The sequence below is a fragment of the Hippocampus bargibanti genome, linkage group LG09 (assembly GCF_051943395.1).
Source record: "Hippocampus bargibanti isolate YZ-2025 linkage group LG09, ASM5194339v1, whole genome shotgun sequence".
In the NCBI taxonomy this organism is placed as follows: Eukaryota; Metazoa; Chordata; class Actinopteri; order Syngnathiformes; family Syngnathidae; genus Hippocampus; species Hippocampus bargibanti.
Window position 1 is genome coordinate 7,715,477 of NC_142742.1, and position 128,156 is coordinate 7,843,632.

Genomic DNA, 128,156 nt, shown 5'->3' on the forward strand with positions numbered 1-128,156 from the left:
CATGATGGTGCCTGCTAATTGTATTTAGGCTAAACATTTGCGCTTGAAGCGATCTTGAGATATTGTCTGCGAGGTCAAGTGGGGTCAAAAAGGGAAAAGATGGAACCTTTCGCCAGTAGCTGATTGATTTTGGTCTTTTATTCTTCGGCAGCTGGTCATTGACCTCGCCCAGCTTACATTTTGAAAGAAGAAACTTGGGGACTCACACTGGGGCACTCATTAGAGAAGAACAATTGCCTTTGGCTGGGCTAAATGTGGGCACCATGGGGGGTGAGCGAGCAAGAGGAAATGGCAAATGATTCTGTGGGATCAAGCAATTTAGCGATTCCCACAGGATTGGCTTAAAACATAAAAGCAACTCACTAAAACGGAGAGAATATGAAGCAACTGAGCAAAGTACGCATAACTGAAAGTGTCCCGTTCAAACGCAAACATCTCTTATCGCACTGAAACTCACGCCCTCAAACAAGACTCCCAAACGTTGAAATTGTGAAATTACACACACACACAAAAAGCAATTCGGCACAGCACTACGAATATATTTTTACGCCGTGTATGCAAACGTTTCACATTGAAGAGCTGATCGTCAAAAATGCTCAGCATTGGTTTGCTTAGCTGAGCCAAATAAGAATTGTGGTCGGAAAACAGCAACGAGACATACGATTAAATTTTAGAACGTACGACATACAGTATGTGGTTGTAGCTTTGACTTGGGGACGGGAGCGTTTTCAAATGTCCTCATGAAACCGTTACAACAAGCTAGTTTTTGACTATCACGCTCGAAAACAACACTAACAGGCACCCAATCGGATCAACAATGTGAATTAGAGACTCGAATAATATTTACATTTTACGTCATTGTCCAAAGCAGTCAAAAAAACGTCAAATTGAAACATTTCATTCGTGTGTTTAATGTGGCTCACATACCGAATTGGCCGGTTTCCTGCGTTGCGACGACCTTTTTGCCAGGAGTAAAAGTTCGACTCGGTAGTTTCTTGTCAATAAGAACAGCTGTTCACCGTTACTTCCTTAATTTCTACATATTAAAGTTCCATGGAGACTCACATCTTCAGGCATTTGTCTCGCTGGCCCAAATTGCAACTGCCTGAAACGTCTCATCTTTTTCAAGAAAAGCTAAGTGTAGACGGTGCATTCAAGTTCTATCGGAAATATGTTTATTGTCGTCTGAAACCATGTTATACAAATGTTATTTTTAGCAACATCCAGACTATTTAATCACTGATAAATATATTATTGGAAACCCACACCTGTAAACAAATACATCGGTTAATATTTATGCACAATGCGATTGCCAACATACCCCACTAACCAGAGATTTTAGAATATACGAGGACTGTGAATGTAGCAAACTGACGACTACTTAGACATCCGTTGTTTTCCTCCTAACATCTGGCAGGCAGTGCAACGTTATTAACTTCACACAAAACAAATATCTTCACTCAAACTGACCATTTATTTAAGTTTTCGTTCAATTTTTGTGTTTTTCATGTGTATATCCTCGTACTGGCCCATCAAATTCTCGTTTGGTTTTTGAAATGAACGTAAAATATTGTAATTATACGTCCCCTTACGTTTTAAAATAACATTAATATACAAACACACACATAAACGTAAGCATAAAATATTATCGTCCTCTTTCTCACCGTGTTTTGCAAAGGACAGTATTTGGCGGCGTTGTGCATAGACAAAACAAATTGTAACGCTTACAATTACATTTATGAGGGTCAGGTCATCTGAAAGTTTGGTTCACAAAAGAGGGCTTCAGTGAATTGTTTGGGCTGTATAATTTATGTGAGGCTGATTAAAAGAACGGGGCGTTTTTTTGCTTCGACTTCATTCTCCCCTTCTGCTTTTCTCCTTCCATGCAATAATATGCTGGGTGTTTTATAGAGAGCAATACAAAGTATAACTATCACCGTTTGGAACAAAATGTAATATTGGCTCTATCTTCAAAATAACATGGCAGGAAACGAGTTGTAAACGTTTAGTCATTAACGATAATAGAATACAACTTCAACCCTAACTCAAGTTCATGGCGATCATTGAACACACCAACACCGCTACCTGCTGGTGAAAAAGGACAACAGTGACTGTGCATATTCTTATTTAAAAACATGCATGCTATGTTTTTCATCTTGAGCAATAAATATGACCAGTACTAAAATGTAATTTAGATCATAGGCGGAGAAAGTACATAACACTTAGTACAAACAAACTTTTTACCTACTACAAATTACATTGCAAACTAGACTGGTAAACATTTGAGGTACAGTACTTAACGATGTGCAAAAAATATGTCCACTACAGTGCCAGGGTTTTTGTCATTTTCACTCAAATGGCAGGGCGCACACATTGAGTTTTAGGACTACATGAACATTCAATGCAGCGTAAGAATCCCCTGACTCTTCTTTGATCAAGGAAAAAAACTTAATTCCTAAATTATATGGGTTATATGAGCTTGAAATGAGGGCGGCTGTCCAAAATACAATGCAATACATACATTTTGCGTTATATAGAGCTTTAACAATCGCAGACGAGGTAACAAAGCACTAACATGGAAAAAAGGGAATGCCGCCCCCTCGTGGAAAGGGAAAACCCCGATTAGATGGCTGACTAACGCTTTAAAGGCAGACCCAGCAAGAAAAACAAAAATCAGAACAAATCGGAAATGGCGCTCCCCGCCATTCTTTCAATTCCAGAATAAATACGGGAATTACAGTGAATGAATTAAAAAATGATGGTTTAAGTATACCAAATAAATGTGCGACCCGTAAATTAGTCTTTTATGCACAACAATGCTCAAGCAAGATGAAACATTTCTAACATATGGAGGTAATTCTTTTTATTTGGGTTAACCACCAGGATAACAACTTGGATCAAGTGATCGAGGCTACTTTATATCGACATGTATTAGCATGCATTAAGCTTGTTATGAAAACAAAACATTCCTTCTAAAATCTCTAATCAATATTAGGAATTATTCCTATGCTATTCAGATCATCCAAGGGAGTAAAAAGTCATAGATACAGCATTAGAAGTCAGACAGGAGTCACATCCATCAGTGAGTTAAAAGAGCATGACATAAAGCTCAAGTATTGCATTAGAAGAAAGACAACATTTACTTTGAAGTAACAGGCTATGATGACGCGGGGCTAAATAAAGTATGTAGAGGTCATTTACCAGATAAAATGACTCAATTTCCCTGTTTAGTCAACAAAACAGTGTGGGGAAAAAAACAACAGAATGAAAATCTAATATTTAAACATCACACTTAACATTTTCACAGACGCTTTCTCCTGTACAATATTGCCTTGACAAACTTTACACACACAAAACAGTTTGCACTTATGGAGTGTCAAGACCTTGTCATCTCTCATCAGATCAGAGTTCATTCGCTAAAAATGACACGACTCCGGCGTCCGCTCTGGGGTCAGATGGGCTTGGTGGTACTGTTGTAGACCAGATGTTCCCGATCTTCTATGGAGGTGAGTGGAGCGTTGTTGACAGGCACACGGTGGTGCTGTGGAGATTTCTTCTTTCCTTTCATGAAGCAATACAACAGGATGCCCAATAGGATAACGATGGCGATAGCCAGGACAGCAGCTATTGCGATAACACCTGTTGAACGATCAAGCGGTTCATTTGGTGGAGGAGAAAAAAATGAAAATGTAATAATTTGGTTAATGTTTCATTTCAATTTGAATTGTAGATGACAAGGATAGTTCCATACCTGTCTGACTTTCAGACACTCTCCGCTCAAACTCCTCTCTCCTTGCAAACACATCTTTTTCTGGGAGGGGGAACAGATCAACGTGATGCAAATATACCAGCCTTTCTATCGTTACCGATTTGTTAAGTAAAGTGACAATAATGTCCCCTTGCAAAAGCACTTCCTTTCCATACGAGGGAATGCTGAGCTCAAATTAATTTCATCTAACTCGAACCTATTTTCAATCATTCCTTCGCACAAGCATGGATGATGGTTCAATCATTACTGACTGGTTCATCAAAAACATGGATACTTTTGTTTTTGCAATGGAGGTTGACCCACAGACTGAACCATGAAGGATCGGCTTGATGAAAGTATCATATTCATATTAAGATAGCACCATATTTTCAGGTGTATAAGGTGCATCCGAGTATAAGGCGCACCCCCAATGGATGGTGTATTGTCAAACATTTTCCATATATAAGACGCACCGGTGTATAAGGCACACCGTTCAATGAATGAAAAAAGGTTTCCAAATATAATATATACATTTTTTCCTAAATATAAGGCACACCACATTGTAAGGCGCTACAGTAGAGGCCGGGGTTATGCACTACTTCTTTTACAAGGGGAAACTGAGTCAGTGGCTGCAGATAGTAGCTGCGAGATCTGTTGTGGCTTAATATTACTTCATATAAAAGTTACACCTGTGTATAAGGCGCAGGGGCATCTTTTGAAGAAAATCAATGCACCTTAAAATACGGTATTGTTATTGTTATGTGTGAGTAAACAAACATTACTTGAAATTACCAAAAAATGTCAACCTGAGTTCTACTTTTTTGTTGCAAACACAAAATAATACATGGCAAATTACCATATTTTTTTTGTGTATAAGGCGCACCCAAAAGCCTTCATTTTGTTCCAAAGATGACCCTGCGCCTTGTACGCAGGTGCGCCTTATACACCGGAAAATACAGTAATAAAGGAGAGGATTTACTGAGATGAAATTACAATAATAAATCATATTTTAGCATATTTTCCGGTGTATAAGGCGCACCCACAATGCTTTATGTATTTTCAAACATTTTCCATGTGTAAGGCGCATTGGAGTACTCTTTAATGAATGAAATTTGTTTCCAAATATGTCTAAATATATACATGTATTTTTAAATATAAGGCAGACCACATTATGAGGCGCTACAGTAGACGCTTGAGTTACACACTACTTCTACAGGGGGAAATGGACTCGGTGGCTGCTGACAGTAGTTGCGAGACCTATTGTGGCTCAGTATACTTCACATTGAAGGCGCAGGGTCCTCTTTTGAGGAAAATTAAGGCTTTTGAGTGCGCCTTATAATATTACATTTCATTTATACGTGCCTTTCAATACTCTCAAGGTCACTTTACAGTCACAGGATAGGTTTTTCAGTGGGTGAGCAGCCACACGCCCCAGCGTTCACTCAACCCGGAATAACTCAGATAGATAGAAAGCTAGCTAGCTAATAGCTCGTTAGCTAGCTAGATAGCCAGCTAGCTAGGTAATAGACAGCAAATAGATAGCTAGCTAGGTAGCCAGCTACATAGCTAATAGAGAGCCTTATACACCGGTAGATATGGTAATTAAGGAGAGTATCTACTGAGATGAAATTACAATAATGGATCATATTTTACATTTTAATCCAGACCAACTGCATTTTTAAATTGGAGCTAATAGTCGGTCAACATTCAAAAGCTCTGGTCTATTTTGTCCAACGAGGACAATTAAAACGCTGCAGTTACGCTGCTGTAATTGCATTTGTATGCTTTTCTTAACCCAGCTCCTCAGAACACAAAATGATTAAATCAGTTTTTTTTTCTTCTTGTGATCGCGCACCACCCACCTGTCACACCTCGGCAGACCTTGATGCAGCCTTCCTTGGAGTCAAAACGGTTTTCGTTTCCCTGGCATCCACCGTAGTTAAAGCGTTTGCAGTCTTGCTGGAGAGGGTTGTAGTACCACTTACTCAGAGTGTCCCTGCAGCTGCCCGTTTGTGGAGGCTCGGTGCAGCGCACTGACAAGATGACAGGAAATGACAGTGAGACGATGGCAAATTATTCAATACGTTATCGCGTTTTCAAGACAGGTGTCACAACAGACGACATAAAATAAAATTGAGATTCTACAACTGTAATCTTGTCTCTGTGATAAAAGAATAACCTTTTTGCTCATCCACTGGAATCTTCAGCAAAATCTGAAACGTGTTGTCCACTGAAATACAAAAAAATGAATCCAGGTAAGTCGAAATTTCACGTGAGCTCAACAAGTTATAAAAAAATAATAATTAAAAATAATAAATAAACCACAACGCCTTCTTACAGTCTTTGCATTTTTGCTCATCCGAGCCGTCGCTACATTGAGCGGTTGAGTCGCACTCCAAGCCTGGTTCCAAACAGCAGCCGTTTGCACAAGTGAACTGCTCTGGGGTGCATTCCACGCCACATTTTTCTGCCAGTCAACACGTAGAAAAGGCACCGTCAACATATAAGACCTGTTATAGTCTGGAATTTTGAATGCGAAGCAGAATAAAAAACAACTCTGTCGCCGGATACCATTGTGACATACCTCGTTGATCTGGAACCGGCAAGCCTCTACCACTACCCCTTTTTTCTGAAAAAAAAAAAAAAAAAAAAAAAAAAAAAAAAAAAAAAAAAAAACATGCGTCTGTGTAAGCTCTCAGTCGTACAGGAGTGGTCCATTGATGAAAAGGTTTCTTCAGCCGTCATCTGTACTTCTTTGAAGGTGTCGGACGCTTCGTCAGCAAACTAAAGTCTTACTGGTAGTTTCGGCCCTATATATATATATATATATATATATATATATATATATATATATATATATATATATATATATACACAGTAAAGTCTCGTTATATCAATATCGGTCATATCGATAGTACTGTTTATTACGATACCATTTCTATGAACGCAAGGAGAAAATTTACATGGCGCAGGATCGGATATATCGATAGTCCGGTTATATCGATATAACGAGACTTTACTATATATATATACATATAGTCCTCTGCTCCCCCCAACCTGAGAGCAGGGACCAATAATAGCAGAGTCCGGCACCGCCGTCTGGACAGTAGGGATATATATAGGGGCGAAACTACTAGTAAGACTAGTTTGCTGACGAAACTTCTTGGATAAGAAGCGAAACGTCCGACAAGTACAGCTGACGGCTGAAGACACCTTTTCATCGAAAAAACAAAACATGATATAGCATTCAAAATTATGGATTATTATTTTAAAGACAAATACTGCACGCTGTTTTTTGTTTTTATATCTTACAGCCTGCAATGGCCGAAATGACTTCCTGTACTTTTTAACTTCCATTTACGAATTTATTCGAGTTTTGTTTTTTTCTTGATTGGGTGCCGATAAAGCACTGGCCATGGCCTCTGGCAATGTTTTTTCCATTCCACAAGGTGGCAGAATTTCCCTTTTTTTCCCCTTGTTAGCACTTCGTTCCAGCTTCAGCTGTTAAAGCGCTATACACACCAATATGTATGTATTGCATTGTATTTTGGAGGGCCGCCCTCATTTCGAGCTCATATAGCTCCAGACCCATATAATTTAGAAATTAACTTGTTTTTTTCTGATGAAAGAAGAGTCTATAAGGCAGGGGTGTCAACATGGGCCACACTAGTTACGGTTTCCTCTCGAGGACCGTTATGAATTTGGAGAAACAATTAGTGTGTCATCCCTTCCACATATTACATACAGAACGCACAACAAATTAATGAATAACCAGTTTTCAAATCTGAAGTCAAGAATAATGACTAAATTACATGCCGAAACATGTCAGGTAATTGAACACCTAAAACACCACTGTCTGCAAGAAAATAATCTGTTGTAAATTAAATAAGGAGACAGTATGAACTTAGCACAAAGAATAATGACTGTTATTGTAGTTTACATAAAACAATTTGAAATTTTGGTTCGGACTTTAGCAAGCATCATAGAATTTCACAAGTTTGATTTGCTTTCGCTGGCCGAATAAAATGATGTGGCTGGCCGGATTTGGCCCCGGGGCCTTGACTTTGACACCCATGGTCCAAGGGGTCTTGCGCTGCGTTGAATTTTTATGTAGTCCTAAAAGTCCTAAGCTTTTAGCAGATGTGCACATTCTACCATGATGTCTCTGACCCACTGGTGAAAAGGAGGCTTCGAACCTTTTCTCTTTCATCTAGAACTGCTTCATGTAACAAAGAGAGTGCAGAAAGTGCATTGTCCATTGTGTTGTGTCACATTATTATTATTTTTTTTTTGTAATGCTGTTTTTGACTTCAAGATGGCGCCGCGTGAGTGGCGGCCTTTACAGCAGGTCCTGTATTTTGTTTTTGCTGCTGTGAAATGTAACTTTCTCCATTGTGGGGCGAATAAAGGATCGTCTAATCGAATCTAAAAAAACTCAATATTCTGTGGGTCCTGGAATTCGAGTGACAGTGACAAAAACCCTGGCACTGGAGTGGACACATTTTTGTACATGTCCGGCAGTGAATGACTTAGTGTCATTTTGCATGTTTTTTAAGAGGACAATCTTGTTAACGTGCATTCAAATGGCGGATACGAAAATATTAGTAAAAGTCATCAATTCTGCTTTTTGAGTGTAGAAACGTCATGAGCAGCAATTGTGGTGGAACCAACAATTGTCGTCTCCGCCATGTGTGTATATTTTTGGAATCCATGCAAACATATGCAAAGAGCATCATTTGCAATTTAAAAAGCAACGTGCATCCAAGCCTGTTATGCAGATCAAGACATCATTCCTCCACCCTCCAAAAAAAGTCCCTGAGAAATGTCAAATAATCGCTAGAGTGACAATATGTTGCAGGAAGAGAAGTGAAACATACCGGTGCCATAACACGCATTTGTGCACTCGTCCTTAGAAAGATAGTTATTCAAGTTTTCCCTGCAGCCGCCAAAAACAAACCCCTCGCACTTCTGCGAAGCGGCGTTGTAGTGCCACCGGGGGAAGGCACCGCGACATGGTCCAATCTTCTTTGGAGCCATACAGTGATCTGCAGGAAGTGAAAGGGCATTATTTGGTGATTAGTTTTTCTTATTTTCACAGAAACAGTGATACCCCGGGTTACGAACGCTTTAGCTCACGAACTTTTCGCCTTACAAACATTAAATTTGCGAGAATATAATCTTGGCATACTAGCTAGTTTTCGGTGGACGAACCAAACCGCACAGCGCCATGGTAGCTGGCGGACTAGTTTTCGGAGGATGAACACCAAACCACAGGGTCGAACAACGCCATATTGGCTGGCGGACTAGTTTTCTACACCTACTTTCTTTTAGTGCAGATGTGGTTTGTTATCGAGGGGAGTATTGTTGCTATTTTGGGACTGAAAAAGACCCCACCACAGCCTAGTGTTAAGCCAAAGAGGACACAAAAGAAAATTACAGTAGAGCAGAAGAAGATCATCAAAAAACACAAACAAGGTGTCGTTTGTGAGACTTAGCGTCGCAGTACGCTAAGTCGACCTTTGCTTCGTGTGGCTATGGGTGTTTCTCTGTTGTCTAAGCAATGGTCTCAGGCAATAGAAGAGGTTGAAAACTTTATGTTGATTTGGATTAACAAAAATGAGCGAGCACCGGACATTGTGAGTGAGGGTATTATCGCCGAGAAAGAACAGCAACTTCTCGTATATCATCAAGAGGCAACTACATCAACGACCATCACAAAGGTAAATAAAATAATATATTAAGTACAGTTTGTTTCTTTAATTACAATACAATAGCACATTTATTATATATAAAATAAGTAATAAATATAAACAATAAAATAATAAATATTTTGTGTAGTTTTAAGGCTTATTAGTGAAAAATTACGTTTTATGGTGACCTGGGAACGGATTATTCTCATTTTTAATGGTTACTTATGGGAAATAAATGTTTGACAGACGAACTTTTCACATTAGTGGGGTGGGGGGGACTATTTTCAATATTCAACTGTTTACAATTATTCATATCTTCACGTAAGAAGTCCAAGATGGCGCCTGAGGAGGCAGCTGTCAGCAAGTGCTCTCAGGAGCTTTGATTTTTTTGTTGTTGTTTTTGTGTTTTCTTTTGTCACTTGGCTTTCAACATTTAGCTTGTAGCAGACCTGCACATTTCACCATAATGTCCCTGATCCACTGGTGGAAAGGATGCTTTGATCTTCTCCTCTTTCATCTAGAACTGCTTCATACAACAGAGATGGTGCAGAAAGTGCGTACAACTGAAGGACTGTGTCTTTGTGTCATATTATTTTGTTATTTTGTTTTTTTGACTTCAAGATGGTGCCGTGAGAGTGGGTGCCTTTACAGCAGTATGTTGTTTTTCTCATTATTCCTTTCCTTTGCTCTTACTTTCATCAGTTTGCTGCTGTGAAATGTATATTTCTCCACTGTGAGACGAATGAAGACTAATTCAATCCAATCCAAACGAAACTGCATGAAAATATATTTCCCTGTTCTACTGCAACAACCAGTACGCTTACTCTAACTTACTCATGTCCCATTCTGTCATGTAATAGTTCTACTCAAACACATCATAGAGTACCTGGGGGAAAAAAAAAAACTATCCATGTTTTTATGTTCCTGTTGTGTTTATTATTTTGCTTTATGTTGACTATCATGTGAAGAGCTTTATCACAGCTGCAGCTGTCGTCAAAGCGCTATTTAATTAGAATGTATTGTATTGTAATGTGGACCAGACACCTCTCACATAGTTACTGTCTCCATAAACTGATCTTGTGTTCAACAATTTGTCTGCTTTTAGAAATACAGACGACACAAGACAGCATTGTGTATCGAGACATGTGAAAAGAGGATGCTTGTTTAAAACGCGTGGGACACATAAGGAGATGTAGATTGTCAGTCTGTGGGTGGCTGATGAGAAACACACTGGGCTCATTTTACATGACCTTACAAAGAGCTGCTTTGGCGAGACGCCAGGTGTGAACTGTAAACTATAGCACCCATTTTCTTTTGTTTTAACCATCTCGTACTCTCGAAGAACTTCGAAATCCCATAACAACCTTATCAAAACACGTGCCCCCATTATTTCAGAATAAAGGTAAGCAATGTTATAAAAAATCTTCTGCGTTGCTTCAGACTTGGCGCTCAAACAGTAAATTTCCCTATGTACACCACAATCAAAATTTAGGCTATGGGTGTCCAGTTCATGGCCTGGGGGGCAGATCTGGTCCCCCGTGTCATTTTATATGGCCCATGGGAGCAAATCATGTGCGCCAAACTATCCTGACTCTTGTTGAAATCTGTATTGTACTGTCAAATTGTCAATGGGTAATAAATAATGGTGAGATTTTGCACACACCCTCCGAGAGAAGCCGTAAATCCGAAGCAGCCCGTGATACATAATTAGTTTGACATCCCCGGTTTTGATGGAGTGTGGACGGTTGACTATTAACATATTTATAATGAGGAAACGGACGGTGTCTTCACATTCATAATTAGATACCGGGCAACAAACATTTTTTTCTATGACTACCGATGTAAAAATCGTAGTTACAGTAAAGGACAATTACCCTATTTTCCGGTGCAACACCAATGAATTGTGTATTTTCAAAGATTTTCTACACATGAGGTGCACCTTCAATGAATGACAACAGTTTTCCAAATATAATAGACAAATATATAAAATATATCCAAATATAAGGAACACCACATTATAAAGGGCTACAGTAGAGACTGTTGTCACGCAAGACTTCTACAGGGGGATATGGAGTTGGTATCTGCTGACAGTAGTTGTGAGGCCTGTTGTGGCTCAATATTACTTCACATATAAGGCGCACCTGCATATAAGGCGCATGGTCATCTTTTGAAGAAAATCAAGGCTTTTGGGCACCTTATACACCGGAAAATACAGTATTGTTATTGTTATGTGTGAGTAAACAAATATTACTTAAAATTACCCAAAAATGGCAACCTTAGTTCTACCTTTTGTTGCATCACAGGCCAGAATACAAATATGAAGTAACACACAGCAAATTATCATATTCTTCGGTGTATAAGGCGCACCCAAAAGCCTTAATTTTCTTCAAAAGATGACACTGCGCCTTATACGCAGGTGCGCCTTATATGTGAAGTAATATTGAGCCACAACAGGTGTCGCAACTACTGTCGGCAGCCACGACTCCATTTCCCACCGTAGAAGAAGTAGTGCGCAGAGCATGCTGGGATATATAAAGTCTCTACTGTAGCGCCTTATAATATGGTGTGCCTTATATTTGGAAGCCTTTTTTAAATGTATAATTGTATTTGGAAAATGTTTTTCATTCATTGAAGGTGCGCCATATGGTCCGGTGCGCCTTATACATATGGAATAAAGTTTGAAAATACACCATTAATTGGGAGTGCGCCTTATACACTGGAAAATACAGTAGTATTTGAATATGTTTATTCCGAATTTACATGGATATCTTCCTTCTTAATACATTTTCACTTTAATAAAAACACATTTTAAACAAGCTGGATAATTTAACTGACTTTACATGACTCTACAATGTGCGCTTATTGTAAACCACTTGGATGAAATACATAAATTCATCACTAATAAACAAACCGACGTTAAAGCCCTTTCATGAATTTCAAATGTTTAGAGGGCGATAAGAGTGTTCCTGTTTACGAAACCCAAGCCGAAACCAGACCGACAGGTTTTTGTTGAGTCGGGGGTGGAGGGAGTGGGAGTACACCAAATAAGCTCCTCGCTTCCGTTTTGCGGCAATCTCAGAACATAAGCATGAAGATTCACGTCAACGCGGTCACATGGTGAATTCTGAGGAAATCATCCTGATCGTGGATTCAATATGAAGAGGAGATTAAAGGGCTCAGATCGCATGTTCACCGGAAAATCTCTTATCTTTGCGCCATTCTATCGTTCATCCTACAGGAATGAAGTTAACAAGTCTTGACAGGATTCATCCCATTAAACGACAAAGCGTCCACAATAGTCGAACAACGAGGACGTCAGTCCTTCAGAAAGAAGAATTGGGGTTGTCTTGTAAAATGGGTCACGCTGAGTAAAGCAAACAAATGTGAAAATGAATGTGGGGAAGTAAAAAAATAAAGGTATGTGAAAAGCCCCGAGGAAACTACGTGAGCATGAGGGCATTGTCTCAACATGAAACAAACAGGCGACTCCACCACGTCACCTTACTTGCTTTCTTTTTCTCAAAATAGCAATTTTGTCACCATAGTCGAACAATTTTAACACTACTGAATGGTTGTAAAAGAATTTCTCCAATTTTTGCACTCTACCCTACGAAATGCAGTCACTCAGTCCTCTTGAAAACGTTGCATAATAATTAAACCCTGAGGTCTGAACATTTGAACCCACACCAGTGCAATGGCAAATCTCTTCACGCGCTGCTCTGCGAACACTAAATTCCGTAATACTGCTACTGTTTTTATTATTACTTTATATTGTCCACAAGTTATTTGATGAATAAATCATTTTGATCACATATTTTCCTAATCATATTGAACATTTAAAGGACAACCGACGTCACTTTTTTGTTTTTTAACTGAAACCAGAAAAACGTTTTATAGCATCTAAAATACCCAAAACACGCAGTATTATATTTTTAGTCAAATGCAAAACACCAATAAAAATGACTTAAAGTGTCCAAAATCTGCAAAAAATTGAGCTGCGAATTGGGCATTTTCAGAAAGTCCCGCCCCCAGTTCGTGACGTCACGCCAAGACGCCTTGCATTGCTGGAGAATCAAAACAATGGCTTCAGATTCGGAGAATATGCTTTCTTGTTACACATCCAGTTATGAATATGATTCAAATAGTTCTTAAGAGGAAAGTATACATGTTTGCAATCGATAAAAGAATTTATTTGTGCCATTTTAAGGCAACATTGGGGGGAAATCTCTCACCAAAAAAAGAGGCACAAAATTGTGACCTCCTGTGGCCACCTCCGTTCCCACAGGCTGATAAATTCCTTATATGCCGCTTGGATGCCCTCTTCTGGTGGCTTTTGGGTGCAACACGGTTCTCAGACCAAACATGTACAGCAAAATACATTGACGTGATGGAAGGACCGCTACAATGCGTCTTTTTTCGGTCAGGGGCGTTCCTTTCGTGACGTCACGTACGGACTCGTCACCAACTCAAAAACAAGACTTCCTGAATATTCAGCGCGAGTCTTAAAACGTAAAATACAGCTATATGCGGTGGAATCTTATTAAAATACGCTCATTAGAAGTCATTTGAAGCCATTTTACAAATTATGGACACAACTTGTCCAGAGACGTCGGTTGTCCTTTAAATGGCTATCCACCCTGTCAGAATGGGGTAAGACCCCCTATGGCACTCCCTGGCGATGTTCACGATTAGCATTTTGTCTTTCTAAGGCGGGCTAGTTGGTGAGTCAATATCTGCACTGACGGGTATATTTCACAATTGTCGTCATATCATGTGGAGATGACTCCAAAATATAGTACATAGTACATTCGCTAAACAGCACAGAGTCAGCTTGCTCACTAAATCATGTTGCTAACAGCAGGTCATGAGAATCAGAAAGCCTTTAACAGTGCCCAAATGGGGAAATTTGCAATCTACAGCAACAAAATTGAAAGGCGTAGGTGGGTGAAAAGATAAAAAACAGTATTTGAAGCCTAACAGAAATGCTAATACAGTAAAGTCTCGTTATATCGATATCGGATATATCGATAGTCCCGGTTATATCGATACTATTTCGATGCACGCACGGAGAAAATTACATGCAAACAGGGTCGGATATATCGATAGTCCCGGTTATATCGATATTTTTTCGGACTCCCTTGAATATCGATATAACGAGACTTTACTGTATGTGGAGATTTTTTTGGGGAAATCACTCTGTCATTGGCCACCACGATGACAAGCTCAAATATTTTACTGCTTGCTTATATTGTCTGCTTGTAGTTAACTGTAGTTCGGGATTTTATTCGGGATTTTATTCGGGATTTTATTCGGGAATTGAACATATGACGTGGAGGGACATTCCCGAATTTGTTTTGGCTTCTCTTGGGGGGGGGGGGGGGGTGCGCTGGTCAGAACTCTGGCAATGTTCTTCCCTTCCACGAGGGGGCAGCATTTGCCTTTTTTTCCATGTTAGCACTTTGTTATAGCTTTAGCTTTACCTGGGGACTCTGCAAGCACACACCGAAACATGTAAGGTAATTGAACACCTAAAAAAGCCACTGTCTGTAAGAAAAGAATCTGTTGTAAATTAGCTTTAGCTCTTGGTAAAGCGCTATACAAATCAATATGTATTGGATTTTGTACACCCTCCCTCCGCCCTCATTTCAAGCATATAACTTAGGAATTAACTCTTTTTTTTCTGATGAAAGAAGAGAATCTAATATTTCTTATTCTGCATTGAATGCAGTCCTAAAACTCAAAACTCTGTGGGTCCTGCAATTTGAGTGAAAATGACAAAAACCCTGGCACCGGCAGGGACATATTTTTGCACACGTATGGCAGTGAATGAGTTAATTTTTAAAATGTGAGATCTTGACAAACATGCATTTCTAAGACTAGTCATTTATCAATTTGTTGTGAGCTCTATATGTAATATGAGGAGTGGATGAAACCTTCTAATGGCTTCTACAAATTCATAATGGCCCCAGAGTGGAAACTGGAACTACAATGTGGTCCGGGGCAAAAAATGACTTTGACACCCCTGATCTAAATCGAAAAGGACCCTTTTTTTAACTGCCATTAGATCATCTGCAAAAAGCTGTGTTGTCAAATTGTTTTTTTTTGTTTCCTTTCCTCTTCCTTTCATAACTTTGCTGCTGTGTTACTTCGGGGTTGAGTGAACGCTGGCGCGAATGGCTGCCGCTGCTCACCCGCACAAAAAAAATCATTTGAATGTAAAGTGTACTTGTGAGTGTTGGCGCTTAGAAATTAAATGCATTATTATTATTATTATTAGAGTGTAACATCGACTTGAAACAGCTCAGAAATGTTTAGTATGAAAAGGTGAAGTCCCAAAGGCGACATTGACTTGTATGAAAAATACATTGTGAATAAAGCTGAGCGACTTACGTTCCGACTGTTCAGGTGTAAGAACCAGAACGGTGACTTTGGTCGAGTCCGACTGACCAATAGTGTCCGTGACCGTCAATTGGAATTTGTACATTCCTGACGTCAGATTGGACACAATAATTTGGTCATCAAAACTGGTTTTCTACGTGAAAAGAAAAACTTGGGTTACCATTTGTCTGAATCACTTTTTGAGAACGGAACAGCCTGTTTACACAGACTCACCTCGATCACGGCATAAGGATACTCGGTAAGCATTTGCCACAAATAAGACACGATCCCTTCGTCGTCTTTGCTCTCCAAGCCGTTCAGCGTCACGCTGTCTTGAGGTTGGACCACGCGGTCTTGGCCTCCATTGGCCACCGGTGGACGGTCGGTTTCCTCTGGAGCGAGACACCATGGTACCAGTTTTATTCCACAATCAATAAACGTTCACGGATTGTAATAAGACCCCTTTTCAAGATCATACGGCAACACATTCACATGGGAAATCAATCTGTGGTAGATGAGAAACAAAAAGTATGTCGGCGGACGTAAGGGCTTGGCGTGTGTCAACATGCTGAAACTGAGGTTTCCAACCAAGTTATCTGGCTTTATGTGTCGTGAGTGTCAACAGACTGGGACGGAAATAAACTCTGGGACAAGGGAAAAAAATATGCGCAACATAATGTTGGGAAAGGGAGGTGTATATTTAACGACGTTCAAATGAATTGCCCATTTTTTTCTTTTGCCAAAAGATGAGAAACACTTGAAAACAGATGTCATTTCAAGTCATTTACAGGTAAGGCGTGTATCTCGATTTTTATTTATATACAGTTAAACCTCGTTTTTCGAACTACGGAAGAGGATAAGGGCAACTGATGAAAAAAAAGAGGTTAGCAAGATTCTCACTTTAATCTCAGAATTCACACTTTTTAAAGTGAGAATTCTGAGATTAAAGTCGACATTCTGAGAATAAATCAGAATTCTTGCGTTAAACTGAGAATTCTAAAAACAAATTGAGAATTCTAACTAATGTGAGAATTTTAATAATAAAGCAGAATTCTGAGATTAAAGTCAGAATTCTGAGAATAAAGTCAGAATTCCCACTTTAAAGTGAGAATTATTAAAATAAATTGAGAATTCTAATTTTAAAGTTAGAATTCTTTGATTAAAATCAAAATTCTGAGAATAAAGTCAGAATTATCATTTTAAAGTCAGAATTCTGAGATTAAAGTAGGCGGAAAAGTAGACAGTAGACGGAAAAGGATTAGGGCCAACGAGAAAAGAAAATAGTTGGCAAGATTCTCACTTGAATCTCAGAATTCTAGCTTTATTCTCAGAATTCTGACTTTATTCTCAGAATTCTGACTTTAATCTCAGAATTTTAAAATCAGAATTCTGAGAATAAAGTCAGAATTCTGACTTTAAAGTGACAATCTTGACAGCCTTATTTTTCTTTTTTTAAGTGGCCACAATCCTCTGCCGTATCGAACGTCTCAGTTCTCGACCAAAAATGTTTTGTTTTTTTTATGCCTCTGATTACAACCGAAAATTGGTTCTCGATCAAACTGAGCGCACCTGAACGCACCGCTCGACTCCCGTCCGCTTCCTTATACATCACTTCCTTGTGTCGCATCTCATTGTGACAAACGGATTACGCACGTGTAGCGTTCTATTGTGAGCAGGCGTGTTTGTATTGTTCAATTATGATAAAATAAAAGCAGACATTGGTTATATTGATTATAATGGGAAGTGTTTCAGTTTTCGACCAAAAACGAACAGGTTTCTGGAACGGATTATGGTCAAAAGCCGAGCTTTGACTGTATCTTGAAAAATAACACTCGCGACTTCATTATATCTCACCTAGTAATCAAATGGATTCAAAGTAGTCCATTTTACATTTTCAGGCCATCATTTTTATCCCATGATATTTAACAGCATCGAATATCTCAAACTATTATTATGATTATTATTTTATTTATTTTTTTACAGTGATTTTAGGAATCCAAGTAGAAAATTCAGGGACACACTGTAATCGACTTGTGAAATAAATCATATTTTCACTCATTTTCATGATGCTGCTAACAAATATGGTCCAGTGTGGACCAGAGGTTTGCCAGTATCAATAATATTCAATCATAATGATAATTTTAAAAAAAAGGTTAAAAAAAAAAATAACTTAAAATTCAATGCTCACGAATGTGTGAGCGTATGAAAAATGTTCTTGTATTGTCCCAAACTATCACGGTGGTGTATCAGCATTTAGGGGCAGTCTGGAGCCCTGCTGGTACCTCCAAAATGAAAATACAGTTGTTTAATAAGCCTATGTTTTGATGAAAATGTTATATAAATAAATGCTTGATTAGGATGAATCTCACACATTTACTGCACTGCACTTTATTTGAACAAGCATAATAAACCCGAAATCAGTGTCCTAAAGCATTTTGAAGCTACATTATCCGCAACTTCCCTTGACTTTGTTTCTGATACCTTTATTGCAAAACTGTATAGGCAGTAGATGTTTAAAATCGTTGTACTCACCACTCAGTGGTTCACGAGAAAAGCTTAATGTCACCTTGCTTTAATAGCAGCTACAAGGCTGTTTAAATGGTCACATGCATGCAGAACAGGGTGTTTAATTTTCAATTTACATGTCAGGTATTTGAACACCTACACTGTCTGTAAGTAAAGAATCTGCTTAAAATTAGATGTTTAAAATGTTGGTTCTCAACTGTCGTCACCCTGGGAATTGAGTTTTTTTAATAAGAATAATAATAAGGAACATGCTCTGTTCAACAGCATACCTTCTGAAAACAGGGGGGAAAAATACATATCCTGTCAAGCTTACATGTGCAAAGTGCTGTTGAGAATCACTGATTTAGAGCATTAAATATATTAAAATTGTGTTGAAGGGGAATCATCAGATTCAAAATCCTATTGATGACCAGTGTGTGTGTTGATGGTCTTACTTGGTGGGACATCCACCTCGAGGTAGCTCTCATAGACAGAGTCCAAGATGTAGTTGTAGTAACCTTTCTTCCGGACAAAGCGACAGGCATATTTCTTCTTGTAGAGGCAGTTAAAGAGGAAGCAGGATTTGATGGAATTCTCCTCAGCACCTCCTTGCATGAAAGCCACATTGCATTTTTCCTCTTTGCAACAGGCCGCCACACAGTCTCTGGAGTGGTCCAGTTTAGGGGACGAGATGAATATGGCCCCGTCCTTCACGGACTCGTCGACGTCCAGCACAAAATCTTCACGGCCTTTCTTAAATTTAGCCAAACATTCCTCACCTGTCTCCTGATTGAAGGCGCACGGTAAAAATACCAGTAGCAACAACAGCGGCCACCGACCCCCCATAATTATTTCAACAACGACAATAAAAAAAAAGTCCTATAATTCAAATTCGGATTCCTAGCGCCACCTGTAACGAAACCGAGGCCAATAATTAACTACAAATGTCTTTCTGGGCACTTTAGGCCGCGAAGGGTGAACACAAACGTGTTCGTGTTACCTTCTCACACGCGCACATACAAACAATACTTAACAGAAGAACATCCGCGAAAAGTTGAGTCGTGCCGAGGCTCTCGCCGTCGGTGGAACTTTTGGGACTGGCAGACTCCAATTATCGATCCACGACGAAAATTGTGGCGTGTGACGACACTCCGAGTGACTCAATATGCACTCACCTGGTTGAGAGAGACAGGAAGTGAAATTCCACTCGTGAACATACCACGCCCTTCAGTGCCTCTCTCTCTCTCTCTCTCTCTCTCTCTCTCTCTCTCTCTCTCTCTCTCTCTCTCTCTCTCTCTCTCTCTCTCTCTCTCTCTCTCTCTCTCTCTCTCTCTCTCTCTCTCTCTCTCTCTCTCTCTCTCTCTCTCTCACTTTTTCTCTCTCTCTCTCTCTTTCTCCCCCGCTCTCCATCTCTCTCTCTCTCGCTCACTTGTTCTCCCTCTCTCTCGCTCACTTGTTCTCCCTCTCTCTCTGCCCGCTCTCCCTTTCTCTCTCTCCCCCTTATATCTTTCCTTCTCTCCACCTCTCTCTCTCTCTCCCTCCCTCACACACTCTGTCTCTTTCCCCCCCTCACCCTCTCTCTCTGTCCCCAGCAACAACAAAACCATAATTAAAATACTGAAACCAGGGTGCACTTCTAAATTTTTGTTGTCTAAGTGTAACTGTAGTGGTAATAAAATTAGTGATTTATATGTATTTTTTATTTAATTAACTTGAGATGTTTGGGCTTTGGAGAACTTTTACACATTGTTGTGTAATACCTACTGTAAACACAGGTGTATTTTTTCACCCGATTTAATATCTATTTTGTTTCAAAACTGTGTGTGTGTGTGTGTGTGTGTGTGTGTGTAGGACAAAAAGTACGAAATTTGTTACCATTACCATTCAGCATGATGTACAAAGCCATTTCCTCATAGTTGAGAACTGGCGTTCTATAAAAAACCACCACTGTTTCCGTTGCTTGAACACTGTAACCTGTGTTACAAATAATTCTCTCTGTTACTTTCTGCATTCAATGACGTCACTTTTCAATAAACTTGACGATATTGAATTTAAAGGGAAAGAAAAGTCGAAAATTTACTCTATTATAATATCGACGTTGATGTCCCACTAATCAAAGCACTCAGTCATTTATTGACATTTTTTTATTGTTTGCACATTGGCTATTTATTTCAATCAGATCTAAATATTGCACGTTAGAGAAAAAATACATTTGATTTCCTACTCCCTTTAGATTTTTATTTGTCTTTGTTTATTAAAATCATATTTTATATACTGTGCCGTAGTTGTAACAGTACTGGGTACATTTCCACTTTATTTCGAAAGAGGGCACTATTGCCTTACTTGCTTCACATTCTAAAAAGAGGCTCAGACAAAAAAATAATCACGTTTTTTTATTAAAATGTCCAATATACGTGGCAGGTTATTTCACACGCCACGATTGTTTTTTGAGGCGACTTAGCAGACACGGACTGAGTCATGATTGACATCATGCAAAACTGAGAGGGAGAAACCGGAAGTTGTGGGGTGACGGAATCAATGATCAATGTGCTCCTTGACGACGGCAGGCGTGCCTCCAGGGATGTCCTCGAGAACCCTTATCCAGACGTCTTTTCGAGTCTCTTTCCTCCAACACACCCAATTTACATATTAACCCATCTGCTTGAGCTTTGTAGATGTCCCGGTGACTTAAATCAAGTGTATTTAAAGAAGGAAATATTTAAAACAGGCAAGTTTCGGCACCCGTGACCGAGACATTTCATGAATGTTTATCATTAAGGTTGAATGTAGAATCTCTGTTGGAAAGACGATGTAATTCAAACACATTCACTGTGTCAGCCTTCATCTCCAATGGACACGGCTGAGGGGAGCTTCTGTGGTCTCTGTGGTCCTTAACAGCGCAGAACTAAGTAGCACAATAACAGATGGATGAATTTGTGTGGCTGGGAACGTGAGTGGCTGAAGGCTTCTTAATAATCCAGAGCACACCAACTGGTTGCCAGTCAACTGCAGAATATCCATAAAAATGGTAACAAAAAGAGTACAGGTAACATCCGAGTTACGACCGGTGCGAGTTATGGCCACCCATACTTACAACCATGACCATCAGACCCATTTTTTTATACTATGCCTGGCACTGCAACGCGCAACCTGCTGGCAACGCGTACTACAATTTTGGCCAGCCAGCATGTCACACACTCGTACAGCAATCTCGGGCAACAGCTCCTGTAGTACTGTACACTGCTTTTTTCCTTCAGTGTCCGCCTGAGTCCGAGCGTGTGTGTTGGGCGACCTCTTCTGGCCATTAGCAGCGAGAGCAGGGTAAGTATAACATTAACAACAGTAAACAGTTCTGTAGACATTACAGGTAGAGTTATACAGTAATAAAAATCGAAAATATGAAATATAAAATAATAAATATCACACTAAAAGGTAAGTATAAGACCCATAAATGAACTGTAAAGTAAACAGTTTTATATTCATTACAGGTACAGTTATACAGTAATAAAAATCGATAATACAAAATATAAAATGATAAAAATGACACTAAAAGTTATAAAATGTATAAATGAACTGTAAAAAAGTTTGGTATATAATAGTATGCAATAGAAAACGTTGCTTAAAAACAACAGATTGACATTGCATACTATCCTGTCGTGTAAACGTCACGTTGGCCATTTTGAATGGATTTCGACTTACGACCGTCTTGTCGGAACGGAACATATATATATATGTATATGTATATATATATATATATATATATATATATATATATATATATATATATATATATATATATATATATATATATATATATATATATATATATATATATATATATATATATATATACACACACACGCAGTAAAGTCTCGTTATATCGATATCGGACATCGATACACGATACTATTTCACACGCACGGAGAAAATTACATGCAAACACGGATATATCGATAGTCCCGGTTATATCGATATTTTTTCGGACTCCCTTGAATATCGATATAACGAGACTTTACTGTATATACACATACATACACACGCGCGCGCGCACACACACATCGATATACAGTCAGACCTCGGCTTACGAACACCTTACGAACTTTTCGGTTCCCGAACGTCAAATTTATGAAAATTAAACCTTGTAATACGCACTACTTTTCGCGATACACACCCACCACGGCTGGCAGAGTGATCTTCGAATCTGGCGGAGTAATCTTCGGATCTTCGGCGGAAGCACACCACCGAACAGCGCTCCAGCCGGCGCACCTTTCCACACCCCCTCTCTTTGAATTCACATGTCGATCGCCTCCGAGGAGCTTTTTGCATAGAATTTTACGATTGGGAAATGAATGAAAGATGATCCCCTAATAATCACAGTCGAGGAGAAGAAGATCATTGAGAAACATGAACGAGGTGTGCGTTTGTGGCATCACATGTGCACACCGCGGCTGTCATGTGAATCTCAGCCTGACACATCTCTCACGCTGTGTGTCACTTCCCTGAGAGTAACTTTCTACGACCATTCTACAAATAAAGAGCCCGGTACCATTCACCATTGCTACCATCCTTCGCCTAAAAGCTTTAGACAAAGGCGTTATTTAGTCGATGCTTTCACGTGATAATGAAATCGAAATTGTCACGTGCGAGTTGACAGCTGGGGCGGGGCCGCCGCTCGCGACCTCCGCCAGCCGAAGAAGACACTTCAATTTCATTTCATTTCAACGAGTCTGTCACCTCACCAGTGACATGATTACGACGCATCGCCCCTCGCTGTGTCTTGTGCTGGCAAGTCCAACAGTTTGCTTTGCTGGAGGTGATTGTTAGCCGCGATCACGTAAGTTTGGTGTTTTCCGGGATCACGAATGTGCGTCGTGTGCGTTTTGATCCCCTCATCACCGATACCGGGACATTTCAACAAGTCGCTGTCACCTCACTAGTGACATGATTACGACACCTCGCGCTTCGCTGTGTCTTGTGCTGGCAAGTTCAAGAGTTTGCTTTGCCGAGGTGATTTTTAGCAGCGATGGCGTAAGTTTGGTGCTTGACGGGATCGCGAATGTGCTGGACGGATTGCCCCGCCCGCCTTGTTTTGTCGCGTTTTATTCCGCGTCCGTGGAATCATCGGACTCACGCCTTTTGTTGTAATAAAATCTCTGCCAGCACCTACGGGACTCGAAGTGGATGCAGATCATGGATTATTCTCATTTTAATGGTTTCCTATGGGAAAAACAAAATTTGGGATAAACACTTTTCACCTTACACACTCTGTCTGGGAACCAATTAAGTTCGTAAGTTGAGGTCTCACTGTATATATATATATATATATATATATATATATATATATATATATATATATATATATATATATATATATATATATAGATATAGATATATATGCTGACATAATTTCAGACAGTTTGTTGCCCTTACAGGCATCTCCTTTCCGGGTTAGTCTTTGTACTTTTTTTTTAATGGCTGTGACTGACCTATGTTCTTCCACGACAAGTCTCTCACACACACACGCACGCACACAGGCGTATCTCATTACATCGGCCTCTTCGTGTAGGCAGTGGGTGTTGCGAGAGGAGGTGACTAGGAGAGTTTCATAGAGAAAGAGAGGGAGAGAGAGGGACAAATACTGTGAGTCAGTCAGTTTTACAGAAAAGGCAGACATTGAATACTGAACCATTGCATATAGACCGGCTGGGCCAAAGCTTTCTCCACCTGCCGGCTGGCGTGTGTGCGTGCACTTGACAGAGAGGGCTTGGTGTGTTTCCACGGGTCTCCTGAGGCCGTGGCAACCATGGCGTCAGAGGCAAACACCCAGTCCAGAGTGATGTTTGAGTCGACAGGCAAAATCAACGATCCAGCGCACCGCAAGCTTAGCAAACTGACCGTCAAGTACAACCGCAAGGACCTGCAGAGGAGATTGGACATTGAGGAGTGGATAGACGAACAACTGCACCTTCTCTTTGACTGTGAGGTAAGGGATACACAAGTGCATACACATTCGTAAGCGGTGTAGGCAAGGACTTGACATCCGTCATTATTTACAGATAAGGAGAAATGCCATTCACTGAGCTAACTCCATTCTTAGCTCTGGGTCAATATTGCAGCAAGAGTAAAGTGACAGAATGTCAGTTCTAACCGGAACGGTCAGACAAAAATCCAAAGCTTCCCTGCGCATTCACAGTACGGTTGTGTGCAATAAACAACACAATCCAAATGTGTTACTGGTTGCACAGATTTGCATGAGATTCTATCAAGGGGAAAACCATGGCAACAGATGTCTCATCGCCCACGTGAGGCAGCTCAGCACGGAGGGAAGAGAAATGTCCAATGGCTAACGTGGGGATGACGGTGCAGATTAATGACGACAACACCAAGGCAGACACAGAATCAGAAAACATTTAATCGTCCCACAATGGGGAAATTTGCACGAGCACATGATGTGCTGCTATGAGACCATGCATACGCTTTGCATTCATATCGTTCTAGAGGGTCTTTGGTCGTCAGAATCACGTAGTCCACAAATTGTACACATGTATTATTATTTTTTTATACTTGTTTATTGACCTTGTGAAATTGGCTCATTTTTGGTTTGGATCGGTTTCTGGCAGGCTCAGCCTTTATCCCATTCCACGTCCTACTGGGTCAAAGACAACCATTAGGCTGGATTTCTCTTGCTGGCCTTTGTCCATATTTTATTTTTTTGCATTGCTCAGTAGCAAGTTTTCATGACAGCCGACCGTTTGCTTCGACTAGCGCAGATGTGTACTGTTTAAAAATGCTGTTCTTTGCCAGTACCCTCTGCAAATATTTTTTTTACAAGTTATTGTCATGTTTGTCCTCCCATAGAAACCATACTAAAACAAACAAAAAACATTGATGAAAAGGTTTCTTCAGCCTTCTTTGAAGGTGTGGATGTTTCGCTCCTCATCCGAAAAGCTTTGTAAGCGATCTAAACTTATGTTGGTAACTCTGGCCCTATATAAAGCCGAAAGGAAAAGAAGAGTTTGCTTTCAACATTTAGCTTGTAGTAGACGTGCACATTCCACCATGACGTCCCTGATCCACTGCTGAAAAGGATGCTTTGAAGCTCTCCTCTTTCATCTAGAACTGCTTCATGTCCCAAAGAGGGTACAGAAAGCGCAATTAGAAGGAATACACATAAATAACGCGATGGTGAATCATTGTGTGTTGCACCAAGACTACTATTTGATACGAGCCTATACAAATTCCTAGCAGACAAATCAGCCCATTTCCAACGGAGCTTGGGTGCCATATTGTGCATTTTCACTACATTGCAGTCCAGACGCCTCAAAATGAGACGGAAGGACTTCTTTAATCGATTGCAAACATTTATGCTTTCCTCTTCAGAACTATTTGAATCATATTCATAACTGGATGAGTAACAAGAAAGCATCTTCTCCGAATCTGAAGCCCTTGTTTTGATTCCCGAGCAAGGCAAGACGTCTTGGTGTGACGTCACGAACGAGGGGGCGGGACCTTCTGAAACTCACCATCCCTAGGTCATTTTGAAGTTTTGGGACACTTTAAGTGATTTTTATTTGTTTTGCATTTTACTAAAAATATCAGCATGTGTGTTTTGGATATTTTAGATGCTGTAAAACGTTTTTCTGATGTCAGTAAGGAAACAAAACAATGGTGTCGGTTGTCCTGTATGTTCACATTTATGTCTGGAATTTGATTTCGGGTGACACGGGTGGTCAACCGGTCAGCATGTTGGCCTCACAGTGCAGAGGTCCAGGGTTCAATTCTGCTTCCATCTTTCCTGTGTAGAGTTTACATGTTCTCTCCAGGCCTGTGTGCTTTTTCTCCAGGTACTCCAGTTTCTTCCCACATTCCAAATTTAGGCATGGCAGGTTAATGGAACAGAGTATTTATTCCAGTGAATCATCTTCATGTTAGGGTGTTTACATCATCTAAAATTTGGGACAGTCCGTCTTTGTGCAAGGGATCGTGGCATTGCATTGCCCAAAGGCAGGTGTTCGCTGTTGGTTGGAGTCTCCCGCTTGGATGCTTTTACCAGCTGCCAACTGTCCTTTGCATCGCTGTTTAAATTATTTAACCACATCTCGAATTTATGGTCGTGCTACCTTGGTCAGCTTCTTTGCAAAATTCACACCTTAAGAGAAATAGTAAACCTCCTACAAGGTGTGAGCAGTAAAAATGGAAATGCCCAGCGGCATTTGAAAACCCTCATATTCATCAAGAATATCTAACAGGAAAAGAAAAAGTCTGATAGTTGGCATTTTTATTGACATTTTTATTTCCTGGGTATGGTTTCCTTATTGTCAAGGCAGTAAAAACATAGCGTGTATCGGTGGTGTTTTGTTCCTTTAGACCGAGTCATTTCAGGATTATCCGCTACGGACTATGATCAGTAATATAAAAGATAAGTAACAAAAACAAACAAATTAAGAAAAAACGTCCTGCAGAGCTATGCAGAAGAACAACGGGGTACTGGCAACATGCATCAATTAGATGGCACACGGGGGACCTGGCAAGAGGGTCCATCCACTCCACCACTCAGCACTTCACATTGATTAGCTCTCAATTCATCCGGAGAACTGTCCAAGACCAATCTTCTCCGGCAATGAACCAAAAAGTATTCGCCAGCAAAAGTAAAACTACCCTGTCAAAATATGAGTGCATATCTGCTGAGTCTGAAAATTCTGCCGCTTGACTTTCTTCCTAGGACGCTCTAAAGTGCTACAAAGTAAGACATTTCTGAACATTTGTGATATATCTTTAATAGTTATTCATGACTTGGGTGAACAGGCACAGCGGAAACACTGACGGTCTATTTTACAATATTTTCCATCCCACTGAACTGCTCAGTGGTGTGGAGAGTTATTTGACTGAGATTTAGGATGGGATGTACCCTGTGAGCTCTTCTTTTATGTGGGTAATTGGGGGAGGGAGGGATAAGGAAGAGGAATCCAGAAATAACTTTTAGTTGATTTATAGTTTTATTTTTGGCTCTTGCAGGAAGAAGATATCCCAGAGTTGGAGATTGACATCGATGAGCTTCTGGAGCTGTCAGATGATGGTCAAAGAATGCGAGTACAGGTACACGATTGTTATTTTTTATGTTTTGGAATACCATTACAAGCAAAATGGCTTGAACACATAGTGTCCGATGTTTAGGGACATTGGTTCACATTAACAATTTCTCCTCCGTTTGTTTCAAAGTTACTTGGTTTTGATGAACAGCTTGGTGTTGTCTCAGTGTATTCTGAAGCCTCACTAGTACCAGAGCCTTGACTGTTCTTTGGGTCTTCATCAGTTGACATTTCCCCAACTTCTGCTGCTGCAGCAGTCACTGATGATAACATTCTCCTTTCTCTTTCTTCTCTGAAGCTTTTCTCTCTAGACTTCTTCTCAAACACCTTATCATGTGTGCCAGGCGAGTGGTCTGTTGGTCCAAGTAGAAATTGATGTCCTCTTCCTTGGTCTCTTTTGTGAGCAGCCTGTTGCTTTTTCTCCTCCACAACATCCTTTGTTCCAATATCAAATAACTTTTCTAAGTCTTTCAGAAAGTTAGCTCATTTCTCTTCCTCTGGTTTGTTATTTCTTCCCTTGTTTTTAACAATTTTCCTGTACTTTTCATGGAGGATCATGAAACGGTTGACTGCATTTGGTCGAGTTAGTGTTTTAATCCTTGCCATATTCCAGAATGGCAAAACGACATCCACTATATCATGGGCTAAAGACCGATTGTCACTGTTGGGATTATCATTGCTCAAATGCAGGAAATACTGGAACACCTGCCGATTAGTAGGAAGTTGAGAGCCTCTCATGGTGGAGATGGGTTGCCCAATGAGATACACATCACTGAATGACCTTGTGGCAGGAGTTGCCACCTTTCTTCTCTTTTCAGTTGGTTCATCCCGTTCACTTGTATCGCTGACCATTTTCCCACAGCATAGTTGTCTTCCAGGTGACATGTTGTCAGCAGTTCACAAATCTTAACAAATCAGCTTTCACTTACAATATGAAATGAAGCGATAAAACATAATTACTGATAATAAATTATATACATGCATTAAGAGTAACATTTTTGAGATAAGTCAAAGTCAGCTTTATTGTCAAATATGCTAATATGCATGACATACAGCACAGATGAAATTACTGTCTTCTCGGGCCCAGCATGCAAGGCACTTATAATGACTTTAACAAACATAATAAACATGAAAACTGCAATTTGCCGGGAGAGGGGAGCCGCTGCGTGTTCACGCGCCGCCATCTTGGGAAAAACAAAAAATAAAAAAATAACAAAAATGACATCACAAAGACACAGAATCATTCATTCTTCAGGACTTGCTGTACCCTCTTTGTTATAACATGAAGCAGTTCTAAATGAAAGAGGAGAGGATCAAAGCATCCATGTCAGCAGTGGATCAGGGACGTCATCGTGGAATTTGTACGTTTACGACAAGCTAAATGTTGAACGCAAACACGAAGCTGTAGCATCCATTGACGAAAAGACATTGTCTCACATCTCCTGTCCCACACAAATCGGCTTCAATTCCAAGCCGCGACAGTTCCACACATTTCCGCATCGGCGCTTTGCGCTGACGCTGCTTTCTTCTTATCGCGGGCTCCTCAAGCCATGCATCCATCCAACCGCAGACTGTCCAACAGCACCGACCTTTCCGCTGAACAAAGCGGGGCTGTGAAGATGCTGCCCATTACAGGCGCAAAAAAGCCCCTGTGGTGTCCAGCGATGACAGTTGAATGGCACCGACATTCCTCCCGTTCCTCCGTAAAGTTATGCATTATAATATGGCATCCTTTCCAAGCATAAAAAATATGTTTGTGCATTAAAATTAACAGGTGTTCATGTGTTTACTACCACATGCAAGAAAATTTTATTAGATTTCATTTGGTACCACTTTCAATACTATAGCATCAATCTCTGGAAAGCTACAATGAAAATAAGGACATAATATCCCAAATTTTGCAGCGTTCTTGAAAAACGTCAACAATAAAATTACATGGCTCTTGAGGCAGGCATAGCCAAGGTCCAAGATCACAATAACTGGTATATTTAGCTAATTTAGACCTTGGAGAATGGGAATAATATCAGTTTCCATTTGTTTGAAGAAGAAGAAGGTCAATTTTGAAGAGGTCTAAGTGACATGCATGGCACGGCCCGGCACCGCTATGTCGTCATAAAATAAAAAAATGTCCACTTTGTATTTTACAGTGAACCTATCTAACTTTGGTTCAACATATGAAAATCATTCTCGTGGAACTATTGGCATACAGTACGTCATTGGGATGCTTCTCAAGTTTCTCTGACGCAAACGCCAGCTGGCCCACCAATGATTGATTGATAAAACAAGTTTCCCATCACATTTTACTGCATCGTTGAGAAACAAGTTCTCTGTACTTCTTTTGATGCTTACAGGAGCTGTTGCAGGAATGCAGGAAGCCAAAAGAGGTGAGAAATTGTCATCGTTCTTCAACGTCCTTGACATTGCATGCGGTTGATCATCAGTGAGGTTCACTGAATACTCGATATCCACAGAAATGTGAATCAATGTTTGTGACATGTAAATCAGTGGTCCTCAACACATTTTAATTTCAGGTAATATTTTCAGGCACTTGCCTTAATAGTATGGCGGATAAATACAACAAAATAATTTGGCATGACCCACATAAAAACGGGGGGATTTTCAAAACATAGAAACAAGGATCATGACACCAGGGACGCCCAAACAATCTGGTCGCTGTCGTCATGTTTAAACGTACCTTCAAAGGACGATACACTGGAAATACAAAGTGCATGAAAAAAATGGGAATGTCACGTCTGTCTCCCGGCTGGGCCTTTTTCCTCTTCCCAAAGAACCTCTCCAAAGACATTTTTTTTACTCATTTTGCTAGCTCCTGGGTTTCATTTTTTAGATGAACCTATCAATCCAGCAAAACACTCCATGACCCGTGTCAAGAGTGACATACTGTAGATGGATTTAACAGATAATCCAGTAATTTTTCCAAGTAAAACAACTTTCAGATCCCAAAATTAATAAAACGGAAGTTGTGTATTTTCTTTTCCATTGTCGAGTTAGGACCAAATGACCCACGGGCCAGTATCAGTAAGTAGTGGTGTTTGGTGTAAATGCTGTAATTGACTGGCAACCAATCAGGGTAGATTTCACTTCTCGCCTTAACTCAGTTTAGATATGATAGAGCTCATACACTCTTTACCCTAAACAGCTAAGAATATGAATGTACAGCTCTCCTTGAGTGTATAAAAACTTCAATTTAGCAGTCATTCTAAATCATGAACATGAAAAAAAAACAAGATGGGTCAGGATATAGCTTCCAAAGCTCCTATTTATTCAGCAAATTTCTAATATGAACGGAGTAAAACGACAAAACACGGAAAGAAAAGGACTAGATTAGCACATGCAAACCGAAGTTAACATTAACTTAAAGGAAAACCAACAGAAGAAAATGGCGACAAAGGAAACGGGCTGTGGAAACGGGCTGATTAATTCCTAACATGGAGCTTTGTCGCCCTCTTCTGCCTCTTTTTGGTCCTAAATGACGTTTTCAGACCAAAGTCCAGCAAAATGCATTGACGTGATGGAAGGACTGTGTCGCTTTCTCGATCAGGGGCGTTGCAGACGTGACGTCACGTCAGGCATTGTCATCAACTCGAAAACAAGACTCTTTGTAAAATACACTCAGTAGAAGTCATTTGAAGCCATTTTACAAATTATGGACACAACTTGTCCGGAGACGTCGGTTGTCCATTAACAGTACTGTATTGAAAAGCATGACAAGATAAAGAGCCGATCTGCACTCAACTAGCTAGCAACACGTCTATAGCATCAAATTCCTCATCGAGCAGAATAATTTTCATGAAATACATAACAAATATTAATATTCTTTTATATATATACATACTTACGGACAGTGATGTCGAAGGCGTGACAAAAAAAAGAGCCGATGGCTTTAGATGAAAATGGTGACATGCTTACAAAGATCCGAACGAAAATGGCTATATGCTAACTTCCTGTCAAATTATTCTGTCTAAAGTGGCCTTCAACATAAGAGAACTTAATGTCACATGAAATAACAATAATAATAACAATAATAATAATACATTTAATTTCTAAGCGACTTTCAAAACTCTCAAGGACACTTTACAGTCACGGGATAAAATAAATTTGAAATTAAATGTATTATTATTATTATAGGGGCAGAACAAATGTGTATTTGATACACTGCTTGCATGTTGCATGATACAAGGAAAATATACTGACTCACTGGAATTACGATCTTCCTTGTGCATCTTTCTTAGGACTTTGTAAACGCGCTGCTCTACAGGATAAAAGGACTACGTAAAATGTCTGGTCCCCTGAAGAAATGAAAAATGAAGAATTGAGACAATGGATTATCATTTGAATGACTGTAGTTCACACCCTCAGGGTGTGGGAGGTGGGGGGTTTCTCACCTTCATCCCAGGTCAGCCTCAGTTGGACATCACATCAGTCTTCAAGTCCATTGATTTCCTTAGTGGACTGTCGTAACAACATCTTCCACGAACAAAATGCCCATGTATTAATAGCTGTGATATTACTCAAGATATTTAAAAGCATATGTAAGCCTGTCATTTTTTCTTTGCTTGTTCATGTACATATTCCTTGAAATAAGTGTGCTGTATGACAATAAAATGAGACATTTTTCAATACTAATAGTCACACTTCATTGAGCAAAATAATGTTTATTTCATGCGCACACACTTTCAATATATTCCCTCTCATAAAAACGACTCAAAATATAATTTCCAGAAAGCAATTTTCTGACATTCATCTTTCAACGCGGCCAAAAGGGATGTTGACATGTGAAGTTTAGGAGTAAACACAGCAAAAAAAAAAAAAATCATCAGCAGGAAGGTCCATTAGGTATGCATCCATTATCATCTCCCATTTCCTGTCTTGTGTACGACATAACCAGAAAAGGCAAACACATTAACAACCTCCACACAAAGCTTAATGGAGCCCCCGGAGGAGCGTGATGATGGCGCCTCTTCAGTCTGCTAGACATTGATGTGTCCTGATGAGACTACACTTTGCTATTCTGTCACACATGAGGGTCTTTTGGCTCCATCAGGTTCCATTACTTTAATTTGCTTGGATCGCCCGCCATTTCCACTATTGAGGCCATTCACTTGTGACCTCTCTGACATATTTCTCCTAAGTGCTTATACCGACTGCAAAAGTAAGACAAAAATACATCTCAGCGTCTCTCGAAGACGCCCTGCAGCAGCTACTGTAGTGGAATTACAGCGCAAGGAGAAAGGGGGTGTGGTGTGATTGTTCGACACACATGTAAACCTAATTACAAGAGTGGATAAGATGCCTGCCAAATGAAAACAAAGCCCGCCCTAATCCTTTTATACAGACTTTGTTGGATTTTTGTCAGTCGAGTGTTGACAGTCTGGGATTTTTAATCATCCCAAACGAGCTCATGATTTTTTTTTTGTTAACACTGTCAACATTTAAGAATCCCCAAAGTAGAGCGGCACAAAATTATTATTTTTTTTAATCTGCAGGCTGCTTAACTCATTCGCTGCCATTCACGAATGTATTCGGGAATTGAAAATATGATTTTCCGAATTTGTTTGGGTTGTTTTTTTTCATACCTGGGTGCCGATAAAGCGCTGGCCGTGGCCTCTGGCAATGTTTATACTTTTCCAAAAGAGGGAAGCTTTCCCTTTTTTCATGTTGGCGCTTTGTTTCAGCTTTAGCTGACAGCCGTCCTCATTTCAAGCTCATATAACTCCAGACTCATATAATTTAATAATTAACTCTCTAAGACGATTGATGTAATTTAACTCAATCACTGCCATTCCCGAATTTTTTCAGGTTTTTGTTTTACTTCCGGCTGTGGTGCCAATAAAGCGCTGGCCATGGCCTCTGGCAATGTTTTTTTCTTTTCCACAAGGGGCAGTATTTCCCTTTTCCACAGCTGCCCCATTTTAAGCTCAGATAACTCCAGACCCATATAACTTGGGAATTAACTCTTTTTCTGATGAAAGAAGAGAGCTAAGGTTTGTTACGTTGCATTGAATGTCTAAGTAGTCCTACAACTCAATATTCTGTGGGTCATGGAATTCAAGTGACAATGACAAAAGCCCTGGCACTGTAGTGGACAAATTTTTGCACATGTCTGGAATTAAGTCATTCAGTAGGAAGATGAGGACGTGACTTGCTATGTTTTTGTACCAAGACCTGTTAGCGACTGCTAACGTGTTGCTGCCGTGTCTCAGTGACTTTTACGGGCTTGTTTTATTAACCAACCCTGTTAGGGCTGTGTTACTACCGTAATGCTTGCTGTGTTACTGCCCCGCGTTACAGGCACTGTTTTGAAAGAAAAGTTAAGGTATATTATTAAAACTTTGAAAACTATTTCTGTGATCCGTTTCAATTTGGGCACAGGATGCTTATAGACAGGTGCGGTATATGTATGCACAAAATGGTTTTTCCTTTAAAAATGTACTGGGTGAGGTTTATAATCAGGTGCGCTCTAAATTCGGGAAATTACGGTAATTTAGGAATTAACTCTTTTTTTCTGATGAAAGAAGAGAGTCTAAGGTTTCTTATGTTGCATTGAATGTTTATGTAGTCCTAAAACTAAATATTCTGTGGGTCCTGGAATTTGAGTGACAATGACAGAAACCCTGGCACTGGAGTGGACACATTTTTGCACGTCTGGCAGTAAATTAGTTAAAATAGCCCGTAACTCAAGACATATTTCCCCTTTTGACAAATTATGAATAGCAGCGTGTTATTAATTCATACATCACATATTATTCGACATGTAGTTCGTGTTTCAATCCGGTTTTGCGGTTGTTGACAAGGCTGCCATCATTGTCGCAGTTTCGCCATCAGGACTTCCTTTTCTGTTTTGGTGCAGTGTAATTGGTGGTGCGATGTTCCTTCCTGTCATATTTATCGTGTCCTTCCCTGCAAATGCCCCCCCCCAAAAAAAACAGCATGGATGGATAATTCATAAATAACACTTGAAGGACAACCGGCACCATTTTTTTGTTTCCTAACTGACATCAGAAAAACGTTTTACAGCATCTAAAATACCCAAAACACGCAGGCTGATATTTTTAGTCAAATACAAAACACCAATAAAAATGAGTTAAAGTGTCCCAAAACTATTTCAATATGACCTCGGGATGGCGAGTTTCAGAAGGTCCCGCCTCCTTGTTCGTGACGTCACGCCAAGACGTCTTGCCTTGCTCGAGAATCAAAACAATGGCTTCAGATTCGGAGAAGATGCTTTCTTATAACTCATTCAGTTATGAATATGATTCAAATAGTTCTGAAGAGGAAAGCATAAATGTTTGCAATCGATTAAAGAAGTCCTTCCGTCTCATTTTAAGGCGTCTGGACTCCAATGTAGCGTCCCAGAAAATGCACAAGATGGCGCTCAAGCTCCGTTGGAAATGGGCTGATTTGTCTGCTGGGAATTTGGGTCAACTAGTATCAAATAGTAGTCTTGGTGCAACACACAACAATTCACCATCACGTTATTTATGTGTTTTCCTTCTAATTTTTCTATCAACACGAAGTTTTCATACCAAACAAAGTACCCAAAATGCATTGTGTGTCGCTTTCTCGATCAGGGGCGTTCCAGACGTGACGTCTCGACAGGCATCGTCATCAACTCGAAAACAAGACTTCCTGAATATTCACTGTGAGTCTTAAAATGTAAACTATAGCTATATGCGGTGGAATCTTTGTAAAATACACTCAGTAGAAGTCATTTGAAGTGATTTTACAAATTATGGACACAACTTGCAATATGGCGGCAGCTTGCCTCGGCTTTATCTGGGTCATCGACTGTATTCCCACTACACTTGGATCATTTGGAAGTACCGTTCAAAGTGAAATCCAAATACACGTTACAGTACCTGAAGCAACGATTGCAGTACAGGTCTCCATCACAGGAGTGGCAGCGTAAGATGGCGTCACGGTTACAAATGCAACACCATGGAAGTTCGTCATCATCACTGTCTGATGGCGGATCAACTGGTCTTACAGAAACTGGTGGAGTCCTGCTTTTGGTCGTCGGGGCTTCAGTCTGTCAAATGGATCAAAAGAAATCATCGTTTATATGTGATGGTGATTATCAGCTCAGAAATAGTCGAAAAGTATTGATTGTTTAATACGGGCTTCTTGGTAGACTTTTCCTTCTTAGAGTTTTGGGGTCCATTTTGTTTTTGAGGTATGTTGTAGCCGCTGGCCTCATCGAGCACAGCTTCTTCTGAGAGCTGCGACAACGGACACACACGTGCAGTATGTAAGTATCTGAGAAATTTTAAAAAAGGGGCCAGTTGGCCCCCCAATGTCTGAAAAGGGGGCCAAATTCTAAAATGGATGGGCCCGATTTAAGTTGACTGCCGAAGTACAGTGATACCTTGGCTTACGAACTTAATTGGTTCCCAGACAGAGTGTGTAAGGTGAAAAGTGTGTATCCCAAAAATTAATTTCCCATAGGAAACCATTAAAATGAGAATAATCCGTTCCCAGGTCCCCATAAAACATACTTTTCTACTTTCTTATTTTCTAAGCCTTAAAACGACACAAAATATACAATATTTTATGTATAATAAATGTCGTATGGTATTATAATTAAAGAAATAAACTGTACTGTATAATAAAGTTGTTTTTTTTACCTTGATGCTCGATGGCTTGATGGAATGGAGTGGCCGGTTTCCTCAGCATTGAACACTTGATGAGGAACGTAACCTTCTTCTTTTACCATCTTGAGGAATTATCCCTTGTAGGTGCTTTCTCTGCGATAATTTTATCTAGTTCCTCATCAATTGTGTTCTGTTTAGCTGGGTTGATAGCTTTTTGCATCAAGTGTACAGATGGCTTGTTCGGGTTGTTTGTGGAGCCTAATTAATGGGATATTTTAACCTTGCAGTCTACACTTTGCCTTTGAACTATCAAAGTTGAAACTCTCTCACTGTCGTCTGCCTGTCTCTTTAATGTTTAAACCACCTCCCTTCACTGCTGCATTCTTGACCAATCGCGTGGCTTTAACCAAAGACTGGGGGCGGGGAAGAGGGAAAAAAAAAGTCGGCAGCCATTTTCTTTTTGGAGAACGGATTAATTCTCTCGCTGTCTGTAAACGCCACGCTTTAACCGAAGACTGGGGGCAGGGAGTAGAGGACAAAAACAGTCGGTTGCCATTTTCTTATTAGGAGAACGGGCTCGTTCGCGAACGACACATCACTCACTGTGGCAGCTCTGTGTGTATCCCGAAAAAGAGTTTGTATGCCAAGGTAAAATTTTCATCATTTTAACATTTGTAAACCGACAAGTTTGTAAGCCAAGGGGTTCGCAAACTGAGGTATCAGTGTATCCAAAACTGTTTGAAATAAACCAAATTACGTTCACTGGAGCATGATGTTTATAAATTGCAAAAGAAAAAAAAATATTTGAGTAAAATCTATTTTTCTAGTATATTAACAAACAATTTTAATTCAAGTCAAATATTTTATTAATACATATAACAAAGAGGCATTTTCAATTATCTTTAGTTTCGACGCAATCAATCCTGTGCTATTTTGATATTCTGCGGTATTACAGAAAAGACAGAGAACAGACTCTGCACAATATGTCATACTAGTGTCTACTTTAACAAATTAACGATTAAGGAAAAAATGACGAAACCAAACCATGCCGTCCCAGTTCATCACCCCCTCTTTGAGTGTGGACGTGGTTTGTGTTTAATCAACATTTTGGACCATATCGAGTGTACTTTTGCTATTATGGGACCGAAAAAGAACCCACCACAGGATAGTGTTAAGTCCAAGAAGACATTAAAGAAAATTACAATAGAGTAGAAGAAGATCATTGAAAAACACAAATGACATGCACATTTAATAATAAGAATACATTTCATTTATAATAATAATAATACATTTCATTTATAAGTGGCTTTCAAAACTCTGAAGGTCACTTTACAGTCACAGGATATTTGTTTTTCTGTCGGTGAGCAGCGGCAGCCACACAACCCGTAAGTAACTGAAATAGATAGAAAGCTAGCTAATAGATAGCTAATAGCCAGATAGAAGGCAAAATAGCACCTTTCAAAACTTTCACGGACAGTTTACAGTCACGGGATATGTTTTCTGCTGTGAGCAGCGTAACTTAGCGTCCCAGTACCAGTACCAGTACGCCAAGTCTACCATTGCTACCATCCTTACGAACAAGGAAGCTATTAAGGGTGTTTCTGTGTTGTCTAAGCAACGGTCACAGGCAATAGCAGAAGTTGAAAAACTTCTGTTGATTTTGATTAACGAAAAGCAGCTCGCGGGGGACAGTATGAGTGAGGGTATGATCGCCGAGAAAGCACAGCAACTTCACTCAAAAGGTGACTCTCCTTCCAAACAGTAACCCCTCTCTCCTCCTCCATTCCATCAAGCCATCAACGACCATCACAAAGGTAAATAAAACGACTTTATTATACTGTAGTTTATTTCTTTAATTACAATTCAATAGCACATTTATTATACATACAATAAGGTATATTTTGTGTAGTTTTAAGGTTTATTTAGTAGAAAATTATGTTTTATGGGGACCTGGGAACAGATTATTCTCATTTTAATGGTTTCATATGGGAAATAAATGTTTGGAAGACAAACTTTTCGGCTCAATCACACTTTCTGGGAACCAATTATGTTCGTGAGCTGAGGTATCACTGTATGTCATATGGCGCGGATCATGTAGCAATATGCGCTAATCGTAACAGACTTGCGCTGGTGCTGGCGCAGTGGAGTTACAAAGCTGCGCCAGTGGCTGTAAAAATACGTCAATGGTGCAAGGACGGGGCCCAGATGCAAACTGTGATCCACACACACACGCACGCCACCATACCTGCTTTAAAACCCTTTTTATGGCTTCGTCCTCGTTCTCCTCATCACTGTCGGGATGTTTGTAATCTTCCATCTTCACTGGAAAGGACATACTTTTTAAAAATAAAAAATACAAATCCGTTGCTTTTTAATTCCTAACTTTAGGATGAGAATAACAGTTGGTGTGGCTTTTTTGCACAGGTTAACTCATTCACTGCCAGACGATATCCAAATGTGTCCATTCCAGTGCCAGGGTTTTTGTCATTTTCACTCAAATTGTAGTCCCCACAGAATATTGAGTTTTAGGACGAAATAAATATTCAATGCAGGGTAAGAAAACTTAGACTCTCTTGTTTCATCAGAAAAAAAAGTTAATTCCTAAATTATATGGGTCTGGAGTTATCTGAGTTTGAAGTGGAGGCGGCTGTAGAAAAATCAAATTCCGCCCCCTAGTGGGAGGGAAAAACATAGCCAGAGGTCTGACCGAAGCTTGATCCGCACCCCCCAACCGCAATAAAAACCAAAATCCGAATAAATTCAGGAATGGCGTTTCACGTCATGCTTTTAAATTCTCGAATACATTCAGGAATGGCAGTGAATGAGTTAATACTGATTATGCGTCAAACCTTTGTCGGGGTCCTGGCCTTTCAGCTGTGCGAGCCTCTTGGCCATGTTGTGGAATTGTTCTGACAAATGATGATCCTTCTTCAGTTCCTGATTAGCTTCTTCAAGCAAACGTGAAGCCTCAGTTTCAAACTGTCTCCCTGGGTCTTGGTTGTCATCCATATTGTCCTGTAGTGTCCTTGACTCTCTTTTGTTCAGATCATTCATGTGTCTACCTGTACAATCTAAAGACATTAAATATGAAGTAATCCATCTTTGTGTTTGTTTTCAACATTTAGCTTGTAGTAGACGTGCACATTTCACCATGACGTCCATGATCCGCTAGTGAAAAGGACGCTTTGATGATCTCCTCTTTCATATAGAACTGTTTCATGCGACAAAGAGGGTACAGAAAGTGCTTAAGAATGAATGACTCTCTGTATCTTTGTGTTGTCATATCATTTGTTACTTCATTTTCTTTTGTTCTTTTGACTTCACGATGGTGCCGCGAGAGTGGCTGCCTTTACTGCAGCGCCTGTATTTTGTTTTTCTACTTCTTTCTTTCCTTCCTTTCCTCTTCCTTTCATCACTTTGCTGCGGTGAAATGTAAATTTTTCCACTGCGAGGCGAATAAAGGTAAATCCAATCCAATCCAATGACGGCAATTGACCGTATTATATTATGAATAAACGGGCAGAACCGGTTCTGGCAGGGGCGCCAAAAACCCCATGTTAAAACTGTTTCATAAATAATAATAATACATTTAATTTACAAGCGCCTTTCAAATCACCCAAGGACACTTTACAATTAAAAAACAATAAACACCAGAACAATAAAAGCATGAATAAAATAATGAAAGAGCTGCTTAAACTAAACTGCGAAAGCAATTTTAAATTGTGTAAAATGTAATTTTAAAGACGGTTTCCTTACTGTAGCCAGGATCTGCTATCTGATGGTCAATGGTAACTTCCTCTGTCATCTGAGTAAGAAGATCATTGGCTTGCTCAGTCTGAGTCCTGTTATCTGGAGGCTGTCGGACCTGTAAAGAGGACCACAATGAGACAGGCTGGACAGGTATGTGACGATAACAAGATTAATGTTGCCACAGTTACCTTGAGAAAGTAACTTAATTACTGATTAGTCACTTCAACATTCTAGATTGAATGGGCATTTTTAAAGTTAGAGTATGTTTAACAATGAAGCTGTAAGGCTGCTCGTGACTCAAATGGCAGCCATCATTGAATGGTAATTGAGGTGTTTACTGGCATCACAGAACATGGCACGCAGGCTCACAGGTGGGGGAGCTTGAGAAGGAGGAGTTTGGCCCTTCAAAGCTGCTAATCGGTCTTCCATCTCCTGGGAAGAAGGCACGGGCTTGCTGGGAACTTTAAGGGCAGCGAGCCGAGTCTCGATTTCTTGTTCAGATGGAATATACTCTATGCAGGAGGTAAAACCAGCATCAGCAAGTGTCAGATAAACTTTTCTTGTTTGTAAATAAGAAACAATAATACTTGGCGCAGAGTCTTCCTTCAGCTTTTGAAGCCTTTCAGCAATTGCCTGATCTTCCTTACTGAGGCCTTGAGGAGGGGGAAGACCTGAGAGAGAATGTATACTGCCTCCATGTGGTTGTGTCTTCTGTCCTTGTTTGGTCTCAAACGCAGCAACTCTCCTTTTAAGCAATTTAGTTGTCTTTTATCAATACACAATTAAGTTTACAATCGTGATGCTGAACTCACTTTTTGTAGTTTTCGGGGGGAGACCATCTTCCAGCATCGTTTGAGGTATGCCCGCTGGAAATACAACAGTGGTTTCACAATAACACATTTTACTTATAGGCGTTTACTCCCAGAATCGTTCACTAATCACGTGAAATTTGAATTATGCGATGTATTTTCAAAACAGATCTACCTTGTAAGATTACCATGGCATTGCTTGCAGACCTTTTGCTGGGTGTTACCATAACGTGGCACCACCGCGTTATAAATCAAGCAGCTGGCGCAGAAGGAGCGGCCACAACTTTTACAACCCAACTAGGAATAAATAAATACAAGCACATTCGTACATTAAAAGCCCCGAAAGAAACGTGTCACGATGTTGAGAGACCGAAACAACTTACCTCTTTTTTGAAGACACCGAACTTGGCGGTGCAACAATAACAACGGTTATCCATTCCGAAACATCTGCAAAGATAAGCTACACGTTAGACAAATGATAAACAAACACCGAGACACAATTCAAGACTGTACAACGTTTAAATCAATGGAATCAGGCGTCAAGCTTTGCTTTGTAACCAAAACAGGAAGATAAACGGAAGCTGTCTCGTTACGTCACGACCGGTTTGTGATTCCGCCAATGAAATTTCGGCCTAGCAAAAAGCGCTCCTCGTTCAAAACGAAACGTTGCTGTTGAGCTGATGTCAACAACGGGAGAAGCTTGATCTTTGTTGCACACGAGGCTTTTTTTTGTGAGTGACAACAAAGCGATTATTTCACGCAATGTGTGTACTTTGGTCGACTGTGCATTAGATGCAACCGTTTTTATTCACAAACTCCCAAATATTGGTTAAAAGGTAGCCACCAAATAGCGAAGTTGCTAACATGTGTTGCGTGCTTTTGTCAAGTAGCGCATCTGTTTGCTGCAATGCAAGTTGTGGAAGCAGTAAACTGAGCTTTTAACTACGAGCCCTACTTTGTACTTTATAACAAATAGAAATCATTGTATACACGGAGCCTCAATACATTTCTGACGATTGTGCTTTTTGTATCTTGCATACATGTGAAGTCTGACGATTTGGTCGGGAGACTCCTGATTTTGACAATACTCGCTTTCTAAAGCAACTATTTGACACAGTACAGACAGTTCATTTGTAAGGTGAAACAAAAGAAAATGTAAAAAACGATATACATTTTTATACTAATTGAGTGTATAAATAAACAATGGTAGCATTTTTGTGTTTTATTTACTTCTAATTTTGTAACGCTCACGTTATTTTAACACGCACCACAGAGTCGCAGGTACGAAAATCTCAAGATTTATGATTTCTGAAACTTAACATGTGCGATCTTGGTTTCACTCCCTGATGCTTTCTACTATATTTGTGACTGCTTTATTTTCAGTGTATGATAACTGTCCCTGTTAGCGTCTTGTTACAGCTTCAGCTGTTGTTAAAGCGCTATATAAATCAATATGTATTGTATTGTAAAATTGGACGATATTAGAGTACAGTTAATTAGATGTGTGTGAGTTAATCAGATGTGTGTTTGTCACAGTCATCAAATTCACTCTTTTCAGTGTTTATATTTCTGCCCAGCAGCTTTCCATAATGGCAGAAGGGGAGGATGTAGAATGGGAGCTGTGCAAAGAAAACATTCAACCTCTGAGACGTGGAAGAAACATGTCAGCCTTGCTTCAGGCACTTAATCAAAGCAAAGATGGCCAGAGCCCCGCCATCATCCAACAGAGACAGTATGAATGCTTTGAATAAAACATGACCGTGCATACTTCAATTATTGTACAATTATGTTTGTGAATATGCTTTTTTTTATAGGGCTTTTGAGTCTGAATTGCGGCTGTACAGCGGAGATGATCCTCTTGACGTTTGGGATCGGTAAGCGTAAATAAGAATACAATCGCGTTTTGAACACTGTTAATACTGCTCGTGCGGTTGTGTGTTCAACAGGTACATCAAGTGGTCAGAGCAAATGTTTCCTCAGGGAGGAAAAGAGAGCAACCTGAGCACACTGTTAGAGCAAGCCGTGACACGATATACAGACGAAAAGAAATATCACAACGATCCTCGCTACGTCGACCTTTGGATCAAATATGTGCGTCTTTTGTTATTTCAAGCTATCACATGATCATTTTCAAACCTAATATTGGGGTGGTGTTTGTTAGGCGGGGTTTTTCTTGGAACGCTTGGACATTTACAGGTACATGAAGTCCCAAGGAATTGGGATCACCCTGGCGTCTTTTTACATCGCCTGGGCCGAGGAGCATGAGAATAGTGGCGACTTTCTCAAAGCGGATTTGATCTTCCAAGAAGGACTTCGGAGGTTTGCCCAGCCTCTCGATAGACTACAGCAGTTTCATAGGTAGGCCTTCATCCACAACTAACTGTCGATTGAGATGTCTCGGCTCGTCTCCGTTAATCAAAGCGACAACAATGTTGTTCGCTCTTTGCAGAATTTAAAAATATATGACTGTTAGTGTTGTACTATTGTCATTCCATCTGTGTTGCTGCATCGTTTGTGTTTGTTGTTTAAAATGGCACTGGAACAGAAAGCCTCATTAGCGGTAGCTTTCAGCTAGCACACTGAAAGGCTAAACTGTTTGTTTTCAATAGACAAGATGTGCCTTTCATTTGTTTATGTGTAGTTTCACTGGAAATGTCTAAATTTAGCTATGATGCAGAAATAAACAGCTTGAAGCCTCTTTTTTTGGAGAATTGATCTCAAAGTGATACTTATTGGATTGGATTTAGCTTTATGTCTCGCAGTGGAGAAATTTACAGCAGCAAAGTGATGAAAGGAAGGGGAAAGGAAAGAAAGAAGTAGAATAACGTTTTTATTATTTTTCTGGAGTGGGTTGAGTTCTCTGCCATTGTTTTTAATATTGGATGTAACTTCATTCGTCTCGCAGTGGAGAAATTTAACAGGAGCAAAGTTACGAAAGGAAGAGGAAAAGAAAGAAGTAGAAAATAAACCTGTATTGTGTTAGAAAAGTGTTTCAATCCATTTTATTACGATGATTTTGTGAAAATCGGAAACCTTTTTTTTGTTCGTTTTCCACCATGAATATCCTATAAATTAAATGTATTATTATTATTATTATTATTATTAATGTTCCTGATGCCTTTCCAGCAGCTCCTCTATTTTGTTTTTCTACTTCTTTCTTTCCTTTCATCACTTTGCTGCTGTGAAATGTAAATTTCTCCACTGCGAGACGAATAACGGTAAATCCAATCCAATTAGATTGCTGCAGGCTCGCGCGTCTCGGCAAGCGTTGAACAAAGTCGCCGAAAGTGACAGTGACGACGAGACCGGACAGCCTGAGAGAATTTCACTTGCCGAGCTCAAAACGCGAGGGAAGAAAGCCGCCGCGCCCATCGTCCGAACAGGAGCTGCAATTAAATGTAAGCATAAAAAGAATACGCAGTTTGTATATTTCTTTTCTTTTCGGGAAGGCAAGAAAGTGTTAAAATGTCAATGTATGTGTGTAGCCGTCTCAAGAGGCCTGAATTTACGTGACGCTCCCACGGATGAACACAGCAGCAACAGTAAAATGGTGATCTTTGATGAAAACAAAGCAACCACCGTTCCTTCAGAACCCAAGTTTGAGCCCTGGTTGGCTCCTCCTACTGCGAGGGCAAAGGAAAATGAGCAAGCGGTTAAAAAATGGTGCAACGTCAAGGTAGGCTCAAATGTAATTCCTTTTAACTCATGCACTGCCACACGTGAAAAAAATGTGTCCTCTACGGTGCCAGGGTTTTTGTCACTTTCACTCAAATTCCAGGACCCACAGAATATTAGGTTGTAGGACTATATAAACAATCAATGCAGCGTAAGAAACCTCAGAGCCTCTTCTTTCATCAGAAAAAAAAGAGTTAATTCCTAAGTCATATGGTTCTGGAGTTATATGAGCTTGAAATGGGTGCGGCTGTACAAAATACAATACATACATCTTGGTTTGTATAGCACTTTAACAACAACTGAAGCTGGAACGAAGGGCTAACATGGAAAAAAGGGAAATGTTTTCTCGTGGATGGGAAAGAATATTGCCAGAGGTCTGATCAGCGCTTTATCTGCACCCCAAGCAAGAAAAACCAGAACAAATTCGAAAATGGCATTCCACGACATATTTTCAATTCACGAATAAATTCGGGAATGGCAGTGAATGAGTTAATGTATGTTTTGTGGACCTTGTCGTGAATTTCAGTTTCCTTCCATTTTTTTTGCCATATCCAAGATGAGGCAGAAGTCCAAATTTGGAAATGCACTGATGGCCGCACCTCCTTCCACACCTTCTTTCCAACCATTTGTTGACGAGTCAGATAAGACACCAAAAATGTGAGTGATCCAATCACCTCCATGTGAAGAGAGTTGTTTTTAACTAATTCACTGTCAGACATGTGCAAAAATGTGTCCACTCCAGTACCAGGGTTTTTGTCATTGTCACTTGAATTCCAGGACCCACAGAATATTGAGTTTTAGGACTACTTAAACATTCAATGCAACATAAGAAACCTTAGACTCTCTTCTTTCATCAGAAAAATAGAGTTAATTCCTAAGTTATATGTGTCTGGAGTTATCTGAGCTTGAAATGGGGGCAGCTGTGCAAAAAGGAAATACTGTCCCCTTGTGGAAAAGAAAAAAACATTTCCAGAAGCCATGGTCAGAGCTTTATCGGCACCACAGCCGAAAGTAAAACTAAACCCGAAAAAAATTCGGGAATGGCAGTGATCGAGTTATGTTACCTCTATAGTCTTAGAGAGTTAATTCTTAAATTATGAGTCTAGAGTTATATGAGCTTGAAGTGAGGGCGGCTATCCAAAATACAATGCAATACATATTGGTTTATATAGCGCTTTAACAACAGCTGAAGCTGGAACAAAGCGCTAACATAGAAAAAAGGAAAATGCTGCCGCCTTGTGGAAAAGAAAAAAAAACATTGCCAGAGGCCATGACCAGCGCTTTATAAGCACCCCAGCATGAAAAAACAAAACCCGAAAGGTATTCTGATTCATCGGCACCCCAGCCGCAAGAAAACCCAAAAGCCGAACAAATTCGGGAATGGCGCTCCACGTCATATTTTCATTTCCTGAATAAATTCGGGAATGGCAGTGAATGAGTTAAGTTACTTCAATAGTCTTAGAGAGTTAATTCCTAAATTATATGGGTCTGGAGTTATAAGAGCTTGAAATGAGGGCGGCTGTCCAAAATATAATGCAATACATACATATTGGTTTGTATAGCGCTTTAACAACAGCTAAAGCTGGAACAAAGCGCTAACATGGAAAAAAAGGGAAATGCTGCCACCTTGTGGAAAAGAAAAAAAACATTACAAGAGGCCATGGCCAGCGCTTTATAAGCACCCAAGCATGAAAAAAAACTAAACCCGAACAAATTCGGGAATGGCGCATTTTCAATTACCGAATAGATTCGTGATATACAGTGAATGAGTTAACATTGTAATAGTGTTTTCGACCAAATGGAAAATGGTTTTGTCACGCTTGCGGATCAACTTTTTCTTCTTGACCATTGGCGAGTCAGCTTTTTTACCGTTTCCTCTATGGTGTGTGACCTCTCGCTCAGGACACCATGCAAAATCATGCCTCCAGCAAACAACATTTTGTCAGCACGCAAGCCCCGCAGAGACGACACTCCTTTGAAAAGGCTGTTGGAGCATCAACAGAAAGAAGGCGAAGCGAGTCAAGGCTCTGAAAAGAGCATGTACTGTAAAGAACTACTTTTCTGCGGCACCACCGAATTCAGCTTGGAGGAACTGCGCGCCGAGCTTTACATCAAGAAGAAGAATTCGCAAGTGGTCGTTTGCCCCGACGAGCTAGCGACAGATACGGAGACGAAATAAAAAGGCTACTACTCATGTTCGGAAGATCTGCAGCTAACTCTTAGTGGTGTTGATCAAGTTATTTGTTGCCTTTGTAAAGGCAAAATTGTGTTACAGTTCGTGGATTAAATATCACCATGTCGTATTTCGATTTTTTAAAACTTTAAATTTAGTGTTTGTTTTGTGTTTGTGACCATTTAGATTGCAGTTGATGCAGATTTTGTCAATCAACATTGAACTAACAAAACCGCCCCCAGATTATTTTACTGTTGTAAATTCTTCTCCATCTTGCATGAGCTTCTGTACCAACTTTTTCTTTTCCTATCGTGAATTTTTCCGACATTACTTGTTTTTTTTTATGACAGTTCTCAACTTCCGAAAAACTTGGGTGCAATAAAACACCAAAAATTGTTTTGTGTCATTAACGCAATCACTGCCAGATATGCAGAAATGTGTTCGCTCCAGTGCCAGGGTTTTTGTCATTGTCACTTGAATTCCAGGAGCCACAGAATATTGAGTTTTAAAGGACAACCGACTTTTTTGTTTCTGAACTGACATCAGAAAAACGTTTTATAGCATCTAAAATACCCAAAATACGCAGTATAATATTTTTATTCAAATGCAATACACCAATAAAAATTACAAAGTGTCCAAAATCTGCAAAAAATTGGGCATTTTCAGAAAGTCCCACCCCCAGTTCGCGACGTCACGCCAAGACGTCTTGCATTGCTGCAGAATCAAAACAATGGCTTCAGATTCAGAGAATATGCTTTCTTGTTACACATCCAGTTATGAATATGATTCAAATAGTTCTGAAGAGGAAAGCATACATGTTTGCAATCGATTAAATAATTTATTCCATGCCATTATGAGGCAACATTGAAGGGCGATGTCTCAACGAAAAAGAGGCACAAAATGGCGACCTCCTGTGGCCACCTCCGTATTCACAGGCTGATAAATTCCTTATATGGAGCTCGGACGCCCTCTTCTGTCGGCTTTTGGGTGCAACACGAGGTCCCCAGACCAAACAAGCACAGCAAAATACATTGACGGAAGGACCGCTACAATGCGTCTTTTTTCGGTCAGGGGCGTTCCTTTCGTGACGCCACGTACGGACTCGTCACCAACTCAAAAACAAGACTTCCTGAATATTCAGCGCAAGTCTTAAAACGTAAAATATAGCTATATGCGCTCAGTAGAAGTCATTTGAAGCCATTTTACAAATTATGGACAACTTGTCTGGAGACGTCGGTTGTCCTTTAATAATAATACATTTTATTCATAAGCCCCTTTCAAAAGGACTTTATAAACATTCAAGTCACTACAATCAATGCAGCTTTTCACATTTTACAGTCATTAAAAATAGAGCGAACATGGATCTGTTAGCTAGTGAATAGATAGCTATTAGCTATCTATTTGCGAGCTGTTAGCTGTAATTGCTGGCTATTAGCTAGCTATTGGTTATCTATTCGCTGGCTGATAGCTATCTATTCGCGAGCTATTAGCTATCTATTCGCTAGCTAGCTCGCTTTCTATTTGAGTTACTTCCGGGTTGAGTGAACGCTGTCGCGTGTGGCTGCCGCTGCTCACCCACAGAAAAACTGATGCTGTGACTGTAAAGTGACCTTGAGTTTTGAAAGGGGCTCAGAAATTCAATGTATTATTATCACCAGTGCAGTGTTAGAAACCTTAGACTCTCTTCTTTCAATAGAAATTAATTAGTTAATTCCTAAATTATATGGGTTTGGAGTTATATGAGCTTGGAATGAGGGCAGCTGTCCAAAATACAATGTAATACATATTGGTTTCTATAGCGCTTTCACACCAGTTGAAGCTGGAACAAAGCAATAACATGGAAAATAGGGAAATGCTGCCCCCTTGTGGAAAAGAAAAAAACATTGCCAGAGACCATGGCCAGCGCTTTATCGGCACCCAAGCATGAAAAAAACAAAACCAGAACAAATCTGAGAATGGGGCTCTGCATCATATTTTCTATTCCCGAATAAATTTGTGAATGAGTGAAGCATTTAACCAATCACATTTCAGCCATCAGTTGGTCTCAGGGTCAGAAATCTACCTGGAAGCCTTCACAATCAGTTCTGCAGGGCCTGGAGCATAAAAAATCAATGTCCATGAAACTGTTGCTTTAACCAATCCGATTTCGAGTTGGCAACACAAACTGCTTGCAGGCGCTGTAAAACGCCAGAGTTTTCGCAAACTATGATTGGCTACTCACATGATTGGCGAGTCACTAGCCAATCATCGTATCACTAGTCGCTAGTGATAAGAGCATACTGGCCAGAGCTAGCACACTGTATCTGTAGCGAGCTGCATAAGCAAATATATTTTGTCAATTTTAATAGCGGTTTTGTCAACCCACAATATCTGAAGGAGGAGAAGAAATTGATTTGGTCGCAGGTATAATGTTAAAGCCATTTTCAAGACGGGCTTTTCAAGAATAGATGGACATCATTAAGAAAGGATGGACAGCTCTGAAGCTAGCATAAATAGCAAATTATTTTTAAATTTTATGAGGTTATCATGAATCCACGCATTCATAGTAAAAAATCAAACAGTTAAATGACTTTTGAATGTATTTTCAAGTCACAAATTATTTCCTGGCCAATGGTACCCTCTAGTGGACGTGTATTAATAATCACACTACACTCCCAGCTGATTGATTCAGAGGTAGCACTACTGAAGGCTTTGGAGCGACATGCACGGCTCACCACTGGTACACTGGAGAAAAGTGAATCACTTTGTGGAAATATGACTCTTGCCAGGCAAGATCTCTCTCAACTGGTAGGTTGCCAAATTGTCGACTTTCAATTTTGGGGTTTGAGCACAGAGAGCAGCTGAAATTCACTGGTAAATGATGGGGATGAAGGTGTGTGTGTGTGTGGGGGGGGGGGGGGTTCATATAACATCACATTATGCATTGCCATGATACTAACGCGGCATAGCCACAATATAATCTACTGCTTGCTTTTTGATAGGACTTCTTAAAAGCTCATCCGCTGTGAAAGAAAACAAGCACGCAGGCAATGACTCCCCGAGCAGAAAATCCATTGTGATTTCTTTTACTGCAGAGCACTGAAATGGTGTACACGTTGGCAGGATACATTTGTGAAGATGGGCCCTCAGAGCATGGCATGCCCCCCTTTTTTATCCCTCCCAAGTTCTTACTTTGAAAGACAAGCGTAATCATGATCTGTAGTCCAAATGCTTTTAACCCACGCCCCAGCTCGCTTCACTTTGGGAAATCACGTGTACATTTTTCAGAAAGGCGTAGAAAGAAACTACGTCCGGTTGGTTTGCCTTGGAGATCCGGAGCAGCATATTGTAGAGCCATTTCTTCAGAGTTGGGTGTGGCTTTCAGCTCGGAAAATAAATGAATCCAGGGAAATGAAGTCATGATCGAAAATATTTTCCTAGAAGTGGAATCAATAAATTTACATGATTCAGTGGCGGGCTGTGGATTTTATCGCTAGGCCTTCAGTAGTGCTAGGTCTGAATCAATGCAGACTGAAAAGTGTGTTGTGATTTACTACAAGTCCACTAGAGTGGTAAATTAATTGGATTAGCCTTCGTCTCGCAGTAGAGACATTTACATCTCACAGCAGCAAAGTGATGGAAGTAAGAGGAAGGGAAAAGAAGAAGTAGAAAAACAAAATAAAGGAGCTGCTGGAAAGGCCGCCACTCTCACGGCGCCATCTTGAAGTCAAAACAACAACAACAACAATGTGACACAAAGACACAGTCTTAAGCACTTTCTGCAACCTCTTTGTTGTATGAAGCAGTTCTAGATGAAAGAGGAGAGGATCATAGTGTCCTTTTCACCAGTGGATCAAGACCGTCATGGTGAAATGTGAACGTCTGCTACAAATGTTGAAAGCAAACACGAAGCTGTCGCATCCATTGATGAAAAGAGACTGTCGCCTTGCATATACTGTCCCACGTAAATCCGCTTCAATTCCAAGCCGCGACAGTGCCACATATGCATTATTATTATTTGCATTGGATTGGATATGCCTTTATTAGTCTCACAGTGGAGAAATTTACATTTCACAGCAGCAAAGTGATGAAAGGAATGAAAGTAGAAAAACAAAATAAAGGAGCTGCTGGAAAGGCAGCCACTCTCGCGGCGCCGTATTGAAGTCAAAAGAACAAAAAAAAAACCTAAATAACAAATAATATGACAGCATAGAGACAATATGACAAAACAAAGACACAGAGAGACATTATTATTATTCGTATTATTACTCTTTATTAGTATTTTTGTTCTTAGTATTATTATTTGTAGTTTTTAAGGTGATGTTGCTAAATTGGTTTGAAAGCATATTGATGTGTTAAATGTTGACACAGACATTTTTGTTTTTCAACTTTTTTAATGAGCTAAATTCAAACATCAGAGACTTTTTCTACGTACACAAAAGGCCCATTTCTCTCAAATATTGTTCCCAAATCTATCGAAACCTGATTCAATGAGTACTTCTCTTTTGCTAAAATAATCCATACAAGAAACGGTGAAATGTGCACGTTTGCTACAAGCTAAATATTGAAAGCTAACACGAAGCTGTAGCATCCAATGACGAAAAGAGATTGTCTCACGTAAATCCGCTTCAATTCCAACACGCGGCAGATCCCCATATGCATCGGCGCTCTGGACTGACGCTTCTTTCTTCTCAAAAGCATTTTTGATATTGATGCTGACTGGAACAGAGGGTGAGGGTCATACCCCGCCACTCCCAACCCTCCCAGTATCAACAACAGACTAATTGTAATTTATCATTGTTTTGTAGATTGCTCCAGTCAAGACTATGTCGTTTGGGTTTATTCGCTACCTAAAGAGGACCGACGGTCATCATTTCAGCCTCTTCCGGGGCCTCTGCAAGCGTTCCCTAATATCTATGTATGCCTGAAATCCTGTTTGCACTGCTCGCAATTTGTAGCGTGACTTGACCCTAATACATTTTCATGCTTTGTGCTTCGCCTTAGTGGCTGTATAAATGATTCAGAAACGAAACTGTGATAGAGAAGGGAACGTTTCACTCTAGTCATGAGGATCGACTCAGATGTGGGCCTTTCGTTTCCACTCTGGAAGACTTTTCTTTTGAGTCACGTTGACCATGGTTCTACAGATGAGCGAGGACTGTACCTTCTACTGAAATAGCATCGTACCCCACAACCCGACCCCTCTCAATTTTTTTATACCTCACCTACCATGTGCCATCCCTGACCCTGTCAATCCACAGATAACACATTTGGGGAGTGAAAAGGTATCCCAGGTGTACGGCAGGTCTCCTCTCCTTACCGTCACTGGATACCAGATACCAGACTCATGCGTTCCAGACGCGTAGACACATGCACACCCTGCCATCACAAAGACAGCCCAGTGACGGAGTGGGAGGAGGCAGAGTAGGAGGGCAGTGATAAAACAGGAGAGAGAAAGAGAGAGACAGGGGGAGGAAGGATGTGTGAGTGTGTATGTGTGTGAGAGAGAGGGCGATTTAAAGAGGTAGAGGGGGTAGGGATGGAAGGACCCAAATGGGGCCGTGGTATTCTCTCCCGGCGGATGCTCTACATGGTCTCCCCTGGTCGCCGGGAGCCGACCCCGGCGAACGGACCCGCAGCGGCACTCAGCAACCACGCAGCCAGGGGATGATTCATCCCCGACAAAGAGCCTGAGATGGCAGTGTGCGCTTGTGCCCGGAGGGTGGAACGCATCAGGCTTTCCCAGGCAAGAGTCAGCCTGCAGCGCTGGCTGGTTTGAGAGTCAGTTTTCTCATGTCCTCGTGTGAGTGCGTGTGTGCGTGTGTCTGAGCGGGTGTCACACGCGGTGTATGCTGGCGTGTATGCGCTCCTCTCTTGCTTTTGAATCCTTCCTGGAGGAGAGTGGCTACCCTCGTCACTGGACAGCAAGGTAAGAGTCTCTTGCTAACAATGATTTATTGCTCTGCTTTTTGTTGATATTTGGGGTGAATTAATTGAAAGGAAACAAATTTATAGCATTAATGAATGCTAGTGTACGTTTTGGTGGGAGGAGAAGGCTGTGAGAATGCGGAGTAGCCAGGACATGTTGATGTGGAGGGGGAGGCGAATGAACCGCGAGATGGTTCTCATCTATGACAGGCTGCATATTCTTCACTGTTTCCTTCGAGAAGATATCACGTCGACTTTGCGATCCATTGTCCACCTCACAAGAGGGTTCTCAGAGTCTTTCAGGTCAATCCTTTTAATATGCGTCGCTCTTGACAAATATTGGATGTGCGGTCCCATTGTGTCGTGATCGTGTGCGAATGATCAGCATACGAGTAATCTAGAGATGCACTATTTGGGTCAAGATATTCATATAGTATCTATAGGAACTGAGAATGCGAGAAGAAGAAAAAAATCATAATACTCCCACTCTGTTGGGATGACTTGTCTGGAGGAGGATTTGTTTTTTCAGATGAAGTCACACATTGGATGAGTGGACCTTCCTCATAACGTCTGTTCTTGTGCATCCCACAAGATGTCGATGACGTTTAGGTCAAACCTCTCAGAGTGCTATATTAAAATTAATCTCACATCTATCATATATATATATATACAGTAAAGTCTCGTTATATCGATATTCTCGGGAGTCGGAAAAAATATCGATATAACCGGACTATCGATGCTTCCGATCCTGCGGCATGTAAATTTTCTCCTTGCGTTCATAGAAATAGTATCGTAATAAGCAGTACTATCGATAAAACCGATATCGATATAATGAGACTTTACTATATATATATATATATATATATATATATATATATATATATATATATATATATATATATATATATATATATATATATATATATATATATACGCACACACACACATATACATACATCTACACATACATATGCACATACACATACTAATAATTCGTTTCATTTATAAGCGCCTTTCAAAACTGTCAAGGTCACTTTACAGTCACAGGATAAGTTTTTCAGTGGGTGAGCAGCGGCAGCGTTCACTCAACCCGGAAAAACTCAAATAGATAGAAAACTAGCGAGTCAGCCAAAGCTAGCTAATAGATAGCTATCTAGCCTTCCATCCATGTGAGCTATTCAGCTAGCTAATATATACATATACATCCATACGATGCATGTAGATTCTACCTTCAACTATTTCTCGACACCATTGGCCATCGTTCAACTTTTTTGCCTGATAGAAAAAACATGCTGTTATGCCAATGAATGCATATTCATTGATTTTGAAATCGACAAACACCGACATGCGCGTTTCTCTTTCACTCCAGACGATATGGCAGCCTCATCACCATTTTTTACCATAACACACAATGCAAAAACACAAAACGGATGCAATACGTGCGCCCAGAAGGCACAGAGAGGACGTATTCCTGTTCTCGCACATGGGGTTGACAGAACATACGCGTAGGTGACGTTGTGTGCCCGCGCACGCTTGCTCTCATGAACGCTTGCGTTATTGTTATATCATTCGTCAGCCCTCGGAGGGAAACGTGTGCATTAGCAGCTTAACGTAACCGGCAGCCACGAGACATCAAGCACTCAAGGATTAAAAAAAACAACAGTCCAAATTAGGACAGCGTGCAATGAGTCTCCTGACTGGGTTGAAAAGGCGCCCTTGACGGGTTACTGTGGCTTGGTGTGCATGGATACCGTTAAAAACAAAATAAAATGAACAAGCTGAGAATATTCAATTAAAGGACAACCGACACCATTTTTTTGTTTCCTAAAGGACATCAGAAAAACGTTTTATAGCATCTAAAATACCCAAAACACGCAGGCTGATATTTTTAGTCAAATGCAAAACACCAATAAAATGACTTGGTGTCCCAAAACTACTTTAAAATGACCTCGTAAATGGAGAGTTTCAGAAGGTCCCGCCTCCTTGTTCGTGATGTCACGCCACGACATCTTGCCTTGCTCTAGAATCAAAACAATGGCTTCAGATTCAGAGAAGATGTTTTCTTGTTCCTCATCCAGTTATGAATATGATTCAAATACTTCTGAAGAGGAAATCATAAATGTTTGCAATCGATTAAAGAAGTCCTTCCTGTATCATTTTGAGGCGTCTGGACTCCAATGTAGCGTCCCAGAAAATGCACAAGATGGCGCACAAGCTCCTTTGGAGATGGGCTGGTTTGTCTGCTAGGAATTTGTGTCAACTACTGTCAAATAGTAGTCTTGGTGCAACACACAACGATTCACCATCGCGTTAGTGATGTGTTTTCCTTCTAATTTCGCCATCAACACGGATCAACACGATGTTTTCAGACCAAACAAAGTACCCAAAATGCATTGTGTGTCACTTTCGCCGTCAGGGGCGTTCCTGACGTGATGTCAGGAATCGTCACCAACTCGAAAACAAGACTTCCTGAATATTCCACGTGAGTCTTAAAACATAAAATATAGCTATATGCGGTGGAATCTTTGTAAAATACGCTCAGTAGAAGTCATTTGAAGTGATTTTACAAATTATGGACACAACTTGTCCGGAGGCATCTGTTGTCCTTTAAAGCTTTCCTGAGCGTGTGCAACATTAGACTTGAGAGTGCGAATCGGTACTGGTATCATTCGGTCTATTGGTTTGCGTAAAATAACCCAGTGGGCACCTGTTTCATGAAGTATAATCTGCATTTTTTAAAATAGTACAAACTGCATAATCACGAACTCATTTTCTTCTAATCTAATTTAATGTAATCTAATCAAATTCCTCAATGTAAGTGGTACCTCTCAGGAATAACTGAGACAATATGCAAAGGATCAAGCAGACTGGTTCAAGTGAGTACAGAGCAGGAGCTACATTGATTTTAATGGGATGCTGTACCACAGGGTTGTGCAAAATTGCAGAGAGGCCCTAGACAGTTTTTATAGGCGCTTATGAAATATAATGAAAACAAAAAAATACATTCAGAGAGTTAATTGCTAGGGGGAAGAAGCTGTTTAAATGTCTGCTGGATTTGGTGCGCATGGATCGGTAACCTGAGGGGAGTTGCTGGAAAAGGTGGTGGGCAGGGTGCGGAGGGTCCAGTAGGATTTTTCTACGCTCTTGTCTTGATTTTTGCAAAGTGCAAGAGTGAATGATTTTTTTTCCCGCTGTCCTAACTGTCCGTTGAAGTCGGACGTTGAAGTTTGTCCAATTTTGTGGCGGCCTCGAACCAAACCGTGATGGAAAAACACAGGGTTGATTCACTGACTACCGTCTAGAATTGTCGTAGCATCTCCTGTGGCAGGTCGTGCTTCTTTAGCAGCCTCAGGAAGTACAAACACTTTTGCGATTTCTACTTCCACCCATTCTAGTGTTAAGCTTTTTGGCCCATTGAGGCCACCATACTACAGTGATACTTCAGCTTACAAACTTAATTGGTTCCCAGAAAGTGTATGTAAGGCAAAACGTTTGCCTGCCAATAATTCATTGAGAAATGAGAATAATCCGTTCCCAGGTTCCAATAAAACATAAATTTCTACTAAATAAGCCTTACAACTACACAAAATATTCCTTATTTTATGTATAATAAATGTGCTATTGGATTGTAATTAAAGAAATAAACTGTACAGTATAATAAAGTCGTTTTATTTACCTTTATGATGGTCGTTGATGTAGTTGCTTCTTGATGATATCCGAGTGAAGTTGACGTGCTTTCTCTGCGATAATACCCTCACTTACAATGTCCCATGCTCGCATCTTTCTCTTCGGCTTAACACGAGCCTGCGGTGGGGTCTTTTTCGGTCCCATAATAGAAAAAGTACTCCACTCGATAGCAAACAACATCTGCACTCAAAGGGGGGTGGAAAACTCGGCCGCCAGCCACCGTGGCGCTGCGTGGTTTGGTTCATCCGCTGTAAACGAGTTAGTATGCCAAGATTATATTCATGCGAATTTAATGTTCGTAAGGTGAAAAGTTCACGAGCTAAAGCATTTGTAAGCTGAGGTATCACCGTACTTTCAACAATGCCACGTCCCGATTGTTTCTATCATCGTACGTCACTCAGCGGCGATGTTATTCACCTGTATGCCGTCCTTTCACCACCTTAGGGTTGCTGGCAATGCAACGTTTACATCCTCAATGTTGACCACAATTGGTAGATCAGATGAAGTCCTCATTAATGTCTAGGCTTCTCGCTTAAAGGGCAGAATGAATCTGCACTGTTTTGTCTTATTTTGTCATCAAGCATAATTGGAACGATATGTCCAGTGACACAATGATGCATAAAGCCACTTGATGCAATTGTCCTCAAATTCCCTTCTCAGTAAAGGCTCGCTTGCTGAACAGAACGAAAAAAAAGAGGGTTACATTATTGCGCACGTTGGAGGGTCGTGCCGTGTAATTGAATGAGATAGAAAAGTGTGGCATGTGGGTGATTTGTAAAGACACAGACTGCTCCATTCTTTCAACATGTTGAATATTTCTCCTGTATGTGTGCTCTCTCCATCCTGTTCCCTCTGTGCTTGCTCATCCCTTCTCCTCCTTCAGCTGTCACATCTGAATGTCCACATTTTTCTTTTCCTCTCGTTTTATCATTGTAACTGTTCCTTTTCCCTTCTGTCAATACCAACACAGCACATAATGTCTTAATTCTGCCTCTCAGCAATACATTTTGGACAAGTGCTTCTAATTGTATGAGAAGAGATTCCACTATTTTGTCCTGGAATAAATTTCTCAATGAAAAAAAATCTGTGAGTCAAGACGCGTTTTCCATGTAAATGCCCTAATTCGTTCCAAACCACCCCAGAAGTCAAACATAAATATGTCACAAATACATGTTACAATTAGATTATTTCACAATAAACAAGAGCTGTGCATAAATGTATTAAAATTTATAGAGTGAAGAAAAAATGATTGGCACTTAACTTTTTACTCAGCCCTCACCGTTTTTCTTCACCCTCTTTAGCTCATGGTCTCTCTCAGATATGGTTTTTGCCAGGGGTTTTGTAAAGAACTGATCAATGGACGTTTGATTTTGTCAGCTTTTAACAATCCTTTGAAAACGTCCAAAGCATCCGTCAGCATAGTGAGCGATTGCCTGACTGGTGAACACTTTTTCTGGGCGATTCATATTTACAGAAAATTATTGGGATGCCTCATGGCTCTAGGGGTGCAGGACAAGGCCGCTGCATAGACACAAATCTAACAACCTACCTACGGTATCTATCTACCTACCTACCTACCCACCTACCTACCTACCTATGGTATCTCCCTACCTATGGTATCTACCTACCTACAGTATCTACCTACCTACCTACGGTATCTACCTACCTACCTACCTACAGTATCTAGCTACCTACCTACCTACGGTATCTAGCTACCTACCTACGGCATCCATCTACCGACCCACGGTATCCATCTACCGACCTACGGTATCCATTTCCCGACCTACGGTATCCATCTACCTACCTACGGTATCCATCTACCTTCCTACGGTATCCATCTACCTACCTATGGTATCCATCTCCCTACCTACGGTATCCATCTCCTTACCTACGGTATCCATCTCCCTACCCACGGTATCCATCTACTGACCTACGGTATCTATATATCCATCTATTTATCCATATATGCATATATCCATCCATTCATTCACATAGACACATATGGTTAGAAGCCCCTCTTAGCCAATGGGATGCCAGATGCTCGGTAAGAGCAAATGTCAGAACAGGTAATATTTTCCAATTTGAGGCATTTTGTAACTTGAACATTTCGTATGAAATAATGTTTACAACTAGAGCTACCACTGTATGTCTTTTCTTATATTTTCATATTTCTACTATTTATTCATTGCCAAATGCACTGTGGGTTTGGAGTCACGTTGCACTGCTGTGACTAATGTGACATTAAAAAACACAGACACACACCAATATATGTCAGCACGAATGAGCTCGGAGAGAATGTGGGTCATTCCATCTTGAGACTGCAATGTCAATAATGAAATGTGTCTATGGCTGACTCTGCTTCAAATGATCCGGCTTGACAATTTATTACAACCATTTGCGTCCTGTCTGAAACGCAGTTCCTTTCAGTACTTCAGAATGTATCAACTGGATATTGAACAAAGTCCATATATGTCACTTCACACGCCCTTGAGGTGTGCGCAATAAGAATGGAGTTTTATCACAAGCACGCATTAACTTATTCACTGCGAGACTTGTAAAAATGTGTCCACTCCAATGCCAGTGTTTTTGTCATTGTTACTTGAATTGCAGGACCAACACAATATTGAGTTTTAGGACTACATAAACATTCAATGCAGCGTAAGAAACCTTAGACTCTCTTCTGTCATCAGAAAAAAAGAGTACATTCCTAAATTAGATGGGTCTGGAGTTATATGAGTTAGAAATGAGGGCCTATGTGCAAAATGCAATGCAATACATACATATTGGTTTATATTATGCTTTAACAACAGCTGAAGCTGGAACAAAGCGCAAACATAGAAACAAGGGAAATGCTTCCCCCATGTGGAAGGGAACAAACATTGCCAGAGGCCATGGCCAGCACATTATCGGCACCCACACAAGAATAAAACAAAACCCGAACAAATTCAGGAATGGCGCACTACGTCGCATTTTCAATTCTCGAATACATTTGTGAATGGCAGTGAATGAGTTAATCATGCGATAAGGAAAGAATCTGCTTCAATCTCCAGATGAATCCTTTTTTTGTTAGGAATGTCATGCAAAGTTTTTTAGTGACATCCTTTCCTAAAACACCACGGGGCTTTCAGCCGCGCTTGCACAATGTGACGACTTCTCAGAGGCAGCAGCTTGCGTGCCATTCCCAACGATTCCTCATCTTTTAAGCACTTTGTTGTGCGTGACGTATCAGCGCCACGAGGATGAAATATGCATGTGTTATTCCGTGTCATTGAATGTGGTGTGTTACATCACTGGCCGCCATCTATTGACAATCCCTTCCGTGACTACAGAGGTGACTTTAAAAGATAAAACGTCAAGCGTCAATTTCAATAATAAACGCTGCCATTGTGCTGTCTGGTCACGTCCAGTCTTTGCGTTGCTCTCAGATGCTATCAGTTTGATCTGATTTGTGGGAGTCTTTTGGTGGTGATGACCGCCTCCCCTCACACCCATTCACCCTCTACTTTCCCCTCATGAAGGAGAGTCTCATTCCAATCAAAAGGGCAAAAATGTTCATCATAGCTGATGTTGTTGATATCGGAGCAAAATGTAACTTGTTGCCGCAATGCATAGCCTAAATAAATAAATAGAGAGAGAGAGAGAGAGAGAGAGAGAGAGAGAGAGAGATAGATAGATAGATAGATAGATAGATAGATAGATAGATAGATAGATAGATAGATAGATAGATAGATGTGCACGTTTCACCATGATGTCCCTGATCCACTGGTGAAAAGGATGCTTTGATCCTCTCTGTCTGTCTGTCTGACTGTCTGGGTCTTTGTTTTGTCATATTTGTTTTTTGTTCTTTTGACTTCAAGATGGCGCCATGAAAGTGGCTGCCTTTACAGCAGCTCCTGCATTTAGTTTTTCTAATTCTTTTCCTTCGCTCTTCCTTTCATCACTTTGCTGCTGTGAAATGTAATTTTTTCCAGTGTGAGACTAATAAAGGTTAATCTAATCTATGTATATCTGCATTATCTTTCGACTTGACATGCATTGACAAGCACCAAAAAGAGGATGATCTCATCTCCACCAGTTCCCACCGTCACCTCACTAGTTGACACGAATGGCACGCAAAATAAAGAGAATGATTCCTAAATTAGAGCAGGGAAGGATTGCACGTGCGCCATATTAATCCTGCCGCGCCATCACCTGTGTGCACGCTAGCCACATTCATGCCATGTGCAAAAACGAGAGCGATAGAAATCAGGGCAAATAGTAAGTGGGGGAGGGGGGAATCGTTCAGCACAACTCGTAGTGCCAGCATTGGGAAAATCCAATAGGGCTTTGATCCCCCCTCCCATGCATCCAACTACTGCTTGCGGTGGTGATTTTCGAACACGACAGGATGGAAAACAGGCCTTCTCCTGTTGTACGGAGGAAACATTTGGGCCTTCATTTCCACTTTGTTGTTTATTTGCGCAGTTACGCGTTTGAACATTTCACAATTTTTCATGCTTCATTTTCAGTTTGTTCTCTCAGGCTATTCAAGACCACTCCCGAACACATCCCCCTCCCACATACTTAACCACGCATGTTATTCTTCTGCAGCTGCACTGATGGAAATACCCAATGAAGCACAATTCCAGCATGACCTCATCCACCCAAGGCAGTAGCAGTCTGAGTTTTGCCTCAACGTTTTGATAGATTCAAGATAAGCCACTGAGACATAAGGTCAAGTCCCAACAGTTTTGGGGCGGCGACACAAGTTTGCATTGCGCATATGGAGGACTCAAAATAAACAGTTCGTTGTTATCAAGACTCCATAAGCTTGCCGCGGTCAACTAGGTCAATGATAGCTAGGTGAAATTGAAACTTGTAGGTCGATAATTGGCTGCTACGTTTGAAATATTGTTTTTCCTCCATAGCCACGAATCAACAAAGTGTGTAAATGTGTACGTGGTGGGCCGTCAGGGCCTGCAAGGCCTTTTCTGCTGGCCTAAAAATATTTGAATCACAGACTAATGTTAATTGTATTTTGTACATGAATTCGTATTAAATACAGTAAAGTCTCGTTATATCGATATTCAAGGGAGTCCGAAAAAATATCGATATAACCGGGACTATCGATATATCCGACCCTGTTTGCATGTAATTTTCTCCGTGCGCGCATAGAAATAGTATCGATATAACCGGGACTATCGATATATCCGATATCGATATAACGAGACTTTACTGTAATTCCAAATGGTCTTTCAGCTTCCTTTCATTGCGTTTCCCATGTCGTGTTGCGTCCAGATTAGTGTTTTTGTATTTAAGCATTTAGACGATCACATTCCAGCCAGCGTCTGTTACCAGGGTCAGAAATCTACCTGGACACCTTCACAACCAGATCTGCAGGCCCTGGAGCATAAAAAGCTATGTCCATGAAACTGTTGCTTCAACCCAATGCCTGCTTGCAGGCGCGGGAAATGTCAGAGTTTTTGCAAAATATGATTGGCTAGTCACATGAATGGCTCGTCACTAGTCAATCATAGCATCACTAGCCGCTAGTGATAAGCCCATACTGGCCAGATCTAGCACACTGTATCCGTAGCGAACTGCATAAGCAAATATATTGTTGTGTTGATTTAATCGCGGTTTTGTCAACCAACAATGGCTGAAGGAGAAGAAATTGATTTGGTTGCAGATATACTGTTGAAGCCATTTTCAAGATGGACTTTTCAAGAATAGATGGACATCATTAAATAAGATTGTACAGCTCCGAAGCTAGCAAAAATAGCAAATAATATTGCAATTTTATGACGTTATCATAAATCTACACACTCATAGTAAAAATTCAAATGACAGTATTTCTCAAGTATCCTCAAGTCATAAGTTATTTCCTGGCCAAGGCCACCTTCTACTGGACGTGTAGTAAATCACACCGCACTCACAGCTGTGGAGTGATTCCGACATAAGCACTACTGAAGGCCTAGGAGTGACATGCATGTCACTGTGTTTGTGTGTGTGTTTCTCTTCGCTTGGAATATCATAGCGGTTCATTTGTATTCCCTATTGGGAGAGGACTGTGGTCCGGAATCAATCATGAATAGAAGGATGTATTTCACACTTTTATGTCTAGTGGTAAAGTACTCAACAATGCAGTTGTCCCTATTTGTGTTTCTATCATCCGGCTATTGCTGACATAGTGGGATTGTAACCGTTAGCATTTCACCCATGAGTAAATATTGATCGATCTGCTTGTAAAAAAGAAGGGATACATGGGCATTATCTGTCAATATTGGCTCAGGCAGTGTCAACATCTGCATGTTGAGAAGCAGATAGAACAACTGTAAAGGCCATCGCAATCTTGTGTTTTGTGGCTTCTTTTTTCAGGGCGGTGGTTAAAAATCTTTCTCAAAAAAAAAAAAAAAAAAAAAAAAAAAAAAAAAAAAAAAGGAAAGCTCACGTGACCAAAATTGGAATTGGATCAAAATTGGACAAAAAAGAAAATCTCACTTCTAATTGCATGACGTTCATGTAAAATTTTGGTGTGCATCTTGAGGCTACTTTTTGCTTTTTATTATGCTTTTTGGAGAGCATTCTTGTGACTGCAAGGAAAATAATACATACCAGCCAGCGTTTTTGTCATTTTCACTCAAATTGAAGGACCCACAGAATATTGAGTTTTACGACTACATAAACATTCAATGCAGCGTTTGAAACCTTAGTCTCTCTTCCTCCATCAGAAAAAAGAAAGTTAATTCCTAAGTTATATGGGTCTGGAGTTATCTGAGTTTGAAATGGGGGCGGCTATACAAAATACAAAACAATATGATACATAGTGATTTATATAGCGCTGTAACCAACAGCTGAAGCTGCAACAACGCGCTAACACAGACAAAAGGCAAATGCTGCCCCCTCGTGGAAGGAAAAAAACATTACCCGAGGTCTGACCAGCGCTTTATCGGCATCCCCACAAGAAAGACCAAAACCCGAACAAATTCGGATTTGGCGCTCCATGTCAAATTTTTCAATTCCCGAATAAATTTGGGAATGGCAGCGAATAAGTTAATATAATATATATAGTTAATAATGTATAATAATACATTTCATTTATAAGCGCCTTTCAAAGCTCTCAAGGTCACTTCAAGGATTTCACAGTTTTTCCGTGGGTGAGTAGCTGCAGCCACACGCGCCAGCGTTCACTCAACCCGGAAAAACTCATAGAAAGAAAGGTAGCTAGCAAGCTAATAGGTAGCTAATAGGTAGCCAGCTATCTAGATAGATAGCTAATAGATAGCCAGCTGGATCTTGCGTTTTAATGAGTTTCAAAGTTAAAAGTGTAATATGTGATCAGAATACTTGAGCTTTATATATTTGGTGCTCTATCACATTTTATCCTCAATCCTCACAAATAGAATTACAATCGAGGTTGGAAATGTAGCTCAGCCATTTGATTGGTATTGAAGTGATGGAGAGAAGCCTTTGCTGGCTCATGTGCTCCCCCACTGCCATTTACCATCCCTGCGTCGGAACCTCTTGACAGCTTTTGCACCATAATGTCCCTGTCATCGTCCTTCGTCGCACCGTATTGTGTACATAGGAAGTGCAAACACCTATGCGGTACACTTATGCATCACTTAGCATATTAGCCTCGTGACTAAATCATCCTGGTAGGGTGACACTTCCCTTCATGCTGAGTTTCCCAACCCCCAACTAACCCTTCATCCTGCTATAATCCCCCATCACCACCACTACCCCCACAAGCAGGCCCGATTTGATATGACCAGTGAGTCATGTTTTACTCGGCGAGCGACGTCACAACGGGCGCCGCTGAAGCCGATTAAAAGCATGCTGGGCCGAGGGTGGAGGTGGAAAGAGGTGAGGCGGCCCGACGTGATTGCCTGCCGAGTACCGAGTGGAGGACGACGGCGCAAAACTCATTTCCTCAACTGCCACTCCTCTCAAAGTGCATGATGGGAGATTAGATCTTCAGCTCGGGGCGCCTGGTTGGCCTTTGATAGGGCGCTCTCCATTCACCGTGAGATGAAATGGTTGAAAACTGAAATAATCATAAAATGAAATTAAAAACGGGAGTACGGTACACAGTAAGCCCATGGTGAGGTGCTAACTAAACACATGGTTGTGCAGACACGCCCTACTTACGAACATTTGAGTTACGAACAACGGTACCTACAAACATTTTTGTCGTAACATATGTAGTATTCTCTTCAGTTGGACGTGTACATATCTTTATATCGCATAGATTTTATTAAATATTTATTTTTCATTATAAACAAACCTTAAACATACTTATATAAACCTTAAACATACTTATATAAACCTTAAACATATATTCCAATCAAAATAGAGCACTGAAGCAACTTATGAACAAATTCACCTTACGAATGTATCTCGTTCGTAAATTGGGGAGCGTCTGTATATTCAAGGATTAAATGTGGTCGTGGACACATGCGCCATTATTTTAAAAAAAGGGACTATAATGGGTTTATGAAGGATATCCTGCTATAGAATGTGTGTGTGTGAGTGTGTGTGTGCGTGTGTGCGCGCGCGAGTGTGGCTTGTTTGTGTGTCCTTTCAATGCTAACGCACTGAAAGCCTGCGGGCGCATGCCAGCCCAGCGACACGCTCATCAGCAAAAGGGCACAGAGAATGAATAAGCTTTAATTGAGCACACATCCTTCATGACACATCTGCTTCCAAATGCAGACATTCTCTTTAGACCCTCTCTTCAGAAAAAAAACTAAACTAGCCCCGACATTGTCGCAAAGCTGCAGAAGCCGACCAGGCAGTAGACGCTCATGCTTACACTTATACGCCATAATTAGAGTGATTTGAACCCATTCGGGGACGGCGATTACTACAGTGGACAAACTTATCAACTTACTGCTTGTTACTGGTCCGTAAAAAGGGTTAATGTAGTTTTGGGCAGTGGCGGGCCCTTCATGTCACTCGTAGGCCTTCAGTAGTGCTATGTATGAATCAATCAGCTATGAGTGTGGTGTAATATTACTACACGTCCACTAGAGGGTTCATATTTTGACTATGAGTGTGTGGATTCATGATAACCTCATAAAATTGCAATATTATTTGATATTTGTGCTAGCTTCGAAGCTGTCCAACCATTTTTAATGATGTCCATCGAGTCTTAAAAAGTTTGTCATGGAAATGGCTTTAACAGTATATCTGCAACCAAATGCATTTCTTCTCCTTCTTCAGTCATTGTGGGTTGACCAAAGCGCTATTAAATCAACACCCCAAAAATTATTTACTTATGCAGCTCGCTACAGATACAGTGTGCTAGCTTTGGCCAGTATGCTCTTATCACTAGCGGCTAATGATACTATGATTGGCTAGTGACTAGCCATTCATATGATTAATCAATCATTGTTTGCGAAAACTCCGACGTTCCTCCAAGAAGGCCTTGGGTTGCCAACTCAAAATCTGATTGGTTAAAGCAACACTTTCATCGACATTGATTTTGAAGCTCCAGTGCCTGCAGAACTGATTGTGAAGGGGTAGTTTTCTGACCCAGATAACTGGTAATTATTGGCTCATGTACACCAATGCTCCAAATTTCAATGGAAATGAAATCGGTTTGGTATTTTTTTTTACCCACAGTAGTCAAATTGACCACTATAAATAAAAGAATTCAACACAGTTAGATTTGATCAAATGAAGCCTTTACCTTTAAGATCTTGCTGTACTGTAAATGGAAGTGATTCACTCGTTGATTTCATAAGTGACAACTGACAACGTGTCTCAACAGGGATTTTTTTTAACACCAGCAAGCTGCCTCCCTCGTGGACGTGACGATGTTTCGAAAGAAGAAAAAGAAGAGGCCCGAGATATCTGCGCCCAAGAACTTTGAGCACCGTGTCCACACCTCATTCGATGTCAAGCGTGGCTGCTTTATTGACCTGCCCACACAATGGCAAAGCCTGATAGAGAACCTGCGCAGGCCCAGGCCCATGGTGGACCCTTCCAGGATTACGGAAGTGGAGCTGAGGCCCAAGAAGGTACGCAACCCCCTTCCGTTTAATTTTTTTTTTTGCCCCCTTGTCTGTTGGGTCACGACCTTGCTGTGTCCAGTGACTGTAAACCGTGAAAGGGCCAATGCAATTCATTGCTCCATATGGACAATTAATAACAGTTTATGTGTCACCTAGCACATGTTAAGCACCAATCATTAACTCATTTACTACCATTCCCATATTTATTCAGGAATTGAAAAGTGTGACGTCGAGCGCCATTCGCTAATTTGTTCCGTTTTTGTTTTATCTTGCAGGGGTGCCGATAAAGCACTGGTCTTCTGGCAAATATTTTTTCCCTTCCACGAGGGGGCAGCATTTGTCTTTTGGCCATGTTAGCGCTTTGCTACAGCTTGAACTGTTGTTGAAGCGCTGCATAAACCAATTTGTATTTCATTATATTTTGGACAGCCGCCTCCATTTCAAGCTGATATAACTCCAGACCCATATAATTTAGGAATTAACATTTTTTTTCTTAAGACAGAAGAGAGTCTCAGTATTCTAACGCGGTATTGAATGCTTATGTAGTCCTAAAACTTAATATTGTGTGGGTCATGCAATTTCAGTGAAAATGACAAAAACCCTGGCACCGGAGTGCACGCATTTTCGCATATAGTCTGGCAGTGAATGAGTTGGGTGTAAAAAGACATGAACCACTGGAAAATATAAAATCAACAAATATCATCTTGACAACACAGCTTTGACCGCTTACTTCACTGAATGTCTTTTCCTACGTCTTCCTTTGCCACATTCTACTTTCTCTTCACTTTTTGTGAAGTCGTTCCATCTTTCAGACAAAGTTTCCCAAAAGCTACAAACGGGGAAAACACGGCAAGTCTTTTCAAGTCAAACACGCTCTTAGTCTGGTTGCTCTCAACTACCCACAGTTGCGTCTGCCATCTTGTATCCACGACTTGCAGTCCATATTCAGTACAGATGTCCCAATACTTTATTTCCGCTATCTGGTTATACCATTCCAAGTATCCTTTGTCTGCCAGCATTTTACACCCTGCCGTGACCGCGCTGTCCTGGGGGCTTCTTTGCACTTGCGTTGCCATCATTATTGCCTTTGTGCTGTGCTTCTGCTTCTATTCTACTCCGCCTCTCTTCTGAAATGTAATTCCTGGCAAGGCGATTAGCTCATTTTTCCTGGAGGTGCTAGGTAAATTGTCATTCGATCTCCTTCCCACGTGGTGAGCGCACAGTCTGATCCACAAAAGAGGCTTTTGCATGACTCTACCCACAAAGTGATGAATCAGATACCACACGGTTAGTGTTAGCTCGTCTCATTCCTTCTTGACGCAGGATCAGGTCCTTTGCCTCAACATGCCTTTTGCTTTCCAAACAACATCAAAGCCTTCTTCCTGCGTAAACGGAATGTGGACCATTTGGTCACCTGCTATCTTTTTAAGAGCATTGTCAAAAACCAGCAAGGGATTTTCAAAGTTTCGACAACCATGTCCATGACAGATTTCTGAGTTTAAATTTAACTTGTGATTATATAACCCTGATTATTATTTTCAGTGGCTAACCTCTCCTCTTCTCAAATGTCGTTTTTGTTCTTTCAGACCATTGTGCGTGGAAGCATGATCGGTCATGGAGACTACATCACAGCCATGATCAACGATATGAGTCGGCTTTCTGTGACCAGCTCCAATTCTTTACGGAAGAGCAGTCCCTCAGCCAGGAAGCGGGCCCAGTCTTTAGGAAGGCTGGGAGAGGTAAACGAAGGAGATCCCTACCAATACGAAGGTTTGATTCAAGATGACGAAGACGAAGAGGACCCTGGTCAGGATCATTGGAGGGCCAAAGCAAAAAACATCCACAGTGAATCCAACACTCCCTACTTAGGCATGAAAAAGAGCATCACTTTGCAGCCCAATGGGATTTTACCAAAAGCCACATCCACCTATGAGGTTGGCGGCGGCCCGCTGGAGGGACCGTCTCAGGCAGGTCAGAAGCAGAAAGTTCCAATGCCGAGTCATGGGAATTATACAGGCGGTGATACGGGCAGCCCTCAGGAAAGAGTCTTATGGAAGAGAGACTTTCAGCTGCCCAGAGGATTGCCACCAAATCAAATGCCAGTTGCGTGTTTTTATAGCCCGACTATGAGTCTGCAGCAGCAGCAAGATCAGGGTGTCATCACTACCGAGCTCCGGCCCAGTGTACCGATGTACATGCACCCGCAGACCAGCCCGGGGAGGCCTTTCTCCTCCTATGACTTGAAAGTAAGCCTGATATTGCAGGACGTTATATACTGTATTTTCCGGTGTATAAGGCGCACCCAAAAGACTTGATTTTCTTCAAAAGATGACCCTGCGCCTTATACGCAGGTGCGCCTTATATGTGAAGTAATATTGAGCCATAACAGGTCTCACAACTACTGGCAGCAGCCACTGACTCCGTTTCCCCTTGTAGAATAAGTTGTGTGTAACCCCAGCCTATATTGTCGTACCTTATAAGTTGGTGTACCATATATTTGGAAAACTTATCTATTCATACATAGGTTTGAAAATGCATAATTCATCGCGGGTGCACCTTATACTCTTGTGCGCTTTATACACCGGAAAATACGGTACACCTATTACATATTACACATTATTTACAAACCTCGCGACATAGTACAGAGGAACAGACGATGCCCAACATCTTAACTCAGAGTTGAAAGGCCACATTAACTTCATTTTATTTTTATTTTTTTTGCAGCTGTTAAAAATACATTTATATATTGATTGAACGGATACATTCAATACAAGATAGTATCAGAGATAATAAGGATCCAGGTTATTTTATCTGGTAGAACCACTCAAAATAAAATTTTGTAAATCACACAAGCACTTTTTTCAGTGTATGCTCATAATTTAAAGCATTGTCATCAGAGCATTGTCATCAAATGGTGAGTATAGTTTTTACTTTTTTGAATGTTGCTGTGCCAATTACGATTTTGTAATCGGCACACACACACGTGTGTACTGTTGCTTGTTCTGTAGCCACAAAGGGACATAAGTCTTCTTGTGCCGGTCCCAAGCCCGGATAAATACAGAGGGTTGTGTCAGGAAGGGCATCCGACGTAAAAGCTTGGCCAAAACAAACATGCAGATCAAACCTCTAAAGATGGAGGACACTGATTTGCTGTGGCGACCCCTTGAAGGGAAAGCCGAAAGAAAAAGATTTACATGCATCAATTTTGCCGCTTTCACTCAAACAACACTGTTGTCTGTGGATTTGCTTCCCATTAACTGTGTTTACCGTTCAGTGGAAATACAATACATATTGATTTATATCGCGCTTTAACATACATTTTAAGAGAAAGGTACTGTAGGTCAATACTGAAAGATTATCTGCTGGGCACGATCCCTGGAGAGGTATTTGGTTTGATTGCAAATAACCCAGCATGGTTCATATAGAGTAAAGAGCGACACAGAGCGACGGAGAGGGACCCGATTCCCATTTCACATCACTTACTTTGTCTACTCCTATGCAGACAGATTCAGCAGTGAGGTACCACTCTGGCTTCCTGCCCACCGCCACCAGCAGTCCTTTAGCGAGTGGTGTCAGACCTCAGCGGACTGTGCGATCCTCAGCGAGCTACACTTTAGGGCTGTCCCCCAATATAGGTCTAAGGCCTAATGGACCAGAGCCGTTTCTGAGGCACTCTGGATGCCCCAATGCTCCTTACCCCCGACAGGACAGCCCATCACAACCTCGACCCTCCCCTACAGGCTCTCTTGCCACAAGTCCACCCGGTACATGTTCACCCGCCTTCAGACCCCCTCATATTTCGCCCCGACCGCCACCAGACCCCCCAAAGGTGACCCACGAACAGTTCAAGGCCGCCCTTCAGATGGTGGTGGATAAAGGTGATCCAAGGTCATACCTGGAGAACTTTGTGAAGATCGGGGAGGGTTCAACTGGAGTGGTGTGTATAGCCACGGAGAAGCACAGTGGTCGGCAAGTGGCGGTGAAGATGATGGACCTGCGTAGACAGCAGAGGAGGGAGTTGCTCTTCAACGAGGTACCATGTACACACTCGCGCATTGATTGGATTGCATTCAAATGTTTTAGAATCGATCAAACAACTTTTGGATTACGAACTACAAATTGCAGCCTGATATTTTACAACTTATTAAACATATTCACATTGAGACTCATCTGCCATTTGAAATTATACTATATTTTAAGGCAGTAGTCCCCAACTTTTTATGCCCTATGGACAGGTTTAATGTCAGACAATATTTTCAGGGACCAGCCTTTAAGGTGTGACAGATAAATAACATACAACAAAACGTCTGTGTAAGCCCTCAGTCGTACAGGAGTGGTCCATCGATGAGAAGGTTTATTCAGCAGTCATCTGTACTTTTTTCAAAAAGTACAGATGACTGCTGAATAAACCTTCTCATCAACGTACAACAAAATAAAATAATATGACCCGCATGAAAAAAATTTTTATAAGATAATAATAATAAACACAGGTGATGACACAAGGAACAAGGAACGTCCTGTCTTGACACAAGACCCCCATGGTTGCTTTAGTCACGTTTAAACGTGCCTTTAAAATATATACAGAATATAATACACACAAAGAAGCACACCGGAAATACAAAGTGCATGAAAAATATGACTCATAATCGCCCCATATAATTCAGAGTAAACTCTCCCATTATGACATATCCATATTTTAAAACTGACTCCTAATACTGGTGATGGAAAAATGAAGAATCATAAAACAATGAGGCTTTCCATCCAAATGGTTTGCTTTTTGGCCAATGCATCATGAGGCCTCATTTGTTGCACTGCGTGGAACATAATGTGGAAAATAAATGTCATGACAGAGAGTGATTAAGATGCCCCCATGGATTTGATGGGGTAAAAATGTATGGAAGAGGATTATGGCCAACAAAGAAATCATAATGAAGATGGCAGGATTCTCGCTTTTATGTCAGAATTTAGACCTTAAAGTGAGAATCCTCACTTGAGTTACAATTTTGAGTCAGGATTCTGAGAATAAAGTTAGACTTCTGAGATAAAACTGAAAGTCGTGCTAACATTATTTTCTTTGCTAGCCCTAATCATTTTGCGTAAAAATGGCAGTTGTGATGCGAATGAATGCGTGTGTTACTTTAAAGAAAAATTGCTTTACTATACATTGACACACAAACAAGGAACAAGACACACCTTTCTTTCATTTTTGTTGGGGGAAAAGTGTTCTGTTCATACCAGAGTTCTTTAGAACAAAGTTTACACGCCACCTTTTAAAATATATCAGCAAGTACAGTAGAAGACATTTAAAACGAGGGATACACTGTGTTGTCACAGTACCGGTAGTTTACATTATATATGAACACTGGTTAATGTAATTTGTACCTGTTTTGGAGAGATCTGCTCTAAATCTAAGATAGGGGATGTTCTCTTCTTTTTCGTTGTGAACCGCGCGTCCAATACAGAACAAATCCGATTGAAGATGCGAGTTGTTAGTGCCAAATGAGCTCATTGACGCCCAGGTGCACCATTTTATTTTAAATCTCCGAGCGGTGATGACATACAAATACAGTCTCGCGTAGCCCCGTGCGTTCGAGGCTTTTGGGTCGGGCACATCACTAATGATGTCTAATAAATGTCGCCTTTTTTGCTTGAAAGTCACTGACTCCGCCACCATCTCCTGGCAGGGCATTTTACTCTTTCCTTTTTTCCTCTCTCATTATGCTAGTTCCTGGATTTCATTCATCTTTAACCTATCCCGTGACCGGGAAGCGTGCCTTGATCTGCGTCAGTGACACTTTGCAGACGGATGTAAAAGTGAATCGGGTGTTATTTCAAAATAAAATATATTGCAGACTGCGAAATAAATCAAACAATGTATCTGAGTTCTTTATTTTTTCTGTGTGGCCCGGTGCCAAATGACCCACAGACCAATGTTTAATCATCGCCCATCATTTTCTAGTTAGAAAACTGGAGGATCAAGTAATTCAAACCTTCTAATTAGATTATGCCCTGAGGGAACATGTTGATCATTAAGTGTCTCTTTTTAAAATTGATTTATACATACTGTTTTTTTCTGATGTTGTGAGCAAACTACGTATATTACACTCTTGTTCATTGTGATCCAAAGGTGGTGATCATGAGAGACTATCAGCACAGAAATGTCGTAGAGATGTATAAATCGGCACTTGTAGAGGAAGAACTGTGGGTGATCATGGAGTATCTGCAAGGGGGAGCGCTCACCAACATTGTGGCTGAAACCAGGTCAGTAAAATCGAGGATGTTAAATACATATTCTACCACATGGAGGCAGTGTGTCATCAACTAACGGTGCTTTTGGCTCCACAAAGACATGGGAAGATTGTCATTCAAGTCTCCTTGCACACCCTGCATGGAAACAAACAATCAGATGGATGAGGACATATAGACACTGACATAGTAGTTACATTCCATACACCCGAGATAAGATAACATCCTAGTTTGACATCCTTAATTGTATTTCGGGCAGTATTTGTTCTTAGGTGTATTAGTGTAACAGTATACAGACGCTCCCCTGCTTACGAACATTCGCGTTCAGAACAGTGGTATATACGAACATTTTTGTAGTAACATATGTAGTATTCTCTCCAGCTGTACATGTACATATCTTTATTGAGCATATATTTTATGAAATGTTTATTTTTCAGTAAAAACCAATACAGATTACTTATACAAGCCTTACACATACATCTTAAGCCTTACATATAAATCTTAAAAATATAAGTCTTAAATATACATTCCATTCAAAATATAGCACTGAAGCAACTTACGAACAAATTCACCTTACGAACGACTGTTCGGAACGTATCTCGTTCGTAAGTTGGGGAGTGTCTGTACAGTGTATTTAACACCAATAACGTTGCATTATTCGGCCAATACTATGCATGCGGGAGTAATACAGCTCCTCTCAGTGATGGGGCAGTATTTGTTCTTGGGTGTTTTAGTGTCACAGTATTGAGACGTTCCTCTACTTATGAACATTTGCGTTACGAACAGCGGTACATACAAACATTTTTGTAGTAACGTAGTATTCTCTCCCGTTGTACATGTACACATCTTTATAGAGCATATATTTTATTAAATGTTTATTTTTCAGTACAAATCAATACATATTACTGATACAAGCCTTACATATCTCCACACTTATCTAAACCTTAAAAACACTTTCTCTCCCTTCTCTCCATTTGTCTGTTCTGTATATTCTAGGCTTAGTGAAGAGCAGATTGCCACAGTGTGTGAAGCTGTTCTGCAAGCCCTGGCCTACCTCCACTCGCAGGGAGTCATTCACAGAGACATCAAGAGTGACTCAATACTACTCACATTAGATGGAAGAGTATGTCATCTCATTGCTCTCTCGTGTCTCGTTTCGGCTTCTTTATGAGTGTTCCCACTTTCCCCTTCCTCTTTAGGTCAAACTATCAGACTTTGGCTTCTGTGCTCAAATCAGTAAGGACATCCCCAAGAGGAAGTCTCTGGTGGGGACTCCTTATTGGATGGCTCCAGAAGTCATTTCGAAATCACCATATGGCACTGAGGTGAGGAAGTGCAGTACTCATGCCAAAACACACGTCTGTCGCATAGTCATCATTGACAAAATGTGCTCATTTTGTGTCTATGTTGCACCAGGTGGATGTCTGGTCCATGGGTGTCATGGTGGTGGAGATGGTGGATGGAGAACCACCATATTTTAGTGAAACCCCCGTGGCAGCTATGAAGAGACTGAGAGATGAGCCAGCTCCGACCGTGCGAAATGTCAGTCAGGTATGCAGGTTGATATCGCGATGAACTCTGGTATGCATTGATTAAGCTATCATTCAATGAAAACAATGGGACATTTCTTCAGAAGGTGAAACTGATGATCAATATCATGTCAGAGACTCTGGATTAGAAAAAAGTACTGTATTTTCTGCACTATAAGGCATTCCTAAAAGAAAATGTTTTTTTCAAAAGCGGACCATGCGCCTCATAATCCGGTGTGCCTTATGTATGGAAAAGGTTTTACAATATGTCATTCATTGAAGGTGCCCTTTATAATACGGTGCACCTTGTCTGGAAAAGGTTTTTAAATATAGCATTCATTGAAGGTGCGCCTTATATTGCAGAAAATACAGGATGTGGAAAGACCAAAAAAAATCACTTTTATTTCTCGGGTTCTGGTACCTTGCCACTGATTTGTAGTTCTAGAGCACGGGTATCAAACTCATTTTTTGCCGCGGGCCACATTGTAGTTACGGTTTCCTCTCGGGGGACGTTATGAATTTGGGGAAGCCATTAGAATGTTTAATCCCCTCCACATGTTACACAAAGAGTGATAACAAATTAATAAAGAACTACTTTTCAAATTTGAAGTTTACATTTCACAGCAGCAAAAACAAAATACAGGAGTTGCTGTAAAGGCAGCCATTCCCGTGGCGACATATTGAAGTCAAAAAAATAAAAATAAATAATAATTTGACACAACACAAAAGACACAGTCACTCAATCTTAAGCACTTTCTCCCCCCTCTTTGTTGCATGAAGCAATTCTAGATGAAAGAGGAGCAGATCAAAGCCTCCTTTTCACCAGTGGATCAGGGACGTCATGGTGGAAATGTGCACATCTGCTAGCTAAGTTTTGAAAGCAGACACAAAGCCGTAGCATCCATTGACGAATAATATATAGAAAAGAGATTGTCTCACGTCTCCTGTCCCACGTAAATCCGCTTCAATTCTAAGCTGCGACAGTTCCACATACTCACCGGCGCTCTTCGCTGATGCTCCTTTCTTCAGCCAGCATCTTGGAATATCACAAGTTTGATTTTTTCTTGATTTCCTGGCGGGCCAGATTTGGCCCCCAGGCCTTGACTTTGACACCTGTGCTCTAAAGGTAACAAAACCCCAGCCAACCTATCCTCAACATGTCCAGTTGTTAAATTCGACCTTGAAAATCCAACATTTGTCAACGCAATCACAGAAACCAAAAATGTGCTGTCCGTCACCCTCTGATCTAGGTGTCCCCAGTTCTTAAGGACTTTCTGGACCGTATGCTGACTCGAGACCCCCTGGAGCGGGCTAGTGCTACCGACCTGCTGGAGCACCCTTTCCTGCTGCACAGCGGTTCACCTCAGTGCCTGGTCCCCCTGGTGGAGCAGTACCGCAAGCGCATGTCCCGCTGCTGATGACCCTCCGGTGTTCCGAACCCTTACTTCAGTTCAAACAAGTCCTCTTGTAAGGACCAAAGCGCATCGCTTCCAATCCCTCACCCAACCTAAACCAACGGGCCGCATCGACGCAGATCAAGACAGCATGTTGCCACGTGAGCGATAAAGCCTGAGGAAAGACGAGTTAGTTGGGTCACAAGACACCGTGTTGTCTTTTGGGTATGTCAGAAGCACTTTAGGAGTGAGTTCAAGGCAGCACGCAATCACTCGTCTAATGACTCAGTCGAATTCTGTGGGCTTCAAGACACACAAGATGGTGCATATCAAATGGATATTCCACGTAGCGACTATGTTAGATGCGACTGCAAAAGATACACTTTTATATTTTTATAACGGGCATCGTTTGAGGCAGAGTAAAGCCGTTTTACAACCGCTTTGGATCTTACCTCTGCACAGTCACACGGTTGTCCACAGCAAATAATGACCGGAGACTCTTTTGCAAGGCCAAAACGGAGACACACCTGGCCTGAAGTGTATGCTTGAATATGTACCAAACGAGGACGTGAAGGGCATCCTCTGTTATTAGCATAACAAGTGGGACGATGAAAGTCATGCTGCTATTGTGGACTCACTGGAAAATCTCTTCTATGACACACGTCTACTTTAGTTGCCACAGGTGTTTTGTGGGTTGTTTTGTGATATGAAGTGACAATATAGGTTTCCATTGCTAACTACGGAAGCTAAATACAGTGATAACTCGGTATACGAACCCTTTGGCTGGTGAACTTTTCGGTTTACGAACGTTAAATTTATGAAAATTTTACCTTGGCATATGATCTATTTTTCCTGATACACACGGAGCTGCCACAATGAGTGATGTTTCGTTCGCGAACGAGCCCATTCTCCAAACAAGAAAACGGCTGCCAACATTTTTTTTTGTCCTCTATTCCCCGCCTCCAGTCTTCGGTTAAAGCCACGTGATTGGTCAAGAACGCAGCAGTGAAGGGAGGTGGTTTAGACATTAAAGAGACAGGCAGACGACAGAGAGAGTGACAAAATGGATAGAAAACAGTGAAATTATGATTTGTTTCAACTTTGATAGTTAAAAGGCAGAGTGTAGACAGCAAGGTTAAAATTCCCATCAATCAGAGTCCACAAATAACCCGCACTAGCCATCAATTCAATATGAAATGAAAAGCCAAGCAAGGGAACCAGCTATTAATGATGTTTCAAGTGTGTCTGCTTGCATCTGTTGCTGTTGCAAGATCACAACTTCCAAGATGTACAACCCAGAGCTCCTTGAGACACTTTATGCAAAAAGCTATCCATTCCATCAAGCCATCAACGACCATCACAAAGGTAAATAAAACGACTTTATTCTACAGTACAGTTTATTTCTTTAATTATAATACTATAGCACATTTATTATACATAAAATAAGGTATATTTTGTGTCGTTTTTAAGGCTTAGAAAATTAGAAAGTAGAAAATTATATTTTATGGGGACCTGGGAACGGATTATTCTCATTTTAATGGTTTCCTGTGGGAAATTAATTCTTGGGATACACACTTTTCACCTTACACATTCTATCTGGGAACCAATTAAGTTCGTAAGCCAGGTATCACTGTATGACCAGATTCAGCTCATCATGTACATAAAATACTGCTAGGTCCTTATGACTGTTTATTTACCACGACGAAAATACAGTCAAGTAATTTTACTTGCGTGACAGAAATGTGAGTGTATAGCGTACGGGTGAGGGCATCTCAGTGTGTCGTTCCTTAAGATGTTTGATTTTTGTAGTAGAAGCACACACGCTTGGCATGTGATGCTTGCGAGACGTCCACCTGCTGAGAAACATTTTGCACATAACACCAGTCTTTGACTCATGAACTTCTATGTGTTGCGGACCCGTTGATGAAACAGAGAATTATGCTCGATTTCCGTTTTGTACAAACCTAAATAAATGACGTATATGGAAATATCAATGATTCATCGCTCACACACACACATGACACAGTACGACGAGGTGGTTGAAAGGGGCTGGTGTTTATTCAGCGTGAATCATAAAGCACACTGTCACTGAATACAACTGCACACAAATCCAGAGAGTCCTTTACAAACGCAGAAGCGATATCAAATACTTATATACTATAAAGTCTCGTTATATCGATATTCAAGGGAGTCCGAAAAAATATCGATATAACCGGGACTATCGATATATCCGACCCTGTTTGCATGTAATTTTCTCCGTGCGTGCATAGAAATAGTATCGATATAACCGGGACTATCGATATATCCGATATCGATATAACGAGACTTTACTTTATGTCATTCATTAAAGGCGCACTTTATAATCCAGTGCGCCTTGTATATGGAAAACATTTTAAAATATGTCATTGATTGAGGGTGTTCCTTATAATCCGGTGCCTTGTAGTCTGGAAAATCCGGTAGTTCCAGTGGTGTACTAGCACACAGCTTTGTAGATGAATCACAAATTTCCTGATAATGTCAATCAACGTGAGCATTTTTTGCAGGTGATAGTACATATCTATAAATCTACACCCTCACCCCCAAAAACAAACAAGACATCAGCACGTGAGTACATATTAGTACATATTTTCATATCCAAACTGTAAGTGCTTCAAAAGTCCGAACTCTATTCTGTGGTCCTAATCGAGGGCCGAGTGAGACGAGGCGCTTTCAAACTCACATTTGACTCCGCTGATGCTATCCACGCTCGGCTGACTGTTGACCTGCTGATGCGTGTGGGACAGTGGGAAGGTCTCCGATCGTGACATTCGTCCTCTGCCGTTTGAGGAGCCGGAGGAACAGTCAATGACCATCCGCATAAATTCAGGTGCGGTGAATCGACGCAGCAGTCTGGTTCCAAAGCCCATGAACCCGGCACCACGGACGGGCGGCTTGCCTGATTCCGGCTCCCCTCGGCTGAACATCATTTTGTTGCGTTTGCCGCCGTGGGCTAAGCTTCCTTTCTTCTGCAGCTCGTCTGTCTTTGTCTTCTCCTCAAGGGCATTGACCATTTGAGTTTTGATGCCCCAGTGAGCTTTTGGAACCATGCCTGGTTTTTCTGAATTATTTGTCAGGAACCTGGAGTTCCCCTGACATTCCATCTTGTCCAGGAGACATCGGTCATCCTGAAGTGAAGCTCTTTTGAATTTACTTGCTGACAAGTTGGAGTCATGCAGGTCTCCCTGGTAGGACTGCTTTCTGATGCTCAAAAGCTCCAGGTTGAACGATTTTGCTTTGCTGCAGGGAGGAAACCTTTGCGGTGCTTTCTCTTGTGGTCCAGTTTCTTCTTCGACTTCTTTTGGGTTTGGTGGGGTGCTGAGCGTCCTGGTCACTCTCGGATCACGAAGCTGGCAGTTTTGGAGTTGTTTGGCCGTGAAGAAAATATTCTGATCGACATCGCTTTGGCCCTTCTGAGGTGGCAGGAAACACTCGTGCCGATGTTTCTGTTCATGGCTCTGGTTTCCGGGACATGTGAAACGATTCCGGAGTCCGTTGCCGTCTCTGACCTTGGTCTGTACCTGAAACAGCCCTGGTAGCTGGTCTTCCTTGACCTGTTTGGAGAACTTTTCCAAGATCTGCCTGGGGAGTTTGTTGGGCAGCTCTCCATCACCAACATTTCCTGGATCAAGCGAGTCATCAGCGCCCACACTCCGTCTGCACTGAAAGTTTAGAATCTGCACACAGTGGTTGTGTCCAAAGAAGTCAGCTACCTCGGCGGCCGTATGTCCGGCATTATTCATTCGGTCCAGTCTCAGCCCAAGTCTTTTGAAAGCCCGGACCAGGAATTCAAGCACCTGGCTGTGCCCAGAAAAGGCGGCGTACATGAGTGCGCTGTTACCCCACACATCGGCAATATCTGGATCGGCGTTGAACTGAACGAGAATCTTGACCACGTCGAGGTGACCCGACTCACAGGCATGACTCAGGGCGGTACGACCCTCTTCATCCTGACAGTTGACATCGGCCCCTTTCTCGAGTAGGAGCCTTGCGAATTTGGCTCTGGTCCCGGTTTCTTGTAAACAGACGGCATAAATGAGCGGAGTGCGGCTGTTTTCAGTCTTTGAGTTGATGATCCGTCCGTCCAAGGCGTCCAAGATGAAGCGCGCAAGGTGAACTTTGCCGCCGTGCATGGCATCCAGGAAGGTCTTGGTGCCAGAGCCCTGGCATAAATCTTTGGGTCGCATCATTCTGCGAAATCTACTCGCTGAGCCAAGTGCTTCCAAGTAAGCTGAAAGGAAAGATGAGCAACCGGGAGAGCAGACAACTTCTCCCAATCTCCCTCCTTGGACAGTGAAAGTGTTCACTCAAGACTAAGACCCAGAGAAGGGCTGTCAATGTTTTTATACCTCCCTCTCCACACATGCCCTCCCCATGTTGCCAAGGAAACAAATGTCTGACGACCATTACGTGGTGGCCGCATCCATTCAGCACTCTCTGCCTGGAGAGAAATATGTGCTGTTTGAAAAGAATGATAATTCAACAAGAGAAAGAGAGAGAAAGAGAGAGAGAAAAAATGGTGTTTTTAAAATGAGGTTAAAATAAACCTTGCGACTTTTCTGGCATGCAAATGAACTTAATTACACATTGACAGAATTATGATTTTACAAGTTACGAGAGGAAATGTTCAGAGAGCTCTGATAGGTCATATATGTTCTCTTATTCTATATAGGAAGTCAATTAACACAATCAAGGGGCATACTGTAATTTACTTCAGACAAAAACTGAGCAGATTAACTCATTCACTGCCATTCCTGAATTTAATAGATAAAATGTGTCCACTCCAGTGCCAGGGTTTTTGTCATTTTCACTCAAATTGCAGGACCCACAGAATATTGAGTTTTAGGACTACATAAACATTCAAGAAAGTGTTAGAAAACGTATACTCTCTTCTTTTAGTTATATGGGTATGAAGTACAGACGCTCCAGAACTTACGAACGAGATACGTTCCGAACAGTCGTTCGTAAGGTAAATTTGTTCGTAACTTGCTTTAGTGTTATATTTTCTATGGAATTTAAGTGTAAGGCATAAGTATGTTTAAGGTTTATATAAATATGTTTAAGGCATGTATAAGAAACATGTATTGATTTGTACAGAAAAATACACATTTAATAAAATATATGCTCTGTAAAGATATGTACATCTACAACAGGAGAGAATACTACATGTTATGACAAAAAAATGTTCTTATGTATCATTGTTCGTAACTCAAATGTTCATAAGTAGGGGAGTGACTGCAATATGAGGTGCAAGAGGAGCAAATGCGGCCCCCTCGTGGAAGGAAAAAAAAACATTGCCAGAGGTCTAACCAGTGCCCTTATCGGCACCCCTCGCAAGAAACACCAAAACCCCCCAAAAATTTGGAAATGGCGCTCCACACCTTATTTTCAATTGCCGAATAAATTTGGGAATGGCAGTGAATCAGTTATTGTTTATGGCTTTTGTTTTAAAATGGTTTTCGGCATGATTGATGATCAATCACAAACCAAAATATATTGTCATATATTTTCCGACTTTATACTATTCATCAGGATTTGTGATTTATTATTGAGTTGACGCGCGACATAGTGGTTATCCGGTTCGCACGTCTGCCTCACCAGCCAGAGGTGCGGGGTTCGATTCCAGCTCTAGCCTTCTTGTGTGGACTTCCCAATGAGCTACTCCGGTTTACTCCAAAAACGCACGTGCAAGCAAGCCACAACATATTCTGGCCATTTCATGCCACTTTGCTCAATAGCATCAAAAGCTGAATAAAGGCCGAGAGGGATTTGTCATTGATAATGAAGAAATCATCCATCCATCATCCAGTTTCTGCTTTATCCTCATAAAGGTGGCGGGGGATGCTGGAGCCTATCCCAGCTGTCTTTGGGCAGTTGGTGGGGGACACCCTGAACAGGTTGCCAACCAATCGCAGGGCATACATACATAGATCAACAATCATACGTTGTCCTAATCATACCTAGGGACCATTTGGAGTGTTCAGTGAGCCTGTAGCAATGTAGAAGGAAACCAGATTACCCGTAGCAAACTCACACCGGAGAACATGCAAACTCCACATAGGGAGTCCATAGATGGAATTAAACCCGGTACGTCTGCACTGTGAGGTTGACTGAATCATTGTCAGACAAATTAAATCAAATGAGATCATTTCTTGCAGTACCCCAGGTGATCTCTCACAGCAAAAAAAAAAGTGAGGCACCATGGCACACGGATAGAGAATCACTGTCATCATAGAAATAATTCCATTCACTAAAAAAATGGGACAGGTCAAGTGAATGAAATGTGGTTGTTTTGAGGCCACGAAATGTAATAATTGGACAGACGCATGCATTCAATCGGAGGTTCCATGGTAAATACCTGATCTTTCATTCATTGCTTATCTTATAAAAGGCAGAAGGTACTCTGAATGCTTGATTTGAAATTAAAGCCTCTGTGATTAAGTTCAGGTGCTTTCTGCATCTTGTAATGTCTTAATAAGTCACAAGGGACTCCGCAGACTCTGGATTGTATCAATGTTCTTCAAGGAAACAAAACTTAATAATGGAAGAAAAAGCGGTATGGTCTCGTGCTAATTCAAAGCTCGGCAACTGTCACCTGGGACTAAATTAGATCAGAAACTCAACATTAGTGATGCAGTACGTGAAGGGCTAAACTCAGTGGAAATAAAACAAATGTCTCGCCAATGACCAAACATGCCCTTGTCCTAAATCACAAAACTCAAGACTAACGTTGCCAAGACGATTACATTTACAGCATGCTGAAAAGAACCGCAAAATCCAATTTAAAGGAAGCTGCACTTCCACTCGACTCGGAGAACTAAATTGCTAGATGAAGTTCAATAAACATGATTAATTTCTACTTTCAAACCTTGCTGGAATTTATCACTGTGGTTGAGGAACCTCTTGGTTCTTCTTAAAGGACAACCGACGCCTCCGGACAAGTTGTGTCCATAATTTGTAAAATCACTTCAAATGACTTCTACTGAGCGTATTTTACAAAGATTCCACGTCGTATAGCTATATTTTACGTTTTAAGACTCACTCTGAATATTCAGGAAGTCATGTTTTCGAGTTGATGACGATGCCTGACGTGACGTCACGTCTGGAACGGCCCTGACCGAGAAAGCGACACACAATGCATTTTAGGTACTTTGTTTGGTCTGAAAACGTCATGTTGATCCGTGTTGATGGCGAAATTAGAAGGAAAACACATAAATAATGTGATGGTGAATCGTTGTGTGTTGACCCAAGACTACTATTTGATACTAGTTGACACAAATTCCCATTTGCCCATTTCCAACAGAGCTTGGGGGCCATTTTCTGGGATGCTACATTGGAGTCCTGGTGGCTCCAATTGATCCGGAAGGATCAATTGCAATCGATTTAATCGATTGCAAACATGTATGCTTTCCGCTTCAGAACTATTTGAATCATATTTATAACTGGATGAGTAACAAGAAAGCATGTTCTCTGAATCTGTAGCCATTGTTTTGATTCTAGAGCAAGGCAAGACGTCCTGGCGTGACATCACAAACAAGGGGGCGGGACCTTCTGAAACTCGCCATCTCCGAGGTCATTTTGAAGTAGTTTTGGGACACTTTAACTCATTTTTATTGGTGCTTTGCATTTAACTAAAAATATCAGCCTGTGTGTTTTGGGTATTTTAGATGCGCTAAAACGTTTTTCTGATGTCAGGAAACAAAAACAATGGTGTCGGTTGTCCTTTCATATATATATTTGATTTGGGAGGAATGTCAGCGTCATTTGACTGTCATTGCTGGACAGCTCTGGGGCGATTGTGCTTTTTTGCGCCTGTAATGGGCAGCATTTTCAAAGTAGTGCTTTGATCAGCGGAAAGGTCGGTGCTGTTGGAAGTCTAAAGCTGGGTGGATTCCAGCAGCTCCTGTGTTTTGCTTTTTCTACTTTCATTTCTTTCATAACTTTGCTGCTGTGAAATGTAAATTTCTCCACTGTGAGACTAATAAAGGCAAATCCAACCAAATCCAATACATGGCTGTCAAACTCACACATAGGGAGTGGTCGCGGCTTGGAATTGAAGTGGATTTACGTGTTACAGGAGATGTGAGGCAATCTCTTTTAGTCAATGGATGCTACAGTTTTGTGTTTGCTTTTAACATTTAGCTTGTAGCAGACGTGCACATTTCACCATTAATGTCCCTGATTCACTGGTGAAAAGGACGCTTTGATCCTCTCCTCTTTCACTTAGAAGTGCTTCATTCAACAAAAAGGGCGCAAAAAGTGCTTAAAAATGAATGACTGTCTGTGTTGTCATATTTTTAATTTAGTTTTTTGTTCTTTTGACTTCAAGATGGCGCCGCAAGTGTGGCTGCCTTTATAGCTGGCCCTCTATTTTTTTCTACTTCTTCCTTTCCTTTCCTGTTACTATCATCCCTTTGCTGGTGTGAAATGTAAATGCAAGACTAATAAAGGCTAATCCAATCCAATCCAATATTTTTTTAAGTGATCGAAACGGCATAATTTGGAACAAAATGAATAATTTGGCTGAAATGGCCACTGAAACCTTTCTTGAGGACTCACCGCAAAGTGAAAACGTAACGAAATTCCTGGTTCTTAGTGTACTGTTTGAGATGAGGACACCAATCTCAAATCTTTTTTACCAGCACGGCGATGTTCCCCATATACCACCTGTGTAACCATTCCGCAATCTGTCTAGTTTGATGGAAATTCACTTTATGCAACGATGTGGAGGAAATGGAAGAGCGGACCGAGCTTCCTTTCCATATCCCATCTGACGGGGACCTATTTGCGGCCTCTCGGGCCCGCTCACCTCTGACAGCTCAATAAATTGTACGAATGGACTACAAAATGTATTTTGTTTACAGCCAGACTGTGCAGCGGTGTCTTATGCTCAGTTGCACCTGGTGTAAAGGTCTGCTGCACAGCCACATCCATGACTGAAGCAATTTGAGAAGGTTGAGCTGGCTCATTGGGTAGTTGCCATTTTGACCTTCATCTGTCATAGGTCTCAACGCGTCACCTTTCAGTTCCAATGCCGTCTCCATTTAACTACATCAACAATAACAACAGTGTCTGAAATAACATCTTCCCGGACACCCGCGGGCGTGCGACTTTTACGTCGGGCGTACAATTTACAGAACGTCCGACAACTTCTTTAAGAAAAAATATCTATATTTTTTTCAAATCAATTGTTTTTTTTTTTTCAATAAAGTAAACGTTTGAACAAAGATTTCAAAATCGGAATAAATTATTCTGATTTCAAAATCTTCGTTTGTTTTGGAAATTTTGAAATTTCGGTTCGTTTGTCAATTTGCATACTTGGCACGGCAGCCAATCAGAAGCTTTCTTCGTGTTTCTGAGCGTTACAAGGGGCGTGCATTTGCATATCATTTTCCAAAGTAGATGCACAGAACCTTAGCCTCAGAAGAAAGATTCAAAATAAGCTAAAAAAAAAATTATGACGCTACAAAAGGTAAACGTACATTATCCTGTGACTGTAAAGTGTCCTTAAAGGACAACCGACGTCACTTTTTTGTTTCTTAACTGACATCAGAAGAATTTTTTATAGCATCTAAAATACCCAAAACACGCAGTATGATATTTAGTCAAATGCAAAACGCCAATAAAAATGACTTAAAGTGTCCAAAATCTGCAAAAAATTGAGCTGCGAATTGGGCATTTTCAGAAAGTCCCGCCCCCAGTTCGTGACGTCACGCCAAGACGTCTTGCATTGCTGAAAAATCAAAACAATGGCTTCAGATTCGGAGAATATGCTTTCTTGTTACACATCCAGTTATGAATATGATTCAAATAGTTCTGAAGAGGAAAGCATACATGTTTGCAATCGATTAAATAATTTTTTCCGTGTCGCACCCAAAATGGTGACCAGCTCTCGTGAGGAATGAATCAGCCCGTTTCCACAGGCTGATAAATTCCTTCCATGGAGCTTGGACGCCCTCTTCTGGCGGCTTTTGGGTGCAACACCAAGGTTTTCAGACAAACAGTACAGCAAAATACATTGACGTGATGAAGGACTGCTACAATGTGCCTTTTTGTCGGTCGGGGGGGGGGGTCCTTTCGTGCGGTCACGTACGGACTCGTCACCAACTCAAGAACGCTGGCCATGGCCTCTGGCAATGTTTTTCCCTTCGACAAGAGGGCAACATTTGCCTTTTGTCCATGCTAGTGCTTTTTTTCCAGCTTCAGCTGTTTTTAAAGCACTATATAAACCAACATGTATGTATTGCATTGCATTTTGGACAGCCGCCCTCATTTCAAGATCATTTAACTCCAGACCCATATAAATTAGGAATTAACTCTTTTTTTTCTGATGAAAGAAAATAGTCTGAGGTTTCTTTCATCGCATTGAATGTTTATATAGTCGTAAAACTCAATATTCTGTGGGTCCAGAATTTCAAGTGACAGTGAGAAAAACCCTGGCGCAGGAGTGTACACATTTTGGCACATCTGGCAGTGAATGAGTTCAAAATCAGGATATCAAACATTACTCCAGTCTAACAACACCTGAGGTTACCAGAAGGAAGTTCACATTTTTTGTTTTTAAATAAACAAGCAACCCTGAAGCCCACGTTTATCTATTCTCTCCCACACACAAGCTCTGATATTTACTCCTTCCAACCTTCAAACACACACACACACACACACACACACACACACACACACACACACACACACACACACACACACACACACACACACGCACGCACACGCGGACGCACGCACGCACACACACACACACACACACACACACACACACACACACACACACACACACACACACACACACACACACACACACACACACACACACACACACACACACACACACACAAAAGAAGATCTTTGCAAGGTTCACTCAGAGCACATAAAACGGAGTTTTGTTCGAGCATTATGTTGAGACTTTACTCTGGAAAGGAGGTAGAGATTGACTCATTTGCTTTAAGTGCAACATAAATACATGGTGTCATCATGGGGGCTGTCGCCCGATGAGCCATCCCACACCCACCTGTCATCTGCTGTGTCAGTGACAAAATGTGCAGGTGAGGAAAATAATGATGTGTTTCAAAATGTAACTACAGTCAACTGAACAAAAACTAGACCCAAAAAAATGGGCGTAAATAATTACAGTCGCGGTTCACTTATCGCAGTTTCAGTGCCCCGAAGATTTTTTTCGTCCCCATTAACTGTGAAAAACGAGGGATTGCGTTGGCTTTTGTAAACTGATGAAAGTCTGTGATTGGCTGGCAAATGGTTCAAGGTGCCCAAAGACAGTTGGGACAGTCTCCGGTGTGCCTCATGACGTTTTTCAAGAGAAGTGAATCTGTATGCCCTCTGCCCGTCTCACCACGATGGGGTGCCGAGCTTTCAGCCGTGCTGGTCCCAAACTCCGGAACTCACTTCCACCCAACATCCGTAATATTGACTCCCTTCCTACTTTCAAATCTCACCTCAAAACCCACCAGTTTAAACTTGCTTTCATGGTCTAGTTTAATCTGCTATTTTATTATTTATCGTTTTCTTTATGGTTTTGTTGTTTTATGTATTGTTTTTATTGTAAAGTGTCCTTGGGTGTTCAGAAAGGCGCCTGTAAATTAAATGTATTATTATTATTATTATTATAATTCTTCAGCCTGGATCATCACCAGAACCTCATCCTTTCACCACATCACCCGCGTCCTCCAAGAGCTACACTGGCTCCCGGTCAAATGTAGAATCAACTTTAAAATTCTTCTTTATTTTTAAAACTATCCATAACCTTGCCCCCCATACCTATCTGACCTTCTTCAAATTTCTATTCCCTCTCGTTCCCTCAGATCCTCTTCCCTCCTCCACGTCTGTGTGCCCCCCCTGCCCGTGTCAGCACGATGGGGGACAGAGCTTTCAGCTGCTCTGCCCCCAAACTCTGGAACTCACTTCCTCCCAACATTCGTAACATCGATTCTCTTCCCACCTTCAAATCCTATCGCAAAACCCACCTATTAAAAATTGCATTTTTTTGTCTTGTTTCTATTTATTATTGTATTTTATTGATGGTATTCTATTTATAATTGTATTTTATTTATTATAGCATCTATACTTGTCTGTGACTGTAGTATCCTTAAGAGCTTTGAAATGCGCTTGAAATAAAATGTATTATTATTATTGGCTCCAGCGTGCCCCATGACATTTGTCAAGAGAAGCGAATGAGAAAATAGATGGATGAATTGATGAAATCATAGACTTTAGTTTTGCTATCTGGCTCAGATGTTTGAACAGATTACTTCAGAACTAATGGATTTATCGATTGTTGACCAATCCAGAGCCCAGAAGTGTCTCTTGCCCAAAGTAAACTGGAATTTGCTCTCGCTCACTGTTACGGCTCCCACTGAAATTTTGCATGGTGTGCCCCATGGGTCAATGTTAGGTGGAAAATGTTTTCAACCTGTGATGGTTATGTGCTGGCACGCTGCGGTTTTTTTTCTGTCTTGTTCCTGCGCCTCCTTATTTGATTTTGGTGGCTTTCTCTTTTCAGGTGGGGGCAGGTTGTGGAGGACTCTCAATCACTTATAAACACGTTCTGATATATGTGCAGGTGCCAGGTGATTCCCTTTGTCATGAAAGGCACTTCAACTGACACAATGGTGCTTCGCTATGCGATTTAAAATGCGTTTCCCCTGCTGAAATCGGGATTTTCTCATCACCAGTGACTCCAGGCACAAAGCTGCCACACAGAGCCAATGTGGTGAGATTGTATTTGCTCATCGATGATTTATATACACTTACAAGAACTTGAATTTTTAACATTGTCTTTAATAACATCACACATGACATAACATGACGCTGGCTACTTCGCGGTTTACTTTCTAGCTAACGTTCTATCTATTTGAGTAATTCCGGGTTGAGTGAACGCTGGTGCATGTGGCTGCCGCTGCTCACCCACAGAAAAAAAAAAACATATCCTGTGACTGTAAAGTGACCTTGAGAGTTTTGAAAGGCACTTATAAATGAAATGTATTATTATTATTACTTCTCGCGGTTTCAGTACATCACAGATTTTTTTTTTCAGGGAAAATTTAGATTGGCTGTGCATCTTTTCAGCCCTGCCCAGCACGCCGCCCCACTGTCGTATCATGTGGGTTATTATTATATAACTTCATTTTGCGGATTTTTGTCTATTGCGGGTGGTCCTGGTCCCTATTACCGAAAAAAACGAGAGATTACTGTACACAATAAAAAAAAAACTCAATATTTTTGTCATTTCATGCCTGTTTGTTGGTGTCAAAGAAATCATGCCAGTGACCTGCCGTGGCAACATCAAATTGCACAAATCAGAAGGAGCAACAACTTGACCTCTCATTCTTCCAATTTCTCCATTCTCTTTTTATTTATTCCTCGTGCACTGGATAGCTTTTGTAATTGGGATATATTCACACAATTCTTTGTGGTCAATATATTTGCCCCTCCTTTGCTCAGTAGTTCCAAAGGACACTCTTCGCTGACTATTAGTTTACTGGCTTCACTCAGAAAATTCATCTTTAACCCTGCCAGACGATGTGAGAAAAATATGTCCACTCCAGTGCCAGGGTTTTTGTCATTTTCACTCAAATTGCAGAACCCACAGAATATTGAGTTTTAGGAATACATAAACATTGAATGCAGCGTAAGAAACCATAGTCTCTCTTCTTTCAGCAGAAAAAAAAGAGTTAATTCCTAAGTTATATGGGTTTGGAGTACAAACACTCCCCAACTTACGAACGAGGTACGTTTCGAACAGTGTTCGTAAGGTGAATTTGTTCTTAAGTTGCTTCAATGCGATATTTTGTATGGAATGCAAGTTTAAAGCTTATATAAGTATGTTTAAGGTTTATATACATACATGTTTAAAGGACAACCGACATCACTTTTTTGTTTCCTAATTGACATCAGAAAAACGTTTTATAGCATCTAAAATACACAAAACACGCAGGCTGATATTTTTAGTCAAATGCCGGTTCGTGTACCGGTCTGGCCTCCCTGTGTGGAGTTTGCATGTTCTCCCCGGACCCGCGTGGGCTTTCTCCGGTTTCCTCCCACACTCCAAAAACATGCATGGCATGCAGATTGACAACTCCAAATTGTCCCTAGGTGTGAGTGTGAGAGTGACTTTGTGTTGTCTGTCTTTGTGTGCCCTGCGATTGGCTGGGAAGCCAATTCAGGGTGTCACCCGCCTCGTGCCCGAAGACAGCTGAGATAGGCTCCAGCACCCCCTGCGACCCGAATGAGTAATACGCGGTATGGAAAACGGATGGAGGCAAAACACCAATAAAAATGACTTAAAGTGTCCAAAATCTGCAAAAAAATTGAGCTGCGAATTGGGCATTTTCAGAAAGTCCCGCCCCCAGTTCGTGACGTCACGCCAAGACCTCTTGCATTGCTCGAGAATCAAAACAATGGCTTCAGATTTGGAGAATATGCTTTCGTGTTACACATCCAGTTATGAATATGATTCAAATAGTTCTGAAGAGGAAAGTATAAATGTTTGCAATCGATTAAAGAAGGTCTTCAGGGGCATTTTGAGTGATCAAAACTGATGTGTAGCATCACAGAAAATGCAGAAGATGGCGCCAGAGCTCCATTGGAAATTGGTTGATTCTTCAACTTGGAATTTTTGTCAGCGAATATCTAATAGTTGTCTCGGGGCAACACACCATTGCGTTATGTGTTTTCCTTCTAATTTCGCCATCAACACGGATCAACACGAAGTTTTCAGACCAAACAAAGTACCGCAAAATGCATTGAGGTGATGCAAGGTATGTCCTTTCTCGCTCAGGGGCGTTCCTTCAGTGACGTAGGGTGTGGACTCGTCACCAACTCAAAAACAAGACTTCCGGAATATTCAGCGCGAGTCTTAAAAGGTAAAATACGCTCAGTAGAAGTCATTTGAAGCAATTTTACAAATTATGGACACAACTTGTACAGAGACGTCGGTTGTCCTTTAAGGCTTGTATAAGTAACCTGTATTGATTTGCCCTGAAAAATAAACATTTAATAAAATATATGCTCTGTAAATATATGTACTGTACATGTACAACAGGAGAGATTCGTATGTACCGTTGTTCGTCACTCAAATGTTCGTAAGGGAGTGACTGTAATATGAGGTGCAAGAGGGGGCGGCTGTACAAAAGCTAAATGCTGCCCCCTCGTGGAAGGAAAAAAAACATTGCCAGAGGTCTGACCAGCGTTTTATCCCCCCGCAAGAAAATCGAAAAACATATTTGGGAATGGCGCTCCATGCCATATTTTCAATTCCCGAATAAATTGCAATGGCAGTGAATGAGTTAAATATGAATTGCATTGGATACACATGCAGTGAGTTTGTCATTATTTCCGAAAGAAGAGAAGCGATTGTTTCATTAAGCAACAGTCATTGAAGTGCAAATCAGTTCCAGTCACATATCTGTAATAATCACTTGCAAGAGTTTGGAGTACGTTCCTGTTTTTTCCCCCCCAATAGTTGTAAACTAGGCTAAGCAGCTCACCCGTGTAAGTTAGTAGGAGTGAAAAGTAGAGTAGCACAGTATGAAAATGGAAGTCGAGTCTACAAAAGCACAATGAATCACTCCTTACTCATCTCCTGCTAAAATATAGGTAATTCAGTGATCTCTAGCCCAGCCGTATGTGGGTGTGTAATTACACGTGTCTTGGAGAAAAGACACCATTTACATCTCTGACAAGGCTTTCCGGTCAGAGCCTTTAAAGGACAACCGACGTCTCCCGCACAAGTTGTGTCCATAATTTGTAAAATGGCTTCAAATGACTTCTACTGAGCGTATTTTAAAAAGATTCCACCGCATATAGATATATTTTACGTTTTAAGACTTGCGCTGAATATTCAGGAAGTCTTGTTTTTGAGTTGGTGACGAGTCCGTACGTGACGTCACTAAAGGAACGCTCCCTGACCGAAAAAAGACGCATTGTAGCGGTCCTTCCATCACGTCAATGTATTTTACTGTAATGTTTAGTCTGGGGACCTCGTGTTGCACCCAAAAGCCGCCAGAAGAGGGCTTCCAAGCTCCATATCAGGAATTTATCAGCCTGTGGAAACGGAGGTGGCCATTTTGTGCCTCTTTTCTAGTGATCGTTTCTCCCCAATGTTGCCTCAAAATGGCATGGAATAAATTCTTTAATCGATTGCAAACATGTATGCTTTCCTCTTCAGAAATATTTGAATGATATTCATAACTGGAGCCATTGTTTTGATTCTTAAGCAATGCAAGACGTCTTGGCGTGACGTCACAAATTGGGGGCGGGACTTTCTGAAAATGCCCAATTCGCAGCTCAATTTTTGAAGATTTTGGACACTTTAAGTCATTTTTATTGGGTTTTTGTATTTGACTAAAAATATACTGCGTGTTTTGGGTATTTTAGATGCTATAAAATGTTTTTCTGATGTCAGTTAAGAAACCAAAAAGTGACGTCGGTTGTCCTTTAACATTCAGACAACCAAGGCGGATTGCAGAGCGGGCGAGCCTAGAATTTGTCTTCTTTTTTACTCACACTCATGACAAAGGGACACTTGGAAGTGAAACTTTGTTGTTTGGATTGGATTGCATTAGCCTTTATTAGTCTCACAGTGGAAACATTTACATTTCACAGCAGCAAAGTGATGAAGGTAAGAGGAAAGTGTTAGATTTGAATCTTTTGAGATTAAATCTTGTTCTTCTTCCGGTTCAGTTCTTCATTTGTGTCGTCAAAATATCAGGGAGTAAGGTGATATACAAAAAAGATTTATTATTCAGCCAGAGCGCCGAGCAAGAGAGACACAAAGGGACCAGTGAAGAAAAAAAGGATGTTATTTATACCTTAGCGGGAATGACCTCATTTCAAAGGGAGCCAATCGGCTGTGACTTAAGGCGTGGAACATTAGACTGAATCATGATATAAGTGTATACACTATAAATACATGAAGTTATAAGGTAAACTACACACACACACACACACACACACACACACACACACACATATATATATATATATATCATAACAACGTAGACTAAACTTAGACATATAAATGAGTGGTTTATAACAAACATTGAATGTTTTAGAATGTGCATAGATAAAATAGTCCGATCAGAAAGGAAACGAAGAAGTAGAAAAACAAAACACAAGACCTACTGTAAAGGCAGCCACTCTCATGGCGCAATCTTGAACTCAAAAACAAGAAATAAATAAATAAATAACAAATAATGTGAGACAACACAAAAACACAAACAGTCATTCAATGTTAAGCACTTTCTGGACCCACTTTGTTGTATGAAGCAATTCTAGATGAAAAAGGAGACAATCAATGCGTCTTTTTCATCAGTGGATCGGGGACGTCATGGTGGAATGTGCACGTCTGCTACAAGCTAAGTTTTGAAAGCAAACACAAAGCTGTAGCATCCATTGACGAAAAGAAATTCTCCTGTCCTACGTAAATCCGCTTCAATTCCGAACTGCGACAGTTCCACATATGCATCGATGCTCCTTTTTTCTCATCGCGGGTTCAAGCCATGCATCCAACCAGTCGCAGAGTGTCCAACAGCACCGATCTTTCCGCTGAACAAAGCGGGGCTGTAAAAATTCTGTCCATTACAAGTGCACCGACATCCCTCCCAAATCAAAAACAGTGCTGAAATATCGGTGCTGCTGAAAAGGCACAACTTCTCAGCACACTCTCCTCCTTGATGAATTTCACGACCAAAAATGCTGCAAAACAATCTGTATCCGTTCCACACGACAACTCAAAGTGACAAAATAAAACACAAAAATAATTAAAAAAAAAAAAGAAAGACTCGTGAGAGTACTTGCTGACTGACGGCTGACGCCACCCTGGTCTTCGTTTTTATTTTTGTTCCAAACCACATATGAAATGTGGTAAAGGTATTGTGTGAAGAATCTAACACAAGCACTAATACCGTATACACACACATGCCCACACACACAACTTCTGTGACTTGCAAAGCTTTAACAGTCGGAGGACGTGTGGGAGGTGTGGGCGCTGCTTAGTATTCATCCAAGATGGCATCCTCTTCATGGCAAGATGGACTCAAGACCATGACTTCCCCACCTTTTGTGGCTCCTCTCAGAGAACACCAGAGGAATAAAAACAAAAGCACTACTCAAAAGCACTGGTCATGTCATGTGTGATTATATAACCAAGAAGCATATGTTCCCCTCCCCCAGTTTTGGCCCTTTATTGTGTTGCACTGGAGGTGCATTGATTGCAACACTTGGAAATAAATAAAGCACCGTGGACAAAGATTCTATGCACAATTGGTCCCACTTTTCTGTGATCCAAATAAAAGTTTGCTCTTGAACATCGATGAAAAGGTTTCTTCAGCCGTCATCTGTACTTCTTTGAAGGTGTCGGACAATTCGCTCCTCATCCAAAAAGCTTCGTCAGCGAACTAAAGTTGTGCTGGAAACTCTGGCCATATATATATATATATATATATATATATATATATATATATATATATATATATATATATATATATATATATATATATACAGTAAAGTCTCGTTATATCGATATTCAAGGGAGTCCGAAAAAATATCGATATAACCGGGACTATCGATATATCCGACCCTGTTTGCATGTAATTTTCTCCGTGCGTGCATAAAAATAATATCGATATAATCGGGACTATCGATATATATATATATATATATATATATATATATATATATATATATATATATATATATATATATATATATATATATATATATATATATATATATATAATGGACGGAGGTGGCGGTGACAGACCTCTGCTCTGATAGGTCCCTGCTCTAAGGTTGGAGGAGCAGTGGATGACTCCCTGAAGCTAATCTGATTACTTCTTTTGTTCTGTCTGACTACCCCTAATGTCTAAGCCTGGCTCTGATTGCCCCATTATCTCTGTTATCACCTCATCAGCATGATGAGGTGATACCAGAGCTCCCTCAACCTTAGAGCATGGACCTATCAGAGCAGAGGTCTGGCACCGCCACCTTTGTCCATTAGGGATGTATGTAGTCCTAAAACTCAATATTCTGTGGGTCCTGGAATTCAAGTGACAATGACAAAAACACTGGCACTGGAGTGAATTAGTTAAATATCCATTTTCTCAATAATTATTTAAAAAAAATCTTCTGAATCCTTTCCAGTCCAGTTAATCAACCAATTTATGGTTTGTTGTAGATGTGATGGACATCTGCTTATGTAGCTTCCCAGTACAGTATTTTTTTTTTCTTTTCGTATTTATCTCTCTTCCGTTGTAACCGGGTGGCCAAACGTCACCTGGTTTGATCTCCATCTCGCATCACTTCACACTGGAGAAACTCACAGTTCATCTGTGTTGTGCAAGAGGTGGCGGAACTCCGAGTCACAAGCTGTGTCGTCCATCTCGGATCCCATCTTAAATGCCAGTCAATTACGTCTGTGTAAGCTCTCAGTCGTACTGGAGTGGTCCATCGATGAGAAGGTTTCTTCAGCCGTCATCTGTACAAAAGTGAAGGTTTCGGACGTTTCGCCTCCTATCCAAGAGACTTCGTCAGCGAACTAAAGTCTGACTGGTCGTATCGGCCCCTTTTATATATCCCTAATGTCCAGACCTAGTGGTGCCGGACACAGCTATGATAGGTCCCTACTCTCAGGTTGGGGGGGGGGGGGGGGGGCGCGGGACCCCCCCCTGTGGCCCCACTGATTGTTCCTACATTCCTGACTAACGATTGGCCTATTACCCCCACACCCCCCGGTATCACCTCATCAGCATAACGACCCTCATCAGCATTGCGAAAGTTGCCTAACCTGTTTTGCCTGAGCAGGCTATTGTATGAACGATCCAAATTGAACCTCACACCACCAGACCGGTTTAATGAAGGATTTTGTTGTTTTATAAGAAACCTGAGAGTAGGGACCTATCATAGCTGTGTCCGGCACCACTAGGTCTGGACATTAGGGATATATAAATGGGGCCGATACGACCAGTCAGACTTTAGTTCGCTGACGAAGTCTCTTGGATAGGAGGCGAAACGTCCGAAACCTTCACTTTTGTACAGATGACGGCTGAAGAAACCTTCTCATCGATGCCAGTCAATTAGTTTGATTGAGAATGAAAAAGAATGTACGGACCGGAGCGAGGAAAAACAGGAAGTGAGGGAAGTGGCCAGATTGCATTTGATGGTGAGTCAGAGAGAAATCTGTGTTCATTAATAAATGCATGCGAGTGTGTGTCAACACTTGAAGAAGTAAGTGGCTCTCACTGATGAGGACATTGCTTTGTGCATCTTATTTTAATGTACCGTGTTTGGCGCGGCGTTTGAGTGGGGAACAAATGGCATGTGTCTTTGTTATGGATTGGTTTTGAAAGCTGCTCCCTGGAAAGAAAGGTTTTCTTATTCGCCCGAGGTGGGGATTCTGTGCTGTTGGAGCATTGAAAAGCCATCATAAGGTTTCATATTGCAGTTTGATGCTTGCTCTTTATGTTTTGGCTGATTAAACCATGCACCTCTCCCTGACGTTCCTAATAGCAATTTTGGTCCCCTTCTTTGCTTCCTTGCACAACTGGACATGTCGTTTAAAACGATAGAGCAACATTTCTCAGATGTTCCTAATTGTTGTAATGTTGGGCATAAAATACAGTGATACAGTTTCTTAAATCCTTTTCTTTAAACCAAAAGTCCCATCTCGAGGAGTCAAACAGGTACAAGTGGTTCATTGAAGCTTCTTATTCTTATTCTTATTCTTATTACTTATATTTTCCCCTCACGGGTCACAGGTTCAGTCCAAGCACCTGTGGCTCACGAGAAAGGATTTGCATTGCTGACCACAAGTAAAATGTGCACAACCTAACGTGATCCTCATTTTAATGCAGGCACATATTGATTCATGCAAATGTCCACGTTATTTGCATCATATTCCTCCAGTAATTTTGTCCACGACTTATCTCTTTCGCAGATCGATAGTTCGATAGATCGATCGACAGACAACGAGCTAGATAGCTAACTAACTATACAGATAGACTATATATCTGTACTAGATCTACTAGACAGCTAGCTAGCTCGACAGCCAGCTTGACAGCCACCTAGCAAGCCAGCCAGACAGCTAGCTAGCTGGCTGTCTAGCTAGCTATCTAGCTGTCTAACTAACTGGCTAGCTAGACACCTAGCTACCCAATTAGCTAGACAGCTAGATAGCTATTTGGCTAGCTAGTTAGCCAGACAGCTAGCTATCCAGCTAGCCAGACTGCTAGCCACAGAGCTAGCCAGACAGCTAGATAGCTATTCGGCTAGCTAGTTAGCCAGACAGCTAGGTAGCCAGCTAGCCAGACTGCTAGCCAGCCGGACAGACAGACAGACAGACAGACAGACAGACAGACAGACAGACAGACAGACAGATAGATAGATAGATAGATAGATAGATAGATAGATAGATAGATAGATAGATAGATAGATAGATAGATAGGATATTACACTCCTTCGTAAAGCTCCCGTAATAGAAAGTCCTTAAGGACCAGGGTTCAGAAAGTAAATGTACCTTTAGCCTAGAAAGACATCTCCGTAGATGTTTGACCCTTCAGCTTTATTGTTGGCCGCCTTGTCAATGAGTTCGGGGAAGTGGATGCTCACACAGGCATTAACAGCCTCCATCACCTCTGCTGGAAGAGACCTCATTTTGTCTTCGCGGTCTTTCAAGGCCTCCTGATTAAGCTACAGACACACCGATAGAGGTGTGAATAACATTTCAAGCAGCGCAACATTGAATTTATTTATGGACAATGAATCAATTATCAAATCAATCTGTCATTATTTTTGATCAATAGTCCAAAAGTTGCAAGAAAAGAGTTGCAACAATCAGTGCTCTCACTGCGTTTAATGCTTCTAGCAGGAAAAACACTTTAAAACACAGCATCCATTTTTATTCTGAGATCACTGAGATCAATAAAGAGGGGGGAGAAACCATTTCTCAATGTGGTCCGTACATTCACTTCAAATTGAATATGAAACCTCCTCAGCTCGAGTCAACCAAAACAGGCATCTTGCACTTGAACCGATGACACGGCTCAAAGAGCAACCACGACATACTTAGCAGACTGACAGAGAAAAACCATGAAGAACAAACTGTTTGTTTGTTTGTTTTTTGTAATAGTGCTGTTTATCTACTTGTTCCGATTTGAATAATTCCCTCAATTTCAAAAACACCAGTTGTGGTGAGAAGTGCTTTCCATCTGGCCTCTGCACTGCCGTCACCGTCTAAAACTGTCCAACACTTATTATTTTTCCAACTTGGAATGTCACAATAAAAAAAAAAAAAAAAAAACACATCGTTTTGAGCGGAGGAATTGAGTCACTCAAACAAAAAAATGTGTCACATAGCAGCACCCCGATGACGGATCGTGAGGGTTATCGATAAGCAAGTCTGTACAGGAAAGAAACATTTCTGTACGAAGGGAGGAGAAATATAATTTGAGATGCGTGTTGTTGGGTTTTTTTTTTGGTGTGTGAAATACAAAAGGTGGTGACACACGCAGCAACATCAGCGTGAGCTTTGAAAAGGTTACGAAAAGCGTGTCAGCTTGTACCTGATTAGTGAGAGCCTTGATCTCCTCCAGCATGGCCGCCTGTTTTGCCATCAGAGTCTCTTGCTGCGTGCTGTACTCGCAAGACTGTAACACAACATCAAAAATAAATACAGTGATACCTCAATTTACCAAAGTTTTAGCTTATAAACTTTTCACTTTACGAACATTAAATTCGCGAGAATATAATCTTGGCATACGAACTAGTTTTCGGCAAACGAACAAAACCATACGTAGCGCCACGGTGGCTGGTGGACTAGTTTTCGGCGGATGAACACCAAACCACATGGTCGACGGACTAGTTTTTATCCCTTTCCTAGAGTGCATACGTGGTTTGTTATCGAGTGTAGTACTTTTGCTATGATGGGACCGAAAAAGACCCCACCACAGGCTAATGTTCAGCCGAAGAGGACACAAAACAAAATTGCGGTCGAGCAGAAGTAGATCATCGAGAAACACAAAAGAGGTGTACGTGACTTAGCGTCCCAGTACCAGTATGTTAAGTGGACCATTGCGACGTGTGGCTAAAGGTGTTTCTGTGTTGTCTAAGCAACGGTCTCAGGCAATAGAAGAGGTTGAAAAACTTCTGTTGATTTGGATTAACGAAAAGCAGTTAGCAGGGGACATTGTGAGTGAGGGTATTATTACTGAGAAAGCACGGCAAATTCACTCAGATATTATCTATAATAATAATAATGCATTACATTTTAGGCACCTTTCAATGCACTCTCAAGGACACTTTACAGCCACAGACAAGCATAGGTACTATCATAAATAAAATACAATCACAATAGAATGCAATAAATAAAATACAATATATATAGAAACGAGAGAAAACTACACAGAAAATGCAATTTTAAATAGTTGGGTTTTGAGATGGCACTTGAAGGTGGGTCAAGAGGCAACCTGGAAGGTCGTCATCCATTAACAACTACCATCACAAAAGTAAATAAAACAACTTTATTATACAGTACAGTTTATTCCTTTAATTACAATATAATAGCACATGTATTATACATAAAATAAGGTATATTTTGTGTAGTTTTAAGGCTTATTTAGTAGAAAATTATGTTTTATGAGGACCAGGGAACTGATTATTCTCATTTTTAATGGTTTCTTATGGGAAATAAATGCTTGGCAGACGAACTTTATGTTTACGTTTGTAAGCAGAGGTATCACTGTACATAAATAAAAAAACCTGATCAGTTGGTGGCTCCCTGTTATCTCCCACTTAAGGCGGGTTATGCGTGTGTCAATTCTTGAGAGAAATGCGCCCTTGGGAGAAAATCTGAGCATGAGGATCAATACATTGAAGTCATAGCAGGTCATGCATCTGCGAGATATTTAGGCTAATTGCGCACATTTAGTCAGCGCCGCGGCCCTGCTGATTAAACATCTTATTGCGGCGGTGAAATTAATGAGCTGACGCTGATTCAATAGGACAAAATGAGATGCTCGGCGACCTTAACAAACAAGAGGTGAGGATGGTTAAGAGTGGACGGTGAAGCATGGAGTTAAGTTGAAGCCAAAATGCTCCATCTCTGAATCTTGATGAGCCGACGGAGGAGAGCAATGGGGGGGTTGAGTCATAGGCCACACGTGGATTAAACACCCTCCAGTAAACAACGTCTGAGTAATGGGCCGGGCCAGGCGTTATGGTCAGAAAGACTGCCTGTGCCTGTATGCACTATATCTGTATTGATCAACAACCCGTTGGATGACATACAGAGAGTGATTTCTTTTTCTTTTTTTTTCAAATCACAAGACAATCTGCCTCGTTGTTACCATAGTGACTCTTCAACGTGTTAGATGAAGATGAGTGAGCTGTCAGATTAACCTTCCAGACACACTCACGTGTCCGTGGGGCATAAAGCATCATCCCTTTTTCTTTTAAATTGAGAATGTTAAAGAAATATAATTCACATCGCAGTAATTGGCTATTTCTTTGGAGTTAAGAAAAGAGTGAAAGAATACAAATTAAATGATCTACATTTGAGCAATCGACAATCCAGTGATGACGGGTTACAGTGCAGAGGTCGTTAGTTCCATCCCCTTCAGAATCAGAATCACAAAACCTTTATTTTGCAGTCCGCAGCAGAAATTTGAAAGGGTATGGGGTGTGGGGGGTGAAAGGATAGAAAACAAGATATTCTAAGCATAGTAAAATAAAAATGTGAACTGTATACTGTAAATGTGCAAAACTGTTTCATTAAAAAAACTGTATGGAGTTGGTATTTTCCCCTTGCACCTGTGTGGATTTTCTTCGGGTACGCTGGCAGACCAATTTAATGTTCAAAACGATCCCAAGGTGTGTGAGTGCGGGTGGTTGTTCGTCTCTTCAGGGATGCATTTGGGAAATTAAAAAAAAGGAGCCACAGTTGGCCCCCTGATGTGTGAAAAAGGGGCCAAATTGTAAAACAGATGGGGTCCGATTGAAGTAGATTGCCGAAATATACAAAACTGTTTGTCATAAGCCAAAATAAATACATTGTAGCATATTTCTAAATTGCAAATGAAAAAAATATGAGATTAATCTATTTTTCGAATATATCAACAATTTTAATTCAAGTCAAAGAATGTATTCATACATAAAATAAACAAACTTTTTCAACTTTCTTTATTTTTCTTTTACTACACAATCAATCCTGTGTAATTAGTATACTGTACGGTATTACAGAGAAGACAAAGAGAACAGACGTAGCACAATATGTCTTACTAGTGTCTACTTAAAGGACAACCAACGTCACTTTTTTGTTTCTTAACTGACATCAGAAAAACGTTTTATAGCATCTAAAATACCCAAAACACGCAGTATGATATTATTTAGTCAAATGCAAAACACCAATAAAATGACTTAAAGTGTCCAAAATCTGCAAAAATTGAACTGTGAATTGGGCATTTTCAGAAAGTCCCGCCCCTAGTTTGTGACGTCACGCCAAGACGTCTTGCATTGCTGGAGAATCAAAATAATGGCTTCAGATTCGGAGAATAAGCTTTCTTGTTACACATCCAGTTATGACTATGATTCAAATAGTTCTGAAGAGGAAAGCATACATGGTTGCAATTGATTAAAGAAGTCCTTCCGTGTCATTTTGAGGCATCTGGACTGCAATGTGGCATCCCAGAAAATGGCGACCAAGCTCCCTGTGAGGAATTAATCAGCCCGTTTCCACAGGCTGATAAATTCCTTATATGGAGGTTGGTCACCCTCTTCTGGCTCTTTTTGGTGCAACATGACGTTTTCAGACCAAACAAGCACAGCAAAATGCATTGACGTGATGGAAGGACTGCTACAATGTGTCCTTTTTTTCGGTCAGCGGCGTTCCTACAGTGATGTCACGTAGGGACTTGTCACCAACTCAAAAACAAGACTTCCAGAATATTCAGCGTGAGTTTGAAAACATAAAATATAGCTATATGCGGTGGAATTTTTGTAAATTACGCTCAGTAGAAATCATTTGAAGCCATTTTACAAATTATGGACACAACTTGTCCGGAGACGTCGCTTGTCCTTTAAATGTCTTTAGTTTGAAGATTTCCAAATAATTCCCTTTATCCACTAGATTCGAATCATGAACAGCAATTTGCTGCAACGAATTGTCACAAAAAACGACAATATATTTGTTTGCTGCCTGTTTTTAATGTTTTTGAGTTTTACTGCTGTTCTCATGCGCCATATTGCAACCATATGCCATGTTCGATGTAAATAATGCAATGGACCATGGGTAAATTAATATTTGATTCGCCCTTTTGGCAGTTTCCGGCGGGTCACGTCAAAGCCCGAAATATCCTCTACCACGACTTTGGAACGCACTGAAACAAGTGCAAGGCGATTACGGCGAGATATCGGTAAGGCAAGATGGCAGACGACAAAAGTTAAAACCTCTGAAGGAAAACGAACAATTTCCAATTGCTGTTTAACTAAATTTCTTCATCGCACAGGTTTGAAAGTCAAGGCCCGGGGGCGAAATCCGGCCCCCCACATCATTTTTTTCGAGCCGCTAAAGCAGATCAAACTTGTGAAATTCCATGATGCTTGCGAAAATTCTCACCAAAATTTCATATTTTTGGATGTAAACCACAATAACAGTCATTATTCTTGACTTCAAATTTGAAAACTCGTCATTGATTAATTTGTTGTGCGCTCTATATGTAATATGTGGAGGGGATTAAACATTCTCATCTAATGGCTTCCCCAAATTCATAACGGCCCTTGAGAGGAAACCATGACTATAATGGGGCCCGTGGCAAAAATGACTTCGACACCCCTGCTTTATCTATTGTACCAGAAGTAAGTCATACGTGGCGCAGATCATGTAGCACTGTGCGCTAATCGTAACAGACTTGCGCCCGTGCCTGTGAATTGTAGTTACAAAGTTGCATCAGTGGCTGTCAAAATGCGTCAATGGCGCAAGTGCGCGGCCCATATGCATCCCTGGATTCTCTTGTGTGCCCTGCGATTGGGTGGGAACCGATTCAGGGTGTCCCCCACCTACTGCCCGAAGACGGCCGGGATCGACTGAGGATGTTCTATTTTTCTCGGGAAATAATTTTCACTGACTTACCATACAATCAGATCCATCAGGCTCATCCAACAGTTCTCGACTTGTTGCTTTTTTCAGCCTGACAACACAATTATGGTTAATATTTAAATGTTCACTTTATCACTTAGACAAGTGCAGATTTTTTTTTAAAGGTTCAAAAACTCACTTGGCTTTGTGTGGAAAAGATTTTGTCTTCTTCTTGTTTTTGATTTCACTGCAAAAAAAGCCATGATGAGAAAGCATCACTGATTATATTTGTTCAAAAAAACCAACCTTTAGCCTTTCAAGCACTGCTGCACAGCTGTTTGCAGCAGACGTGACCTTTTTTCTTTCGAGTGGGAGGAGAGCTTCAGTGTGTCGTTATAGTGTCAACGTGGAAAGCGAGAAGAACGCAGCTGAACACTACTGTTTAAACACCCTCCAGATAATAGTTATCCTGTGATAACCATATGCCATCTGGGAACTCGGAACACACACCCAGGCACAAAATACACACACGGACACACAAGCGCGCCATGCCATAAACTGGCTAAAGTAGGTTCAAGGAACCACACGGCGATTCATTCATTATTCGAGCTGTTCTCATTACAAGATGTCACCTCACGTTCCCTCTACCTCACAAATTAACACCGCAGGGAGTCTATAATCCTAACACAGATTAAATAAACTCAGCGTGTCTCGAGGGTATTGTAGGTGAGGACGCACCTTTCCAAGGTCTTCAGTTCAATGCTGTGTCTTGCACTGGCCATCTCCAGCAGTTTCGCTAGTCTCTGCCACATCATAAGAAGAATTTGACATCCTCTCAGTGAAAAACAGGCACCGTGACGTATACATGCACGCATCTAACGAGATGTACTGATCTCTCTTGCGCAATAGGGTTACAGAAATATTTGAAACAAATGCAACTGTTAAGTAACAAAAAAAAAACATGCACACAAACACACAACAGCAATAATAATAATAATAATAATAATAATAATAATAATAATAATAATAATAATAATAATAATAATAATAATTGTATTTTTCAGTTGGGTCATTCATAAATATTTTTAAATACAGACACTCCCCTACTTACGAACATTCGGGTTACAAACAACGGTACATACAAACATTTTTGGAGTAACATATGTAGTATTCTCTTCAGTTGTATATGTACATACTGTATATTTATAGAGCATATATTTGGTTACATGTTTAGTTTTCAGTACAAACCAATGCAGGTTACTTATACAAGCCTTAAACATGTACTTATATAAACATTAAACAGATTGATATAAGCCTTAAACATACATTTCACGAACGACCGTTCGGAATCTATCTCGTTCGTAAATTGGGGAGCGTCTGTAATCCACATACCAAATTCTTTCCTTTTTGTCTCTGGTAACCTTTTTTTAACTCATTCACTGCCAGACGTGCAAAAATGTGTCCGCTCCAGTGCCAGGGTTTTTGTCATTGTCTCTTGACTTCCAGGACTCACAGAATATTGAGTTTTAGGACTACATAAACATTCAATGCAGCGTAAGAAACCTTAGACCATCTTCTGTCATCATAAAAAAGGGTTAATTCTTAAATTATATGGGTCTGGAGTTAGATGAGCTTGAAATGGGTGTGGCTGTACACAATACAATACAATAAGGTACATACATATTGATTTATATAGCGCTTTAACAGCTGAAGCTGCAACAAAAACATGGAAAAAAGGAAATGCTGCCCTTGTGGAAAAGAAAAAAAACATTGTCACAAGCCATGGCCAGCACTTTATCAACACCCAAACAAGAAAAAAACAAAACCCCAACAAATTCGGGAATGCCGCTCTAGGTCATATTTTCAATTTCCGAATACATTTGTGAATGGCAGTGAATGAGTTCCATACATTTCAGGTCTACTCAAGTCACTTCAATGAGGTACAGTAAATTAAAACGTGGAATAAATTTATGACCCCCCCCAATACCTAATAAAAAGACTTCCGATTACCATAATTGCATTTCAGTTTTACAATTTGAATTTCACTTGTATGTTGTGTATGAGTTAAAAACAAACCTCAGTGGCACACTGCTCTTTCTTCCTCCTCAGGTGATCACACCGTTCCGACCACAGAGCGCACAGCTCGGCCTGCATCTTTTGTTTGTGCCCCTGCACTGTTGTGGGGCTACAGTCCGACATGCGGTCTCCAATCAGAGACCTGCCGCACAACAGAAAAACAATTGAACAACAGATCATTATCAGTCACCACACTGAGCTATTCATTAACTCCTTCACTGCCAATTTATTCGGGAATTGAAAATGTGACGTGGAGCGCCATTCCGAAATTTGTTCTGGTTTTGGTTTTTCTTGCAGGGGATGCCGATAAAGCACTGGTCAGATCTCTAGCAGTGTTTTTCCCTCCCACAAGGGGCAAAATCTGCCTTTTGGCCATGCTTCAGCTGTTGTCAAAGCGCTATAGAAATCAATATGTATTGTATTTTGTACAGCCGCCCCCATTTCAAGCTCAGATAACTCCAGACCCATATAATTTCGGAAATAACTTTTTTTCTGATGAAATAAGAGAGTGTACGGTTTCTTATGCTGCATTGAATGTTTATATAGTCCTCAAACTCAATATTCTGTGGGTCCTGCAATTTCAGTGAAAGTGACAAAAACCTCTGGCACTGGAGTTGACACATTTTTACACACCGTCTGGCAGTGAATGAGTTAACGTTTTTGGCATGTGTCAATTGTTTGTGGATTTTCACTGTTTGCGGCGGGGCTCGATTCTTATCCACGACTAATAGCAGGTGAAGAATGTACAGGGTGACAAAGAACAAAAAAAGTCAGAGTTTTGCTGTGAAATTCCAAAAGAAGTTAAATAGTGACTGCAATGGCCTTTTAAAGAAAGCAATCAAAAACAAATGCCCTCACTCGTTTTTCATCAAGGAGGCCTTCTTCTTGCAGGCCTTGAAAGCGTCTGAATATTTCTGGTTCAGATCTTCTGTTTTTCTCTGATATTTCTTTTCCACTTCTTTCGTCTCTTTCTCCTGACGCTTGATGACCTTCTGGTAGCTCTTGTGCTGAGTCAATTCTGCAGTTGTCACGGTAGGTGTTTCTAACAGCAAATGTAAGATTTTCTTGTAAGCAATGGATACCATCGTTTGAGAAGAAATTAACACATTGTTTAAGACAATCTGTTCACTTCAACGGCATCACCACATACCTTTACGACACGCTTCAGACAATTGTTCTGACACCACACACTGCGGCGAAGCACTTAATGGCTCTCCTTGAACCTCCTTCTCGATTTGTTTATCATTCGAAATGGGCTCGGAATGAATGGAGTCACTGCTCGACTCCTCTGTGACTTTGATGGTCATCTCAGGCTGTATGATGTCCTCTTCAGAGACAATGACTTCACCAGGAATTGTCTCGGTTATGAAACTTCCAAGTTCAGGAGCCAGAGGAGGGTCTTTGGGTTGCAGATTTTCTGGCATGCTTTCTTCTTCAGTTTCATCTTGACTTGTTTCAGGTGAAGCACCGTGGGATGTTGATGCACTGACCTCAGGTCTGAGTGCATTTAGTTCAGAAGGCACTTCCTCTGGGATGCACAGCGGTGACCAAAAAATTAATAATAAAAATGAAGAGATGATTTTTTTTAAAGGAGCATTACCTGTTTGTTGCTTTCCCTTTGACACTTCGGTGTGAGGCACAAAAGGTAGCTCATAAGGAGAAACGTAGTCTGAGGATGACTGCATGGGTGCAAAAAGTGATGTCACTGAAGCTCACAACTTGTCAGGGGGGCAGACATGCTCATCAATGGTTGACTTCAATTCATTAACTCATTCACTGCCAGACTTGTGTAAAAATATGTCCACTCCAATGCCAGAGTTTTTGTCATTGTCACTTGAATTCCAGGACCCACAGAATGCTGAGTTTTAGGACTACATAAACATTCAATAAAGCGTTAGGAACCTTAAACTCTCTTCTTTCATCAGAAAAAAACGAATTATTCCTAAATTATACGGGTCTGGAATTATCTGATCCTGAAATGGGGGCAGCTGTACAAAATATAATACATACTTATTGGTTGATATAGCGCTTGAAACTGGAACAAAGCACTAACATGGAAAAAAAGGGAAATGCTGCCCCCTTGTAGAAAAGAAAAAAACAGTGCCAGAGGCCATTGCCAGAGGCCATGGCCAACGCTTTATTGGCACCCAAGCATGACAAAACAAAACCCGAACAAATTCAGGAATGGCGCTTTACGTCATATTTTGAATTCCCGAATAAATTTGTGAATGGCAATAAATGAGTAAATTGATCAAAATGATTAAAAAAAATCAATTAATCAATAAATGATCATTGATTTGCATCAGATTCAAACAATATGTCTTGCTTTTGTAATCTTATGATTTTAAACACCATGCCATTTGTTTCTCCAATATTTCAAATGACACAAAACCAATCTAATCTAATCTAATCTCTAATTCTGCTCTTGGTTTGTACATGGGGGTCCGCTGTACACTGAGGCAGGACAAACAACATGTACTCTATTTCGGGTATGTCAAATTCAAAATACATGACGTCAGAGTACATTAGCACAACCTGACAAATGCAACACGACAGTCACATAAATCACCAAATCTTTTCAAATATAAACAGAATTATGACTAGGCCTATGTTGCAAATTATTTAGCTCATAGATGTTGACTATTGACGCACCTCTTTTGGCATCCGTGTCGTCTTCTCCGCGCCTTTTGTTGGATTGAATAAGGCGTCTGTGAAATCTGAGAAATAAACATTTAGTCACGTAAAAAAGAGGACCTTTCATTGAATACAACCAAACTCCATCTGTCACTGTAATCAATTTCATTTCAAAGCCACAGAGCAAATAAATAAATAAATAAATAAATAAATAAACACCTGCAAAAGCTGCAGGAATGTAGTCCTTGACCTCGATGTACACAAAGAGTGCAGGCAGAGTGAGCGGCACATTGCTTTCACTGCGCAGGCAGATGTGATGGTAGCCTGCCGGCATGATAAACCTGTATAAAAACGCCGCTATTCAAATGATTAACAAATTGGCAAAAAAATCTGGCGGCCTTGAAGACCTTGCTTCTGTTTTGGAGGAATTTACATGAGAATACAGATGAGAATACAGATTAAATTGTCATGTTGACATTAGACTGACCGGATTGAATGGCGTCAAGGGGAATGATTCTATGTCCGAGGAATTTGCCATTTTCCTCATGGACTGCCATTCTCAGAGAGGCCATTTCTGGAAGGAGAATCTATCGAAAATCATAGTGAACGATCAAATTGCGGCAATGGAAAAAGTCAATTATGTCAGCACATTTCTGTAATTTATGAGTGTGTGAGGTAAACTGACAGGAACCTTTTCAAACACAAAAGGATCCTCGTTCCATACTGGGTTAATAGAGTTCGGTGTGATGGACCACTTGGTACGGTATTTCTTCTTGGGGTCTCCTGGCAGCCCAATGATCTCCACCTCAACTCCAGTTTTGACACTCTTGTCAGATAGAAACTGTCCTGAATAGATCTGGTGAGGACATATGGGATTTTTTGGGGGCTTTGTTTTTAACTCATTCACTGTCAGACATGTGCAAAAATGTACCCACCCCAGTGCCAGGGTTTTTGTCATTGTCACTGGAATTCAATAACTCACAGAATATTGCAGCATAAGAAACCTTAGACTCTCCTCTTTCACCAGAAGAAGCGTTAATTCCTAAATTATATGGGTCTGGAGTTATATGAGCTGGAAATGAGGGTGGCTGTCCAAAATACAATACATACATATTGATTTTGATTGCGCTTTAACAAGAGCTGAAGCTGGAACAAAGTGCTAACATGGAAAAAAAGAAAATGCTGCCGAACAGGTTCGGGAACGGCGCTCTATGTCATATTTTCAAATCTCGAATAAATTTGTGAATGGCAGTGAATGAGTTAAACACAGACACATTATTCAGGGACATTTCAAAAGCAGTTTGACACAAGGCCCATTATTAGTTTGAACGACAGTATTGTTTTTTGTTGCTCAACATGACTGCCGTAAAAGTACATGGCTGAAAATGTCAATGCAAAACACAAACAAATAAAAAGGTCATTTTTGTGAAATTAATTGGATTTGTCCTTCTTTTACCTCTTCCTGACAAGATAAACTATTTGGCTTTCTCCAGAATAAAAACTCACCCGTCTGTGTGACTTTGCATGTTATTGAGTTACAGCTTATTTTTTTATGGAGCATTTTAATTAATCGTCATTCAAGTTGTCATAGGTCATTTGGCTGTTATCATATTTACAGTATATGCGTGTCCATACATGTATATAAATATGTGGAATCTTTGTAAAATGCACTCAGTAGAAGTCATTTGAAGTGATTTTACAAATTATGGACAAAACTTGTCGGTTGTCCTTTAAATATACTGATATAATCCTCAAACATACATTCCATACAAAATATAGCACTGAAGCAACTTACAAACAAATTCACCTTATGAACGACCGTTTGGAACATATCTTGTTCGTAAATTGGGGGGCGTCTATACAATGTTATCAGATTTTATTTGACCACTGATCACTTTAGCTCTGGTTGATACCTTGCACATTGTATCAGTTGTTCCTGAGAGGGAGCACCTACATTCAGGAATTAGTTTAGATTAGCCTTTATTAGTGTCCTCCATACTTATTTGTCATGTCTGTTTTACGATGATACTCGTGCAGCGTGTTCTACCGGAGAAAAAAATCATTGTGTGTTCTACACACTCGGCCAATAAAGACAATCACTGTTGCCTGATTCCTATCAAAGAACACACTACTCATTCATCATAAGCGTTTTTAAAACTTCATAGCTTGTTTTCATTCCATTTGTAACCGACCTCGAAGGAATCCGAACCGAGTTTGAGCGAGAGATTGTAAACCTGCCTTAATGGTCAGCGTGACCGCCACGACTGTGTCAATCCTGTCGCAGAAAGGATTGAATTTCTTGTCGCCGCGCCGCAGCACGTCGTGTTTGAGTAAGTAGCCCGTCCTTCCGTTGAATTCGAACAGAGCCATGTTCAGCTGCATGGGGAAGTCTGAAAAGACACGCACACACAGAACCTCTTTTTGAGAAGGTGCAACACTGACCTGCTGTGGTGGAAGACAAGATTGTTTATCCCTGCAATTGTTTATTTTTTTGTGAGACATGTCATCAGTATGCCTTTTTGTTACCCATTGTCTGATAGTTGAGCGCCACCATCTGGCAGCCAACGTTCCAAAAGGGCTGTGGGTTGAAATTTGATGAGTCCATTCTTGTTCCTTTTGGATAAATCCTACTCATCTGCCTTTTATTATATCTGAGAGGTGGTGAGTGTGAAGGAGTAACACAATTTAAGTTCCGAATTACATTGTATGTTTTAAGATTAAAGCTTACGAGAAATTGTGTTATGGTGCATCTTTTGGTTTGAGTAAGCTCTCAGTCGTATAGGAGTGGTTCATCAATGAAATGGTTTCCTCAGCCGTCATTTGTACAGTGGGACGTTGGCTTACGAACTTAATTGGTTCCCAGACACAGTGTGTAAGGCGAAAAGTGTGTATCCCAAAAATTAATTCCCCATAGGAAACCATTAAAATGAGAATAATCCGTTCCCAGGTCCCCATAAAACAATTTTTTACGTTCTAATTTTCTAAGCCTTAAAACTACACAAAATATACCATATTTTATGTATGATAAATGTGCGATAGTATTATGATTAAAGAAATAAACTGTACTATACAATAAAGTCATTTTATTTACCTTTGTGATGGTCGTTAATGGCTTGATGGAATGGAGTGTACGGTTTCCTCAGCATTAAACACTTGATGAGGAACATAGGCTTCTTTCACCCTCTTGGGGAATGATCCCTTGTAGGTTTCTCTGTGATAATTGTATCTAGTTCATCAACTGTGATCTGTTTAGCTGGGTTAATAGCTTTTTGCATCAAGTATACAGATGACTTGTGCGGGTTATTTGTGAAGCCTGATTGATGGGATATTTAACCTTCCAGTCTACACTCTGCTTTTGAACTATCAAAGTTGAAATGGGTCCAAATTTCACTGTTTTCTATCAATTTTGTCACCATTGTACTTGTTTTTTCCCCCTTTTCTTTTTTTTGTTTCAAGCTCTGTCCTCTCCCTTTCGTGTGTGTGTGTATTCTCTCTCACTCTGTCTGCCTGTCTCTTTAATGTTTAACCCCCCGCCCCCCACTGCTGGGTTCTTAACCAATCACGTGGCTTTACCCGAAGACGCCATGTTTTTTGGAAAACGGCCTCACTCTCTCTCTTTGTCTGTAACCCGATCCCCCAGGGGCGGGGAATAGAGGACAAAAAAAAGTCTGCTGCCATTTCCTTGTTTGGAGAATGGGCTCATTCACGAACGACACATCACTCATTGTGGCAGCTCCGCATGTATCCTGAAAAATAGTTTGTATGCCAAGGTAAAATTTTGATAAATGTAACGTTCGTAAACCGAAAAGTTCGTAAGCCAAGGGGTTCGTAAACCGAGGTCCCAGTGTACTTCTTTGAAGGTGTCGGATGTTTCGCTCCTCATCCGAAAAGCTTCGGCAGTGAACTAAAGTTGTGCTGTTACCATCTTTTGCCAAATGAAAAGGATACTCAACAAAGTCAACGGCAGTCTTGCCTATCATTGCTTCCCCTTTGGTCTCCACAAAAGATGAGATGACATAACTCTTGTTCTTTTCTGATGAGCAGTAAGCAAAATGCCAATGCAGGAAATGAGTTTTTTTTTTGCACAGTGCACCAAACATATCGCAGAATCAGTTTTTCTTGAAGAAGCCAAGACGTACTTCTGGCACTTTCAAAAGAGATGAATTTGTTCGGCTGAATATAGTTGACTAATGATGACATTGCTTCGTGTGCTGTGACTTCCTGTCCAGCTGTGCCCTATGACAGATGGACAGGAAATCAAACAGATGTTTTCCAGCAGGATAAATGTGGTACATTTCCAGTGAAAAAAAAAACGCTGGTCGTGAGATCAACATTCCCTACCTCATCACACGTCTTCATTTTTTCCTCATCCTGTTCTTCTGTGTCCTCTTGGTCCTCATTGTCTTCCGCAGCCATGTCCCTGTCTGAGCAAACATTATAATCACCATTAGTTTACAACCAAGCAAACCAGTTTGTGGTTAGGGTTTACGAGTGATTTTGGTGGGATCAGTCCCGTTCACCCTGGTTCTCCAGATTGGTTGAGTGGACAGGATCTTCGAAAAAGAAGTCAGCCTTTTGTGCAGGTGAAGCATCACTTGTCATCTGGTCACTGGCTGTTGTGCCACTCTTGTTGGTTATCTGGTTTGTGTTGTCATGGCATCCCTTCTTATTCTTGATCAAGATCTTGCCCATAAGCTCAGATGGACTTGGGATCTGCTGTCCTGGCTTCAGCTTAATATTCAATGCAAAGAGGAAGGACACGATAGAGGAGGAATTTGATATCAGTGGGTCATACCGAACCCAATTTTTTTGAAACACAGGCAAAATCATTCACCTACAATTTCAACCTAAAGTAAAAAATATGGATTTGTTCATTATTTTAGCAGTCTGCACTCTTCATTTTGACACGGTTCTCTTGGCTGCGCTGCTTTCAATACTATATAGGTCAATGCTGTTGAATGGTCTTCGGCTGGATGCTTGCATGGCTTGAGAAGCCCGCGATGAGAAGAAAGGAGCGTCAGAACAGAGTGCCGATGCGTATGTGGAACTGTCGCTGCTTGGAATTGAAGCGGATTTACGTGGGACAGGAGATGTGAGATTCTTTTTGGCAATGGATGCTACAGATTCATGTTTGCTTTGAAAATGTGTACATTTTACCATGACGTCCCTGATCCACTGGTGAAAAGGATGCTTGGATCCTCTGCTATTTCATCTAGAACTGCTTCATACAACAAAGAGGGTGCAGAAAGTGTTAATGATTGAAGACAGTCCGTGTCTTGTGTTGTGTCATATTATGTGTTTTTTTTTTTGTTTGTTTGTTTGTTTGTTTTTGACTTTAAGATGGCACCACGAGAGTGGCTCCCTTGACAACATGCTTCTGTATTTTGTTTTTGCTGCTGTGAAATGTAAATTTCTCCACTGGGAGACAAATAAAGGCTCATCTAATCTAATCTCAATTTTTTTCATCGAATTTCACATCTGTCCTCACAAAGCATAGTAGTGACGTCCTCTGATTGGTTGGTTCAAACAGAATACCACCAGGAAAGCATCTGGAACAAGCTGTACATATAAATACACTTAATTTAACCATCTGTCAAATATAGCATATTTTATTTATTTTTCTATCATTTTGGGATGTTCTTTAACAATTATTGAATCTGTTTATCAATGTGGCACAGATTAAAATGGTGCCCACCGAAGTACCGAAGTAGAAAATGCATGGCCCGTAACTGGGCACATCTGATGTACAATTAATGGACTCTGATTAAATAAATAAATAAATAAATAAACAAGTTTAACTGAAAAACAACTGCTGTGGTGGTACTTACGGGGTATTTCTCCAGAGGCTCTGTCAGTAGGGCATTACCAAATATAGTTTTGCAGTAGTTGGCCATCTTCTCTTGTTGCTTTACTCTGAAACGAAGCACAAAAAACCACACATCGCTGCTAGTAATATAGTCAGTCAAAATTGTCAGCATTTTTCATGCTGAATCATTAAGTAAAAGAGTAAAACACATTTAGGACTACTATGTAGCATTAACTCATGGGGGGAAAACGCTTACGAGTCAACGTGGTTCTCAAAGGAAAGGATAACAGGATACTGCGAGGTTTTGAAGGCGCTCTCAGCAATGGCTTCAATAACTTCCTGTTGAGCATCACAAAAAAAGTATTTTATTTTTTATTTTTAATATGATTGAGGCAGTGGGATTGAAATGAAAACACAACTCAACAACACAAACTGGGTTCAGAAAGATTATTCAAATAAAGTCATACACTGCCAGACAATGTGCAAAAATGTGTCTACTCCAGTGCCAGGGTTTTTGGAATTTTCACTCAAATTCCAGGAGCCACAGAAGATTGAGTTTTAGGAATACATACACTGTCAATGAGGTGTAAGAAACCTTTGAATCTCTTCTTTCATCAGAAAAATAAGAGTTTTAAAATAAGAATTATATGCAGTTATATGAGCTTGAAATGAGGGTGGCTGTCCAAAATACAATGCAATTCATAGATGGTGGTTTTTATAGCGCTTTCACAACAGCTGAAGCTGAACAAAGCGCTAACGTGGGACAAAGGGAAATTCTGGCCGCTCGTGGAAGGGAAAACACATTGCCAGAGGTCTGGCCAGCGCTGTATCGGCATCACCAGAAAAAAAATTATAATTCGGGAATGGCGCTCTATGTCATATTTTCAGTTCCCAAATAAATTCGGGAATGGCAGTGAATACATTAAAAGCAAGCATGAAGGTGACAATGTTGGGTCTGGGATGCAGCTGCCCTGAAATGGAAATGTTGATTCCACGGGCATGATGGGGGTGGGAGGGGGGGGGGCTTTTTCTGTTCTGCTGTTTACTTTTTTTCTGCACTGGAACATGAACAGATAACCTTGATGATTAATTCATTCATTTCTCATCTTGGCACCACGGTGTTGCGCTACATTATGATCGCCATTGTAAGACGCACAAAATAAATACATGTACAAAAGGTTTGATTGGAACTGTTGTAATTTCTACAATAAAAAGTGGACACACGTAGACTTTTATTGACCTTTAGTACACATTAATCGGAATTTGACTTATAATAGTGATCCCCAAATCACCACAAAATTGATATCACATTATATTTTACAGCATAAATGGACCCTATGCATGACGCATGTACCTTGAAAAGGATTTCAGTGGTCATGGTAAAGCCATGCGTAATGATGGGCTCTTCCTCCGGAGGTTTCCCTTTCCAGCAGTCAAGTTCCAGACAACGACATCCAGACAACAGACACTGGCGGTACATCTCCGATGAGGATACTCCGGAAAACTGACCAGCTGTGAAAGAGTAATTGTGAGGATCAAATATGTGTTATGGTATTTTTCTTTCACTTTATTTTTTTAAACGAACAAGACATATGTGACCTGTCAGGTATGTGTTGTGGGAGGACTTAATGAAGTAATGGGGTAACGGCTGGGTCATGTCCTGACACTTGGCCAGCCTGTCCTGCATGACCACGGAAGTCTCAGGACCTACCAGGAAGGCCAATAGAGCTTCAGGGGTAATAAGACCTGCAGATAAAAAAGAAGGTTAAAGATCTCAAAGACATGAAAATCCTCCCACTAATTGTCCATGTCAGTACAGTGATACCTTGGTTTACCAACCCCTTGGCTTACGAACTTTTCGGTTTACGAACGTTATATTTATGACAATTTTACCTTGGCAAATGAACTTTTTTCGTACATAGAGCTGCCTCAGTGAGTAATGTGTCGTTCGCGAACGAGCCCGTTCTTCTAACAACAAAATGGCAGTCGTCTGCTTTTGTCCTCTATTCCCCACCCCTAGTCTTCGGTTAAAGCTACGTGATTGATCAAGAACGCAGCAGTGATGGGGGTGGTTTAAACATTAAAGAGACAGGCAGACGACACTGAGAGTTTCAACTTTGATAGTTCAAAGGCAGAGTGTAGACTGCAAGGTTAAAATATCCCATCAGTCAGGCTCCACAAACAACCCGCACAAGCCATCTGTACACTTGATGCAAAAAGCTATCAACCCAGCTAAACAGAACACAATTGATAAATTTATCACAGAGAAAGCACCTACAAGGGATCATTCCTCAAGATGGTGAAAGAAGATGGTTATGTTCCTCATCAAGTGTTTAACGCTGATGAAACCGGCCACTCCATTCCATCAAGCCATCAACGACCATCACAAAGGTAAATAAAATGACTTTATTATATGGTACTGTTTATTTCTTTGATTATAATACCATAGCACATTTATTATACATAAAATAAGGTATATTTTGTGTAGTTGTATGGCTTAGAAAATTAGAAAGTAGAAAATTATGTTTTATGTGGACCTGGGAACGGATTATTCCCATTGTAATGGTTTCCTATGGGGAATTAATTTTTGGGATACACACTTTTCGCCTTACACCCTCTGTCTGGGAACCAATTAAGTTCGTAAGCCAAGGTAGCACTGTATTACATACCTGTCAACCAGCCGTATTTTGCCATATTCGGTACAATTTTTGCACATTTTTAGATATGTACGGCATACAAGAATGTTTGTACGGGAAACTCAAAAATCGTTAAATATACTTTTGAGATATTTTTGAATCCATTTTCATCATTAAATATTAGCAGTAATTTTAATTTTACCAAATATCGCTACTCGTAAAAAGCGAATTCGACCACCGAGAAAACAAGTCCATGCGAAAAATCTCGAAAAGAAACAAAAGTTCCTAGAAGACAAGTTCAAGTGGATTTTTTTAAAATCACTTAAATTAAATATGTGACCGTGTTTTTTTCGCTATAATATTATTCATACTTCTTTCATGAAAATTATACATTGCAAGAACACGAATTCAAATTATTTTTCCACAGCAAAAAAAAGCCACAATGCTCTACAACAAAGAACATACAGTAAAGTCTCGTTATATCGATATCGGATATATCGATCGTCCCGGTTATATCGATACTATTTCTATGCACGCACAGAGAAAATTACATGCAAACAGGGTCGGATATATCGATAGTCCCGGTTATATCGATATTTTTTCGGACTCCCTTGAATATCGATATAACGAGACTTTACTGTACTTAATTATTGCTAGAAATATGTTGTAACGTGTTAAAAGTATCCGTGTTTACATGTGAAATGTTGTCAATAAAATTGGGCAATGAAATATTACACACGCATGTTTTTTTTTCTCAGTAAGAAAAAAATTGAGCCGTTATTAAGGTTACAGTGTCTCACAGGTTGACAGGTATGGTATTATAAGGAACGTGGCGTCACCTCTGTTACAGTTGGTGTTGCAGGGTTCATATTTCAACATCAACGCTTTTATCTGGTCCTGCCGGAGTCGTGGAAAAAGCTCCTCATTGAGTCGGGAGTCCCTCTGCTTCTCGTTGAGAAACTTGGTGAAGTTCTCTTTTGTCATGGTGGGTTTGTTGGAACTGGAAAGCAAAATTGGGAAACAATAATTCCTCAGATACTGCAGTAACACATTTGTTGTCATTCAGCCACGTAAAATGTTGTGCTATTTAAAGTAACTTCACAACAGGATGAGGACATCTGTTTTCTATACCGTAACTCCCATACGGTGTCAAAGCCTTATCTTGCTGACTTTGGGTATAGAAAATATCATGCACCAGTAGCCAGTCACTCGCGGGGGAAACGTCTCGAGAGACAAGCTTTCACAGTCATATTCACACGAATAGTTTGGAAAATGGTTGGCATACTACACATATAGTAATAAGGTAAATGGTAGCTAACTCGAGGTAACTGTCTCCTGTATAATCAACGACATGTGTCGGATATCTGTCAATCTATACATTTTCACCATATTTCATACCTGCCAACTTTTGAAACCAGAAAAGTCTAGTAATACGCCGGGATCCATGGGCCGCTTTGCCCCCTGAAGCCAAACGGTTTTTAAAATTACAGTTACTTAAAATGAGGTTAAAAACAACAGATGCAATCACATCTTGACTCCCAATTCCAGGAATGACCCATAGAACCGCATGTGCAATTCATATTAAAGGAAGCGAACTGCTGGCACTGCTCTGATCGCCTGTTCTACATTTTATACATGTATATGTATATGATCCATAGCGATTTCGTTTTGAATGAACCTTGGGTATGTATTATTTTGACGATTTTTGACTTATTGTTTTATTGGAAACCGTAATTTTCATTAATGAACCGTAACCCTGAATGGGATAACGAAAACCGTACTCATTATGGCAAAAATAGCTACACGCTAACTGTCTTCTGTATAATCAACGACACGTGCGATATTGCGAATGTAATGACGAAAATATAGAAACATTTTAACTTACCCTTACAATAATACAATGTTACAATAACAAAAGAAACAATTTCGGGTCATTTTGGTGTCACTCACTATGTAGTGAAGATTTCATAGATTTCCGGGCGAGGACATAGATGTGCCAAGAAGGCCTTGAAAGCTGATTCGGTGAAAACATCAGGCTTCATATTGTCATACTGTAACATATAATATTCACATTACATGTCTCGATAGATATAAATCGTGGGCAAATTAGAAACGGTTACCTTTCCTTTAGGGAGGTGGGCTGAACCGAGCGCGATTTCAACTCTTTTCTTGTCAGCGGGGAACATCTTGTAAATGCTGATAAATAAATACACACAACATTGACGCGTCGTAAACCGATGTTACACTACACAGAATCGCTGGAAGTGAATGGTGTTAGCTTACTTTTTCACTGGGATCTTGCCATCTTTGTTGGTATGGAGACAAATCCGGACATATCTAAACAATTAGACGTGATGACAACTTAAAACTGCGGCCTGTGAAATTCACTCAGCATGATCGAAGCAAACGCTGGATTTCCACTCACATTTTATCTAAGAAGACTTGTCTACAGGCGTTATTTCTTGCAGTATTGTAGGCAATGGCAAGGATGTCATTCGCCCAGTTCTGTCGCATATTTAATCAGAAAATTACTGGAGTTTGCAAAGTCTTCACGTTTACATTAAAAAGCATGTGAAGGGCCCGAAACCTGCCACAAGAGGGCAATGCCGCAATGGCATAATCGTAACCTCGCGAATGAGATGGGTGCATGGGGAGTTTGAACAAATAACAATTGTGATTGCATTTCTGTTGATAAAAGTCGGATATTGAATTCAACAAGTGTAATAAAGACTACAAATGGAGAAAAGGAAGTTTCATTGTTGTCACTGCAATAGATCGGCAACAAAAACCCAGCAATGTAAACATCTGGAGGAAGCAGAGAATGATAATAATCCATCTGTGCTTTATTACCTGTGTCACTTTATCCTTGGAGGCAAAGAAGTTATGGTAGTTTAGGTTGACGGTGTCAAGACCAGAAACGACGGTCAGCGTTTTGGCCAAGTGGTTACTGTCTGGAAAATCCAGATTAAACACATTTCGGACCTTTGGGTGCTGTAAAGGTAGGAAAAAAATGGCTGACAATGACATGTGGGGATAAAGGTGTACTTTACTTTGCTTTTTTTCTTTGCATAATAAAAAGTGTTTCAATATTTAATTTGGAAACCAAACTAAACTTTAAAAATACCGACACATTTTAAACATACAGATCACTTGTCATATTTTGAATTTGTGTGACGTCTTGCAGCTGCACATGTTTTTGGTCATTTTAATTAGTGGCAGTTAAAATAACTCTTGGCACGACCATTCATTTTCGGATCATTGCTTGTTTCACCCTGTCAGGTTTGTTTTGTCTTATGTTTTAGTCATGGTTTTGTTTGTTACTTTGGACTTTTTTGTTCTGATTACTTTGTTGTTTCACATTTTGTTCCTGCTGACTTTATTTAATAAAATGCGTCAATTACACCATGCACCTCCCGCCTGCCTGCTTTTTTTGGGGTCCACCACAACCATCTTGTTTCACCTTGAACATGGTCAGTGGTTAAATTTATTCATATTTTCTCACTTTTTTAACTGAAGATTTAATGACAAACGTTTTGACACTCTGACTGGATTCTTTCCAACTGGAAAATAAAATATTTGGAGGGTGTCCGGCGAACCATGTAAATCAAATATATTGAACACGTGTGCACAATCATATTTGGCATGCAAATTTGCTGAGCAGGACATGGAAAGAGAAAACACACACACACACACACACACACACACACACACACACACACACACACACACACACACGCACACACACACACACACTCAAATTCCTGTTTCAAAGGTTTTGTGAGGTCCGGATAACTTCCAGATAAGGAGTGAGGACCACCGTTGCTGATAAGTTTAGAGAAGAACTAGTGATACATTTGAACACCAAATGTCACCCCATTTCCCACTTCAACTTCATTAAAAACAAAGCAATAAAAAGTGGGCTTGAAACTGAAATAACAGCAGGAGTGAGGTTTCTGAACATTCAAAGTCCTCACCCCTGTGGTGAATTTGGTTAAAATATCGTTTTACTTTTTGTGGTATGAACATTTTCCTCTCATTAACCATGCACACACAAACACACACAGAGAGAGTAAAAAGTGTGTGTATCCAAGTGAAATGAAAATACACAACAAAAATAATCATTTTGGGTGAATTTGTTAGGACCTCTCTGAAACTTTAACAGATGCATATATGGACCCTCTCGAAGCCTTTAGAATGAAAAACTTGTGAGGACCGGACAAAAGGTCCTCACTTGTCAAAAATGTCCTCACTACATATGGTATAAAATGTTAGTTGTCCTCACAAAACTAGTCATACAAATACACACACACACACACACACACACACACACACACACACACACACACACACACACACACACACACACACACACGCGCGCGCACACACACACACACACACACACACACACATTTAGGATGCTTGCGAAGAGGTTACATCATCTCCAAAGCTAACTTCTCAATATAAAGACATGCCAGCGTCATGCAGCTCAGCCTCATTGCCCCACCCCATTAAGATTTCACCTCTAACTGAACCCTCCGAGAAAGACGGTGATGGCAGCTCACTGCGACGGCCAAGTGATGAATAGTAAGTGAGATCCCAAGCCATTTACTCTTGATCAAGACGCTCTCTGCTGACAAAAAGATGATTCAGCATGAGCCGTGTTTAATTTTAATGTGTGTGCACCTGCGTCGACCGAAGGAGGACTCGGTTCATGGGGCCTTTGCCGTATTTGCAATGCAAATATGTTTTTCATACTCATTGGGGCTTGAAACATTGATTTGCATCCCTGCGGATATTCTGACAAACTCAGTCAATGGATTTTCAAGTACGTAAATAAGACTTACTTTTGGAAGTTTTGCGTACTTTCCTGTTCTGGTATCTCTGATGGTTGCAACATCTAATAGTGTTATCTCCTAGAAACAAGAAGCAGACAGTCAACTACATCACAGGGATTCAGGACTTAGTCGCAGGTCCAAATATGCACTAAAACTGAAAGGGAAAAAAAAATGAGTTTGATTAGTAAAGAATATTTTATATGCATAATTTATCATTTGAAATCAGATTACACCATTTTTTTTACACTTAAAGGACAACCGACAAAATGACCCCGGAAGTGGCGAGTTTCAGAAGTTCCCAACCCCTTGTTTGTGACATCACGCCAGGACGTCTTGCCTTGCTCTAGAATCAAAACAATGGCTTCAGATTCGGAGAAGACGCTTTCTTGTTACTGATCCAGTTATAAATATGATTAAAATAGTTCTGAAGAGGAAAGCATAAATGTTTGCAATCGATTAAAGAAGTACTTCCGTATCATTTTGAGGCGTCAGGACTCCAATGTAGCGTCCCAGAAAATGCACAAGATGGCACCCAAGCTCCGTTGGAAATGGGCTGATTTGTCTGCTGGGAATTTGTGTCAACTAGTATCAAATAGTAGTCTTGGTGCAACACACAACGATTCACCATCGCGTTATTTATGTGTTTTTCCTTCTAATTTCGCCATCAACACGAAGTTTGCAGACCAAACAAAGTACCCAAAATGCATTGTGTGTCGCTTTCTCGGTCAGGGGTGTTCCTTCAGTGACGTCACGTCCGGAATCATCACCAACTGGAAAACAAGACTTCTTGAATATTCAGTGCGAGTCTTAAAACGTAAAATATAGCTATATGTGGTGGAATCTTTGTAAAATACTCTCAGTAAAAGTCATTTGAAATGATTTTACAAATTATGGACACAACTTGTCCGGGGGCGTCGGTTGTCCTTTACCAGTGCCAGTATGGGTGAGACACAAAGCAGGAGTGTGTTTGATGTCAGCTTCATTGGATTTTACTAGATTTATGTGGTGTAAAACAAAAGTTGCCTCATTTTGAGAAAGAGCATAAGAGAGAGAGCAGCAAAGACAAATCGTCCTCTCCAGCGACTGCATCACAGTCAAGCTGCAAAATGCAGCAGGATGGCGGTCCAGATGCAGTGCCAAATCAATAACCTCCACAAAAGAGCTGGCACAGAAAGAGGCAGAGTAGCTCTCAGCTTTCTTGCGGTTCTCATGGGACTTCCATATGCCTGATGGACACCGGCACACACCTTAGCGTGTGCGCGATTCGCTAATCGGAGTTTCAGTTCATGGAATATATATATATATTTTTTTAGAAAAAAAAACATTCAGATGCAGAATGACTCAGTGGTTTTTTACATGGCTGTAGCTTGATCGTTTCCCAGCGCCGACATCACCCAATGACAGCGCAATATCTCTGAGAACAGACAGAAAAAATGCAGACTGTCATCCTCGGGTAAGGAATCTAGCCTGTAGTGGAATTTAGGACTTGGTAAACTCTTGCACAGGAAGAGCTCATTAGCCAGTTTACAAATCTATCAGTTCATGGAAAGACAATTCATTAAAATGTCTACGTTCTATTGGTTCATGGATGTTGGTGCTTGTTTCATGGAACGTCCAGGGACATGGTATTCAAATCAAGACGACCGTGTTTTACTATTGTATGACTTAAATGTGCATATACTCTCAATAAATATCTTGGTAGAGGCCTGCAGAGGGAGGGTGTCAGCCGAAGAAACGCATACCAAGTAGCTTCATGAAAACTGCGCCCCCTGCCCGCAGTAAAAGACAATCTTCCTGTGTTCGAGCCTTTGTTCGCAGTGTCCGAGCAAACATATCTGGTTTACAGCCATGTGGATTGGCTGAGCATGTGTTCAACCCCGCCCAGCACCCCCCCCCCCTTGTCTTATCACGTGGGTTATTATTATTATTATATAACTCTATTTTGCGGATTTTCGTCAATCGTGGGTGGTCCTGGTCCCCATTAACTGCTAAAAACAAGGGATTACTGTACTGTATTGTATTGTATTGTATTGTATTGTATTGTATTACCTTGCTTTGATTCATCCAGTAGAGGTAAAAGCCTTTTGTGTCAATCTTCATGGTGACAGGAACAGTCTTGGTAGAGTCCTTGTTAAAGACATTGTTTTGATAGAACAACAACTTGATGTCAGTATGCTCATTTTAGCACTCTTGGAACCATATCTGGACATTTAGATGAACCAGGAAGTATCCTGGGGTACGGCAAGTAGATGATTTTTTTAATATATATATATATATATATATATATATATATATATATATATAATTTAATAATAATAATAATCCATTTCATTGATAAGCACCTTTCAAAACTCTCAAGGTCACTTCACAGTCACAGGATATTTTTTTCTGCCGGTGAGCAGCTTAGTGAGGACATTTTTGACAACTCAAAATCGCTAATTAAAAATGATATCTAGCTGGCTACCTAGCTGGTTATGTATATGCTATCTATTAGCTATCTGGCTGCCTATTTAGCTATCTATTATCTATATAGCTATCTAGCTAGCTGTCTATCAAATACATATCTATTAGCTAGCTATCTAGCTAGCTTTCTATCTATTTGAGTTACTTACGGGTTGAGTGAACGCTTGCACGTGTGGCTGCCGCTGCTCACCGACGGAAAAATTTATCCTGTGACTGTAAAGTGACCTTGAGAGTTTTGAAAGGCGCTTATAAATTAAATGTATTATTATTATTATTATTATTATTATTATTATTAATTTAAAACAGATTCTTTTCTTACAGACAGTGTATTGTAGGTGTTCAAATACCTGACGAAGGCGGAAGTATACGCCGAAACATGTCAGGTATTTGAACACCTACAAAACACTGTCTGTAAGAAAAGAATCTGTTTTAAATTCGATATCAAGTCGACAGGATGAACATAATACAACTATTATTATTATTATTATTATTATATTATGGTTTATAATTAACATAAAAGCAAACCATTCATACAAAATTGTGCAACTGGCTGATTTATTAAAGAACTACAGTATCATAAATTTTTAAAAAGTACATATTCAGTCACATTCAAAAATTACATTATCTTTGTCATACTTCTCTATATGCCGTGAATGTAAATTTTGTGAAATAAAAATAACATTTTGAAAAGAGAGAGTATTACAAGGAGTTAAACACAAAACAGCATTTCTATTGAAATATTCACTCACCTCTGACCACTTGGTAAATCTTTCTCCTTTAACCATGTAATCTTTGATCACAGGTGAATCCAGAAAGTACCGTTTCTTATTCATCGTCTTCCTTTTGTGACTTTGTCGTTGTTAAGACTCGAATGTTTAAACACTTGACTCCTCTCCGCTGACTCACTTAACTTGGAAAGAAGCCGTGAAGTGAAGTGGAGTCGTCAGACACAGTAAACCTCCACGAGGATGTGCCCAAAGGAATATGAATTGCAAATGAGGTTAACATAACTCAAGGGGATGATGTCTGTACACTTTGCGAGGGAGTTTGATACATTCTTCATCATACTTGATTTTATTTTCCACCTTAATTTAAACCCAGTTCTCAGTGTGGTTTGGTTTAGTCCTGCACTGTAAAAAACGTTTGTATTTTGAGGTGCTTGAACAGTAATTTGTCTGCTTCATTGGATTTTTATCAGGATTTAAGTGGTGTAAAACAAAAGTTGCCTTATTTTGAGAAAAAAACATGAGTTTCAGACACTGTTTTTACTATAATTTGGACAAATTCGGCAGGCCGGATTAAAAAGCCTAATGTGGCCACGGGCCGTAGTTTGCCCATTTCTGATATAGAGAATATATTTTATGAAATGTTTATTTTTCAGTACAAACCAATACAGTTTAATTATACAAGCCTTAAAGGACAACCGACGTCACTTTTTTGTTTCTTAACTGACATCAGAAAAACGTTTTATAGCATCTAAAATACCCAAAACATGCAGTATGATATTTTTATTCAAATGCAAAACACCAATAAAAATGACGAAAAGTGACCAAAATCTGCAAAAAAATGAGCTGCGAATTGGGCATTTTCAGAAAGTCCCGCCCCCTGTTCGGGATGTCACGCCAAGACGTCTTGCATTGCTGGAGAATCAAAACAATGGCTTCAGATTCGGAGAATATGCTTTCTTGTTACACATCCAGTTATGAATATGATTCAAATAGTTCTGAAGAGGAAAGCATACATGTTTGCAATCGATTAAAGAATTTATTCCGTGCCATTTTGAGGCAACATTGAGGGGAAATGTCTCACCGAAAAAGAGGCATAAAATGGCGACCTCCTGTGGCCACCTTCCTTTCCACAGGCTGATAAATTCCTTATATGGACATTGGACGCCCTCTTCTGGCGGCTTTTGGGTGCAACACGAGGTCCCCAGACCAAACAAGTCCAGCAAAATACATTGACGTGATGGAAGCACTGCTACAATGCGTCTTTTTCGGTCAGGGGCGTTCCTTTCGTGACGTCACGTACGGACCCGTCACAAACTCAAAAACAAGACTTCCTGAATATTCAGCGCGAGTCTTAAAACGTAAAATATAGCTATATGCGGTGGAATCTTATTATTATACGCTCAGTAGAAGTCATGTGAAGCCATTTTACAAATTATGGACACAACTTGTCCAGAGACGTCGGTTGTCCTTTAAACATACTTAGATATAACTTAAACATACTTATATAAACCTTAAACATAAATTCCAATCAAAATACATGTATAGCATTGAAGCAACTTACGAACAAATTCACCTTACGAACGACCGTTCAGAACGCATCTTGTTTGTAAATTGGGGAGCGTCTGTACATATTTTGGATTGAGTTGCTCGCTAGCTGCGGTTTCTTTAAGAGACCCACCCTCCCTCCCAACCCTCTCTATATTTTTAGCTGAGCCAGCCACTTCGTTTGCTGGATCGGACAGTGCGCCCGCCGTGTGATCTCTTCTCATCGTTTGATAAATGACATCCAGTGCAACGCTCGCCTACTGGCCGAGGACATACACAGCCAGCAGCTCCGTGGACATGTGGGCAGGTTAAAGGACCTTTTTTTCGGATGCCGCGTCCCAGCCTGTGGATGCTCACTGGTCCGTGATGAGACGCAATGGTGCATGCACCGGACGCTTTTGATTTGGACACTAAGTAAAATCCTCGTTTTTAAAGACCACGCCGCTGCCTTCTCGTCTTCTCTTGGCTTGTGGATCAAAAGAAGGCTTCAAGACGGAGGGGGTGGTGGAGCATCGAGGAAAAAACAGGGGCAATATGAGGGAGCGGGACTTCATGCCCAATATGGAGAGGGGCAAACCTGCTACTTATACGGGGGACAAAAAGGCTAAGATGGCTGCTAAGACCAACAAGAAGTGGGTGAGACTAGCCACGGTTTTTGCTTATGTATTATCCGTGTCATTAGCAGCAATCATCCTGGCGATTTACTACAGTCTCATTTGGAAGCCCACCAGCGCTTCCTCAAACACATCCGCCGCAAAACCGGGGGTCACGGCTCTTCCGGTGAACATGAACATCACCGCTAACGTGTCCGAGTGGAACTCCACGGAGTTACCAATCAACCACACCTCCGGGCAGGGCTCGGTAACACACGGCCGAGCTTTTCAGTGGGGATCCACCGAGGAGAGCGACGATATGGCGGATGGACTTTACGCATCGACCCGTGGAGCTACGCATAGATCGGGGCGTGTGGATAGGGAGGAGGAAGAGGAGGAAGACGCGCACAGAGCAAAACGAGATCGGGATCAGGTAGCCTCTGATGCGAGTTCTGAGTGACCGAGGCCTCCACGTCCCCCTCCTATCACTGTCACAAGGCTTGTGTTTACAGACAGCCCGCTGGTCGGACACAAATACACAACCAATCGTTTGCAAATTCACTAATGGATTTTGAGCTCCACTTGACCTGATACTTTGCTGTGATATTTAAGGGGACCCCCATTCTCTCAAACAACCAACCCCCAACTAATCATTTTTAAGTTTGTTTGTTATTTGGGCCATTTGTATGCCTTAAAACCCCACGTTTGACTGTTTTAAGGGTCGGTATGCATTTGGATGCGCAATTCCAGTTAAAATATTTGGCTGAAATAATGCGACAGGATCACGTCCATTGTTGAACACTGACGTGTTGCATTTTGACATATAAGGCTTTATTTACGTTCATGGATCAAGCCTTGATTTCATGTAGAAGAAGTTGCATTATTGAGTTATGCTCAGGTATGTGCATATAAACTTTGTAAATGTGTTGTGCTCTTGGTTATGTACATAATATAGACGCGGGAATACATCTTTTCTTTGGCTTTGATAAAACTATAGTGGAATTAGATTTTTATGAAAAGGTACCTCATGTTACAATAGGTATAACTATATCCCAAATAAACAACCTCAAAGATATATTCAGTTCTATGGTTTGATGTTATTAAGGCAGGCACTTGATTTCACATGGTAAAAAAAAGACAGACTTTAAAGGACAACCGACACCTCCCGTCAAGTTGTGTCCATAATTTGTGAAATCACTTCAAATGGCTTCTACTGAGCGTATTTTACTAATATTCCACCGCACATAGCTATATTTTACGTTTTAAGACTCGCGCTGAATATTCAGGAAGTCTTGTATTCGAGTTGATGACGATGCTTGACGTGACGTCACGTCTGGAACGCCCCTGACCGAGAAAGCGACACACAATGCATTTTGGGTACTTTGTTTGGTCTGAAAACTTCGTGTTGATGGTAAAATTAGAAGGAAAACAGATAAATAATGCGATGGTGAATTGTTGTGTGTTGCACCAATACTACTATTTGATACCAGTTGACACAAATTCCCAGCAGACAAATCAGCTCATTTCCAACGGAGCTTGGGCGCCATCTTATGCATTTTCTAGGACGCTACATTGGAGTCCAGACGCCTCAAAATGAGACGGAAGGACTTCTTTAATGGATTGCAAACATGTATGCTTTCCTCTTCAGAACTATTTCAATCATATTCATAACTGGACGAGTAACAAGAAAGCGTCTTCTCCGAAGCCATTATTTTGATTCTAGAGCAAGGCAAGACGTCCTGGCGTGATGTCACAAACAAGGGGGCGGGACCTTCTGAAACTCACCATTTTCGGGGTCATTTTGATGTAGTTTTGGGACACTTTAACTCATTTTTATTGGTGTTTTGTATTTGACTAAAAATATCAGCCTGTGTGTTTTGGGTATTTTAGATGCTATAAAACGTTTTTCTGATGTCAGTTAGGAAACAAAAAATGGTGTACGTTAAGTGTCTTCCGTTAAGGAAAGTTTCAGATCTACTAATTTTTAAGAGGTATCTCATGGGAATGAAATGTCAAGAGCTTCTCCATCTTTCCCAGATGTGTTGCAAGAGCTCTGACTGGAACCACTTCACACATATATATCACAACTGTCCTATGAGGTGAAATTAAGAGCAACCACTCAGAGCTATTTGCCGGTAGCATGTGAGGGAGGCGGATCGATCTCAGCGCCCGCTGTATAAAGTAGACAGGAACACATTACACAATACTGCCGGCTGCTATTTTTGATCCATCTCTCTGAAAAGAACCATTAAGAAGAGAGATTCACTTTCCTCGACTGTCAGTTGACAAGCCCCCGGTTGCCCGTAAAGGAGGAGAAAAAGTGTTGATGAAGGCACAATGAATGACAAGGGCCCTGAAATAATATTTTCACTTTTCACTGGGAACCCAAAGGTTATTTTCTTGTTGACATGAATCATAAACAAGCAGTGGAGTATGTTTGCTTGAAAAAAAGCACAACACAACAGTCATAATAAATTATTTGTGGTGAATTTAGACGGAAAAAAAAGTGCACCTGCT

General features: G+C 40.6%; 7 protein-coding genes across 9 annotated transcripts; 3 read left to right on the forward strand and 4 right to left on the reverse strand.

Annotated features, from left to right (window-relative positions):
• Positions 1 to 2,848: 2,848 nt before the first annotated feature.
• spint1a (serine peptidase inhibitor, Kunitz type 1 a) lies at positions 2,849 to 19,510 on the reverse strand. Its single transcript, XM_089003822.1, has 10 exons — positions 18,777 to 19,510; positions 16,051 to 16,208; positions 15,829 to 15,970; positions 8,626 to 8,793; positions 6,333 to 6,377; positions 6,087 to 6,215; positions 5,928 to 5,978; positions 5,611 to 5,781; positions 3,752 to 3,811; positions 2,849 to 3,639 (listed from the first exon to the last, which is right to left on the reverse strand). The coding sequence occupies exons 1-10, from the start codon at positions 19,165 to 19,167 to the stop codon at positions 3,452 to 3,454; spliced, it is 1,503 nt and encodes a 500-aa protein (XP_088859948.1). The 5' UTR covers positions 19,168 to 19,510; the 3' UTR covers positions 2,849 to 3,451.
• ppp1r14d (protein phosphatase 1 regulatory inhibitor subunit 14D) lies at positions 16,252 to 32,031 on the forward strand. Of its 2 annotated transcripts, XM_089003826.1 has the most exons (6): positions 16,252 to 16,606; positions 21,579 to 21,642; positions 24,079 to 24,304; positions 27,337 to 27,417; positions 29,762 to 29,794; positions 31,664 to 32,031. In XM_089003826.1, the coding sequence occupies exons 3-6, from the start codon at positions 24,125 to 24,127 to the stop codon at positions 31,730 to 31,732; spliced, it is 363 nt and encodes a 120-aa protein (XP_088859952.1). In that variant the 5' UTR covers positions 16,252 to 16,606; positions 21,579 to 21,642; positions 24,079 to 24,124; the 3' UTR covers positions 31,733 to 32,031. The 2 variants fall into 2 exon arrangements, with proteins under 2 accessions (XP_088859952.1, XP_088859951.1); XM_089003825.1 differs by lacking the exons at positions 16,252 to 16,606; positions 21,579 to 21,642 and having other exon boundaries at positions 23,811 to 24,304; positions 31,664 to 32,029.
• A 35-nt stretch (positions 32,032 to 32,066) lies between these two features.
• On the reverse strand, positions 32,067 to 41,151 carry zfyve19 (zinc finger, FYVE domain containing 19). Of its 2 annotated transcripts, XM_089003823.1 has the most exons (11): positions 40,965 to 41,151; positions 40,757 to 40,878; positions 40,585 to 40,638; positions 40,360 to 40,517; positions 40,142 to 40,284; positions 39,779 to 39,887; positions 38,872 to 39,093; positions 38,268 to 38,344; positions 35,549 to 35,650; positions 35,291 to 35,460; positions 32,067 to 34,331 (listed from the first exon to the last, which is right to left on the reverse strand). In XM_089003823.1, the coding sequence occupies exons 1-11, from the start codon at positions 41,016 to 41,018 to the stop codon at positions 34,253 to 34,255; spliced, it is 1,290 nt and encodes a 429-aa protein (XP_088859949.1). In that variant the 5' UTR covers positions 41,019 to 41,151; the 3' UTR covers positions 32,067 to 34,252. The 2 variants fall into 2 exon arrangements, with proteins under 2 accessions (XP_088859949.1, XP_088859950.1); XM_089003824.1 differs by lacking the exon at positions 35,549 to 35,650.
• An 89-nt stretch (positions 41,152 to 41,240) lies between these two features.
• Positions 41,241 to 46,811, forward strand: bub1bb (BUB1 mitotic checkpoint serine/threonine kinase Bb). The gene is made up of 9 exons (XM_089004644.1): positions 41,241 to 41,312; positions 42,162 to 42,313; positions 42,396 to 42,455; positions 42,528 to 42,672; positions 42,743 to 42,939; positions 43,819 to 43,979; positions 44,067 to 44,257; positions 44,813 to 44,913; positions 46,159 to 46,811. The coding sequence occupies exons 2-9, from the start codon at positions 42,171 to 42,173 to the stop codon at positions 46,433 to 46,435; spliced, it is 1,275 nt and encodes a 424-aa protein (XP_088860770.1). The 5' UTR covers positions 41,241 to 41,312; positions 42,162 to 42,170; the 3' UTR covers positions 46,436 to 46,811.
• A 5,081-nt stretch (positions 46,812 to 51,892) lies between these two features.
• On the forward strand, positions 51,893 to 77,165 carry pak6 (p21 (RAC1) activated kinase 6). The gene is made up of 9 exons (XM_089004542.1): positions 51,893 to 52,337; positions 65,778 to 66,027; positions 67,608 to 68,267; positions 69,524 to 70,054; positions 72,149 to 72,282; positions 73,264 to 73,390; positions 73,467 to 73,592; positions 73,684 to 73,818; positions 75,047 to 77,165. The coding sequence occupies exons 2-9, from the start codon at positions 65,824 to 65,826 to the stop codon at positions 75,212 to 75,214; spliced, it is 2,085 nt and encodes a 694-aa protein (XP_088860668.1). The 5' UTR covers positions 51,893 to 52,337; positions 65,778 to 65,823; the 3' UTR covers positions 75,215 to 77,165.
• A 192-nt stretch (positions 77,166 to 77,357) lies between these two features.
• ankrd63 (ankyrin repeat domain 63) lies at positions 77,358 to 82,070 on the reverse strand. The gene has a single exon (XM_089004543.1). The coding sequence runs from the start codon at positions 79,414 to 79,416 to the stop codon at positions 77,869 to 77,871; it is 1,548 nt and encodes a 515-aa protein (XP_088860669.1). The 5' UTR covers positions 79,417 to 82,070; the 3' UTR covers positions 77,358 to 77,868.
• Positions 82,071 to 91,818: 9,748 nt separating this feature from the next.
• Positions 91,819 to 124,168, reverse strand: plcb2 (phospholipase C, beta 2). The gene is made up of 32 exons (XM_089004860.1): positions 123,523 to 124,168; positions 122,360 to 122,437; positions 120,320 to 120,388; positions 118,326 to 118,466; positions 117,901 to 117,980; positions 117,759 to 117,812; positions 117,596 to 117,671; positions 117,426 to 117,526; positions 116,315 to 116,475; positions 114,439 to 114,585; positions 114,194 to 114,351; positions 113,096 to 113,178; positions 112,862 to 112,946; positions 111,554 to 111,764; positions 111,375 to 111,457; positions 111,173 to 111,269; positions 110,982 to 111,066; positions 109,560 to 109,684; positions 109,272 to 109,423; positions 107,725 to 107,889; positions 107,521 to 107,620; positions 107,253 to 107,357; positions 107,052 to 107,116; positions 105,550 to 106,078; positions 105,258 to 105,441; positions 104,400 to 104,541; positions 103,062 to 103,126; positions 102,523 to 102,570; positions 102,378 to 102,435; positions 97,816 to 97,899; positions 96,771 to 96,943; positions 91,819 to 93,326 (listed from the first exon to the last, which is right to left on the reverse strand). The coding sequence occupies exons 1-31, from the start codon at positions 123,604 to 123,606 to the stop codon at positions 96,773 to 96,775; spliced, it is 3,786 nt and encodes a 1,261-aa protein (XP_088860986.1). The 5' UTR covers positions 123,607 to 124,168; the 3' UTR covers positions 91,819 to 93,326; positions 96,771 to 96,772.
• Positions 124,169 to 128,156: the final 3,988 nt, after the last annotated feature.

Bases quoted from the DNA above. Each gene is read 5' to 3' on its own strand.
- spint1a (XM_089003822.1), bottom strand. From the start codon at position 19,167: ATGGGGGGTCGGTGGCCGCTGTTGTTGCTACTGGTATTTTTACCGTGC. The intron at 8,794-15,828 runs GTAAGTCGCTCA...CACTTCCTGCAG, and splicing joins TACACCTGAACAGTCGGAAC to ATCACTGTATGGCTCCAAAG. The intron at 6,216-6,332 runs GTATGTCACAAT...GTTGACTGGCAG, and splicing joins GCCGGTTCCAGATCAACGAG to AAAAATGTGGCGTGGAATGC.
- ppp1r14d (XM_089003826.1), top strand. From the start codon at position 24,125: ATGGCGTCAGAGGCAAACACCCAGTCCAGAGTGATGTTTGAGTCGACA. The intron at 27,418-29,761 runs GTACACGATTGT...TGATGCTTACAG, and splicing joins GTCAAAGAATGCGAGTACAG to GAGCTGTTGCAGGAATGCAG. The intron at 29,795-31,663 runs GTGAGAAATTGT...CATCTTTCTTAG, and splicing joins AATGCAGGAAGCCAAAAGAG to GACTTTGTAAACGCGCTGCT.
- zfyve19 (XM_089003823.1), bottom strand. From the start codon at position 41,018: ATGGATAACCGTTGTTATTGTTGCACCGCCAAGTTCGGTGTCTTCAAA. The intron at 38,345-38,871 runs GTTTGACGCATA...TGTCCTTTCCAG, and splicing joins AGGCCAGGACCCCGACAAAG to TGAAGATGGAAGATTACAAA. The intron at 35,651-38,267 runs GTATGGTGGCGT...CCGTTGTCGCAG, and splicing joins TAAAAAGGGTTTTAAAGCAG to CTCTCAGAAGAAGCTGTGCT.
- bub1bb (XM_089004644.1), top strand. From the start codon at position 42,171: ATGGCAGAAGGGGAGGATGTAGAATGGGAGCTGTGCAAAGAAAACATT. The intron at 42,456-42,527 runs GTAAGCGTAAAT...TGTGTTCAACAG, and splicing joins CCTCTTGACGTTTGGGATCG to GTACATCAAGTGGTCAGAGC. The intron at 42,940-43,818 runs GTAGGCCTTCAT...CAATCCAATTAG, and splicing joins AGACTACAGCAGTTTCATAG to ATTGCTGCAGGCTCGCGCGT.
- pak6 (XM_089004542.1), top strand. From the start codon at position 65,824: ATGTTTCGAAAGAAGAAAAAGAAGAGGCCCGAGATATCTGCGCCCAAG. The intron at 68,268-69,523 runs GTAAGCCTGATA...ACTCCTATGCAG, and splicing joins TCTCCTCCTATGACTTGAAA to ACAGATTCAGCAGTGAGGTA. The intron at 72,283-73,263 runs GTCAGTAAAATC...TGTATATTCTAG, and splicing joins AACATTGTGGCTGAAACCAG to GCTTAGTGAAGAGCAGATTG.
- ankrd63 (XM_089004543.1), bottom strand. From the start codon at position 79,416: ATGATGCGACCCAAAGATTTATGCCAGGGCTCTGGCACCAAGACCTTC.
- plcb2 (XM_089004860.1), bottom strand. From the start codon at position 123,606: ATGAATAAGAAACGGTACTTTCTGGATTCACCTGTGATCAAAGATTAC. The intron at 116,476-117,425 runs GTGAGTGACACC...TTTGCTTTCCAG, and splicing joins TATGAAATCTTCACTACATA to TTCCAACAAACCCACCATGA. The intron at 109,424-109,559 runs GTAACAAAAAGG...GTGTCTTTTCAG, and splicing joins GCTCAACTATCAGACAATGG to ACTTCCCCATGCAGCTGAAC.